The sequence below is a fragment of the Chiroxiphia lanceolata genome, chromosome 6, assembly GCF_009829145.1.
Source record: "Chiroxiphia lanceolata isolate bChiLan1 chromosome 6, bChiLan1.pri, whole genome shotgun sequence".
Taxonomy (NCBI): domain Eukaryota; kingdom Metazoa; phylum Chordata; class Aves; order Passeriformes; family Pipridae; genus Chiroxiphia; species Chiroxiphia lanceolata.
In genome coordinates, this window is record NC_045642.1 from 62,033,772 (window position 1) to 62,142,254 (window position 108,483).

At 51.1% G+C, this 108,483-nt stretch overlaps 1 protein-coding gene and 1 long non-coding RNA gene across 6 annotated transcripts; one reads left to right on the plus strand and one right to left on the minus strand.

Annotated features, from left to right (window-relative positions):
* Positions 1-5,218: 5,218 nt before the first annotated feature.
* On the minus strand, positions 5,219-106,358 carry SAMD4A (sterile alpha motif domain containing 4A). Of its 5 annotated transcripts, XM_032690124.1 has the most exons (13): positions 106,200-106,356; positions 105,168-105,884; positions 43,105-43,623; positions 26,058-26,321; positions 21,458-21,567; positions 20,715-20,801; positions 18,047-18,341; positions 16,481-16,566; positions 14,946-15,064; positions 13,130-13,331; positions 12,338-12,464; positions 10,681-10,764; positions 5,219-8,676 (listed from the first exon to the last, which is right to left on the minus strand). In XM_032690124.1, exons 2-13 carry the CDS (start codon positions 105,361-105,363, stop codon positions 8,648-8,650), a joined length of 2,118 nt encoding a protein of 705 aa, XP_032546015.1. In that variant the 5' UTR covers positions 105,364-105,884; positions 106,200-106,356; the 3' UTR covers positions 5,219-8,647. The 5 variants fall into 5 exon arrangements, with proteins under 5 accessions (XP_032546015.1, XP_032546019.1, XP_032546014.1 ...); XM_032690128.1 differs by lacking the exon at positions 26,058-26,321 and having other exon boundaries at positions 106,200-106,357; XM_032690123.1 differs by lacking the exon at positions 5,219-8,676 and having other exon boundaries at positions 9,583-10,764; positions 106,200-106,357.
* Positions 73,714-76,645, plus strand: LOC116787954. Its single transcript, XR_004357497.1, has 3 exons — positions 73,714-73,890; positions 76,464-76,512; positions 76,636-76,645. It is a non-coding gene; the product is annotated as an uncharacterized LOC116787954 (long non-coding RNA).
* Positions 106,359-108,483: the final 2,125 nt, after the last annotated feature.

Below are 108,483 nucleotides of genomic sequence, written 5' to 3' on the forward strand. Positions count from 1 at the left end.
CTGGGAAGCCCCAGGAGCATTGGCAGGAATTGCCTTTGTTGTGAAGCTGAGTTACTTCTGTCTTTCTCACGGTTGTGTGTTAAAGCTGGTGCTTGTGGTGGGAAACTGCCTGTTTGTGAAAACAGGCACTTCTGCAAGAAATTATTCCCTGCCTCCTTATTTTTATTTTTTTTTTTTTTTAGGTGTGGGATTGGGAAGGAGCCTCCCTGGTTTTGTGATCATGGGAAAAATCTGTTTTCATTGGGGTGAAAAAATGCTCAGCTTGAAAGTGTTTACAGCTGAAAAAACCAAACAAAAACCAAACAAAAGCCAAACAAAAACCAAACAAAACCAAAAGAACCAAATCTGTAAAAGAAGCATAACCTGTTAATAAGGTGGTATCTTCCCATCCCTGACCTATCACATCTCCCAGGATTCCACCTGCTCTATAAGTTGCTCCCTTCCTGGGATACGTGTTGCTTATCCATATTTTTTCCTCAAGAATCCCCCACATAAGCAGCTTCTTTGTGCTTTTTCATTTTTTTTCCCCTATCACTGTGGTTACTTTTGGGTGTCTCCCATCATCTCCTGCCCATGTGCTGTGGAGTGACTGGTTCATAAGTCCTTGTGCCATATCCAACCAGGTCGTGGGCACAGGCTCTTTGGTCCTCACCCCTTGTGCTCCACCTCTAGTTTTGTCAGGGAATCATTAAGGCTGGAAAAGCCCTCTAAGATCATTAAGTTAAATCATTATCCCAGCACTGCCAAGCCCACCATGATGGTTTTGGTTCAGGTAACTTTCCACAGCTATGGACCCCAAAATTGGCTCTTTCTAGCCAAAAATCTGCCTTCCAGTGACTCAGTGGCTGCAGGCAAGGGCTTGGGTCATCCTGGAGGCTTCGTGCATCCCTCACAACCTTCCAGCATCTCCGAGTTGCTTAATGAGCTCAAACAGCTCGTCACCTGTCCCCTGGTTCCTGCCCCTGGAGCGCTGTCAGCGTTGGGAAAGGGCCCACAATCAGCTCTGCCCTTTGAGCCCTGGCTGAGCCCTCCTGCCCAGCTCCTGGAAATAACTCCTAGGAAAAGCTTTGCCTTCCAGTTGTTTTTAAAGCTCCACTCATGATTTAGTAGTTGAGGGGGTATAAAAAAATTAAAGCTCTTTTTAATAAGCCTTGGCCTGGGAGGGACAGAAAATAAATCACAGCGTTCAAAGAAATTTTGCTGAAATACCCAGAGAATATAATCAGGAGGAATTTATTTGTGTTTTTTAACAACTTTGCATTTTGTTTTTGTTGCTGGGGCTCTGCAGGGGCATTTTTGGCAGAGTGAACTGTACCACATTACCTCTCTTTGCTCCGCACCGAGACCACGACAGGAAAGCAAAGGAGGGACCAACCCACCTAGGAGGGACCAACTCGACTGCACAGGCCTGAAAACTATTTAAAAAGTGCCAGGACAAACCACAGGGGTGCTGCTTTGGCCTGGGATGTGCAAATGCCACCAAGGGAGCGATTCCTGGGTGGGTGCCCCTCCATCCAGCCTCCACGTGTGACCTGGGAATGCTGAACCGGGTGCTGTGGGAGGGTGTCCACGCCTCAGCTCCATCCTGCCCAGGCCCTAGGTGCCTGTAAACCCTCTCAGCATCCTGTGCTTCCACCAGGGAAGATGTATCTCACCCCACAGCTGGCATTTTGTTTAGCTCCCTTGTCCTGGAATGCCAGTGGCAGCTGTGCACTGACCTGCTGGAGAGCTGTGGGAATGGGCAGAGGAAGCGACCTCGCTGCTCCAGCCAGGACATGCTGGATGTGTAGGAAAAAGGCAAAATGTCAGGATACAGTCATTGGGACAGGCTCCCCAGGGCAGTGGTCATGGCCCCAAGGCTACCAGAGCTTGAGGAGTGTTTGGACAACGCTCTCAGGCACATGGTGGGATCTCTGGAATTGTCCCGTGCATGGCCAGGAGTTGGACTTGATGATCCTTGTGGGTCCCTCTCAGCTCAGGATATTCTGTGGCTCTGTGATCTCTGTTTTTGAAGCCGTGTTGGGTGACAGCCCTTGGCTGTGAGGACCCAAATCCTTGCAGCCCTGGGGTGCCAGCCCTGGGCTCCGGGGGGGTTTCACCTCAGGTCTGTGCTCCCCTTCTCCAGACTCTTCTCCACAGGGAGACCAACGGGGAGGGAAATGGGTGTTGGTGCTGGAGGAGAGAAAGAGAAGGATGGGAAAGGTTTTGTAGGGAGGCAGCAGTGGGAGGAGTGAGGGATCGCTGGCAGGGAGTTTGCAAAGGCTCTGGCTCTGGCTGGGTGATGCCCAGGGTCAGGGATGGGGAGAGGGGCTGGTCCCGACCTCGGCAGCGCCTGCCCGGGGACACACAGTCTGTGGCTCCCTCTGCTGAGCCCGGCCCCGAGCTCTGCTTGATGCAGTGGAGGAACAGGAGCTTTCCTGGGCCTGGAAATGCTTTTTAGGGAGGCCCAGGGGTCACCCCGATGCCAGGCCAGTGGCTGGGGGTGGGAGAGAGGCATCCAGCCCCTCCCCTGCATCCTGACACTGCAAACACTCACCTGTGCTGCCTCTCCACCAGGGTGGGGATGGAGCTGGTTTGTCCGAAAGCAGGGGCCACCTGCCAGGATGGATTTATTTTTAATTATTATTGTTATTTAAAATGGGCCAAAAATCTATTTTCTGTAGAAAAGTGGGAATTTTGGCTGAGCCTGGGCAGTGTCTCCTCTGACCAGACTTGATCAGCAGGGTGTTTTCTTAAGAGAAAAGAGGGAAAATCATAGAAACACAGACTGGTTTTGGTTGGAACGGACCTTAAAGATCACCTTATTCCAACCCCTGCCATGAGGATTTCACTAGACCAGGTTGCTCCAAGCCCCATCCAGACTGGCCTTGAACACTGCCAGGGATGGGGCAGCCACAGCTTCTCTGGGCAACCTGTGCCAGGACCTCCCCACCCTCATAGCCAAGAATTTCTTCCCAACACCCAACCTAAATCTTTCCTCTTTTAGTTTAAAACCATTCCCCCTGCTGCCATTTGCAGATTCCCAATTAAAAGCAGCTCCCTGGAGTGCTCAGTGTGACGAGTTCACTCCCTGGAAGTGCTGTCACACATCTGCCTTTGGGAGCTGAAACAGCACCAGGCCACGTGCAGGAACAACCAGCCCCTCAAAGCCTCGGGATGCACCAGCTCTGGGAATTATCCTCCCTGGAGGCCATGTGGCATCACTTGCTGCTCACAAGGAGGTGGCAGAGGCCGTGCTGAGTGAAGGGGTCATGCTGCTGGCTCCAAGGAGCACCAATCTGTATATCCTGGGAGCAGATCACTGGCTGGCAGGGATCAGCCCACCAGGATCATCCAGGTTCTCCGGCACAGCAGCAGCCAAAAGACGTGGGGAATTAATTATTCCTTGAACTTGAGGAGCTCTCCTGGTAAAGCCCTCTCTGTCTTGATTAAAAACTTCCCTGCAGTGGGAAATCCCTGCCTGCTGCTGCTCAAGGATTGTTCCCTGGGATATTCCCCTCGCTGTTAAATAGGAGACACCTGTACCTGCACCGGGAGCCAGGAGTCAGGGCCAAAGGAACAGGAGTATCCCTTTGGAGGGCATACCTGGTTGGCTCCAGGGCTGGGGCTGCTTCTCTATCACCCTCTGGAATAGGTAGACATGGAAAAGATCCTGTTAACAAGACAGTTTGGGGTTATCCAGCTTCTGCTGTGATCACCACAGCCCAGCAGCTGCTAGAACAGCAGCCACCAGCTCTGGCCTTGCTCTCATCTGGACATGGGCTGCAGCCTCTGCGGGGCAGGAAAAGGGGAGCCCACCACCCCTGGGCTGGATGGGGCTCAGGTCTGGTGTAATCTGGGTGCACCGGTTGGGAAAGCCTTTAGTATCCGGAATGGATTCATCCAACAGCTCCTGGCAGCACGGAAACTATTTTTTTTCCTTTAGGTTTTTGTATTTTAAGCCTCTTTCCAGCTCGCCCGCTGGTGGGACCCACAGACTCTCCCTAACCACACAACTGCCACAGACTTTCCTTGGAGCCTTTTCAGCCTCTCCAGCTCCGGTTTTCCATCCCAGAGGTTTTTTTGCCTTTTCCTTTCCCTTTTCATTCTCTGTTAGTGCAACAGACCCAGACAGCGGCACACGAACCTGGAAAGACCGACTGTTTATGGAAGGAAATGGTGTTTCTCTGGGATTTAGGTAATGCTTGTCTGAGCTGTGCCGGGAGGCCAATTCCCGGCAGGCACAGGGAGATGCTGCCATTGGGCTGTGGATGTGGGTGCTCTCCTGGACCGGGAAATCCAGGTGGGACCAAACACTGTGAGGAATCTTTCCCTCCTGGGGTGGTCCTGCCCGGGGTGCTCAGGAGCATCCTAAATAGAAGTTGCTTTAGGACACGGTTTTGAGTGCTTGGCCTCACCAACATTTGGGGATCCGACTAGGAGTCTCTTCCCAGGAGGAGCAGCAGATGAAACCTTCAAACAACCTGAAGAAGCCCCATGTTTCCAAGTTCTGCTCCTTGTGGGGGACGTGAGCCCCCCTGATGCCTGTGGAGGGGCAGTGAGCTGTGTCCAGAACACTCAGGAGGTCTCTGGAGGCCCAGTGTTGTGGAGGGAAAGGGACACAAGGGCAGGAATGGCCAAGGTGATGACTCAGAGCTTGGACTGGCTGGGAAGAGCCTGCAGAGCTGGGCTTGGTCAGCCTGGAGAAGTGGAGGCTCAGTCTGAGAAAACATGGAAAAAGCAGGGGCAGAAGCCACAGTCCCACCCTCAGCACTGCCTACGGCCGAGTGTCTGCTCCGAGTGTCCTTCCCCACCCACTCCAGCCCCAGGCAGGTCTGAAACATGCGGGTTTAAAGCCCAGAACGAACCCAGCCTTCAAATCCCACCCCAGATGTCTCCGTGCACGCGCTGAGGCCGAGGCGGCTCCTCCGTGTGTCCCCACAGCCTCCGAGCTGCTCCTGCCCCAATCCCTGCCAGTTTCAAAGGAAAACCCTGTATCTCACCATCTCCAGGGGTGTGGGCATCCCGAAGGGACAGCGGAGCAGCTGTGTGTGGAATGCCAGGGATTCGGAAGCCCCACCACGGGTTTATATATAAAGACACTAAACCCCCTGTGGAACTGCACGGCTCCTCCCTCTCGCCCACGGGGCCGAACGTGTATTTAATTCCATTTTTTGTTTTTTTTTTGTTAAAAAGTCTGCCAAGAGGAGGATAAATAAGGAGGCGCCACACCCCAGTGTTACAAAACCTTGTATTAATCATCTCCCTTCACTTTCAATATACCGCGGATATGAAATATAGCCATGGTTCCGAGTTACATGGGAGGAAATGAGTAATAAATACATCGGAGCAAGTGGAAATCACGAGGGTGTTTTCACTGGGAACAACATTGGAAAACTGTACACTTGCAAAGACCGGCATATCTCCAAACATTAGTATTTCTTTATATCGGGAAGCTTTTACATGTAACAAACATGCTATTGCCATATATGACTGAAAAAAGATTAAAAAAAAAAAAAAAAAAAGGAAAATTTAAAAAATAGGCATTGCTCGGCAACATTAACTAGGCAAAAATAGTTCTTTTGTGTGCACTAACTTTGTACAGAAAAACCAGGACGAAAGGCATGCATGGACAAGGAAAGGCTGCCCGGGAACGGCATGCAACAGAAGAGAGGTCAAAGCTCTTTTAAAGTCAGCTTACAATAGGCATAAATACATCAGGGTTATATATATTAATAAGGGAGGAAGTATTCTGTTTAACATTATTAACATTCCTGTTTTTTATGTATTTTTTTTTCTTTTTTTCTTCCTATTCCTCCCAGAGGAATACACATTCACCTTTAAGTAAAGATAAAGGAATACAAAAAATAAAACTCACTTTGCAAACTCTGATGACTCGTATAAAATCAACTTTAGTGTTATCGTCGCTGTGTGCAAATTATAGACGTCTGCGGGACCCACTTTCCATCAGGCACATTCCAAAAGCCAAACCTGGGGCGCAGCCACACCCCGACATGGAGAAAGGTGACAACAGAAATCGCTTCCCCTAAGCGCTGACCCAACCCCAGCTCCGCTCGCGGGCGGCAATCACAGTTTTGGATTTTCCTGCTGGATGCTGGCCGGGCTTGACCTCCCCCTTCCCAACTCCTTCCAAGGGATTTGATGAGCTGAGCGAGCACAGGTAAAAAGCCCAGCTCCAGCCCAGCCGAGCTCAGGGCTTGTCCCTGGGGAGGGGGACACACCTGGAAGGGACAGGGGTTGTTTCCCCGCGGGAGCATCCGCCGGACCCAAGGCCACTTGGGTGCTGAGCTGGCCGGGCTCCCCGCGCAGCCGGGGACGGCTCAGGGGAACAGCACCAGGAAAAAGGTCCCCGGCGGCGCTGGGGGGGGCCCGGGGCTGGCTCTGGGAGAGCAGCGGGATTGGGGGGGGGACATTCCCGCCCCACGCCCAGGACCCCGCGGCGGCGACACCTCCGGCGTGGGATGGGACAGTTGCAGCGGGGTGAGCGGGGGATACAAAAAAGAAAGGCACTGCCGCTTTATTACTGAATATTTGACTTCACAGCCTCGCTCATGCAACTCTTGGGGTTTGTGTCTTTTTTTTTTTTTCAGTTTTCTTTTTTTTTTCTTTTTTTGCTTTTTTTCTTTCTATAAATAATTTTTATTTCTTTTCCTCTTAAGCTTCTTCCCCTGGAGCTCTGCCACCCGCACTCAGCACGGGCAGCCAGAGCCAGGCAGCACTTCCCGAACGCAACTGAAGCCACTTTCTTTGTTGTTTTTACTTAAAAAAAAAAACCAAAACAAGAAACAGCAAACACAACTAAGTCATTAATAACCTCTACACTGTCAATGGAAAATAAGCTTTTTTCTTTTGCTTTTTTTTTTTCAAACAAAAGGAAAAAAAAACAATTGAATTATTTGGTGGTTGTTAATAACAGACATTATCATGGTTCCCAGCCATAGCAAGTTAATAGGTAATATATCCAAAATAATCTCTCTGAACAATCAGAAAACCTCCGTGTCCACAGTCAGCGAAAGAATAAATAGAATTTCAGCTCTGTAAATACACTGGAGCCTCCCCGAGGGAGGTTCCTGCTACGGCGGTTCCCTTCACACCCTACAAGCTGGGGGTGCTTGGGGGTGACCCAGGTCCCCAGCACCAACCCCCCACTTTGCCTCCACCTCCTCACATCCCTTCCCAACCTCCCTGGCTTTCGGGTTTTCCCTTCTCCACCCTCCCCATCACCCCCGTCTCAATCTCCTGCCTGCTGGGAAGCAGGACACCAAGGAACAGCAAACATAAAACATTGCATTTGGCACTTGGGTTTGTTTTGTTTTTGTTTTTTTTTTTTAGGAAACAACAACTTAAAAAAACACTGCATGGCAAAAGGATTCACACATCTCCTGGCATTCACACATCTCCCAGCCCTGCCAATGCTCCGGCTCCCCCTCAGCCCCCAGCCTGGCTCCCGCCGATCCCAGCACACGATCCTGCCCATCAGTGCCAATTGGGAATATTGCTGCAACCCACCACCTCCCTTCATTAACTAATTTCACATTTATTATTATTCCATCAGAGGATGTAGAGCAGCATCGGGACCAGCGGGAGCAGTGCTCCAGGTCTGAGCAGCACCAGGCCAGATTTACCTCTTTAACACCAAATTTAGCTCCTGTTATAAAAAGCAGCAGCGGGTGAAGAGCAGCCCAGCCACTGCCATCCCCATCTCCTGCCTGGCACATGGTTAATGCCAAGAAAACAGGGCTGTGAAGCTGCATTTTGGTGCCCTTTGGGGCTTGGGTTTTGTCTGGGGGCTCCTTCATTCCTTGTTGGCCACCCCAGGGCTGGAAGAGCCCGTCACGGCTGGATTTTGGCAGGCTGGGCCAGATGTGTGAAGCCAGGATACAGCAGCTTCCTGGTACCTGCACAGGCAAGGCAAGAGACACTGAAACTCTCCCAGTGTCCCCCAACTTCACCAACATCCCCTGGGACCCTCCTCTGGGCGAGATGCCCCCACTCCATCCAGCATCCCAATCCATGCTGGGACACAGGGATGGGCACCCGCCGACCCTCCGCTGCCCTGAGCACAATGCTGCCTCCAAACTGTGGGTCTCTTGGCTAAACCGAAAGGAAATTCTGGGGTTATTTTACTGTTTCTGTTCAAATCTGGGCTCGCTGGGCCAGTCCGTGAACGCAGCGGAACTCAAGAGGCGGGACCGCCGGCGGGGCAGGCAAATCCTCCCCAGAGGGCTTTTTGGGCCACACCCCCCTGCGTGATGTTCCGTACTCCTTGGTATCCTCATCCAGGACCAGGGTTTGCCCACGGTGCTCTGGTGACCCCTCCGTTGCCAGCGCTCTGCTCCGTGTCCCCCCCCGACCTCCCCGCGCTGCTCCGTCATCGCCGCTGAGCTTCCACCACCTTTCCCCCCCCAACCCCGCCCCCAGCATGGATGTAATAAATGACAACACAAATTCCAAGTCTAATGATATGTTCGCAAGGACAATCTACACATTCACAAAATTAAAACAGGAGAGAGAGAGAGAGAGAGAGAGAAGGAGAGAGGAGAGGAGAAAGGATGCAAGCTATCGCTGAGGCTCCCTGCAAGCCCCGACCTCGCCGCTGGACCCGCAGCAGTTGTTGTCCCGGCCAGCGTCCCCGCCGCGACGCCTTCTAGATCGTGGAGGTTCTGTCGACACCATCTGCAAGGAAGGGAGAGTTAGGGACAGCTCCAGTGGGCACTGGTACCTCCCCGAGCTGGGGATTTGAGGGATGGACCCCCCGGAGCACCCCCAACCCACCACCCCATAGGCGAGGCAGCACCACGGGGCCACCCCCCTCCCCAAATCTCCCCAAGGGGTGTGGAAGGGTTTCGAGGTGTCACCACTTTGCTGGTCCCTCTGTGTCGCCAACTGTCCCCACCCTGCACCAGCCCCCCCGCGTCGCTGTCCCACCACCATTCCAGGCCTGCCATGACCCCTTTTCCAGGAGCAGAGGTGGTTTCTTGGCAGCCCAGGCTTGCCACAAGGTGGATGAGAGTCTGGGACCCTCCTACAGCAGGACAAATTCCTGCCACCCTGGCCAGGAGTGGGGGGATGGGGACGGAGCCAGTCCCAGGGGCTGCCTTGCTCCCCAGCTCACCCAGCCCTGCAAAACTCCCACCACAGAGGATGCAAAATTTTCCTCCATGAGAATCATGGATGGACAAAAAGCTCTGTGAGTTGTTTCTGTCTCTCCAGAGCCCTTGTTCCCAGCATCCTGTGGCAGCAGGGATGCACCCAGCCACAGCCCAATCCCAGCAGAGAGGGATCCACAACCCACCCCAAAGCCTCACAACCGACCTGCTACCAGTTGCCCCCTCTCCCCACCCCCTGGGGCCAGAAATCAGCACCCAACAGTATTTCCAACCCTTCAGCCCCAACCACCCTCCTGTCCCCCATCCCAAACCCCCATCTCCGGGATGGAGAGCAGTGTGGGGCAGCTCCCAGGGTGGCTCTGGAACAGAGCACTCCCTGTTCTGCCACCCGGGGCACCACGGCCACCTCCCTCCTCGAGACTGAAAACAAACAGGTTTGTTACGCCTTTTTTGTTTTGTTTTTTTTTTTTTCTCCCCCGAAGGTTTATTTTTTTAAGAGCTATTTATAGCACGACCAGTTTGGAGAGGCTCGGGGAATGCGACCTGGAGAAAATAACTCAGAGGAACAGTACCCTGCAGAGGAACAAGACAGCTAAGCCTCGCCTGGGAACACGCCGGGGAAACGCTTCGGGTGACAGCAGTGTCCTTGTTTTCCCGGCCAGGGATGCTGCCAGGGCCCTGCTGCCTCTCACAGTCCTTGTTCTCGTGTCCCTCTCCCCGGGAAGGGCTGTCGCATCCGCAGGGAGCCCGGTGGCACTTGTCCTCCCCGAGGACTCCTGGTGGCACTCGTCCTCTCCCAGGGCTCCGGGTGGCTCTCGTCCTCTCCAAGGACTCCTGTCCCCAACCATCCGGTGCAGTCCAGGATTGCCAGGAGCACGACCTGTGCTGGTTATTTGGGTTATCCCAGGTCTGGGCGATGCTGGTGGCCGTGCTCATCCCGTCTCCAGGCTCATCCCTTGTCGGCGAGGGGTACCGGGAACTTCTGGTGCTGGTGCTTTGTGCTGCACTGGGCTCTCCATCACGCTGCTGCTGCTGCTGCTTTTTCCATCTTTTCTGCTTGTTTTTCCCCCTGGTCCTCCTCCCTCCCTGTGCCCCTTATCCACTGGCACCCACCAGTGCCCGGCAGGGTTTCAGCCCCGCACCGTGGGGCTCCCGCACCCCCCAGCCAAACGAGGGATCCGGTGGCAGAAGGGAAAACACTCCAAAGCCTGTGACCCATCCAGTGGCAGGGGCTTTATCGAGAGCTAACGAGAGTAGCGAGCTAACACTAATTATCATTAGCAAGCTGACGAGTGGCTAATTAGCACAGACTCCACTAGTGCTGGTGCGATCCCCGCGTTCAGCTTCACCCCCTGCCCCGGCACCTTGCCAAGGGGAGATAATATCCCTGTCTGAACGCCCTCGGGAGCATCCCTGGGAGCATCCCTGCATCCAGCCCCGCCACCCCCCCCCCCTCACAGCCACAGCCTGTCCCAGCTTTTGGGGGGCGCGGGGCAGGGGCAGGTGCTGGGGGGCTCAGCAGAGGCGGCGTGGACGTGCTGGAAGAGCCCGAGGAGGAGGGAATGCTCACCGCTGAGTGCGTGCTCCGTCATGCTCAGGCACAGGGACTCCAGCCTGTTGTTGATGTCAGGTTCAGTCACCGGCACCTGGAACTCTGCAGGGAGAAAGGGAACAGGAGGCCTTGGTCAGGGACTTGCCTGCCCTGCTCTATGTGGGTGGGAGAATCACCCAAAAAATGCCCCAGGAGGGTCTGACTGGGCTCCAGTAGCACTTCCATTCCTGGTGCAATCACCTCCAGCAAGAGATGGTCACAAAAATAGTCATCACTTCCCCGTTATCCCAAGGGATAAATCTGGGGAGTGCAGATTTAAATAAATCTCAATGGCACTGCAGAAGAAGGGGATGGAAATGAGGGGTTCAGGTGCTGGTTAGAGATGTGGGGGGGAGCTGGGGGGAGAGTGGGATGCCCACCCAGGGAGGGTGCAGCCCTGGGGACCTCTCAGGGCTGGATGCTGTCCATGCAGGCAGGGTTAGTGCCTTGACATGGGATGGCAGCACAGACCAGCTGTCTGGGTTCTCCATGGCCAGCTTGGCTCCCAGGCTTGGCTCCCACAAAAAAAGGGGGGATACACATGAACTCTGGTGTGCTGCAACGCCCCATCCTAAACTAAACAGCAGCAAACTTCATCCACCCTGCAGCAAAACCTGCAAATACGGCTTGTGCTACTGCTGGACAGCATGTCCCGCTTTCCACTGGCTCACAGAGACATAGAATGAGATCCAGGAGGGTTGAGGTCTTCCCACAGCCTGGCACAAAGGGATTTGTGAGCCCAGCACTGAATTACTGCTTATTTTCCTCGCGACTCATCCGCAGTTTGGCTCCCCAATCCTCCTACGCCCTCATCCACCGCAGGCTGACACGCAGGAGAAACCCATTTATTCTCCTCCAACGCCTGAGAAAAGTGCCCTTGTCCCGGTGTTTAATCAATACCCGGGAACAGCCGCTGTTCCTGCTGCATGGAACATTTGCTGCCCAAATGCTGCAGTTAAACACCGGCGGCGCGTGAGGCGAGGGGAGCTGCCCACACCAGGAGCCTGCGGATGAGGGTGGGCCTGCTGGGGGCATGGAACTCCCTGTCCCATGGGGCACATTGTTATGGGGTGTTGGTAGGAAAAGGCACACTCAAAGGCTAATGAAGGGATACACAAACAGGCTTCCTCAAGGGCAGGATGCTCCAGGGTCAGGGTCCAAGGTCAGCGGGATCCTCCCTGACTCAGAGGATGCTCCTATATACAGGAGCATTTTGGCAGTGTTTGGGAAGGAAGCACTGACACAGCACCATTTCCCTTCACACGCAGTGTGGAAAGAATTTCCCTTGAGTGCACAAAGGCAGCCCTTCCACACTGGGGCTCCGTGTCCATCCGTGAGGAAAAAGTGATGGATGAGCTACTGCCATTCCGCCTGACACGAGCCCTTCAGAAGCAAGGTAGGTAAAGCACCAGCACCACGATTATACAGAGAGTCAAGATGGTATATACAGGGTCAAAAATCCCTCCAGTAATGTCTGTGGTTCAATTAACTCAGGAATTCAAAGATATCCCAGTGGGAACACACCGTGGTGGCACAGGCTGTGTGCCTGCACTGGGGTTCACCAGCACAGCTCCTTTCACACCTCCCCTTGTCTCAGTGGGCTGTGGGTAAGTGAAAAAGCAAACCTGGTGCCTACCTGGCTGCTGAAACATCAGCATGGTCTGCGGGGAGGTGTGGACTGGCAGCGAGCGCGTCCTCTGCACCGAGCTGTGGCTCCGGCTGGGCATGCTGTTACTGCCCCCAGGGTTGGCAAACCAGAGGTTCTGTGGGGAGCAAACAAAGTGTGGGATGTGAAACAAAGCCCTTTGTGGCACGGATTTATAACCAACCCCCTTGGGCTCACAGAAGCACAGAATGGATCAGAAGGGATCGTTAAGGATCATCTAGTTACAACTTCCCTGCCATAAGCAGGGACACCTTCCACTAGACCTAGCTGCTCCAAGCCCATCCAAGCTGCTCCAAGCCCATCCAAGCTGCTCCAAGCCCATCCAACCTGGCCTCGAACACTCCCAGGGATGGGGCAGCCAAAACTTCTCTGGGCAACCTGTGCCAGGGCCTCACCACCCTCGCAGTCTAGAATTCCTTCCCAGTATCTCATCTAAATCTCCCCTTTGTCAATTTAAAACCCTTCCTCCCCTTGTCCTTTACTGTCTGCCCTTGTCAAAGGTCTCTCTCCCTATTTTTGTAAGCCCCTGTAAGGACTCAGCTCTCCCCCATCCACCTCTTCCTCTGTCCGCCTCTTGCCGGTCCCTCTTCCACATCCCACTGCGTGGAGGGGAGCGCAAACCCAAACACCTACAAACTGCTCTTAGCTGCTTGAAAAGGTACAGGGGAAAAAAAAAAAAAAAGAGATCCAGAGGAGGAAAATCAAAGGAAGCTTGTGGGAAAAGGGACGGAAGGGCTGGAGCTGCCACGAACGCGGACCAACCTGTCTGCCTTGCTTGAGGATGGCGGGGCTGGCGGCGGGGCTGCGCTGGGGGGTGCCCAGCAGCCCAGTGGGGCCCAGCAGCCCCAGCCGGGCCGTGGGGAGGTTGCGGGAGGGGATCTGGAACTGGCGGGGGTTCCTCCGGCCCAGCCCTGCCCCCGCGGATCCGGCTGTCGGGAGGGAGTTCGACTGGCCAAAGCCTCGGCTGCGGAGAGAGAAAGCGCTGGGGGTGAGGCACTGACCCCTGTGAGTCCCCCTCTGTGAGGGGACAAGGGGACACTGCTGCAGGAGAGGGGTCCCGACCCTCCCACCCCGCTGAGGACGGTCCTTCCATCCTGCAGGGGCAGCAGGAAGGAGGAAGTCTGGGTGTGCAGCATCCTTTCTTTTTCCCCAGTGCCAGGCACCCTCCCGCCCTTCGGCAGGTCTCAGGTTCACATTTGTTCTCTTTAAAGTTTATTTTACTCCTGCAAAATGGGCCTGTTCTTAAACATAAGGTAAAATAGGTAATGCCCCAGGCACCTGGATTCTTTGAGATCTCTTGTGTGTGGATTCTCTAGAGTAATAAAAGCTCAGCTTATGCTGTTGGGTTTTCTTTACTGGGAATACTTGGACCTTCTCCCCTTCCCAGAGGTTCATTTTTAAAAAGATGGTCCTCTCTGAGACTTCTCAAGTTCTGTAAAATTTGGTCAGATTGACCTAACAAGTCCAAGATTTACCAGGGAGGGCTGAGTGAAAGGTGCTTTCCTGCAGAGGTGGGACTGGCTCTGCACCCACTCCCATTTCCACACTGTAATCCCTTATCCAGCTCCCTGTGGCCAGAGCAAAACCATCCAGACCTAAGGCCACAAAGCCCAAACATCCTGAAACACACATCTCAGAATACCAAGCCATCTTTAATTCCAGGAGGGAAGGGTGGCACACACCAGCATTCCTCTCCACATGGCTTTTGCATTTAAAACCCACAGAATGACACAAAAAATAACCAGGTAATCCTTGGAAACAAAAGCAGTGAGGGTGCCCTCAATACATGGTGTCACCTTCGTGTCCCTGCTCATTCAGCTGGGCAGCAAACAGGTCCATCCAACACCTTTGCTCTTGTCTATTCCACTTCTGATCCTGCCACCAACACTGAAACCACTTGTTTTAATCCATTCCAAGATACTTTGTTTCATGGAACCGAGGCCCACTCCAGTTCTGTGATCTTTCCTTCTGAACTCTTCATCCCAGCTGTCCCACTGATCCCAGTTATCTCCAAAACACTTTTTTTCTAAAGAATAAATCACTTGCACCAGAGTGCAATACACCAGATTTTGCAGAATGAAGCAAAGGGCTGATGTTGTTGCTAAAACTGACCTAAAAATACCTCTTCCTGCCATACCCCAACACTTCCCAGGATCACCCGAAATCCAGCACCCCCTTGGAAGTGAGCAAACGCAGTGTCCCCAACACAGTCCTTTTTTTTTGCCACTTGACAGTTTTTTGAGGAACTTCACTGCTGATGCCACCAGCAAAGGGCAGCAGACACAGAGCCCAGCGCTGGGGATAGGATGCACAGCTGGGAAGTGCCGGATTTGGAGCCAGGGAAACCTGGTGGGATCAGTAAGGAAGGCACTGACCCCACATGCAAGTAAAACCCCGTTCCCTTCCCAGTCAGTGCCTGGGGTCTTATTGCTGAAGCTTTTCCTGCTCCCCTGCCTCCCAAAATACAGCTCTGAATCCATCAGGATCCACCCTTTTCTTCTGGGAGACACTGGTCCCACTTGGAATGCTTTTGCTCTGGCCACTGCATCCATCCTTCCCCTCCCAAAATCCCGCTTACCTCCTCTGCTGCCGATAGCCTGACAGCTCCAGGAGGGATTTCCGAGGGAAAGACCGAAAGAGTTTCTGCACCTGCTGTTTCCATGACAGCAGCCGCTTCTTCTGGATCTCTGTAAACGCCTGTCCCCCAAAAAAGAGAGAGAAAAATAGGAACTGAATGAATATTTTTCTGGACAAAGGGAGGAGGGGTGTGTGTGCGGGTAAAGAAGAGCAGCTGGAGCTGGCTATTAGCAAGTCCAGAGGGAAACCCTGGTCTCCCTCAAGGATTTATTCATCTCAGGTGGAGAAAATGCTCCAGCAGCATTCCCTGTGTCCCAGAGTGACAGGGAATCTGGCTCTGCCCTGAGGCTGCCAATCCCTTTTGGCAGAGCAGGGGCTTGATGGTGGATCCCAACGGGTGGTGAAATTTGTCACCTGGACATGGTTCTAGAAATGCTGCCAGGGTGGGAAAAGCTGGGATTTGGAAAGCTGATCTGCCCTGTGGCATCCTGCATCCCATCCTCCTTCTCAGGGCTGGGCAGAGCTTGGCTCTGATCCTGCCACCAGTCTCTGCGGGAGGTGACCCGGGGTGAGCCCTGTCACCCACCCGGGCTCCCTGCAAAGGTCACCCTGGCAGGGGATAGACCTGATCCCAGAGTTCCAGGCAGGAGGTGTGGGTGACAGGGACACCCATGTGGCACCACTGCTAACTTTAGACCCCCAAGGTCTCCATGCTGCCGGCGGAAAGGAGCAGAGGTCTCCGGAGGACAATCTGCAGGCTAATTAGTGCCTAACTTGATTGCTCTTAACCACCCTCTGGAGGAGATGCTCTCTCCTGGTGCTGATTACGCCAGAGCCAAAGCAGAAGGTGGTCCTGGGACACGGGCTGGCACTGGGAAAAGCTCCATGTCCTCCTGGCTTTGTTCTCCAGCCCCCACCACCTCTGCTTCCCCAGCGTGTCATCTCCTCACGATCCCTGCCATATGGGCAGGTGAGGGAAGCAGCTTGTTCTTCCAGGTACAGCCAGCGTGGGTGGGAAACGCTGCAGGACACCAGGGACACCATCCCTCCCTCCCTGCCACAGGGCAGGAGTGTGCCAGAGCCCTGTGGCACATCCTGGGCCATCCCGAGCCATCCCCCCGGCCAAGGCACATCTGCCGGGAGCAGGAACAGATGTAAAATCCCTGTTGCAAAATCCCACGTGTTGCAAAACAGGAGGAGGCAACGCCAAGGGATCGCCGGGTCTGTCTGATGGAAACCGCCCGCACGCTCATCCTGGGATTCTTCCTTTCATCCAGCTGCCGACGGGACTGTCACGTGCCAGATGAATTTCCCAGCTCCAGGCCTTGGGAATTAAGCGAGCGTGGGGGGGGGAAGCAACATTTCCATGCATCACGTCGGAGCTACCGCCCGCTCCAGCCCTGTTCTGTCAGAATTACTATTAATACCCCCCAAAAATATTTGTGTTAGAAACCGAAGGGTTTATATAAACAGACACTTTGGAAACAGTTTCTAAGTGATGGGAACAACAGTCTGAGATGATCCCTCACGACTCACCTCGTGGATTAGACATTTGTCTATGAGCTGTAAATAGGAACTTATATTCTCTTCGTCGGGTCGGGAAACTAAAAGTTGTGTGCAGACTGGAAAAAAGAGAGACAAGAGAAGGGAAATGGGGATGGGGACACCCAGATGGGACTCAGGGTAGTCCAACAAATGCCTTGGACATCCCGTTTCCCTTGTAACCATGGGTAGGTTTTCTCATCAGCGAGAAAAAACGCCCTTCCCCAATTCCTGCCGTGCCGTCCTATATTTAGGGCTGGATCTTGTTCTCTGTTATGAAGGTGTAAATCCAGAGTAACACCACTGGAGTCCCCAAAATTAGACCTGAGCAACTCGGGGGCACAGGATTATTCCCTATTCCTAGGCAAGAGAGCTCCGGCTCCTATGGCTGAAGTCTGCCCCTGCTGCACACGGATTCCCACCTTTCCCGGAGGATTTTAACCTCTTTTGGAACTAGTGCCATAAAAGCAAGTGGGAATCAGCTCACAGAGGAATGAGTTTCTCCTGTCATAAACTCCGGGCAGGGATGCCTTGCAGTCTAGGAAGACACCTTTTCCTGGCAGGGCTTGTGCCACACTTTGGCATTTGTCATGGGAATAAAATGGGGCCAAGAACCCCGTGTTTGGCTGTGCCTGCAGGGAATCAGCTGGGGACAAACTCTGCACCAGGTTTCTGCATAGAAAACACCTCAGCTATTTTTTTGTCAAAAAAGGTTGGAAATAGGGACAAGGCTCATATTTCTTTGTGGCATCCCAAAGAGTTTGTTTCTGATCCCAGTCTTCTGCGGATGAGATCCTCCCTTTCCCACTTCCCCAGGGAGATCCTCCTTCACTCAGCCAGCACTGACACCTCAAGTGCCACTAACAGGGGTTAGGGCACGTCCAAGCTCACACAGATTTGCTCCAAGAGCCCTGTATAAAGCACAGGAGGTCAGTCTCCACCTCACATTGCTTCTGTCACCTCTCAGTGTCTTATTCCTGATGCAAAGCTGTGCACCCTGTACCAGGCATGGAACGGCATCGGAGCATTCTGGAGGTCCTGCATCTAGACTGGGGCTTAAAAAGGGGCTTAGACCCACTGAGTGGCACTCCAGATGGTTCATGTCCAGCCCATGCACCACTGCTACCTCCCCACAAACAGAGGAAGTCCAAGGGATGCTGCTGAAAACACCTCTGGACTGTTGGGATGACCCCAGGGCTCTGAATGGGAAGGGAGAGGATGCCCTCCACCCCTGACCTGAGGAAAAGGATACTATCCACTTTGGATCTGGGGTAGGGAGAGGATGCTACTGGGGCAGGGAGAGGATACTCTCCATTTCAAACCTGGGGCAGGCAGCCTGTCCCACCACTGCCCCTCCCCAAAATCACAGCCCACCTCCCCACCCCACACTCTTAGCTCTTACCACAGCATGAAGGGACCTCAAAAAATCCTCACCCCTTGGGACAGGGACTTGCAGGAGCTCAGGGAAAGGTGACTGCCAGCGCTGCCAACCACACACCCCCCGCCCCGAAGCAGCCTTCCCCAGTGACAAGTGGCCCCTGACAAGTGGCAGCCGCTCACCTTTCCCCATCACTCGGGTGAACTGTCCAGGCAGGTCACCCTCGGGCAAAGGGGCCCCCCCCGACTCTCCCTCACATCCCGGCAAGTGGTGCTGCTGCATCCCGCCCGCGGCAGAGTCCTTGCAGTCGGAGCCCTGGCCGTCGGAGCCGATCAGGGAGGAGGGGTGGTGCGAGTCCGCGTCCCGGCTGTGCTCCTCCGTGCTCGAGTTCTGGGAAGAGTAGGCTTTGATGGGGGTGAGGATCATTTGGTGTAGTTCCTGCAGCGGGACACGCAAGTTGCCACCTTCCAGGATGTCCTGTGGGTTCAAGAGAAGAGGGTTTGTCTCTGCAGGGACAACGGGACAGCAGTTACAAACCGGACCCTGACTGTGACCTTCCTGAGAATCCCTCCAGGATCCTGCTGCATTCCACAGTCAACAGCCACGTTTAATTGCCCAAGTTTTTCCCTTAGACCAGGAGAGTGTGGAGCTGCTGCAGGGACTGTATCTGATTATCCATGGATGTGTTCAGACCTGAATCCCCAGAGATAAACGTGTCCTGTCAATCACTGGGACCCAAACCCAGTAACAGTCCTGCTTCAGTGTTTCCAAATTTCCACCAGGAAGACGGCAACTCCATGAGAGCCTGGGAGATTTTAATGCCCAGACCAGTGATTATCTTCCTCCTTTCCCTTCCTTTCCTTCAGTTCATTTCAGCTCTATTTCATTGGAACTTCATTTATTAACATGGGCATGTCTCCAGTTTCCAGCACTGCCTTCAAGCCTGGCTCCCCATTAACTGCTCTGCCCCAAAACTGCTTGCCATGGCATCCTCATGCTCTGGGATCATCTCAGAGCCCAGGACCACTCTGGGATGCAGGAGCCAGGGAAATGACCTGGATGCAGGAGCCAGGAAATCCCTGACCACACTGGGATGGGCTGGGAGAGTGGAGGTAGAAGGGACCAGGAGGGTTTCAAGGGGAGCAGGTGGATTGTGGTCGGCTGCAGGTGAACTGATATCCCTATAGGAAAAACATCCAGCCTGGAGATCCTGGGGCAGGTCCACCCAGGAGGGAGAGAATTTGGGTGCACCCCAGCCTTTGCTCTTGGTGTGGATCAAGAACTCCCTTTCTACTGTCAGATCCTCATCCCATTGATGGGAAACAATTGCATTTTGTTTTTAATGGAGACTGGAACAGCTCATTGCAGGCTCCTGAATAGTTTGGTTCATGGGACACTGTTTGGAAAGAAGCAGCTCTTGGAGAGAGCCCTGGATGTCCTGAGGGAAGGGACACTAAGTGGGCACATGGGATTTTGGCGTGTAAGCCCCAGAATGGTTGTTCATCCTAATTCCAGTTTGCTCTTGGATGTCTCAGCTCCACTTCTCTCAAAGATATGATGTCAGTCTGCTGGGCACTGTTTTTTGGGAAAAAATCCTGCTCTGCTAACCGGCAGAGAGGGGTGGAGCAGCTCTTTCCAAGAAAGCAGCAATCTTTAGCAGCGAGACTGCCCAAAAACATCAAGTCCCACACATGCTCTCGTTTAGCAAAAAATTGGATGGGAAGCCTGGAAAACCGGGGACGTCTCCTCCTAGAGGGAAAGCAGTTCCCAGGTAGCTCTGAGCCCCAGCAAAGCAGGACAATGTCAGAGCCCCACAACCCAAACCCACACCAGGAGGGCCCAAACCTAGTCCCTGCCACTTTTCTCCCGGATTTCACGGCGTGTGTGGCTGCTGGGTCAGCTGAGCCGGGCTCCAGCTCCCGCTCAATCAATCCCATATTTCAAAACCCTGGCAGAGAAGTGGGGGAAGAGGCTGTGCAATCGCCTGGAAAACAGAGTGCTGCAGCCAGAGGGCTGGCTCTTGGATTTAATAGTCATTATTAATAATGGAGGTAAATATGGCTTTATTAGCTCCTGCCATACTCTGAGTACAAGCCCATATTATAAATAAATAGTGAAGCAGTGAGCTAAGGAAAACACCAATAAATAGCAACACACCACAGAAGTATTTAAAAGCCCCTAGTGGGAGGCTCTGCGAGTTGCTGCTTGAAGGTGGTGCAATTAAATATAATATAATACAGCGATAATAAATAGGGAGAGGTTGGGTGAGCTGCTCCCAGCAAGACTGTGGTGCTGCTGCTTCCCTACAGCCCTCTCTGCAGGGTTTAAGCTTCTGTGGAGGTGATAAAGAAGTTTCTACTTGTTCTCCTTGGAAATTCAAGATGTTGTTCGGACACCAGTGTGGGTGTCCGGTGTTTTATCTGGGGACAGGTTGCCCATATGACATTCCAGGAAAGCTCAGGTCTTTCTGAACATCCTAGAGCTGGCCAGGGCTACAGGGCAAATCCATTCCAGCTCCATGAGTGCCGGAGATGGATTAGGACCCACTCTGCAAAACACAGCTTGGAGGAACAGCTGGTCTAGTGGAAGCTGTCCCTGCCCGTGGCAGGGAGTTGGAATGAGATGGTCTTTCAGGTCCCTTCCAACCCAAACCGTTCAGTGATTCTGTGAAATAAAACCTGCACCTGGTACAGGAGTGTTTGAGACATTATTCATATGTGGCCGACCCAACATCAGACTTCCCTGCAGGAGATCCCCACAGCACGTGAAACTGAAGAGTGCTTCACCCCAGAATTAACTTCTGGCTTCTTAAAAAACACAAGAAATACAAAAATGGTGGTGATTACTTACCCTTTCTAGAGATTTGAGCAGGTTTTGTCTTTCTTTTAGCTTTTGGATACTGATGACTATTTTGTGTCTTGCGCCTTTGGTAACATTCTGTAACAAACAGCACAACACTCGGCATTAACATTCCACAGGACAGCTGGGTCCACCCAAACCCTTCCTCCCCTAAATGAAAAGGGCTGCTGGAAATTAATCAAATTTCTGAGTGCGGGGATTCGTGGGGGACATAGAAAATAACTCAGGAGACTTGCTGAAGATGGAGATTTCCAGCTAGTCTGTCCCTCCCTGGTACACCTCCCACAGGTGCTGCCTGGTCCCCTTCATCCCAAGGATAACGCAGAGGTGAACCTGAAAGGAGGGAGGGTTGGAACTGGATGATCTCTAAGGTCACTTCCAACCCAAACCATTCTGTTATTCTATGATTCTACGACATTTTCAAAGGAAATTTGCCCCACTGACTTTAAAGCAGTTGGCTACTGCAGACTGCACCCCTTAAACTCCTGAACTCAATCCCAAGTGGAAAAAAAATCCAAGCGCAGCTCCCAGTGAAGGGACTTTCAAGCTGTTCAGTAAGAACACGCAAGGTCTTTTTCAGGTGCAACGTGGGGTGTTTTTTCTTCATTCCCAAACCCGAATTTTCCTTTCTTTTCTGTTTGCTTCCCAACCACCCGCGGGCTGAACGCCTTCCACGGGAAGGCACGCAAAGGAAACCCGGGAGAGTCTCATCCCCCAGGAGCCGTGGGACGTACCTGTGCCTCGAGCTGGCATTCGGTGAGGGCCATCATCTCCTCGTACGTCATCTGGGAGAAGAGGGCGGCGTATTTGTGCAGCCGGAGGCTCTTCAGCCAGGCCGGGACATCTGGAGCGCAAAGGAAAGGACAGGAGAGCTCCGCTGAGTTCGTGGCACAACCACGAGCAACAGCATCAACAGCAGGAGGGGCTGAATCGGTGCCATCCACTGCCCCAAAGGGGCTTTGGACACCTCACTGAACTCCATGGGCCTTTGGGAGGGACATGGTGGTAGGGCATGGATATGGATGGGAGGAGGAACCAGCGCTCGGGATGCGGACACAGCGCTGTGGGTATGGATGGGAGGAGGAACCAGCCCTCTGGTATCCTCAGAGGTTGGGTTTCTGTGGGCAAGTCACTGGGATTTAGCCCGTGGGGAGCCAGCATTGTGTCACTTGCATGCCAAGCTCCTCGCTGCCCTTTCCCTGGGAACATGGGAACGGCCCAAGTTGCTGGTGTGGTCGAGCTTAGGAGGAGCAAAGGGATGTTTTGCAGATGGCAGACACTGATTTATGGCGTGAGAGAAGATGGCGTGTGCTGAAAATGGAACTGGCTGCTTAAAGAGAAACAAAGGGATGGATTTTGGATGGAAAAATGCTGTGCCATCAAAGATGGTCCCACAGCCTGCTTCAAAGGGTGACTTGGGACCTCAAAACGCACCGACTGAAATGACTTCTTCCTTCCCAGTTGTTACCTGCAGTGTGGCACCCCTGTGCCCAGCTGGATGGGTACTCAAAAATACTTTTATCCTCCTGACATCAATGTGGTTTCACAGGGAGGGACCCAGGAGGGGAATCCTTCCTCTGTGACATGCAAAACCCCACCAGACCCCATGATGGGGTGTCCTCCACGGAGAAGGCAACGTGACAGCAAGCAGCTCCTCAGAGGTTTGCAGGTTTGGGGAGGTCCGGGGTCTGAACCTCCCCAGCTCATGCTCTGCTCCAGCAGTATCTTTGTCCATAGTCCTTGTCCCCTTCCTCACCTGGGAGCACCATCTCCGGGTGTAGTAACAATGACAAACCAGTGTTTCAGCCCCAAACCCCACACCTTGAATGGAGAGAGCAGGTGGGGCCTCTCTTGGGCCTAAATACCAGTTAGCAACACCTTCCTGCTCTCTGATTGTTCCTGAGTCCCAAGGCTGCCTCCATGGGGTTCATCCATGGTCTCTTCCTGAACCAGCACCTCGTCACTGGCAGGGACAGGGTAGGATGGACCCTTGGTTTGGTCCCCTGAGGCAATCTGTGCATCTGCCAGAAGTCTCCTGCTGCCTGGGCTGAGCCCAAACCCCACTCCCATCGAAGCAGAGGATGCAAAAGACCCCAAAATGCTGTGTTTTGCTCACACTCTCCATCCCCTAGCACACACAGGATTCATGTGTCAATGAAATTCCTCAAGTGCTGCACAGAAGAAGATCAACTCCACACCAAACATGAGGGTAAGGCAGTTAGTGAGCATGGATGGGCTGAAATTCACTGTTTCCCAAAAGTTCTGACATGCAACGGTCCCAAATTCTGCTACCAGCAGCCTCTTTAACTGGTCTCTGTTTAAAAAATCGAAAAATTATTAGCAGAAAGCCCCGATTCCAGCACAGGCTCCAATCTCAACTTCATTTTAACACAAAACCACGCCAATTTAGTGACAACACATTACAAGTCTCCCTGACTCCATGTCCCCTGGGGACAGCTGCCCTTCCACACGTCCGTGCCGATGGCAAAGCCCACGGGGGTACTTCCAGAAGAGAGATGCAACTTCATAAGACGTTAAACCCTGCAGGAACCCGTCTCCAACCTTTGCAGGGGGTCAGAGCACAGAAGCAGCTCCTTCCCTTTGAGTCAGCCTCCCCGGATCATGTCCTAATTTTGGGGAGCTATGACAGTCCCAGAGCCCCCCTGCCAGCAGAGATGGCAATCCTGGGAGTGGACTGAGGAGGAGGAACCACCCCAGCACACAGAGGGATGGATGGTGGTGGGGATTTCTCCCATCCCACAGGGAAGAAAGAGGCAACCAGGGTGTGCCAGGGCATCTAAGGTGACCTCACAGTCCCTGGAAAGTCAAACTTCCCAACTCTCTCCAGGTATGGGTGAGCCACCTGCCCACAGAGCTGCTCTTTAATCAGCAATTACCAGGAGCTGATTGCAAAGTCATGGCACGGCCATCAGGAAATCTGGAAGGAAAACAATTCACACACAGCACATCTTCAGCAGTGCCCTCCTGGCACACCATGGATACACTCCTAGCAAAAACTCTCAGCTCTATGCAAACCCTCCTCCCAGCTGTGCCCCCCAGGAATCACTGGAATGGTTTGGGTTGGAAGGGACCTTAAAGATCACCTCATTCCAACCCCCTGCCATGGGCAGGGACACAGGAAGGGATGGACAGACGGATGGATAGGGTCCACAGGGAGCCAAGTGTCTGCATCTACCCCTGGAGAAACCAGGGGCCAGGAAAAAGCCAAAGGGTCCTTTTCCTTGAGCACAAAGATGGGTGGAAAGAAACAGGTGACATGAGGGCATAAAGATGGACAGAAAGGAGAGAAACAGTGACATTAAGGGAGAAGAACTGCTAAGCCATGTCAGATGAGGGTCTGTCATGGGTCTCGACTCCCCACATTCCAGATCCCATGGGTCTGCATCCTCCTGGATGCCCTGGAAGGTGTTGAAGAAGGAACAAGCTGACCAGCAGTGGGGTGACACCAAGCCACGAGAGCCTGCAGGCACCTGGGGAGACGTGGCTGCAATTCAGAGAAGGCACTTGGCAAAGGGAGCAGCTGTCCTGGGTGGAATACGATGCAACCCCATGAAAATGCACAAAGTTGTGCATTTCTGCAGGAACAAGAAACGGCACAATCCGAGTGCAGGGAAGGGGCAGTCCCTTTTTTTCTTTCTTGGGAAAAGCTGTGGGGATACAATGGATCATATGCAGCCCACGGTGCTTTGTTATTTGAGGATGATGAGCTACCCAGCCATAGAATTCTGTCTATAGGCAAAAAAGACTCTGCTCTGCTCCGGAGTCCAGTTCTGGCCAACTCACCTTCAATAAAATATGGACTTGTTGGAAAAAAGCCCAGTGGAAAGAAGAAAGGACAACCCCATGTTTAGAAAACATCATCTGTGGAAAAACTGGAATAGTTCAGCCTGAAGAAAACACAGCAGAGGGGGGAGGACACGGCAGGCACAGACACCAGAGGCTGTGGACATCTGTGGTGTGTGTCCCTGGACAGTGGAACAAAAGCCATTTGGCTGACTCAGCAATGGGGGAATTGGGTTTGGATATCTGGGAAGGGAGGGCCCGAGGAAGGGCAGCCATATCCCAGCTGCCTGCAACGGGATGTCTTAATATGTGGAGCTGATTTAGTGGATTATTGCTTCTGGACAGCCTTTGGCTTTTGCAGACTTGGCCTCATGGACTGAATCCATGGCACTGGGAAATTTCTATTCGTGCAGGTCCTGGAGCTGCCAGCTGTGGAACACGGGGAGCCCAGCTCCCCGTGGTCTCCTCTCCAGCTCCATCAGCAGAAACCTGGAGAAACGAAGTGTTAAACAGCCCCCTCTGCACCACGTGCTCCCAAAAAGGGTTTCCCAGGTCTGACAGGACCCGACCTGCCTCCATCGCATTCCTTGGAACCACGAGGGGGTTTTCATGCATTTACTTCATGCACATCCAAGCCATCCAGAGCCAAGCCAAATGCAGCCCCACATCACACAGAGTTACACACATCTCAATTTGCCTGCAATTAGACTAAAATCAGACCCTGTGACTATTAAAAAATATGATTATTTCCTTATTCTGACACACCATTGGCCTTTACACAATTGAGCTGCTTTGCATTAATGCAAATTGGAGTTGTTTAAATCAGTCTGAGAGCTGCAGGGTCGTTTTCTCTGTTCCCAGGAACTCACAGTCTGTATGTTTGCCCAGTTTTTATCTATTTATTCCTTCCCAGCCTGAAGTTTGCTCTCCATCTACGACTGTAGCAACAGGGATTCATTTCTGCCTTGTTTACCAACAGAATGACATATATTTACTGCCAAAATCTCTGTGAAATGCAGGTACAATGGGACAACCAACTGAAACTGGTTTAGAACTGAAACACACAGGTTAAATTCACTGCAAATCAGTATCCCAAGCCAAAACTTCCCCAAATACTTGGTGGGTACCAAAAACTGCAACGGCAGATCACACATGGCTTGCTAAGCTTACTCTAAGCTTTTTTTCACCGTAATAAAACAGAAAAAAGAGAGAGAAAAAAAAGAGCACCACTCGCAGCCAAAAGCCACAGGCTATGGAAAAATTCCAGCTTTTTGGAAAGCTGGCAGCTCGCAGGGTTTTGGGGCAAAACCAGCCCACTGGCACCCAAGTGCAAGACGTCAGATCGGGACCAGCTGCTGCTTGAAAGAAAACCTAACTTGTTCCCCTGAATCTAAAATTCCTAAGCCGGGAAGAAAGGCCGGAAGGCCCCGTCTGGTTACGAGGATTCTCTCCCAAAACCGCTGCCGGGAAAGCGGCTCTTCCCTCCTGCCTCTGGGTGCCGGGGGGGTCGGGGTCTGGTTTTGCACTCACCTTTCATCCCACTCCCTTCCTCCTGGAATGTGTTACGAGCGGAAGGCTGATCTTCTAAATGTTCACTCCCACCACTTCCCGAAGAGGCTACACTGCTTTGTGGAGACAGGGGGGCATGATCGGAAGGGATGCACTGGGGTCCTCTAGCCCGTAAGTCCTCATGAGACATCCATCCATGTCCTAGAGGCTGGTTTGGCACATTCATGGGTGGGGTAAGGGACACAGAGCGTTTCAAAGGGCTGTGGTGTGTCTGGCCTGAGAGAACTGAAAAAAAAATAAAATCAAAGAGGTTATTCCCCCCTCGCGGCCCGGGATGCAGCAGAGTCCCCCGACAAAAAAAAAAAAAAAAGAAAAAAATAATCAAATGAAATTATAAAATGTGTGGTGGTGGGTGGGTGGCCATGGTGCCTCGCCGATGGCTTCGCAGTGCTACCCAATCCCTACCCTGAGCTTTGCCTCCTGGGAAGCAAAAGGGAGGGGAACACCTGAAAGGAGATGGGGTTGCCATGTGGGAGCTGCTTAGTGGAAGGTGCTGCATGGATTGCAGCTCTAGGGAAAAAAATCAACTGAGCAGCTCTGCAGCATAAAAACCCCCAGGTTGGGGGATCCAGGGGAAGCGTCTCTGTCTCTCCTTTTGGATTAGGACTTGGCTTGTGCCCTGGAACACGAGCATTTACAGATCTGCCAAAGTCATTGTGGGGGTACTTCTCATCCACAGGAATGTCTAAGCCTTGTTGAGTCCTACTAAAATCACAGAATCATGGAATGGTTTGGGTTGGAAGGGATCTTAAAGGCCATCTCATTCCAACCCCCTGCCATGGGCAGGGACACCTTCCACTAAACCAGGTTGCTAAACCCCGTCCAACCTGGCCTGGAACACTTCCAGGGATGGGGCAGCCACAGCTTCTCTGGGAAACCTGTGCCAGGGCCTCACTGCCCTCATAGTCAAGAATTTCTTCCCAATATCCCATCTCACCCTGCCCTCTGGCAGTGGGAAGCCATTCCCCCTTGTCCTGTCCCTCCAGGCCCTTGTCCAAAGTCCCTCTCCAGCTCTCCTGGAGCCCCTTTAGGCACTGGAAGGGGCTCCAAGGTCTCCCTGGAGCCTTCTCTTCTCCAGGTTGAAGAATCTGGCACTTGGCTGAGCTCCCATCAGCAGTGGGAACATCCCAGCTCAGCCCCCCTTCAGGTGCTCTTCCAACCATGTGCCTTTTCACTCTCCACAAGACCAAGCATTCAAAACAATGGTGAAAATACACCCCTGACAATGAGGTGAGGCTGAATAATCCCCTTAGAAAAATAATCTTTGAATTTGTTTTTCCTTCCCTGTTGCATATGGGTTTGTATTTCCTGGCTGAAAGTTTGATGCTACCAAGTACAATTTATTTTTAACAAATAACTTCTATACTGACAGGACAAGAGAGACGGAGCAACTCCTGTGATTTGGAGTCATTTCTTGAGAAAGGCTTTACAATGAGTAGGTCTTTACCTGCCTTTCATTCAAACACAGAAATATGTCTTAAGTAGGCTAAAGTATTAAGTAAACCCCATATCATAGATTTCCTGACACTTTTTGATGTCAACCAACTTGAATAGACTTTTAAGTACAATTTTTATTGAAAGGTCTCCATTTTTCCATTGCTCCTCTTCCATACTGTCGCATTCATTTTTTGTTCTCTCCTTAAAATTTCAGTATCTTTTTCCTGGGTCTGTTGGGTATTAGGGGTAGGACAGTGTATTTAGAGGAAAAGATCATAAAATGGTTTGGATTGGAAGGGACCTTAAGGACCATGTTAAAGACCAAGGGCAGGGACACCTTCCACTAGACCAAGTTTCTCCAAGCCTTGTCCAACCTGCCCTTGAACACTTTCAGGGACTATCTTTGTTTCCAGTAATGAAAAATGTATGAAAAGATTGCTCTGTTTGCTTAACAAAATTCAAATTCCATCATTTGCAGTCACTACACTGCTGGTTAAACCATAAATGCTGTTAGTATAACATAATGTATGGATTTAGGACGGAAACTCGGGGAAGTTTCCCTGCTCCAGGGAAATCTGAGGGCAGAGGGGTTCAAATGACCTTTCAGCCCACACGAAACAGAAGCAAAAACTTTTTTTCAGTTCTTCTTTCCAAATCAAATTTCTAAACTGTACAAAACCTGGGGGAAATCCATTGTTCTCGTGGCTTTTCCTCCTAAAGCATTAAAGCCCTAAAGCTCCTTAATCCCCCTTTTTTGCATTTACAGGAGTTCACCAAAACCACTCAGGCTCCTCCGCACGTTGTTATTTAATATAAACGAGTCTTGGTGGAAAACCCCCAGCCAGGTGCACTGTGCTGTAAAAGTTAAGCCAGGCTTAATTCCCAGCTCAAGCCTGAGGGGGAAAACTCACCATCAAAGCCATCTCTGCTGACCAGGAGTGGGATGGAAATGAGGGACTAGTGGGGTTATAAAAGGAGGGGAGAGAGAAACACCCGAGCACGTTTGCTTTTATTAAGCACCTCTAAAAAGCAGCTGGTGCCAAAGGCAGCTGATGGATGAGGCCAAAACCCTGCGGATTTCTGCAATATCCAAATAATTCCTATTTCTGAAAGGGTTTTCTTGTAGCAGCACAGAACACCGAGTCTGAGGGAAGCACGGGGATGGCTTGTGGGGAAGAATTTGTTCCCTTCCCATTAAATAACTACAGAAACATGTTCCACAAATCTCCTGGCAGAAAAGGAGATCCTGAGATTGCTTTCAGAACAGTGTTATGCTTCCCAAAGTTGTGATGTGATGCATCCTGATGGGGGAATAGCCGGATTTAAGAAGGTCTTGGCCAAGCTATTTTAGCTCTTGGCTTTGCAATTGTAACCCTAAAAGCAGCACCATAAGAGGGCTCTGTAGATGTCACATCACCCTCCCAGGAGAAGAACACACTTAGCATTAAAAAAAAAAATAAAATACAGAGGAATTATAGGGAAAAAAAGGGGTCAGTTGGTTGAAATGCATCACCAGGGCTGAGTATCACACCTGCACGCTCAGAGCCCCAGAGCAGTCCTTACACCACCCTCTCCCCCCCAGAATCCTGCAAACAAGGGGATATTTTTGTCTTAAATCCAGCCCAGATTCCTTCCCGAGCAGCAATACCCTTGCAGACTGCTGCTCTTCCATCTTAATTTTATGTCTCTTAATTAGAAACCAGTGTTGGCTGGAAGAGAAATAACAAACTCCACAGGATGGACAGGGACAATTACAAACCATCCAGCACAACGGGGAAAAATCAGTTCCACTTCTGTTCCTGCATCCAACAGAACATGTTCTACTAAGCCAAATTTTGAGTCAATCCACACAACTTCTCGAGATGCAGCAGGGATAACCCCCCTGCAAAGGATGCTGCAAGTCACCAGCTCTTTGAAACCACCCCAGCTACTCTGGGTACCAGACAAAGCATTATTTAAGAGCTCTTGGCGCTGGCCTAACTTTAGGCTCCACTTCCCTGTAACCTGTTTCCATCAGCACTCATCCTTAAAAAGGCTGCAAATCCCGGGATGGCAGCTGCCAGGTGTGCACACCCTTCTCCCTCTTTTAATTTGCAACCCCCAGAAGGAGGATTAATAAATGCCCATTTTTATTAATGTTGCTGCTTGTGGTCACGGCTTCGGTTTCTTGAAATGGAGGATACAGCCAATTATTTTCAAAGTATCAGTTTAGTGTAGGTCCTGACCTGCTTTTGACCCTCCTGATTGCTTTCTGGATGGTCCAAGGTGAATCCAGGGCTGCTCCTGCTAAAATAAATGCTCCCCATGGGATTTAACTTCAGCAGAAGCAAACCACGTGTGACTTTATCACCTCGCACTCAAGCCTCTTCTCTTTTATTGCAAAAATACTAAGCTTTAATTCAAAAAGGAAATGTAATATATTCTTCTGGGGCAAGATAAGCTCCCAGGAGGTGGCTGGACACGCCTGCCTTTCTGAGTGCTGCGGGTTGGGCGAACAAAGAGCGGAAAGCACCGCTCCGGAGGGCAATCCACGCTGGCACATGGATACCCTACTACCCTACAGCTGGGAAGTGTGTCCCACTTCTGGTTTAGAAGTGCTTTCCTGCTGTTTAGATCGTGAAAGAGCCCTGTAAGGTCCAGCTGCTTCCAAACAGGTATCCAGTGGGACAGGAGCCAGAGCAGATGCTGGTCCTCCCCGGGATAAGCAGGTTTTGGTGTTGCCTCTTTGCTCAGCCAGCATCAGACCGTGTTTCCTTGCAAGGAACCTCTCTGTGACCTCCAGAGTGGGATCAAGCTCAGCTTAATATTCCCAGGTAAAAAAAAAATCAAGAGGATGGAGAAGGAGGGATGGCAACAATGCATCAGCTCCCCATGGCAGGCGGTGGCTGCAGAGCATGGAGCAGCTGGGAGCATCCCTGTGGGATCTCTACAACCTCCCCGGGCCAATCCAGCTTTATCCCAGACCAAACCCTGGCTGTGCTGGCAGGCACAACAACACACTTACAGAAGCTCTGAGGCTGCAAGTGCTCTCACCCTGTGAAGCCTTGAGTTTGGGATTTTTTTCCCCTCCTCTCTTCCCTTTTGAAGTGGTGTTGCCTATTTTGGGAGGCAAGGGCTGATTTCAAGAGGGTTTTTGTTCGCTGAAGACCATGTGGAACAGCGTCAGACATTTGTGTTGTGGTTTCTCAGGATTTCTGAGCCAATTTTTCTCAGCCTGAGAAGGGAAAAGCCACCCGTTCCTGTAATTAGAGCTGAGGAATCGGGCTCTGCAGGCAGACCTTCCTCCACACAGCGTGGGATGGCAATGAGGTACTCACTCCCCCTCTGCCCAATGTACCCTTCATTAAATCTGGCCTAAAGTGCTGCAAAAGTCCTTGACAAGGCACATGTGGGGCTGATGTGAGTGTTTCCAGCAGAGCCAGACCCACTGCTGGGTACAGAGGAGTGTTCAAACCATCTCTGGTCCCCATCAGGCCCCTGACAGCCGGAGGATCAGCCCACAGTCCATACAGCAGGATACAATTCCAAGTAACATCATCCCCGCGGCTGAAGAAAGGAAAAACTGCTGCAAGGTGCCTGCTGAACTCTTGGGGAGGTTTTTTTGTTTGTTTTCAGTCTAAAAATGGCACTTTTTGGCCGCAAAGCTGCTCATGGTGCCTCCTCAGGTGGTGTTTGCTCATGTACAACTCCTTTCCTGGCCCGTAGGTACCTGGAGCAGCAGCCTGACCCCAATCTGCTGTAGGAAGCGGGGATGTTTTTAATCCACTGAGGGCACACAGTGTTTTGTGCAGCCCGGAGGCTCCCCCACGGAGAGGGAACACTGAGCAACCCCCTCACAGAGCAAACCCCCAGGTTCAACTCAGTTCTCCCCTCCGCCTCCTCCTTGCTATCCCAGTCACGACGCATCCTCTCCTCCAGGAAGGCTTCCCTGCACTGGCAGAGCAATCCCTGTGGCTTTTCCAGCGTTCCTGGGCTGAGGACCCTTGGAAACAGCCTCTGGTGGGTCACACTGCTCTGTTGGCACCTGGCCTCCTTCCTGGGCACCTCATTCACCCTCTCCCCACGCTGCCCTGGGCAGCTCCAGCATGGCCAGAGCAGAACCGAAAGGAACATTTTTCGGCTCAACATCCCCTAACCCTTGGAGCCTTTTGTTTGTGCCTCTTTTTATTCTTTTCTTTTTGTCTCCCTGTGTTTTGTGGCTGTGACTTTAACTGTGTTTGTAAGAGATGGATAGTCCTCCTGAACCAGGGGGTGATATAAGCCACGAGGGGGTGAAACCCGGGCTCCCAAATGCCAGAAGCCACTGAGTATAAGGAAAAAAGTGGTATTAAGAAATCAGTGGTATTAGCCCCTGCATTAGGAAAAAAACCCATACAAGCAGAGTCCTGCCTCGGGCAGAGAAATAGGAAGAAGCACAGACTGCAGAGAAGCCTGTCAAGCAAACTTTTTTTTAAGAAATGACGTTTTCAAACACAGTTTCCTGTTCGAGAAACTGGACAGAGAAACAATAACCCGTTTGTTGCTGCTCCCTCCAAGCAGGGCACGCGAGGCACCATCCAGGCTCGGTGGGAAGGAACCCTCCCAGGGGGTTTTGCAAGTCCCTGCATGGCACAAACACTCGTGGATCCTCTGTTTGGCTCTGCCAGGAATTGCTGTGACTGTTATTTACTCGTTTGTGTGGCAGCAGGAGGGGGGCTGAGTCTAAAGATGTGTAAACGCAGCCCTTGGTGGCTTCAGCAATCCAACGGGATGTATTTCTGGAAGGAAGCCCAGCTCGTCACACCAAGGAGCAGGAGCTTGGGAGCTGCCTTTGGTGTCCTTCACAGAATCCTGGAATGGTTTGGGTTGAAAGGGACCTTAAAGATCATCCCATTCCAAGCCCCTGCCATGGGCAGGGACACCTTCCACTGTTCCAGCTTGCTCCAAGCCCTGTCCAACCTGGCCTTGGATACTGCCAGGGATGGGGCAGCCACAGCTTCTCTGGGCAACCTGTGCCAAGCCCATACCACTGTCCCAGTTCAGAATTTCTTCTTAATATTAATCTCACTCTCCCCTCCTTTAATTTAAAACCCTTCCCCCTCGTCCTGTCAGTATCTGCCCATGCAAAAGGTCCTTTTCCCTCTTCTTTACAAATCCCTTTAAGTACTGAAAGATCCGTCCATGGGGCTTCCCACTGGAGCATCCAGCAAGGTGGGAGCAAGGCAGACCAAGTGTGAATCCCTACCCTGATTTAACTCACAGACAAAAGGATGCAGAAAACAGCATCTTGGGAAGGTGGGAATGGGTGGGGGATGGAGGATTAGGGTCATGTTGCAAGAAGGTGCTGCCCCAAACCAGGTGGCTCTTGGAGTAAACCCAACGCTCTGATTTCCAGGCCAATAAATGTGGGTTTTTCTCCTATATTTACACACAAACCACAGACAAAACAGTGTCTGAACCCTGGGAAATCCTGACCTGTTAACAACAACGCTGCTGTGCTGAACCAAGCCTCCCTAATTATCTCAGAAAATAGTTTTTGCTATGGGCTTCTGGGAGAAATTCCTCTCCTGCTCACAGATCAAGCCAGATAAGCGGCACTGGGACACAGAAACTCTCCTTCCTACAGTCCTTTTCCACCCAGAAGAGATGTCCAAGAGCATTTTCTTTGCTCAAGCAGCAGCCAGAGCTCCCCACTGCCTCAACCCCTGGTCTGAGAAGCATCTACCTGCTGAGACCTCTGCCAGCATCAGCTTCCACCACACATTACACTCCAGATGGAGAAACCCCTCCATCACTTACAGCTGGAAGAGGTACATCCTTTACTTAGCAATATGCAACCTGTGGAAAACTGGGAGCCAGAAAATAAGGGTCTGAAACCAGTCAAGGGCAAGGGGTGAATGCAAAACCTCTGGAATTTCCCCAAGACAAATTCCTCGGTGTTTCAGCCTTATCAGCTTCCTCTGGCCTCCATCTCTGGGGGACTCACATATCCTGTCACAAGCACCCTCTGTATGGGCTGGCAACTCCTTCTGCTCTCTTCTTATTCCAAGAGCATGAAATCTTACCAGCTCCAGGAGAGGAAGAAAAACCTGTTGGGTCTCCAAGGCCACTAAGGGGAAAATGCAGTATCCAGTTCCCCACATGAGAAGACGCAAAAGATGGTGCCCAGCAGGGACATCCCATGACAAGGGGAATGGCTTCAGACTGACAGAGGGCAGGGTTAGATGGGATATTGGGAAGAAATTCCTCACTGTGAGGGTGGGGAGGCCCTGGCACAGGTTGCCCAGAGAAGCTGTGGCTGCCCCATCCCTGGAAGTGCTCAGGGCCAGGTTGGACAGGGCTTGGAGCAAGCTGGGATAGTGGAAGGTGTCCCTGCCCATGGCAGGGATGGTCTTTAAGATCCCTTCCAACCCAAATCAGTTTGGGATTTTATAATTCCATGACTCCCAAGCCCTGAGCCCTGCAATGCTCCCCAACAGCAACAGGACAGCCACGGCTGGTATCACAAAACATGGATTCATTCTTTCCCATTACTGCTCCAAATTAACTCAGCTCAGCTTTCCACCTCCTCTACGTACCGACAGCAGATGCATCCTAAAAATCTGCCTTCATCATCCTCCAAAACATTCCTGATTGCTCAGATATTGCCTCGCATTGGAGTTATGACACAGATCCCTGCGCCAGCTAACACGAGACCGCATTGCTCAGCAAACAGGGGGGACTGTGGTGACAGGAAAACACCGAATGCAGAACAACCAGCCTCGAATAAAATTGCGTAACGGATGGGAACGGCAAACTTGAGGGGAAAATAAAACAAAATAAAAAAAAAATTAAAAAAAAAAAATCAGCTTCAAGGCTGCCAAAACAGAGCCATTGATTCCAGAGCGTTTGATCCATTTGCATGCAGAGAGCTTTGCTTTGGAGCCGAGATGGAAACAGAGTCTTAATATAGCTGGAGAGAAAATATCCTCCTTGCACTCCTCTAACTGCACTTTGATAGGAAGCAGCCACAGAGCAGATGGTGCCTATATGTAATCACCAGACCTATTATCCCAGCCTCTTTTAGTAATTTGAAGGATGTGATAACCACAAGGAGAGCAGCAAATATTCCCCCCCCTCCCTCCCCCCCTTCCCCTGCTAAGAAAAATATCCAAAAAAAAAAAAAAGGAAGCTGTAATTATGCTAACAAATAAAAGAATTTCCAAATGAAGTAAATAACTATTTTGTGCACTGCTCCTTTAAACCAGAAGTCAAAAGTTAATTAAACAGCAGCATGTTACTGAGTCAGGAGAACACAGCGAGTCCCTGTGCAGTGGGGAAGGAGACTGGAGTTGCTCCGGATGATCCCAAACCACAGCACTCCTGTCCCTCCTCCATGCCCATTTCTCTGCAGCTGCTGTGTGATGGTGGGAGGAAGGAGAGCTCATCTCTCTCCATTCCTTCACTTGCCAAAGGCTGGAGTTGCATGGATTCAAAGGATGAGCACTGAGAAGCGGATTCTCTCTGGGGGTTTCTCACCCCATGAAGATGCTCAGGAAAACACCACAAATGGGATTCTCACGCTACTGTGGGGCTGGGGAACGGAAGATGTCGTGGTAAAGCAGGACAGCTTTGAGGGGGGCATTTCTCAGAAGGCCCTTCACAGACATCAGTTAACAGTGGAGGTGCTGAGGAGCATCCCTGGCTCTGAGATGGAGCCCCCCCATCCCACACCACTGGAGGCTCCGGTGGGGATGCAAACTGCTGAGAGGAACCCACAGGTGCTCACAGGGGGATGGGAAAAGCAAAGCTTCCCTTAGGAGAGCACCAAGCTGCCATGCAATGAGTAATCCTGCTGCCAGCATACAACAGGCACCAGGCTGGTAAAATACACCTGGGTCTGGGAGGGTCCATCCATCAACAAAACCTCCGGTTCATTAACACGAGAGACTGCCAAGAGTCTGAGGGAATTACTGGGGATGTCTGACCCTGCTCCACAACCCAGAGAGCATCAGTCAGCTGTGCTGGTGGCTTCTGTGCTGCTTCCAGGTCAGAAGCACCATTCACTGGTGACAGGAATCCCAAGGACTGTAGGATACACACAAAACCATCACTGCTGCCTCTAAACATCCATCCCTGAGACACTTGGGCTGCTGTAAGGAAAGGAGAGGTGGCATTGGAGCCACAAGCTTCAATCTCCCCCCAGCCCAACCTGCAGGTCAAGGATGGGTGTCCCGCTCCCTCTCCAGTGGACAGGCAACAAACCAAGAGCAAAACCAGGGCAGGTAGTCCCTGCCCTGAGCACCTATGATCTGTGACTGCTCCGGGATTTCACAAGCTGAGAGGGTGGGAATATCCCTGGGCGGCTCCCGAATTAGGTGGCCTCATTCCAGCCAGGAAGCTGCAGAGCCATCTCTCTATGAGCAGGGTACGTGAATTTGGGAGCAGTGCTCTGTAAGACGTGTGAGTACAGATCAAACCTGGCACATACCAGGTTTGGAGGAAGGAACAGTGTGATCCCAGAGGATGTACGTGTGATATGTCCTCTTTGGGGACAGCCACGTGTCACCACTGGCACACGGTGCTCCCTCTCCTCCTCACCAGCCTCACAGACCACCCCCTTCACCAGCTCTGCCTTGCTAGACTCATCCTCCCAGAGCCATCCACATCCCCCTGGGGCCATGTGCATCCCCCCAGAACCATCCACATCCATCCAGAACCATCCACATCCACCCAGAGCCATCTACCTTCCCCTGGAACCATCCACATCCATCCAGAACCATCCACATCCACCCAGAGCCATCTGCATTCCCCCAGACCCATCCACATCCTCCCAGAGGCAACAGCTAGCTGCTGGTAAGAAACTTCTGCCCCACAGCTGCATGGCTGAGCATCCCTATGAGCAAAGTCACCAGTGAACTGCAAGTCCCAGATGAACAGAACAGGAGAACCACCCTCCCAGATGTCCTGAGCCAAGTGTTCATCAAGGGTTGATGGGTTACCCAAGTCACCCTGTGAATCCTGTCTTTTTTTCCCTTCCAATGCAGAGTGTGATGTTTGGAAGATGACAGGTAGGCTGATTAGCTTTGATGTCAGTCAAGGACTCCCGTGGAGACGACTGAAGGTGGGACCTCAGCATCACACTGACCTTTGTTGGTCAACCAAAGACACAGTGAGAAGAGAGATCCTTCAGGAACAAAGAGGTGAAAGGAATGTGCCAAAACAGGCTCAAAGGAGGATCCAAATGGGCTGAGGCAGCTAAACTGAAGTTTCAAGGTTAGAACAGGTTCTGACTGTTGCTCAAGTACAAGAGTAATTCCAAACACTGGGTCAGGAAAAACTGAGCAAGGCAACACGGATGCTGGCAGCTCACAGACCAGAAGGCAGGGCCAGAGTGATTTCCTGTCCAAAACATCTTCAAAACATCTTTACCTTGAGCCCTTGAGAGCAATGGAATCACTGAGGTTGGAAAAGCTCTCTAAGGCAGAGTCCAACCATTCCCTCAGCACTGCCAAGCCACCACTAACCCATGTCTTCAAGTGCCACATCTACATGTTTTTTAAGTCCCTCCAGGGATGGGGACTCCACCACTGCCCTGGGCAGCCAGTTGAAGTGCTTGACCTTTTAGGTGAAGAAATTGCTCCTAATATCCAACCTAAACCTCCCCTGGCACAATTGAGGCCATTTCCTCTTTTTACTTGGACTGTACGACGGGGCTGCCCTGACCTCTTCCACTACGACAAACTAATTTTCCCAGCCCGTATCTCGATGCTGCGCTCCCAGATCCCACACACCTGGGAAGGGGGGGAGCAGTCTCACTCCCTGCACCAGACCAGCCAACAATCACCTTGGGAACTGACCTGGTCCAAGGGTGGGATGGCTCACACAGACACCCTGCTTGGAGACCAGGTCTGGGCAGGGTGGGAGCTGGGCTGATGGTGGGATGAGCACACGTGGCTGGTCCATCAACTAAAAACATTCTGTCTGGTAGAGCAGCTCACAGAGAATGGGCACAGCTTGCTCTGTTTTGAGTTTGGACACCTCCCTGCCAACCAGAGGGTGAGGGACACGGCAAATGGAGCAGCCTCAGCAGCAGGAAGGGAAGCTGGCTATAAAACACACTCGACAGCAGTAGCTGACCTTGCCCAGCACTGCTGACACCCCAAAGGCCATCGCTCTTGTCCTCCATCACCACTTCCATCTCCAAAGCTTGATGGCCTCCAGGCTGAGGGTGTGTGACTGCTCATCCTCTCACTGGCTGAGTGATGGTCTGCAGAGCTGTGGAACATGTCTACCAGGGACAAAATGCTTTGAACTTATAGAGGGGCCAGGAAATCTGTACCTGCTCCTCAGAGCTGGAGTAGAGGATTATGGGTGGACTCAATCATCTTAAAGGTCTTTTCCAACCTAAATGATTCCACGATTCTATGCTGCCCTCGCTCGCAGTCCTGTTTGCTGCTGTATTTATGTCCATGGCTTTGAGAAAACAACTCTGTTCACACCTGACCTTCTTGTGCAAGAACTCTGATTTTAAGCTACAGAATTAGTAAGATTTTGTAGCACTGGGACCCTGGAAAAGTGGGTGACTTCCGGAAGTGTTCTCTGATGGTTACGAGCGACACTAGAGGGCATGAGCAAGACAACAAATGCCCTCATCTGCCACCACTGAAAAGCTCAAGTGTTTATTACAGGGCCAACGAGCTTTTCTCAGTCTATCAGTAAAAGAGAAGGAAAGCAGACGTGAGGGGTGTCCCTGGCTGGCAGGATGAGTGCCTGGGTGCCAAGTCTCAGCACAGCCAACTGAGGAACAAGCTTCTGAAGGTAATTCCCAAGTGCAAAGCTAATCCACCCTGGCAAGAACAGGACATTTGTTTGCTTCACTGTCGTAGCCTCATTAAGACTTTTCCACATTTACAAGGCAGATTTTGCTAAGTTTGCATGGGAGGAAATGTGTTGCCCTGTGTAAGGCAAACACGGGTTGAGGACACACTATGCCCTCCCTTCAGGTGCTGTTGCAAATCTACACAGAGGAGAATGACCTGCAAGCTGCCCATCAACCCAACACAGACCAGGGTGGTCCTGTGGGTTATAAAAATGCAGTTATCCCGTTATCAACCTCAGCTGCACAACAGTGCAGGGGGAGGAAGAGTCAGGAAACCCACATTCCATCCATGGCAGTTGTTTTCTTGATGTGGTTTGTTCCACCTCAATTCCCTGATCACTGGGGGAGAACTCCACCATCTTCTTCATCTGCTCTCCCACCAGGGAGTCCATAACTGGGGCAAATGTTGGCAAATCCAGCAAGTCATGTCACACACGTGTGTGCTGACACACAGGTTAGCAGCTGCAGCTCTGCCTGCAGGGTAGGATCACAGAAACACAGAATGGTTTGGGTTGGAAGGGACCTTAGAGATCATCTAATCCAACCCCCTGCTGTGGGCAGGGACACCTTCCACTATCCCAGGTTGCTCCAAGCCCTGTCCAACCTGGCCTTGGACACTGTCAGGGATGGGGCAGCCACAGCTTCTCTGGGCAACCTGTGCCAGGGCCTCCCCACCCTCACAGTGAGGAATTTCTTCCCAATATTCCATCTAACCCTGCCCTCTGGCAGTTTGAGCCTGGTCTGGGGTGCATGGAAGGAAGAACCCTGATTTGCTCTTTCTCTTCAGCTCTAGGACAAGACAGAGACTTTTCTCTTTCAGGACAAAGAGGTTGTATAGGTGAGCATTTCTCCTCCACTGCCCTGCTTGCTCTCCTCTCCTTGTAGACAAACACCACCAGTTTTCTGGCAGAGGTTCCCATGGGAAGGGTGTAGCATGCCTGAGCACCCAGCATCTTTCCCATTTGTGCAGGAGCAGAAGGGTGGCTCCAGATTGGCAAACAGCTTTGCTGGTCCTCTCAGTTCCCTCACAGGGGAATCCAGGCACCACAGCAACACTAAAACACCAAAGAGTTTGCAACATCCCTCCTGTATGAACACAGTCCCAACACCTGGGATTCCTGCTCTGCAGGATATTTCCTAGCAAGGTCTCTTCCTGTATCTATCCATCACTGCCCCGTCACTTTATGGTCCAAATGGGACCAGTGTACCTGCTCTCCCCCTTCTCAGCTTATCTAACAGACCCTTCTTTGCCTCTGAACAGATTCCCTTCCAAGAGGATGGAAAATACAGGGCCAAAGCTATGTTGTGCTTCCACCTGACAACCAAATCCTGCTGTGCCATTGGATCATACTCGGGTGGAATCATTTACCTCAGGGGCAGGGAAGGAGCCGGGGCCCCCACGCAGGAAGCTGTTGGCACCTTTGAAAGTCAGCTGCTTTCCTGTGTCCTTTCAGAGTTCCCAGATCCTGTGTCCACGATGTTGTGCAATCCCAAAGTTTTGCAACCATCACCTGACCCGGCTGCAGAGTCAGGATTCCGGGTTTCACCCCATCCTGCCGCGCCGGAGCAGCTCCAGCCTCCTGCCCACCTGCATTCCCAAGCCCAGCCAAGGCTGCCTTTGCTCCTGGCACACTAAAGTTTGGTTTAAAGTGGCAGCTCAAGCTCTGCAGGGCAGGCTGAGAAAGCAGTGATGGAGATGCAGTGGATGGGAAGGAGCACATGATCACAGAATCCCAGAATGTTTGGGTTGGAAGGGACCTTAAAGCTCATCTCGTTCCACCCCCTGCCATGGGCAGGGACACCTTCTATTAGACCAGGTTGCTCCAAACCCCGTCCAACCTGGCCTTGAACACTTCCAGGGATGGGGCAGCCACAACTTCCCTGGGCAAACTTCCATCTTTTTGGGTGAGTCCATACCCTCATATTGCTCCAGACCCAGATTTGTCACTTAGGATGCTGGTCCCACTCTGGAATCACCATTACTGTGGTAAATCCAATGTGACTCCCTCAGAGCACTCCAGACTTGCCCTGTAAATGCTGGAGAGCTCCAGCAACATCTCCTCAAGCCTTGGCCAATCCCTGCCAGAGCTGGAGGTGAACCATTCCCGAACTAAATCTCAAAGCCTGGGTCTAGGTCGAGTCAAAGTCAAGGACAGCACAAAGCAAACTGTCACATGACCTTCCCCACTCATATTTAAGCCCTGTGCCAGGACAGTGTTACACCTAATTATACCACAACACCAGAAGGAAGTATCTCGGGCAAGATCACCACGTTATTCCCCTGGGAAAGTCTTTTCCCCATTTTGGCACCAGGAACAGGCAGTGCCTTCACGGGGACAGGTCTGGGAAGGCTGTGCCCTGCAGGGTGTTGCTGGATTAAGCCCTGGCCCAGACAAACACCTTCAAGCAAGAGGGTGAATTTAAAACTCATAACAACAGTAAAACCTAAACAAACAGTAAGGATTTGAGGGCTTTGCTTTGGAATAAAAGATTAATAGATGTATTGATTGAGTCGAGGGGCTGGGACAAAGGCTGAGAGCCGTGTTTATTTTTTAGCATCTATCTGTGGACTTGCCGTGCTCGCGTCCGAGCAAATATTGTGTTAAGGAAGTTTATGAACTCGCACGTGAAGTGTGGTTGGGTCACCTCCAGCTCAGCCCAGGGGTTACCTGAACATGGTACCACCAGAATACATCTGCAGGAGTTACAACAGCTTTACATGTAGGATTAAACCACAGCTAGCGGGGGATACTGAGGCCAAGGAAGCGGCAGAGGTGGAGGAGGGATGTGCTCTTCAGGCAAAAGTGTAGGGCCAGGCAAAGTGTAGGGCCACTGGCAGATCCACAGGTGCTCCTGTCCCAGTGCTGCTGCACACACCTAATTTTGGGAGAATTTAGGAACAACCACAGCAGTGCAGCAGCTCAGGCACTGCTGAGTAATTCGGCCTTGTGCCAAAACGTGGGGACCCCGCTGGGCAAGAGGTGGGCCACTGCTTCTGCTGAGAGCTAAGTCTGAGCACAGAGAGGCTCAGAGAAACTCCAGGGGGTTTTTGGAAAGAGTCCTTCAAGACCTAACACATCTTGCAGAGCTCCAGCCACTGTCAGTGATTAACCTGCTACACCCACCAGACCTCCCTGCTTCCAGATCCTGACATGAGGAACCAGATCCCATCTGAAGGCATCTCTTCCCACTGCCTCCCTGGTGTGCAAAGCCTCCAAAATGCCAGGCATGCAAAAACCACCTGGAAACTCCCCCCAAAAAATAATCCTTGGAGAGGTTCAACAGACCAACTGCAAACACAGTCAGGGTACTTTTCACCCTGCATCCTTGTTAAGCCTTTCCCACGTGGCTTGGTCTCCCTGACACAGCTCCGCAGCGCAGGGACCCGGTTCTTGGAGAAGCTGAACATCACCCAATCCCACAGCAACAGGAGACAGGGATGGGATGGGCAGGATGTTCTGAGTCCATGGAGAAGCTGAGACCCCTCTGCTAAATCCCCACATGCCTGCAAGGATGGACACTGGAGAGGCAGGGACCAGGGTGCTACAGCAGTAAACCCAGAGCTGCGTTTCGTGTCGCTGTCGATTTGAAACACCACTTTAAAAAAAAGCAACTATTACAGGAGAGGGAAAAACCCAGAAGCCTTAAGTGACCATTTTAAAGCTTTCAGCTCTTTAATTGTGGCTTTCCACAGGCTGATGGAGAAACCAGCGCCCTCACCACAAGAAGCCTCTTCCCGAAGTGCTCTCTACATCCCTGATATCCAGGGAGATGCTGATAGAGCATCTTGGAGAGAGACCTTCTGAACATCCCAAAGGGAAGGAGGATGTCCCAGCCCTGAAGGTGAGGTGGTGGCAGTCACCCAAGTGACAGTGAGGAAGGTGTGACAGCTCTCCAGAGGGAGCGGTGGTCAGTGGTGCTCCTGAATCCTGCTGAGAAGATGCTCTGCTCCTCCTCTCCCAAGGATGGCTCTTTAAAAAACAGTTAGAGCTGTGCTACATTCTCACACAAAACCAGTGATAAATCTCCAGTCATGGTGCTTTGCAGCGTGTCAGAGTGTCTGAGCCTTGGGCTGGGCTCTGCACCATCCATCAAAGCCTGCCAAGGTCTCCATGGGGGGAAGAGCTACCCAACCCTTCTGGAAAACACTGAGAATCATCCACCTGAACCCCTCAATCACCACCAGCTTCACACCTCTTTGTGCTGCAGATCCAAGTGAATGCTTTCACATACCCTGAAGATGGCAGATTCCAGCCCTGCTTCCAAAAATTACGCCTGCACTCGTAGTCCCAATCCCATTTCCTCCCAGTTAAGTCCCCAGTGTCCTTTTGGACTTGCCTCCAGTCCCCCAACTCGCTTTTGGACACGAAGCATCAGCTCCCCGCTTGCTTTAGGAACTCTTGAAACGTGAACTGCAAATCTACACAGAGCTACGTGAAATACAAGGGGCTCCCTTCAATAACACACATTTTTTGCTCTTACAGCTTGGCTGTTTTTCCCTCCTCTCCATCTCCTGAGTCTTTAAAATCCCACAGGACTAGAGAGAGAAAAAAACCCAAAAACAACAAGGCAAGCAGGAAATAAAAAAGCAGGTGAGGAAACGGAAAAAAGAAAAAAAAAAAAAGAGGAGTTTTTTTCTATGGCCCAGATGAATTTAGCCCCCCAGCTGACCACGGCAAAGCAGCAATTCCTAGTGGGGTGGTGGTGGGGTGGGGGGAGGTGGGTACTCACTGGTGCTTGTGCTAGTGCCGATGGTGTTGATGGTGGTGGGGACGGAGGAGGAGGAGTAGAGGGGCAGGTGGCCGTTCTCGCACGCCAGGTTTTTGTCCTGCCAGCTGGAAGCGCTGACGCTTATCCCCGAGTCCCGAGAGTTCTGCCACCCGTTGAGTTTGTCGTCGGAGTTCTGTCTTTGGTGATAGTAGTGAGCCTGCCCGTAGTCCACCGAGTCCGAGCGGCCCCGGCCCTGCCCGCCGAAGCCCCCCGACGTGCGGTCCTCCAGGTGGTTGAGCCACATGGCCAGGGCGCTCCTGTCCTCCAGGGAGGTGGCGGGGTGGATCAGGGCGTAGGACAGCAGCTGCCTGCTCTCCTCGATGTGCTGGTTGTGCTCGATCGAGTGCGCCAGGATTTTGGGCAGGAGTTTCATGTACTCGACCTTCGCCTCGATGTTGCCGGGCTTCAGTAAAGGCAGGTGGGTTAGCAAGAGGGAAATCACTTTATCCTTGGATTCCTGTTGCCACTGGTTGATGATTCCTGTTGGAGGAATGAAGGGGGGGGGAGAAAAAAAAGGAGATAATTGAGAGATTGGCAAATGGAGCTAATTAAGATATAAACAGAGCGTGGCAAAGTAAATCCAACATGGGATTTCTGCATCCAAAGGGATGTCTGCACGTGTGATGCTCACATCCCAGGCAGGGGGGTTACCATGCTCCAAAAACCACGGTCAGGGCAAAGTGTGCACCACTGGATGCCAGAAGTTACCAGATGCTCTTGAAAATCACCAAAAATGCCAAACTACACTCAGCTCTACAGCCACACAACTCCAATGCTGTTATCCTAATCACAGTCATGATTTGGCCCAATTTTTTCCATATTGTTGCAGATTAGAGAAAACACTAAACAAAATCACTTGGTGGATAAAGCCGACCTTTTAGAAGTACTCACTGGGAAATGGAAAAGGTCAAGATTCAAACAAGATAACACAGGTTAGAGCCACGGAGGGAGAAGGGAAGAAGCATCCCAGCAGGAAAGCAATCACCCAACCAGGGTGCTGGTCCATCCACCAGCCCCAAAGGTACAGAGGGAAGGGCTCAGCTGAAGCAGCCCCAGAGCTCTTGTTCCTCTCTTAGCTCACAGCAGATAGAAGAGGTCTTAGAAGACCAGACAAAAAAAGCAAGCATAGGGCTTAACTCTAAAAAATATGCAGAAGGAAAAGTCAGGGAATTACAAACTGGTCACTTAACTCGAACTCCTGGAAAACTGATGGAACAAATAATGAAACAACCTATTTGTAAGCACTTAGAAGATAACAAGATGATAAGTGACTGCCGACACCGATTTGTCAGGAACAATTTAATTTCCTTCTGCGACAGAGCAACCGGCCTGTGAATGGCTGGGGGAACAGGCTGAGCTGTACATCTTGATATTCATTAGGTGCTGCCACACACGGCTCCCTCAGCAGCACAGCAGACAGAAACTGCTCTAATGTGGGCACACAACTCATCCCAAAACCACAGGGAGGGAGCCGGCAGTGGTGATTCACCGTCAGACCGGGAGGATGTGCTGAGCAGGGAGACCTGTGCCGGCCCTGACACCGCCCAGCACGTCACCAGTGATGTGGGTGATGTGATAAACATGCTCAATGTGCAGGTGCCATGGTAGGAGAAAGGAAAACACTCCAGAAAACTGGATTCGAAGTCAGTGCTGAGGACCTGAGGGAACGGAATGAAACTGTGTCTGAGGACATTTAATTTGGATATTAGGAAAAGGTTCTTCCCCCAGAGGATGGTGGGGTGCTGAACAGGCTCCCCAGGGCAGTGGTCATGGCCCCAAGGCTGCCAGAGCTCAAGGAGATTTTGGACAACGTTCTCAGGGACAGGGTGGGATTGTTGGGGTACCCTGTGCAGGGCCAGGAGTTGGACTGGATGATCCTTGTGGGTCCCTTCCAACTCAGGATATTCTATGGTTCTGTGAGACTTGGAGAACAGTTGGGGAAAAAAAATTCTGCATTAAGGAGGTGAAAGCACCTGAGTGCAGGAGGGAACAAATCACTGTGCAGCACCAGGTGGGGAAGAGCCTGGGTCAGGAAGCACCACAGGCTGAACATCATTCAGAACTGCACCAGCCAGCCTGTCATCCAGCTGAGAGGTGAAGACTGGCATGGACAAGCTGTTCTCCATGGCTCCTGATTCTGTGAGCTGAACTGCAGCAAAGGCACATGAAGCTGGACATGAAGAACTGCCTTCTGTAGGGTAGGATGACCTATGACATCGTGAAATCTCCATCACCAGAGTTTTTTCTGAAGAGCTTATACAAACCTCAACCAAGGATAGCTCAGGATCCACCTAGACCACCTGACTGACACTGCCCAGCCCCATGACAGTCTCTCCTCCAGTGCTGACCAAACCCCTCCAACCTTTCAGCCCCTGCAGTAGGTTGTGCCCAAGGATACAACTGAACCATCTCCTTCTGCTTGCTTTAAACCCACTGCCCAAAACTGCACCAAGTGACATGCTGAGTGCTCATGTTAATAAAAAAAACCCCAAAACTTTATGTTCTCCCTCCCTGCCTGCTGTCTCCTATCCATTCTGTACAGGAAGCTGCTCTGAATTGTCCCTAATTGTCCCTAATTGTCCCTAATTGTCCCTATATACTCCATGTGTTTTTGAGATAGGGTTCTTGAACCCATAGCAGTGAAAAGCAGATCTGGATGTCCACCTGTAGGATCACACACCATAGAACAGAATCATAGAATATCCCAAGTTGGAGGGGACCCATAAGGATCACTGAGTCCAGCTCCTGGCCCTGCACAGGATACTCCCAAGGATCAATCCTACCATGTACCTGAGAGCCTTGTCCAAACACTCCTCAAGCTCTGGCAGGTTTGGTGACGTCACCACTTCCCTGGGTTCAGGGTTGCTCTTGGGGAGAGACCCAGGAGTTTAACTTGATGATCTTGCCAACTCCTAGCTGAGGATATTCCATGATTCTGTGATTCCATATGACCCATGCTGCTGGCCAGCAGCTGACCCACCCCTCCCACCACCCCAGGACCCCCTGACCCAGAAGAGGGCTCTTACAGTAGGGCCTTTTTCCAATTAGGACCAAACCCTGCGCATCAGTTCCCGGGCACAACGGCGGTGGTGAGCAGCACGCACCCTTCAGCTTCGCCTTCCCACTTCCAAGGTGTGCAACCATTTTAACAGGAAGCCACTAGATGGCTTGCTGGAAACGCCAGCAGCTCTCACTGGAACTTTCTGCAGTGGTATTTACTTCTCCACAGACCTACCCCTCCTCCAGAGCCGCTTCCCGAGCCAGCCGACGGCGTGCCCGGGATGTCTCGTGCCGAAAGGAGCACGGGACACGACGTGGCACAGCTCTGGTGGGGAAGGAACTGCTTTGCTGCAGCAGAGGTGACTTTTTGGTACTCTGGGTGTGCTCCCGTGCCCGTGGGAATGCTGTGAAGTTGTTCTGGTGCTAAAATATGGGATTTGGGAAAGCAAAGCTCAGTCTAAGCAAAGTTGTAAAACACACATGAGCATAGTGGGACTCAAGGTCCACCAGAGCATCTCCATATTTTCCACATGCAGATGTCAGTGCTACAGGCAAAGCTTCCTGTTGGTATTAATCTGATTTAACTGTCCCCTCTCTCTTGGCCAGCGAGTGGGTTGAAAATGTGTCCTACTTTCTCCCATCCTCTTGCAGAGAGGGATGTCACCCATCCCCTCATCACCCCGGTGGGGTGGTTTGGCAGTGCTTCCAGGCTGGCACAGCCAAACTCAACCCTGGCACCAGCTGGGATTCTGCAACAGCTGGGATACACCGAGAAATCAAAGATCATTAAAAAGAGGCCTGCAGTGCACTGCTCAAAGAATTCAGTGCCACTTGTACACAGGAGCCAAACACACACAGAGGAAGCAGAGCCTGTTGTGAACTGGGTGCCGGAGAGGAGGAGGAGAAGGAGGAGGAGGAGGAGGAGGAGGATGGGGGAGGCAGGTGGCCATGGCTGGACTCCTTTTTCTTGCACCAGGGAGAGCTGAGTGTGAAGGTCACCACTGGAGAAACACAGGATGGTGCCAGAGCTGCTTCCTTGGAACCTTGTCTCAGACCTCCAAGAGATTTGGGGGTTTAAACCACAACCCCAAAAGATGGAGCACTGACCCAAAAGCCTGTGGCTGGTAAGGGACCGAGTGCTCTTCCCTGCCCCAGCCTGGGCAGGAGCTGCTCTCCCTCTCAGCCAGCAGCAGGATGTGCACAATTAAACAAAAATGGAAAATAATTAGATCCGAAAGAGGCTTGGCTCTCTCCGAGATGGGGCGGAAGGTCAGGCTTAATCCTATCTGCCAGAAAACAGAGGCATCTGGAGAGGGCGGCACAGGAGGGAGAAAGCTGGAGCTGCCTGTGGGCAGGGACAGAGGGGCTGGTGATCCCCCAAAGCCTCTCTCCACCTTCTCCCTGAACACAGGAGACCCTGTTTTGGCTCCCTACCTGCTCCCACGCACTGCTGGCCATCTGGGACATCTCACCCTTTACTGCCAGAACAAGCGCTCCGGGTCAGCCACAATTAAGATGTGCCCTGGTTTTGGGGTCCCACATCCCAGGGTTTGACATGATACCTGTGGTGGGTCACACCAATCACATTAGGGCCTCATTAGTTCCCCCGGGTGCTGCTTCAGGAATGCCTGGTGGTTCCCATCACAAGGATTTTGATGTTTCATGGAATGTCACAACTACTGGTATTTGTGACAGGCAAATCTGAGCAGAGAGAGAGCCCCAAAGTCAGAAATTCCTCCCTGCTGCCTTTAAACTCCCCAGAATCCCTGTCCTGCCTGTTGCTGTCATTGCCCTGACATGAGCTAAAATAACAACTGACCATGAGCACTGCAAGGAGCCAGCTCCTATCCCAACCCTGTACTGGGAAGGGATGGGAGTTGCTGGTGCCCCCAGAGCAAAAAATCCCAATTTTTATTATGGGACATTTTCTTGAGTGAGAAGCTGAATGAGGGTGGGATGTGAAACTACCTTCTACTGTAGGATTACTTAATGAACAGGATTTTGCTGCTAGACAGCCCAGCTGATGTGTGTGCAGAGTGCCTGTGGATAAATCCAGCTCCAAATATAGCCGGGTCCTGCTTCCAAGGCTGAAACCTGTGCTTGTGCTATGAATAGGACCAACACTATCCCCAAAACTGGGGCTTCCTGACTGGGGAAAGAGGTGATGTTTGCCAGTTTATTAAGCTCTCATGGGATTTCTCTGTCACAAATCTGCTTAATCTCTGCTGGATCCCTGCAAACTGTTAACTGCCTCCACATCCAGTGGCGGTGGATCCACCTCCAGCACTGCACTGCATGGGGGACCTTCCTGCCTTTGCTCTGGAGCTGCTTCCTGAGGAATCACTGGGTTATTCCAACCACCAGCGAGGCACATGGGGCTCCTGAAGCCGTTGATGGTGTACCAGGAACACTCACAGTTTTCCAAAGGTAAAATCAGCCAGGATGGACAAAGGCAGGGATACACACACTCCCTGCAAAAACCACCATGGACAGGACTTTGGTGCCTGCATCTAGAAACTTGGAAGTACCAAACTGCATGGTTTTTAACTTCTATTTTAGAGTTTTGCAAACAGACCTCTGGTCCCCACCTGGAAAACACCAACCCTGCCTGTGGGGATGGCCAAGAGCAGCTGTCACAGCACAGGCACAGGAACACGGGGGTGTTCACCTGGAGAAGAGAAGGCTTCAGGGAGACCTTAGAGCCCCTTCTTGTGCCTAAAGGGGTTCCAAGAGAGCTGGAAAGGGACTTTGGACAAGGGCCTGGAGGGACAGGACAAGGGGGAATGGATTCCCACTGCCAGGGGGCAGGGTTAGATGGGATATTGGGAAAGAATTCTTGGCTGTGAGAGTGGTGAGGCCTTGGCACAGGTTGCCCAGGGAAGCTGTGGCTGCCCCTGGATCCCTGGAAGTGTTCCAGACCAGGTTGGCTGGGGCTTGGAGCAACCTGGGCTAGTGGAAGGTGTCCCTGCCCATGGCAGGGGGTTGGAAGGAGATGAGCTTTAATGTCCCTTCCAACCCAAACCATCCCAGGATTCCATGATTATGCTGACTGGGGTTTTGACAAAGCAGGCAAGATGAATGATGTGTAGTTTATGAGCTCATAATCAACAGTCATTTTCCAAGTGACAAAGAGGACATTCACACAGCAGGCTTGGTATCATTGCTCCTCAATGGTAAGTCAGTGCATTTAAGGGCTCTATTTGTCAGCAAATTGCTCTTAAATTACTGGTTTATTATGGCCTTGTTTTCAGTTTAACAAAGTTTTCCATAACAAGTTCTCAAAAGCCTATTCAGGTAATTTGTCCAAGCAAGTAATGACTAAGAGAAAGAGTCACAGAACCATTAAGGTTGGAAAAGACCTCCAAGTTCACTGAGTCCAACCATTAATCAGATGCTCAGATCTGAAGGGCACACTCCCAAGCACCTTCCCAGCAGGGCTGAAAGCAACAGCACTCTCACATGTATTCATGGAGAAAAACTAGGAGTTTGGACTAAAAATTTAGGCTGAGATCCCTGATCTTGCCAGGTGACAAACTGCAGCATTAGGGATTGGAGGAGCTGGGTGCTCCTGGATGGCAATCAAGCGCTCCCAGGGATGGACGGCACCGAGGTTTTCGTGTCTTGGATGGCCAACAGCAAACCAGAAATCCAACTGGTGCTTAGGCAGCTTGAACCTGCTTCAAGTGAGCCTGAAATCGGTGGGCACAGAGCAAGTGATGGCTATTTCTGGGTCTGCAGGAAGGTTTTACAAGACGCTTCCTCAGCAACCAGAAGAGGCTCCCATTGTTCGCTGTTTCCTGGATTATCAGTGCGGCACCAGCTCCGGGCGATGGGCAGAGCCACGTGGAGGCACCCACTTCTTTTGTCAGAGACAGAAAAAACAGCACTTGGACTCCTCCTGCTGTGTAAAGATCCAGCAGAACACCACTACCCACCAGCTTCTTCACATATCCATGGGAGATGCTGCACTTCCACCAAAATCACCCAAATCTGCAGTAACCAAGGCCATTGCCCATCAGCCCCAGGATCTCACAGCTATTCCAGCTGCCTGGGTGCCTCCACCAGAGCAAAAGGGGTCAGGAAACCTGACCCTGCACAGGAACACAGCCCAACAACCTCTGCTTGGCCTCAACATCATCTCCCAGTGAACAGCCACCAAGAGACAAAACTCAACCCTACGTCTACCAGCCACTTGTTCCAGTGGCTCCCAAGCACTTGCCTTCATTTCCAGTTGGATTTTTCTGTTTTAAGAATGAATTTATCTGGCTTCAGATTCTGAACTAGATGGTCTTCAAGGTCCCTTCCAACCCAAACCTTTCAGTGATTTTATGAGTGGGGTGGAGAGACCACACCCCATCTCACAAGGGGTGGTTTGCAGCAAAGTTAAAGCAAAAGAACAAAAACTGAAAAGACTTCACCCACAAATCTGAATTTGCACCGAGTGTATCGACCAAGAGCAGGTTGATGCCAGTCCCAGCCTTCCCACAACTGGATTTACTGGTCTGTGAGATGGTCCAGCTCCCCACAATCCATCACATAAATCCTCCCTCCAGCAGTGCTGTGGACACGAACCTCTGCCCTGGCTCCTGCTGCAGCAGCTCGACTGAAGGTGAACCACAGAGTGTTTCCAGCCAAGGAGATTTAAATTCCTATTTGCAGTAATTAGCACCTGCACAGCAGCCCAGTCACAAATACTTTGTTTGGGCCAATTTACATCATTCTCTTCGTAAATCAGCCTCACTCAAAAGGCCAGCATTAAGGAAAACAAAGGGAGAACCGTGTTGGAAACTCTCTGTACCCCATCCAGAGCACATCAATACCCTCAGTGTTAAACCTGGCAGCCTCCTCTCTCCACCAGAGGCCAAACTATCAGAATTCCAGCATGTGCCTCCTCGTTATTGCTATTGAGGCTAATTAAAAGGAAAAAAATGTCAGTGATAAAGGCTATTGCAGACCTGCCAATTGCACAAGGCAGAGAGACAAGCCGACCTGGAAATGCTGGTCAACCTGAATCCTGCTCCTCCTGTCACCAAGACGGATGCAAAATCGTGGATAACCCAGGGAAGGAGGCAGCAGTGATGCTTCCAAGCACCTCTGTTGTCCCTGAGGCTGCAGGGTGGTGTGTAACCCCCACCAACCTCCCCCTGCTACGTCCAACAGGTCTGAGCTTACAATTTAAGCCTGCGCTAGCACTGACCTCAGCACAGGGCGGGGGGACCTAATCCCACACGTCTGAAGGCAATGGGAGCTGTGCCAAACACCATCGTGCCCGCTGGATCCGGCACCCCTGGCTGCCTGGCACCTCCTGTGACTCCACACTGCAGCAGCCAGGAGAGGCCAGCTCTGCATTGTGGGAACAGCTTCCTCACAGCTCCCAAAAGCCGCTCACCCTGGCGGATAACGCGGGATTTTGCAGAGGAAAAGCCAGGAAAACCTTGCAGTTGTCAAGGTTTTTGGCCTTTTGCTGTCACTCTCTCCCATGCAGGTATAACAGACCGACCTGCGGAGAAATTTGGGAAGCAGTGGCGAAGCTCTTTCCCTGGAACAAGCCTTGGCTAGGAGCTGGGAACAACCAGAAGACCTGCAAACAAGCCCTGCACACCAAGAGGGCTCGGAGACTGAGACTGGTGGGAATCAGGGCTCTGAACTCCTCCTGGAGCACCCACCCCAACAGCTGTGAACCTCCAGGTCCAAGGTGCTCAGTGCTATCCCAGCTTCCTCAGGAGGTAAGGATATAAAAAGGCAAGCATTCCCCTTTCCCTGCTCGGTCGCTTCCTGCTCAGATTTAAGCGTAGATGACCTCTCTGAAGGACAGATGGACTTTTTTTGTCCATCACACCTATGAGGGGAGGACAGACAGACACCAATCTGTGCCTTGCAACACACAAGGCACGTGCCCCATCTCCCTTCTCCAGCGCTCACATCCCAACTTGCATCCCGCCTCCGTCACGGTGCCAAGGAGCACCAGCACTCGATGGAAAACTTGCCAGTGGTGCTCTGCAGCCTCTGGGTTCACATGGTGCTGGCTCTCCTCCGTGTTCCCAGCAGACACATCACACTCTAAGAGGCTAAAAATACATCAAGTACTTTCCTAATGTTTCTTTTCCACCCAAGCGGCTGCTGCAGGGAAGCTCCGAGCAGGAGGGGAGGTGGATACAGGGAAGAGAGGCCAGGAAAATGGAGCAATAGGCACAGCATGTCCAGCAAAATGAGGTGGCTGGGGAAGTCCCTGCTGCAGACAACACTGGTTCCTTGGATAAACAAAGGCAAGAGCCACAGCTGTGAAAAGTGAAACATTTCTGTCTATAGAGCAGGATTTAAGGCCAGGTTTGACGGGGCTTGGAGCAACCTGGTCTGTGGAAGGTGTCCCTGTCCGTGGCAAGGGGTTGAAATGAGGTAATTTTTAAGGTCCCTTCCAACCCAGACCATTCTGTGATTCTATGATTCAGCCCTGACAGGAGCACAGAAGAATTCAGGAAGGAGCATCTTCTCCACCTTTAATGACCGAGATTAAGAAGCTCCAGGTAAATTAAATACAGAATGTCCCTTCAATTTGTTAAATGTTGAGAATTTAATCACCAAAACCAATTCTGTCCCAAAGACACAACCTTTTTGCAACTGCTCCCAGCATCCCCCTGTGTGAAATGGGCAACTCCTTTTACTACCCATTGCCAAGGTATTTTGAAGGCACTTCATTTTTGAAGAACAGCAATTGCACAGAATCCCAGACTGGTTTGGGTTGGAAGGGAGCTTAAAGACCACCTTATTCCACCCTGTGCCATAGGCAGGGACACCTTCCACTACCCCAGGTTGCTCCAAGCCCCATCCAACCTGGCCTTGAACACTTCCAGGGATGAGGCAGCCACAGCTTCCCTGTGTAACTCTTTCCACCATTTCTTACAACTCCAAAGCCAGGTTAAGGAGATGCAACCATATGGCAAGCAACTTCTGGGGGAAAAAAACCCCAAACAAACCCCTTCCCCCCAAAAAACTCTTGTGGGGGATAAGACATGGGCCCTACTTGAATTGTTGCCCTTTTAAAGCCAGTTCTCCTCGGGCAGCAAGTTCAGCTGTTTCTCACTGGCAGTTCCCTCCTCCACCAAGCTCTCCAAAGCAACAGCATCCCCATCAAGTGTTACCAGGAATTGGAACATCGGCACTGAATTGAGGCTCAAAGACAACCCCCAAAGAGATCATGGGATCATTTAGGTTGGAGAAGACCTCCAAGATCAAGTCCAACCTGTGTCCAATCCCCACCTTGTCACCCAGCCCAGAGCACTGAGTCCCACGTCCAGTCGCTCCTTGGACACCTCCAGGGATGGGGACTCCACCACTGCCCTGGGCAGCCCCTTCCAACGCTTCAAGTCCCATGAAAAAATGCTTTCTGAGAAGAGATTCTGGGATCTTCTCATCCCATCACCCCAAACAGGCTGATGAAACCTCATCGGCAGACAGAGCAGGGCAGGGAGCTCAGCGCTCTCCATCCAATTTGCAAACTGACAGTGGGAGCAGATACCCATTATTTTGGCCAGGCACAGAACAAACAGGGAGATCCCTCACCAAAACATCCCTTAATTCCCGCTGAGAGCCACGAGGACAGAAGAGCTCAGTTCCACTGTGAGCAGAAATAAGCAAGATTTTCATATTTTTGCCGCTATTTTCCCCCTCTGCTTCCCCGAGCTTGCCAGAGCTCCAGTCATTAGGAGGCTGTTTGTACAAACCCAGATGTATTTTTAGCACCAGAGAATTGCATGGCACAATCATTAAGGAGCTTCTGCAGACAGCAACAAGAGCAGGGATTTTTCCTTCTCTAAATTGGCTCCAGCCACCACGGTTTTCAGCCCAAAGCAGACTTTCAGGAAATTCAGAAGGAGCGGGGAGTCTTTTTTCCATGACATATTTAATACCGAGCCGAAGAACACTCGATTTTCACACTGTGCATCCGATGGGAGGTTTTATGGATTTGTTTTCCAGGCTGTACTGTTGCACGCTTTTGCTATGGATCATAATACCGTGTATTATCACAACACTCCCTAGCAACAGGACTTTAATTTAGTGCAGAGATTTCCAGTGCTGAGAGCATTTCACTGACTCAGAGCAAAGATGACACGCTGGGAAACCTTATCAAAAGCCCCATGGGTGCCAAGGGAACCTACACTGCATGAATGATGGTATTCCATCTCCACAACGCAGTGTGGTCGGCACTGGCACAGAGAACACCTCGGGAAGGAGGAATTTGCTGCACTGATTTCACAAGCCACAGTCCAGCCAGCGTGGAGTGATGTCTACATTGATGAGAGTGGTGAAGGAGAGTGAAAACCCAACAAGTTCTGTCTGACTGCTCAGTGCTCGGTCGTAAAAATGTGGGAAATGGTTCAGTGTCAAAAATAAGAGCTCAGAGTCATGTGGGGCATGAGCAAGGATGGGATCCCACCTCCCACTTTCCACCCAAAGGCCAGGAGGAGGACAGACGTCTGGCAGACAAGAGGACGTTTGTCCTGAAGAGTGAAGCCAACCTGACCCCAGACAAGGACACACAGCGGTGGTTTCCCTTTACTTGCTAGAGCCCACAGACTCCTGGGCATCACAGGCATCCTGCTCCCAAGCCAGAGAAGGGGAGGATGGACTTTGGGAAATGCAGGAAATAGTGCCGGGGTCCCCCCTGACCCCAAAGCTGCAAAACCCCCGTCAGTGCTGTGGACACCCTGAGGTGAGGTGATCCTCCCACTCTGCCCACTGGGGCAAGAGAGCAGGAGAAAGCAGGAGCACCATCCATGGGTGAGTGGAGGAAGGATATTGTGGCAGAAACGACTCCAAACCCCCGTCCCTCTTGGACAGCGGAGCGGAGGGGAATCCATCAGCCCTCGTGCATGCAACGAGGAGACAGAAATATCAGAGCAGCCGTGCCAGGTCTGAGGGACAAAGATATCCTGACGAGATCCTGGGTCAAGTGGCTTTTGTTGGCTACTGTGCAAAGCCAGCAGAGCTCAGCTGGCCTGCAGGGGCAGCCAGGTCCACAGCAATGGGATGGGCCAGCAAGGATTAAACTCACAATTAATGAGGGGCATGAAGATTCCTTCTGGGAGTCCCAGCACCCCCAGGAGCCCACAGGCTCAGCCATAGCAAAACTCTGCTGGTTTTGCTGCATCTGGGACCTGGGGAACAGGTGGGAAATGAGTTCACTGCCTGCTTTCACTTACACTGGGGTTATGTAGCTCACATGCCTCTGTATGCCCTTGAATCCAGACCTTCAGTGGAATTTCCTAGGATGCAGGAAGCCAAAGGAATAAAACACGCAATTTCTGTATCTCTTCTTTGAGCCTAATCCATAAAAACAACCCAATCTTTCAGCAAGGAGACTACAGGCACTACCACAAGCAGGGAGGAAATACTCCTCTGACTTCTTGATTTCAATTGCAAAAAGCCTTTTAGCAAAAGCTCAATTGAAATGCAGATAAGTTTCTTCAAAGGCTAAAAAACCCCCATATATATATATATAAAAAATCATCTGAATGTCATAACGGTGTTGCCTAAAATGGATGAAGGATTTAGAAGGGGGGAAAATAATACTAAAAATAAGTTATGAAGGGTATGTAAGGTATTGATATACAGCACATGGTTTAAACTGTTAATCATTGAACAGATTCCAGTATAAAAATAAAGAGACTGAAGCTGCACATAATGGAGGAGTTGCTCTATTTATAAACTTCTCTGTGCAAAGGGCAGCGAGGGCTGGGATGAGCCGGCAGAGGAGGAAGAGGGACGCTGCTACGGAGCCCACATTTGAGGGAAAATACAACAGGGGTCTTGTATTATTATTATTTTTTTTAAGCATTGTCAACAAAATCAAACCGAGCTGTCCAGGAGCCTGTGTGCCCCAGCCATGTGAGCAGCATTTCCAGCCCTGGCATGTGACAGCTCTCCCAATTTAGCCAGTAACTGACTCCCTCTGACCTGTAATAACACCGCTCCCAAATTAGAGCCCTCAATTTGACTTGGCTCCGGTCCTTCCCTCCCAGCGACATAAAGCATCCTTTTTCCCCGCGCTCTCTCCCCGAACATTCCTAATCCCGTCCTCTCGCACTGCCAACTCAAACTCCCATTTCAGCCTTTTCCTATTTTTTTGGGAGGGGGGGAGGGAGGGACGAAGGGGGTGCGGGCAGCAAAAAGGGCAGGGGAAAAAAAGCCCGGTGGAAAAACACCAAGAGACAAAAAAAACAACAACAAAATCAGACAAAAATTCCAAGTTGGTGACATTCAGCTGGAAAAGCTCAGTGACTCACATGCAAATAAAATCTGCCCAAACTCACTGCTGCATGACGCAGGCCACTGGCTTCGGCATGAGAAAGGGCCGGGATGAAATCATCCACAATTAAATGGGAGCTTGGAAGGCTGCGAAAAGCGGCCGCATCAGCGCGGCTCCCCCGGCTTAATAGGGAACACAAAGGAAGGAAGTTCAACGGAGTGAGAACATCCCCCTTTTCCCCTCCTTTCCACCGACACCTCTCACCATCAGTCATTCCCGAACGCCGGGGCGGCTCCTCCGGCATCACACGTCGGCGCTCGGCTCCGGCAGAGCCGCTCGCTGCCAGCTTTTAATGGGCTTTCCTGGAATACTCACTCAAAAGTAAAATAAAATTAATCGTGGCTATGCAGCGAGGTAAACCCCCCCTCACCCCAGCCAGCGGCTCCTTCCAGAGGTTTCTGTCCTGCTCTTTGCAGAATGGCCTGAGATACTGGAGAATTAACATTCTGGACCAAATCCAGTCCCTCCTCAACTCCCCCACACACGGATTTAAATCTCAGTTCTCAGGTTTTCTCTCGCATTGCAGCAGTGCTTTAAACCTTAGGAGTTCTGAAGCCACGTCATAGAAATGCACTTGGAATGACTTGTAGCTCAGGAGTGACACAGGGAATGGGGTGCCAGGGGTTCCCCTTATCCCACCACCAGCACCAGGCCTGCATCCTACCCCTTCAACACAGCCCTTCCACGGGGCTGTGCCATGAACCAGGTCACTGGCCTCCTCCAGGATAAAAACAGTATCATGAGGGGGAAGAATAAACTCAAAAAGGTCATTTTAACCTGGATCAGGAACCACAGCATGGCTCTGCAAAAGGCTTTTGGTGCTCCACCTGAGAAGGGAAAATAAACCTGGAACCAAGTGCAGGCCTCTCTGCATATCCAAAAATGCTGCTCTGGGGATCATCCGGTGAGCATCTCCCCTCTGTTCCACTCTGGTGAGATCCCACCTGGAATTTGGTGTCCAGCTCTGGGGCCCCCAACATCAGGATAGTGGAGCGAGTCCAGAGGAGGCCATGGAGATGCTCCAAGGGCTGGAGCACCTCTGCTATGGAGAAAGTCTGAGAGACTTGGGGTTGCTCAGCCTGGAGAAGGCTCTGGGGACATCTTAGAGCCCCCTGCAGTGTCTAAAGGGGCTCCAAGGGAGCTGGAGAGGGACTTTGGACAAGGGCCTGGAGGGACAGGACAAGGGGGAATGGATTCCCACTGCAAAAGGGCAGGGTTAGATGGGATATTGGGAAGGAATTCCTGGCTGTGAGGGTGGGGAGGCCCTGGTACGGGCTGCCCAGAGAAGCTGTGGCTGTCCCATCCCTGGAAGTGTTCCAGGCCAGGTTGGACAGGGCTTGGAGCATCTGGGATAGTGGAAGGTGTCTCTGCCCATGGTAGAGGGTTGGAATGAGATGGTCTTTAAGGTCCCTTCCAACCCAAACCAGTCTGTGATTCCATGATCCATCCAAGATGCAGGAGGACAGTACCCCAAGCATCCAGAGTGGTCACCACCAGTGGCTCGTTGCCCCTCACCTCAGTTAGGATAAAACAAAGAGAAACCACGTGACCAGCTGCACAGCTATTGGGAAAGTGGGGGCTGAGGTGCCTGTCCCTGAGATCAACCACAGTCCTGTGCTTTCAGAAGATCCCAGCCCAAGCCAAAGGCTCTTCAGCATTCCCTCGCTCTGGCCTGCAGTGGCTGCAGGAGCAGGGCGTGATCAGGTCCATAAAAGGGAACTGGGAGACAGGAGCCTCCTGCCAGCGAGCCTACATTTGCTCCAGAGGAATCTGCACCTCCCGGGGGAAAAAAAAAACCCTGTAAAAATAATATCTGGAGGTCTGCAAGTGCGGAAAGGCTGTGACAGCCTGCGGGACCCGACTGTGCCCGGGCCATCTGGTCACCCACCCCCGGTGACACTGCCCTCCCCTCGCCACCAGATGCTAATTCCTTTCATCCTGCCTGGCCCTCCACTGGTGTAATTTTAGGTCTGTGAATAGGCCCATCTGCCTTTGAGATGCTCGTTTATTTTTGGCTAAGCCCCCCCTTTCACCGCTCCCTCCTCAAGGGAAGCCCAAAGCAGGCGCTGTTGGGAACGGTGTTCCCTGTGCTCCTTGTCCGGTCCTCTAATCAGCAGGAATTAAGGAGCTGTCTGCAGGATGCTCTGCGCCGCTGTCACTCCTCAGACTGGGGGTGTCATTACCTTCAAAGCATTTTGCAAACGCTTTTTCCTTCCTCACCGCAAAGTAGTAATTATTCCCTTCTCCCTGAGTGCGGTGGGCTTGGTCCAGCACCCTGGAGCTCGGCCAAGACGTGCTCAGCAAAATTTAACAAGGCCAAAGTACAGCTTAAACAAACCAGTTCCTATCTTGGGATGCTGGGGGGCTGCCACCCTTGCTTCCTGTCCCCCAGCAGACGTGGAAATGGTGAAAATAAAAATAAATGCTGGGAAGGCACCGGCCAGTAATGTCATTCCCATGTATTGAGAGGAAATGGGATGCCTGGAGGAAAAGAGGTTTTAAGGGGAGTTTTGCTTTCACACACATCTAAGTGCTATGGATGAAAGTCACTGTCACAATTATGGTAAATAATAATTAGCAAAATAGTGCATAAAAATGCTGCAAATCCCCTCGTGCCCGAGGTGTCTCCGGTCCTGTCAGGTACCACTGAGCCGCTGCAGAAAGAGGAAAATGGGAGCTGGAGGGAGAAGGTTGTGTGCCAGGCCATGTCCATGGCTGCTGGTACTGCTCTCTCAAAACTCAGCATCTCAGACCTGAAGCAGTTCCCTGGATCCCTCAGCAAAGCTTTTACCCGGGAGCAGAAAGGAGCTGGGAAGGGAGAACCTCCTCGTTGGTCCCAGGGTGGCTTCCTTGGGTGGCTCTGGGTGTGCAACAACACACTCCTGGTTGGGGTGACCTTATGGATGCTCCCAGCCACAGCTGCACATGGATCACAGCAAGGCCATGGGTGACCCCACCATGCCCAGGGCTCAGCCCACCTCTTGGGATGAATGTTGGATTCAGCTCTTGGGATAAACAGTGGATCCCCCTCCATGTCCCAGCCAAAGGCATCCAGGACCGCTCGGGAGGTCAGCAGGCAGCATGAGCTGAACCTGTGCATCTGCCAGCCATGAAATCACTAATTTTACTTGTTTTTAAGATTTTCACAAGCATCTGGAGCAGGTGGGAAGAGCATTCCTGCCCCACAGGTAACCCCTTCCATGACCAATCTGCTCCTTGCACAAATCCAGGTTGCACAAACCTTGTGCAGCTCTCCCAGAACTGTGGGGGTTTTTTTAAGATGAGAAAGGTTGTGGTTCAGTCTGAGGTTTGGCCCAGTTCTCAGCAATCTTATCGATCTTCAGGAGCTACATGGACATGGAGCCTATTGCTGGAAGTCAGTGTTAGACACCAGAGAACACCCACGTGGAGGAGCCTCCCCTTGCTGCACACACCCCACATGCTGAGGAGCAAGAGCCTGTTAATGCTGCCAAGCTCCTCACAGGGAAAACAAAACCAGGGCTTCAAAAAAAAAAGAGAATTTCTGTGCAGGATTTGAGGTGTTAAATTGAAGCCCTGGCTTTGGCTGGCCACAACTCTGCCCTGCAGGAGTCTGGGGAAACACCTGGTTGCTCATTGCTTCAAATTCTCTGCAGTAAATAGAAGAAAAAGTAATTTAGTGGATCTGATCAGATCTCAGATTTGACAAGATTTCCTCCCTGGGTAAAAACTGACCCATTTTGCTTTGGCTTTAAGGTATGGGGAACAGAAAACCACAATAGCTTGGCTGTGAATTGAGGACAAGCAGCTACGCCCCCACACTGGGATGCAGGAGTCCCAGGAGGATTCGGAGGATGCAGAAATCCCTCCCTCCCCCTCCCTGCCGCTCACATCACCCAGAGGGAAGCACTTGACCAAAGCCATCGATGAGTCACCGCGAGGAGGAGACTTTCTAATTTCACCCTCTTTGATCCTGCCCCGAAGTGCCAACGTCAAAGGGGAGAGAGGGGAGAGCCGGGGCTGAGTCAGGGAGGGCTGAAAATCTGTTTGTCTACAACACAGACATTCAAAGCAAAGTGAAACTCCTCTTTTTTTTTGGGAAACACCCCCTCCCCCCCCAAAAAAAAAGCGACTTGGAAGAGCTGGCTCTCCCCAGTTTGTAGCAGAGCAGTGGCACTCAGCTGACTCCCTGTATCTTTCCCAGCTGTACAAGAACTCCTAAGGCAGGAACACCGGGTTAAAACACACCTTTCCCTGGGAAACTCACCTTTCCCTGGGGAATTCGCTACATTCCAGTCCTGCCCGCAGCAGTTGGTTTTTCTTTCTTTATAACCAGCCTCACATTTTGTTTCTCGTGTACCCACGAAATGCTGCAGGACCTCAAAACAAAGGGCGCCGTTGTTCCCTCAGAATGACACCGCTGTTCGCCCGGATTTTACTGATATCTCACAAAAACACCCCAGGAGCTGCAAGGATTCGTTGGGAGGGGGGGGTTAAAACAATGTGACAGCACTGCAGTCACAGCTATTTCACCAGTAAGGTCTCCATGATGCTCTTTCCACCCAGAACACGTCGCAGGGTCAGCGTGAACACTGAAGTTAAAGGACAAAGAAGAACGTCGGTCCTTGCAATTGCACATTCCTGGCGGGATGGTTTGGCCGTGCCTGGTTCTTGACGCCCATCAAAGGCCCCAAAATTACGTTGAGGAGCCCAGCTCCCGTCCCAGCTCTGAGCAATGATGAGCGTGACACCTCTTAGAGCCTGAAACCTGAAAAGCTTTCACCACTAATGCCAGTTTTCACTGAAATCAAAATTCTCCTCCTGTCCCTGCCTGGCTAAAATGTCCATTTCCAGCTACTAAAAACATCACAAGAATAATTTAAGATCTCTTTTTCTTGACCGAATTCTGTGATTTTTGGGAAGAGACCTCCAACAAAACGAAACCCTGATATTTCTGTGGAGGGAGTATGAGGAACAGACCTCCCTGCAAAGGAAAATCCCCTTCCCTGCACCTTTTTTCCCCTGAAGAGCAGCAACGTGTTGCAACAACCCACAAGGAAGGATTCAACTTTCACTACTCAGAAGTGATGAACAGGAGAAGTTTAGTTTAAAGCCATTACTCCTTGTCCTTCCAACGGAAATAATCTGTTCTGCTCTATCCTAGTCTATCCTATTGCATTCCATTCCATCCTCATGCAATTCCATACAGCTGGGCTCTGCTGCAGGCAAGTCTATCCTGGAGAAAGACCTGATTCCTGAATACCTCCAGCAATTCAGACTCTGTCTGGAGAGGTGCAAACTGCACCTACCCAGCATGGAAAAGCCAGAGAAAGGCTTTCCTGTGTCATGATACAGTGACAGCATCATCCCACTCATCACCACATCTGCAGCCTCCAATTCAGGGGAGATCTGGTCTATGTCCCAGTTCCCCACTGGAAAGGGAAGCTCCCAGCCCAAAGGGATTCCAGCAACTCCTCACACACTCCAGGTTTCCAACTCTCTTTGTGTGGCGTGAAGGGAAACTTCAGGATGGGTTTTACACAGCTCTGAGTTACCCTCTGCCTCCTCCAGCTTCCCATCATGCCTCCTCCTGGTATTAGGAAGAGAAATGTCATAACTAGAGGGGAATTGCAGGATGCAGCTCTCCAGCAATCCCTTAAAGACAGGCAGTCACACGAGTAATGCTGGCAAAGCCTCTGCTCCTCCTCTGGGATCCTTTACAAGCAGCAACACAGCAAGAGGCTTGTTAAAAGAAGAAAATTGGACACCAGGAACAAATTCCCTGCCCTGTCACTTTCCACAGTCCCTTTGGTGCCGTGGAATATGCTCATGTGGACACTGGACAACAAGCTGCCATGTTCTCGACGTGAAGAAGCGTGACAAGAAAAGCTGCAAAACAAGCACTGAGAGGTTTTATATGGAAACGCAGCAGGAGGGCACGTTATTCCCAGAGGTGCCTCTCCATGAGATGATGACAATCAGTTCAGAGCACAAATCCCCAGGACCAGCTCACAGCAGCACAGGAAGGAGGTGGGGAAGAGGGTGAGAAGCCCTAGTTTCCCACTCCCACCACATACCACTGGGAAATACTGGAAAACAGATTTTGGGGAGAGATCTTCGATGCAGTAAATTCCTGGCTTGATGAAGCCATCAATGTGAGGCCGTGCTCAGCTTTCAGACCTCCTAATGGCCACCACTGTTTGCAGAGGGAAGTTATTCTGGGGTGAAACCTGTTCGGCTCTCGAGGCAGCGGCACAAAGGCCAGGAGAAGTGTCTCCCTGCTGTCCCTGGGATGCAGCTGCCAGGACCTGCCTGATCCACAGTGCTGGCACTACCTGCTGCCTCCCTCCTACACCCTCTGTGTCACACGGTGCCTGCCCGTGTCACTGATGCCAACCTGGATGGGACCAGGATGCTGAACACAAGACAGAGTGGAGGAGAATACAACAGAATAGAATATTATTTATTTTCTGCCAGGATCCCAGAGGACTTTCACCTCCTGAATAACTTCCTAACATCCTTTCCCCTCTGCTACTCTGAAGCACAAGCAGTGAGGACTCCTGCTCACAGGAGCTGACAGGGATGGACTGATCCCACTTTGTTAGCACTCAGAGAAATACCTCCAAAAGCCATGGAGCTGCAAGGCTGGAGCTCACCAGCATCTCCTTCATCCTCGGCCCAGCCTTTCCTCTCTTTCAAGCACTTTGACAGGATTTTACAACTTCCTGCACCTCCAGTGGTGGCACAGGAGATGTGGCAGGACACCTTGTCAGTGGAAGATGAGTGGGAAAGTCAGAGCTCTTCAAGCCCTGCTGCCCTCCCTGACATCAAGGTTGACACCTCCCACTGCTCCACGTCACAGCGATTTTCCACTACACCAGACAAATCAGAACTGGGTTAAAAAACCAGTTCCCCATCCTCAAACCATGCCAGTCACCAGTGCAAGTAAGAGCCCAACGAGGCCATGGAGAACCATCTCCCTGTGACTCAGATCTGCCTCTGGGTGAGTGAAGTCCAGGAGGACTCCTGGATTGCTGACCAGGGTGTCCCACAGGGATTCACTGCTGATGGGAGTGGGAAGCAGCCTCCCTGTGGCAACTCAACCCTTTCAGGCAGGGAGCTAAAACTGCCCACCCAAGGGGAGGAACTGCAAAAGAGGCAAGGGGAGATGGGAGGTCTGGGCTTTGAGAGAGCAATATAACATTGAAATGCTGGGGGAAACCAAAGAGACCCAGCCTCTGAGAACAGTTCTACCACCCCCTTTTGTTTGAGGCATTTTCTGGGTAAACCCATGAAATCAGAGATACCCAACAGTCCGGTGTCCTGTGCAAAGTTTGTATTAAAGGATGTTTTTCTTCTCCCCAGCTCTTAAAATAAAAAGCCAGTTTCTCCAGCCTGGTTAAACCACCACCCTGCAATGCAGTGACTTCCAGCTCTCCCAGCACGGGGGATTACTAGGTTGCAGATCCACAGCCCGACCATACAAACCCAGTTTCCTGGATACTTGCACCACCAGCCTCTAAATTCTGTTGTGGTCTGGACTTCACAGGCTGCTGGTTTTAATATTTCTGGATGCTGAAAGCAAGCAAGGTAAGTTCCCTGCGAGTTCCAGCCATTTTCTTTAACTCCCCTTTTCTTTTTTTTTTTTGGAAGGCATATTTTCCACGATGCTGTGGAAGAAATACAAGCCAGCATGAGAAGGCACAAAGGTGGCTCTGGGACACAGCTGGGTCCTCCCATCCCTGACTCTCAGTACATGACTTCTAACAGACTGATGGGGCTGCCTGAAAACACAGTTGCTTCCAATCTCTCTTCATGTAGAAGACCAAGTGAAGTTACTTTTCATTACGTAGATATGTCTATTATCAACATAATTTATGGCTTGGCATTATTCAGGGAGATTAATGAAGCCTCCTTGCTTCTAAAGATAAAACCTCTTTCCAAATCCTTCCCGTGCACGTACTGCTTGCTCAGAGCTCCTGTATTATTCATCAGCAATGTCAGGGCACTCCTGCAATGCCTTTTTCATTGCAGTGCCCTCCATAGTGGGCTGCTCCAGCCAGGATGAGGAGACCCAGACCCAGATCCTTCTCCCATACAGGGCAGTTTAAGTCCACTGGGATTCTCCAGGTGAATGGGACTGGGGCTTCTCTACACACTGCTTCTCCCCAGCCTTTCACAGTGGAGTTTATATCCCAGCTTCCTCCTGAAGGAATTTTCTGAGCAAAACCAAGAGGAACATCAAGCTGATGTTGATGATGACAAACACAGCTGATGGATGCAATCCAGCTCTGCAACCTGATCACGTGCCACTCAGGTTGGCTCCCGGTCCTTTTCTGACCATGGGTTGATGCGATCCAGAAAGCCCTGAATGATTTGTACCTCCCAGTGCAAAACACCTCCCACCTCACAGAGTGAAGACCCACAACAGCTCTTGACATTCAAGTGACAGGAGAGCAGGGCTGTCCTTGGGAGCTCTTGATCCTGCAGCACCTTCAGAATCACTTAGGTTGGAGAAGATCCTTAAGACTAAGTCCAACCATTAACAAGGCCACCACTGACCCATGTCCCCAAGTGCCACATCCACACAGCTTTAAATCCCTCCAGGAATGGTGACTCCAGCACTGCCCTGGGCAGCGTGTTCCAGTGTCTGACCTTTTCCACAGTCTGATGCTGGGGATTCTCTGGGCATCCTGCCAGGCAAATCTCCCCGAAGTTCCACGGGAAGCCAAGGCTCCTGCACGAGCAGCAGTGTCTGATCAGCCAGTGCCTGACACTGAGTAAGGACATGTTTGTCATTTGTTCCTGGCCTGTTTCACAAGCTTTGTGGCTACTGCCATGCCCTGGGCACCTTCACACCTCACAGGGGTGAGGCCTTCAAGGGAAAGCGAAAAAACAAGCTCTCTGGCGAGGTGATTGCAGGCAGCTACAGGGAACATCAAAGCTGTGGGCACCAACTCCCATGAAACTTCAACACCAACAGGCACAAAGACCTCACCCAAGAGCCAGCGACAGGAAAGTCAACCTCACTGCAGATTTGAAGCAGAGCCCTGGTGCTGTAAGGTCCTAAAAAACATTTACCTTGTGACAGTGCTGTGCCCAATGAGCCGACATGGGGAGACAGGACCCATCAGATGGACCACAATTTCAGGAATGTCCCAGCTAAGCCCAACAGGTCAGTGTTCCTCTCTCAGTGTAGAACACACAGACCCCCACCCTGGTCACAGCCCTGAAGGGCTCTGGAGATCTGGAGTTGGGCAATAGTGCCTTGCACTGCCCAAAATCAGACTCTGGTGCAACGCTGGTCACACCAAGAGAAACCCACCACCAACCTCTCATTCCATCTCAGAAAATCATATCACCTGCACGTTCAGAGCTGAAGAAAACCCTTGGTGCTGGCAGAGGAACAGGAACAGGCAGGGAAGGAGGCAGCAAATACCTCTGTCACTTTATGAAAACACACAAGACCCTCAGCAACCAGCATTTGGGAACTTGCTTTTGATCTCAGGTTATGCCTGTAGCGTCTCTCTGATGAAACCTGTATTCCATAAACAAATCCTAGCTCAGGGGAGGAAGAGGGTAATAATCAAACATCCCAGCTTGCTGTTGAATTTCCCAAAATAAACAGCATGCTCAGAGTACCAACCCAAACCTTGCTCATCCTCCCCAGCTATCACCACCTCAGACATCTAAACACTGGTGTCCTCCAGCAAAGCATGTCATGGATCTTCATCACCCTCCCTGTATCACTGCAGCAAAACAAAACCTCTGCTTCAGCCAAGACCTCCCTTGCTAAGTGTGTTTACACAGGACAGGAAGGGAACTCCAGCCCCAAAGACACAAACTTCATGGAAGAGCAGTTCATGACCCTGAGGAGCAACACTGGAAAACACCATCTCCATCCATCAGCACCTGTGGCAGTGAAATTCATGGCTCCCACAGAACTATTTCCAGTAAGACAGAGAAGTCTGACTCCCTCAGTCTCACACCCACAGCCCAAGGTGTCCCACAGAAACCATGGCTTCTGGAGACATTCCCTCCTCTTGCAATTACAGGGTGGCTTCCAGAAAATAAAAGAGGGCTCAGGGCAAAGTGGTGGAAGGAGCTCTGGTTTATGGATTAGGGAAAATTCGTTTGCAGTAAGGGCACCTAAGGATTGGACCAAGGAGCCAGGATAATCTTCACAGGAAGAGTTTAAGAGGAGAGATGAGAAAAGTGTCCAAACTGACCCAACATGACCAATGCAGAAAGACAGAGAATTCACCTCAATGATCTTTCCAGGGCTCTATAAGGAAATATTTTGAGTAACTTTGTAAACAATATAAAGATAAAAACATTCATTCAGAAAATTCAAAGTTAACTAGTTCAAGGGGCATCTGCTTCACTTATTCTTGAGGATCCCTCACACATCAACTGATGCTCCCCCTTACAAAGCAAGGGAGGGCTGTATCACAGAATCACAGGATGGTTTGGGTTGGAAGGGACCTTAAAGATCACCTCATTCCATCCCTCTGCCATGGGCAGGGACACCTTCCACTAGACCAGGTTGCTCCAAACCCTGTCCAGCCTGGCCTTGGACACTTCCAGGGATGGGGCAGCCACAGCTTCTCTGGGCAACCTGTGCCAGGGCCTCACTGCCCTCACAGTCAAAAATTTCTTCCCAATATCCCATCTAACCCTGCCCTCTGGCAGTGGGAAGCCATTCCCCCCTGTCCTGTCCCTCCAGGCCCTTGTCCAAAGTCCCTCTTCAGCTCCCTTGGAGCACCTTTAGACACTGGAAGGGGCTCCAAGGTCTCCCTGAAGCCTTCCCTTCTCCAGGCTGAACAACCCTTGTACATCTTTCCATGGATCTCCTGCAAATTTGAAGCCACTCCACAGAGATGTAGATCCTCCCTGGCTGAGCTGGACTGTGGCTCTGTATTGTTCAACAGAAACAGGATAACTCACACCTGCTGGGACAATTTCTCACCTCTGGCAGCTGAAACCACGTAAACCAGTTGGATGCTTACAGTCAACAAGTTTCTCCACCCCCTCTGCAGTTCAGTGAAATTGTTTTTAAGATCCTTTGTCTAGAACAACACAGACAGCAATGTTTACTTAAAAACAAACAGGCAGGACAGAAAGTGCTTTTCCTGAGCTTCCCGAGGCACGAGGGTTCTGCTGAACAGCTACAGTAGGTGAGACGACCAAACATCTGAAAGGCTGGAAAAATAGCTTTAGAAAGCATTAGCTCCCACACTTCCATGTAATCAGATACAATGCTAGCCAACAAAATCCTGGGTTTAATAGCCAATCCAAGTTCTCCTTGGCTGGCAGACAAAATTTGCTTTCTGTTTTTTAACTCCAGCATAAGCCACTCCTGAGAAACAGATTTTGCCTGCACCGTATTTTAAACAAGTCAATAAGGGTGTGATTTAGAGGAGTTAGTGCTCAAAGGTTGGGGTGATGTTTTCCCATTTCTCATTGCTGAGCAAATGGCCTGCTCTCACCCACGTGTCTGGCATGTAGGAAGCCCTGTCTAGGGCAGCAGTGTGTGATCCCCCAGTGATTTTTGAATGATTTTCCATCACTCTGAGTAGACATATTCTGTTTTAGAGCCATCCTATTGACACACTTGTTGTGTTAAGCTGCCCTTGCCCTTAAGATCTCCATGTGTGCACAGGTAAGACTCCACATGGAGAAAACAGGGTGTCCATCCAAATGATTCCATGTTATTTGACAGGAGAAGAATCAGGAATTCCACTGGTAGCATCCTTCAAAAAAACCCCACCCATTTCCAGGGCACAAGGAGGACAAGGATACCAACAACCTGGCAATCTTATTTTTATCAGATAAATAGTTTTCAGGCAGGCAGTTACCTGTGAATCCTCAAATAAATATGCAAGACCACCATGATTAAAGGATGATCTGTGCAGCCTCAACTAATACATATATATATAATATTTTATGATCTTACCCATTTTGATAATTGGCCTGTTCAAAACCAAGATTCCTTCTGAAGTGGGAAAGTTGGAGGGTTTAGATTCCTCTCAATGGCTGCATGACCTTTTTATCAAACTTTCCAAATCCACACATGCACAGACAGTGTGTAAGAGCCTGTGACCCAAAGGTGAATATTTCACAGTGTGTCAGTTGTCTAAGGCAGTGGTTGGACTTGATGACCTTAAAGGCCTTTTCCAACCTAAATTATGATTCTATAGGTGTGCACTTCCATAAATACACTGGTTTTGCAAGAAAAGATCATTCTAAAGGACTAAAGACAGAGCATGTGCATTGCTCTGTATGATCACACTACATGAGTGCAGGATGCACAGATATGATTTCTCTGTCTTCACAGGTGAATTAAAAACCCCAACAGGTTGCTAAGAGCCATTTAGGGCTTTATTTTTATTTTATCTTGACCAGCCATCCATGTTCAGGGACAGGATTCCCCAGGACAGACGCCCCGTGGGTGAAGCCCACAGCCCTGGGGCTGGCTGGGCAGGAGGCAGAGCAGCACATCAGATACAGCAAACCCATGACCACGGCTCTAAAAATACGCTCCTGGTATCACGGCAGGCCAGGAATAGACCAGGAAGGGAGGATGGATAAAGCTGTTCTGACAGGATTTTCTTTGTTTTATCTTTTCACACCTCCCCAAGGCTGCAACTGTGAAAGATTAACCCTGTGGGATGAACCTATGTGCCTGGCCCTGGGGGACCTTCTTGTTCCCTGACAGGAGGGTGGGGCCAGGTGGGAGTCAGGATCTGCTCCCAGGGAACAAGGGACAGGACGAGAGGAAATGGCCTCAAGTTGCACCAAAGGACGTTTGGATTGGATATTAGGGAAAACTCTTCATAGAAAGGGTGGTCAGGCATTGGAACAGGCTGCCCAGGGCAGTGGTGGGGTCCCCATCCCCAGACAGATTTAAAAGCTGTGTGGATGTGGCACTTGGGGACAAGCTTAGTGGTGGCCTTGGCAGTGCTGGGCTAACTGCTGGACTCAATGATCATAAAGGTCTTTTTCAAACTACACAATTCCACAAATCCATGATTTCTGTAACATCTTTCACTGTCTTCCCTGGCTGAAGGGACCAAACCCCCTCTTGAAAGCCCACAGTTATTGGTCTGCTTGTTGCAGCGCGGAGAGGGAAAAGAGTGAGACCTGTCTCGAATATGCAGGGCTGAGTATGAAGAAATGTCCCTTCAGGTGCTGCATAAAGGGCACTTCACAGGGAAGAAATAAAGAGAGATCACAGCCACTGCCAGGCATCCTAAGGGCCTGCCATGAGGCTGGAATATCCTGCCTTCTCCCTGAAAACAGATTCACAACATGCATTCTGAGACAAGGCTGGAGCAAGAAACACGGTAGGTCTGGGGAGAGACCCAGCTTAGAAAAACCAACCCACAAAAAACCCCTCTATGAGATCCATCAGTTGATGGGAGGGCCAGGAGGGGCTGAACTGAGGTCATTTACTCTTATTGGCTGAATTAGGAGACTAAAGGTAAGTTCACAGGAGGTGAGCCCAGCCCCCTGGCCAGCAGCAGCTCCACCAGGTACCCTCTGGGAAGCTGACATTCCCATGCTGAACCCCATGCTGAGTCCACCCAAACCCCTGGTAAGCTGCTGCAAAGGTGTTAAACACACCACGAGATAAAAACCCAAACTCCACCTCCAGCCTGAATGTCTCCAACATCCACTTCCAACCTTTCATGATCTTAAAACCAGCTCCTGCCCTCTGCTGAAACCACCTGTGTTGGTATTTATGGATGGATGCACCAATTCCTTGTGTCCTCGTGGATAAACTAAGTGACTGAGTCTCCTCAATCAATCCCCCAAACACAGGCTGCCACAGGGACTTCTCCCAGGTGCACCACCCCCTGACAGGGGACTAACAGAGATTTATCCCTCAGGCAGCACATCTTTTATTCACCCTGTCACCCCTGTCCACTGAGCCCGCATTGGCAAAGGCTGAATTTAACATCTTTCTCCAGTGCACCTCTGCTTAATATGCAAATCAGACAAATCAACTTTTCATTCAAGTTCATCAGCATTTAAACGAGGGCGAGTCCCTGCAGGGGTTGGACTCGAAGCCTGAGGACAAGGGGAGGAATTACAAAAATCAACACCCATGGTATTGATCACAAACTCAGCAGGTCCATCACTCTCCAGATCAGTGTCTCCAGTAGCTGATCCTCTCCTAACCTGCAGTCAACACACCTTCCCCGAGCCTTGGGTTTGCTACAAGGGGATTTATTACAAGATGTGGAGGGAAGGACCCTCCCATCCTTCCCTGCTGGAGGCATGCAGTCCGTGTGCAACTCTGGAACTCAGCGTTCCAGGTGAGAAGTGACCCCCAGCACGTGAGGTGCAACAGCACAGAGGAGCCTCACCTTTGCTTAGAATCATAAAATCACAAAGGCTGGAAAAGCCCTCTAAGATCACCAAGTCCAGCTGTTCCCCCAGCACTGCCAAGGCCACCACTAACCCATGTCCCCAAGTGCCACATCTACATGGCTTTTAAATCCCTCCAGGGATGGGGACTCCACCACCGCCCTGGGAAGCTTGTTCCAATGCTTGCCAAAAAAAATGCTCACAGAGACACTCAGAGAGGTGAAAAGCTTGCTCCCACCTCCACACCCACATGGCAAATTCAACTGATCTCCTTTGGCAGAGGGTTTTGCACAGCCCCTTGCTGCCTCCATGAGCACTCCCAGATCTCCTCCTCATTCCTGTCTCCCTGCTTTTTCCTGCTCCTGACTCCTAAAGAGCACAGGGGCTGGATTGCAGCAGAACCCTGACTCTGAGTGCCAGTGGGAGACGGGACATGTCCTGCCAGCGCATCACTGCCCAAAGAAATTAGGGAATTAGGGAAAAGTCCAAAGAGGCTACAATCAGGCTGTGTAGGGACCTGCTTTGTGTCTGTGCTTCCAGGTGAAAAGCCGAACCACCAGCAGGCGAGCGAGGAGACGGGGATGAAACAGGGCTCCTTATCCCCCCCTCCCTTCTTCTTCAAGGGCTGCAAAAGTGCCTGAAAATAGAACATTTTGTAATGGCAAAAAAAAAAAAAAAAGTTAAAGCAGCAGAACTGGGTCAATCAGCAAACGGGCTGATTTAAGAGCGAAGTCGCAGCGTTCGTAATGGGCTAAAAACGGCGCTGATGCGCTGCCGAGAAGGAATATAATTAAGAGGCTTTTTAAAGCGGCGCTTCCCCACCCCAGCCACAGAAATCACAGCTCACACTACCAGAATTGCTTCCACCTCATGGAGCAGGAATGCGCTGGCGTGCCGCAAGCTGGCCGAAGAATGCGGAGTTTCCGTGGGCCGGGAGAAGATCCCGAACGGCAGCGGTTCCCGGCATTCCTTCGTGGGTACATCACTGCTATCCAGTTATAAGGCACAGCAACGGAAATGGGGCTGGGGAGGGGGGGGGGATATCTGACGTTTTGGTGTTTAAGGAAGGGGGCTGGGAAAGCTGGTGTGTAGCCCAGTGGGTGAGGGAATGAAACAGAGATTAAATAATGGGATGGGTGATGGGGTGCCTCTCACTGGAGGCTCTTCCCGGGGATGTCCCGGGAGGACCTAAGGAGTACTTATATAAGGAACACACCTTCCAACAGTTCATTCAAGAACGAGCTTCTTGGAAGAAAACTTTGCCCTAATTAGGAGCAGATGGCCCAACCCGAGCAGGCAGCGGGCACGGCTCGGGAACTGCTGAGCGGAGAAACTCTGTCCCCGCACTACCCAAAGGGTCACACCAGCAAACCCTCTGCCCCCCTTCGGACACCAAACCCAAACCGGTGCCTCACAGAGGAACAGAACTTTCCTGGATTCTCCCACGGCTGTACAACAGAACCACAGAATTATTTAGGTTGGAAAAGACCTTTAAGATCGATTCCAACCCCAAGCAGGTCCTGTGCCCCTCAAAGTCTGCTAGAGCCAAAGGGCCGTAAGGTCGACTACGGATCCCACAGCTCCGGAAACCCGGCAAATAGTTGGGGTGAAGCCATTGCTCCATGTCCAAGGACACCGTCACGCTTTGGAAGCATCTCTGGGGACATCCCCACCCACTCTGCCCTGCCAGAGAGGAGCAGAGTGGATGAGTCAGACCCAGAAAGTTCATTCCCTCGACTTCTGCTCCTTGCTGCAATTAATCTTTGGGGTAATTAGATAAGCAGCCATCCCTCTAAACTTAGAGCTAAACTGTGTGTGGCACCATCCACCTTGGGGCTGGTGACCTCCTTCCTAATAGACACCTCCTTCCTCATAGACACCTCCTTCCCCATCCCACGGTGACACCCCTTTTTCCTCTCCATCTGTCCCAAACACAAAGTGATTTGGGACCAAGGAAAGCTCCACATCAGCTGTGGGTGATAGGGGTGAGAGGAAAAGGAGGGGACACAAAAAGCGGGGCAGAGAGAGCTAGTTGCTCCTCTTGAGAAACCCCAATTACCCCAGTTTGAGCTACTCCACCTCCCTCTAAATATCCCAGCACGGAGCTGGCGCATCAGACGTGCCAAGCCCCAGCAGCTCCCCGCTGGAAAATTTTGGCTGGTGCCTCCCCCTCCCTCCACACAAAACCCTCGCTCTCCCTCTCTCGCAGGCACGCACAGGGAAAGGGAGGGAGAGCAGAGCAGAAACCACAAGCAAATGTTCTGGTGCAGTATTTCCCCTCCTCAGACCGTCCGTCCTACTTGAGATTGGAATCGTGTTTAAGGAATTTAAAAAAAAAAAAAAGAAAAAAAAAAGGCAAAGCCCTTCCCCTGTGCCAGAGGCGGCTCCAGCGGGACAGGCTGCTCTCGCTCACCAGAGCAAACACAGGTCCCTCCACAAGAGCTTCCACAAGCTGGAAAATAATTAAACATCACTGGGAAATCTAGTATTTTTTTTCTTTTTTTATAATATGGAAAAAATAATCGTGGCAGACGATATACGCTGGGAAACCTCCAAGAGTTTGACCTTTAGCTGAGCAGCGAGGACAGTCAGGCAAGTATGCCTGAGGACTGCATACACATGCAAAGGAGCTCCAGAGGATTTTCCAAACCCTCCACAAACAAACCGCACATCTCCTTAAAAAAAAAAAAAAGAAATATTTTCTCTATTTGCCTGTCAGGGGATGCTCAAGTCAGGGTTACACAAGGCACTACCCAACCCTACACTGCACTCTGGGAGGGTTTATTTCATGTGGACTCTCAGCTGAATAGGAGGAATGAGCCTCTCCCCTAATTTTAAGGAAAAAGGAAAATGAAGGTTTAGATTCCTCATTACTCCAAGGAATCTTTTCATTGCTCTGACAATCAAAAGGAGTGCAGGGAAGCGTGGAGGAGAAATCCATTCATCTTCTGAGGGTCCTTGGCTCAGCCAAAATGAGATGATTCAGCTTAAACCCAAAAACCCTCACAGCGAAGCGACAACCAAACCCACGCTTGTCATGGAACGATGCAGGGGACTCAACCCTTATCTCTGGAAAACTGGGATCAGAGGTAACCAACCCGATGTGACCGTTTCCATCCCGCCTCCCCTACGGCGGCTGGAGCTGCACAATGTTTCCAGCGCTTTGGAAAAATAGTTTCAGGTTCTGCTGCCTCTATCTTGGCACTGAAACCAAGTTTCCATTAGTGAAAGGCTGAGGGATGATTTCACTTCAGAGCTGAAATGGGGAAACCAGCAAAATGAGTAAGATGCAGCTCAACATACGCCGGGGTCTTTGTCATAAGCCTGTGCTGAAGAATGGGGGTGTATCAGCTTTTTTTTGGGGGGGACAAAACACCAAAAACACAGAGGGAGGTGCTTTTAAAGAGGATTTCTGGTCTGTGTTCCATCTAATCCACCACTGTCAGGGATCATCTGGGATGGAGTGGGATAGCTGGTGTGGGGGAAACAGCCCAGGAGGGTGCAGGAGTACCCCAGGATGGGCAGGGGTATGGGGAAGAAGGGATCCAGCCCGGGAGAACACCTCTGGATCCAACAGGGTCTCCCCAGGCAGCAAAGGTGCAGGAAGGCAGCAGACAGGGAAGACAGGGAAGCTGATCTCCGACCGGCTGCCAACGGACGCCGAGGTTATTCACGTCCAAACAAATAATTCTTCTATAAATAACACGGCTGCTCCGACTTCCTGAGCGAAACCCTTCTTTTCTGGAGCTCCCAGAGGTGGTGGAAGGAAATGGCGTCGGCTCGAGGAGCTCCTTGCAGGCGGTGGAACCCCCCAGCACCCGTGGGGGGGGATCACAGACCGGCTCCCCCAGAGCTGTCCCCGTCCCCCCCCCGAGCCGGCTCACGCACGTGGGACACGCACCAGCTGCCCTGCAGAGCAGCTCAGTGCACCTCAAGGACAAAAAAACCCTTGTTTTTCCTTCTTTCCCGACTTTTTTCCTTCTTTTCGTGCCACAACAATGAGCTTTGCAGTGGAAACCTTTAAGTGACAGCTCCTCACGTGCGTTAAAGAGGCACCTTTCTGGCACCGCTTCTCTGGCCGAGCACAGCAAAGGCACCTTGGAGCCAAAAAAGCATCAAGAATCGTCCTTGGAGAGGAGCCAGAAGGTGCTGCCAGCATCTCCAGGCAGCAGGGACGCAACAGGGACCCAGGCCAGGCAGGAGACGGAGCTGGGAAAGGCGCAGGTATTCCTTGGATCCTCTTGTCTTTGGAGCATCTCGGTTCATGTTGCTGCTGGGCTGCCTGGAGGAGCCACGAGCCTCCCCACTGCCATGGGTATGGAACAGCAGTGGTCAGGTGTGCCTGAGCCCTGCCCTGAGGGAGCCACGAGGCTGCTCCCAAAACCTCCTGCTTCCTGAGACACAGCCATCTGTCTAGACAGAGGACATTCCTCGCTCTCCACCAGCCCAGTGGCTGGTATGAGCCATGTCCTCACTTGCCAAGGGCGGGATCCAAGGTGAAATCCAACAGGGAAGAATCCTAATCCTCCCAGGAAAGTCAAGGATGCCTCAAGAAGATGTTTTGGCACCTGCATTCCCTGGACCACAGGGGGTTCAGCAGGAGAATGCCCGGGTGTCTCCTCTAGCCCCAGGAGCTCTCCATGGAGAGGTCACATCTGGCAAGATACCTTGGACACCTGGGATAACCAAGTGCCTGTCTAGATGCCCAGGAGGACACTTGCTAGGGTGGAAACATCCCTGGAAGTGTCCAAGGCAAGACTGGATGGGACTTGGAGCAACCTGGTCTAGTGGAAGGTGTCCCTGCCCGTGGCAGGGGGTTGGAACAAGATGAGTTTTAAGGACCCTTCCCACCCAAACCATTCTGGGATTCCATGAAACCAAGCCCCTGAGAGCAAAGGATGGATCCTGCACCATTGCCCAGCCTTAAGAAGCTACTGCAGCTGGAGATGTCAGGAAAAATGAGATATCCCATCTCCGGACATCCAGAGCTTCAGAGAAAAACACACAAGATCTTCTCCAAGGGGTCTGACCCACATCCTCTTCTCTTCAGGAGAAAACCAGCACAGGTGATATTTCAAAGCAGAACAGCAAAACTGGCTTTTTTTCCTTCTGCTTTCAAGGAAAACCAGGCATCTGAGGCACACAAAGGCCTGAGTGCTTCTTCTCCTGTGCAGCTATTCTGTAACTACAACTGCCCACAGGTTCCTAAGCCTTTGAACATTTGAGTCCCACTGACTTGTAACAGGTTGCAGACATGAAGTTATTTAAAGCACTTGTAAAATATTAATTGACATTTGCCTTATAGAGGGGGGGAAAAAGGGAAGAGACAGAGACAGGAACCCCAGGGATCCAGACGATCCAATTTTAGGCACCTAATTAAAATTAAATTTCAATTAATTTCCAGTTACTTTATTTTAAACTTATTTTGTGGTTTTTTTTTTTGTTAGTTGCCTAAAAATGAGTCTGTCCCTTTGGTTGCTTTTCAATTAAATATCATCCTGACACTCGAATTGATGCTTTTATTTGCTAACTCTGGGGTTATTCAAAATCCCTACACATTTAATTCAAGGACTTCAAGAGAACTTGACAGACAGTCCCCACCTCCCTTTTTCACTACGTTGGGGATGATGAATCATTATATTTACTACTATTTTCTTCGCAGTGACGTGTTAAACTTCACTCAAGTGGAAACCGAAGAGCGGAATGACAAGGTGGCTTTGGTGCTGTGGGAATACTTAGGGAGAAAACAATGAGATCAAAGCTTACTTTGCTTGTATTGTGCTTTGTAATTTTTTCTAAGTTATTTTTTCTTCTTACTTTTTTTGTCTGGTCAGTCTCAAGAGTTTAGAAGCAACAGATCTTTCCTTAACCTGGGGGTTGAAGAGGGAAACATCCTCGGCCTCGTCTCAGCCCTGATGATTTTCTTTGCTTTGAAGGGACCAGCCATGGAACAGAACTGGTCAATTCAGCCAAAAGGAGGAAAATTTAGCACTTCAATGACCTCTTTACAGATACTTCCATATAAACTCCTCACCCCCAGCAGTTTGACTTGAAAACTCTGGCAGCAAAGAAGCAGCACCTGAATATTTAATGTGAAGCACAGCAACTCATCCCGGTTATGTTTTTACATTAAAGAAGGTTGTCATCACATGGAGTCTAATTTTCATTCTTTCCCTGCAAAAAAAATATGCCTTAAATAAAAATTAAGAAAGCCCTGTTTGTTTATCTGCCTTTTTCTCTGTTTACATCCCACACTTAGCCTGAATTCCCCAGCATTATACAAAGGCTGGGAGCTGCTGCGGAGAAGCCGGATGGCTGATGCTGTGATAAATACCTGGAGGCTCTCTGCCATCACTAATGAGTGAAAATATGTATAGAAGTAGGAAAAAAAAAAAAAAAAAAAAAGCTTTCCAGAAGTTGGAGTTACAGTGCTCATCTCTGGAAGCATTCCCACTCGTTTTTGGAAGCATGCACGCCGGGGGGGAAAAAAAAAGAATCCAAGAGAACCTGTGGGCGTCTGAAGCCACCTCAGCTTTGAGAGACTGAAGATCTGGTTTAAAATTGGCAAAAACATCCTTCTGCAGAAAGACAAACTGCAGACAGACATGATTCAGTGCTGCTCAGGAGTAAACCTGCACCAGGGATGTTTGCAGGGAAAGGAAAACAGAGGATGTGACAGCAGAGAGGGAGCAAGAAGAAGTGCCCCAGGAAGCTCTGCATCAGATTCCTTGCACTTTGCAATGGGGAATAGGTTTTTTCCTGAAGGCATTGCTGACATGTCAAGTATGTCTTCTTTACCTCTTTCCTCCCCCACAAAAAACCCCAACAAGCACTGGTTTAAATCAGAGCTGCTTCTGTTCTGAACAGGGAGTTCCTGGTCACTCCAAGATCTCTCCTTCCGTAGGATCTGACGTTCATCCCTGCACTTACTGCTTGAGTGCAGCCACTCCGGGGTCACGGTGACAGATGCAGTTGCAGAGAAAACTGAATATCCAATAAACAACTCAGTAAAGTGACTTCCCTGTGCCAGTCCATTACATGTTCTTCCCAGGATAAGCTCCATGCTGCCGCACCAGGCTGGAGCCCCGGGCGATGTGACCGGCTCCCAATGGAGCTGAGCCAGGATTGCAGGGAGCAGCAGGAGCTGTGGCTGTGCCAGATCATCAGTGACTTACCCAGGAGCACACAGGGGAACTGGTGGCTGATGACAGCAAATAAAACATCCCCACCGAGCCCAAGATGGGCACAGCAGGAGCTCCGACCTCAGGGAGTGGTGACTCCGCAGCCGGCGCTCGGATGTCCTCGATGCCACATGACAGTGTTGTGCCTGGCAGCTCTTTCCAGACACACCAGCCTGGAGCAGAGCAGCACGGCCCCAGGGGTGACACAAGAACCTCAGGAGGCAGGACACAGCCTTGTGTGGTGCTCAGGGTGCTGGGGAAAGGGAATGGAAAAGATGCCAGCTCCCAAACATCCTATGTGTGCTCCCTGGGCTGACACCCATGCGGGGGGTTCAGTTTGGGAGGGGACAGGGACCCTGTCACAGCCTCCTGCATGGCTACAGCAGGGACAAGGCCTGCCAGACTATGAGGTCTCATTTAAATCAATAAAGGAGCAAAGATGCACGTTGTGTTGGGGGTTTTTGGGGGCTTGTTTTTTGTGTGCACAGTTGAGTGACACTATCGGGTCTAAAATCACTTCTGCATAGTTTCGAATTGCATGTACCTTCGGTACAAGGAGCTGAAAGATTCCTGGCACCAGAACATGCCCCAGAGGACTGAAATCCTACATTTCCTGCCCCCAAAGGCTTTTCAACCCCTGGCAGACCATGGGCATTGCACGAGCCAAAACCAGGCTCCTGGTCCCCCTTCACCAGGGGATGGCCAGTTCCTCCCTTCAGCACAGTGACCACTCCGATGTAAAGGGCCACAAAAGAGAAGAAAAACCACCTGCCCCATCCAGCAAAAACTGGTTTAAAAACCAATGGAATAGGCAAGAAGTTACCACTCCCTTCAAATCACTAATGTGCAGCCCGAGAAACAATGTCAGCAAAACTGCAAAGCAAACGCCGATTTTTGTTTTTAAACCGTGCGAGCAGCAGTTCTTCAAAATCCAGCTTTTCCCCAGTTTTGTTTTCCTTGTGAAATCTGTCAGTTTGAATCATTTCTCCGGATCAGGAAAAGTGCTTTCTGATCCTCCATCCCCAAACCCGACAGTTTTGCTCTAACGCCTTTAGAAAGAAAGGAAAAAGAAAAAAAAAATCTTTCTGTTCTCTTACTCCATCCTCAAAGAGGCTGGTTTGATTCCTGATGCTCCAGCATATTTCTGTCTTTTACCACACTTCAAGGCTATTTTTTCCCTGCCAAAGTATGCAAGAAAAAGCAACACAAGCCCTGCAGCTTTGGGGGAAGGGCCAGCCCTGCAGCTCTTATTATCTTTGGATGGGAAGAGGGAGAGAGAGACAGAGACGTTGTTAATGCCTCAGATATTTCTAGAGCCTACCACTGTCCCACCAAGGAAGTCTGAAACATAAAATGCCATTGGAAACATCACATGGGGCATTAAAAAAATCCAGTGTAAGAGCCTAATTTGTTTTATTATCAGCATCTGGAGGTTTTTAGGTGCAGCCAGCTTGAAGATCATCCTGGTTATGCAGCTCACGTGCAGCTCTTTACAACTGAAACCAGCACCAAACCTTCACCTGGGGGGGTCACAAGCTCCTAAACACATCTCTGGTATTAAACATTTTATGGACTTGAAGGTTCCCTTGCACACCTGGGATGTGATGTGACATCCAGCTGCACATCCAGCCAGGGGAAAGGCGAGATGGGGCAAAACTCCAGGTCTGGGTCACTCCCCTACTGCTGACAATACAAAGTGTGGAGTCTGTGCACGTTGTTATTTTGTGGGATTAATCCCATCCCCTCAGCCCTGAGCAGCAAACACAGAACTGCCAAGTGCAGTCTACATCAACTCCAGCCACCATGGTTGTGATGATCCATCACCCCTAAACCCACAGTCCAACCACATGGATGCTCTTCTCCAATGATACATTTAAAATGGGGGGTGATATTAATTGTTCTGCTGAAAACTCAGACAGAGAGCGAGCAAAGCTTCAAGATTCACTTACTTCCCCCAGAACAAGACACCAAGTCCTGCAATCTGTTATCCATTAGAAAAGAAGTAGCCCAAAGAGATTCCCATTGTTCTCCTGCTTCTGGGCGTCGGTTTCCCAAACTTACATGTCAAGCCCGGTGGGTCTGGATGGAACCCAAGGAAGTGCCCAGAAATGCCGGGCTTTTGGAAAATCAGAGTTTGTACTTGGAAAGCATCACTTTATAGGCCTTGCTACCGAGAGGATTTCCCACACATCCCGTCTGAATGATCCCAGCACAAATCCCCTGTCAGGCTGAGGATGAGGCACCATGTAGGTCACAGATTAAGGGACACAGGAACCATATGGGAATGGCAGGAGTTCTGACAATGCACACACTGATTATCCTTAAACCTTCCCAACTTCAGCAACAAGTGACCCAGGAGCGTGGATGGCAGAGCAGGTAAATAGAATGAGAGATTCAGAAACCAGGATGGTTTGGGTTGGAAGGGACCTTAAAGACCATCTTGTTCCAACCCCCTGCCATGGGCAGAGACACCTTCTACTAGACCAGGTTGCTCCAAGCCCTGTCCTGGCCTTGGACACTTCCAGGGATCCAGGGGCAGCCACAGCTTCTCTGGGCAACCCGTGCCAGTGTCTCACCACCCTCCCAGCCACCAATTCCTTCCCAATATCCCATCTAACCCTGCCCTGTGGCAGTGGGAAGCCATTCCCCCTTGTCCTGTCCCTCCAGGCACTTGTCCAAAGTGCCTCTCCAGCCCTCCTGGTGCCCCTTTAGGCACTGGAAGGGGCTTTAAGGTCTCCCTGGAGCCTTCTCTTCTTCAGGTTGAACAGTCCCAATTCTCTCAGCCTTTCCTCAGGAGATGTGGTCCAGGCCTTTTACCATCTTCATGGCCCTAGAATATCCCCAACTCCGTGCTCCTCACATCCCTGGGGCATCCCCAGCCATCAGCCCCCTTCAGTACAACCAAAGCAAAGCTCTCAGGTTTTCATCCACAGCTCCATAAAACAACGGGCATCTGTTCACCGACTCCGACACGACACAAACCCAGACTTTACAGAGTTTATCCAAAGCAATTCTTTCCAACTCAGGAAAACCGAGGCTCTCCTGGCTGAAGGACAGTCCATGCTGTTGCTCTGCACGTCCTGCAGTCCTGCAAACTGCCCCGAGCAAACGGCAAAAATGCTGATTTTTTTTTTTTTTTTCCCTTTTGATCAGCATCTCGCTGAGATGGTCTCACAGGAGGAGTCTAGCTCGGCTCTGGAGACCCAAGAGGAACAGGATTTGCTGTGCCCATGGTTTGGGAAACCCCTCCTACCCCTCCACAGATGTTCCTCCAAACAGAACTGCTAACTGAGCCGACACCTCCCCGTCCGGATGAACATATGGCTGTGCTTGTACCAGTGCTGCCTTCATCGTCCCCACAGGTGCTCTAAGGACAGGCTGGACCACAGAAGGACCATTACAGACCTTTTTATGGAAAAAAAATAGCCTTTGGGGTTTATTTTTCCCCCTGCAGAGCCTGCCCATCCCTGCAGTGTCTGGTTATGAGCCCCGGAGCCGTGGTCCAGGTGCCCGGCTTGAGGACACAAGCCATCCCCTGCTTCCCTGGGTATCCAGCTGGAAAAGGTCCAGAGAGCTCTAATTAACCAAACTGCTCGTTTACCTTCACAGAGCTGCTTTTCTCAAGGGCTCCACCGGAGATGAGGGAGGGATGCTGTGCCCTGTGGGGGCAGATGGATGCAGAGCTGTCAGCTCACACAGGTGCCAGCACAAACCAGCCTCTCCAATGGCTTCATGGAAAGGGGGACAAAAGGGAGAGTCGGGAACACAAAACCTCACTGAGGCAGGAGCAGCTCCACCAACCCCCCCAAACACACCAGGAAGGGGTTTGCCAAGGGATGCTCCTGGATCCCAGGCTTGCCACGAATCGCTCCTCCTTTCCTCAAGGGTACTCAGGTCTCATTATACATAATCCCAGCTCCTTCAAAGATAAGGTTTTATCATATGAAAGGAAGAAGCAACCACTAGAAAAAGGACTCCCCAGATGAAAAGGGATCAGGGAGCCCATATAAGACTCTCCTCCAGAGGGAAACAAGCCGACTATGGAGCCACAAACAGGAGAGAACACGGATAACAAGGCACATGTGGGAGAGAAAAGGGAGCTACGGTTAAAAATAAATTAAAAAAAAGCAAAAGGCAGGAAAGTGGGACATAAAAAGAAACCCCACCAGGAGTGATGCAGAGCTGGCTTTCAGTGCTCCAGCCCTTGTGTTTTCTGGCCTTATTTACGAAACACAAATAATCCAGCCTTCTCCGTAAGCAGCCAGATCCGGTGGAATTACATGTCTGAATACCCTCGGTAAACAGATGGGAAGCTGTGGAAACACAGCTTAAGGCAATGTGTGCTAACAAGGGGGCCTTTATCACCCAACCTGGCAGAGGGAAACCCGCTGGCCCCGGCTGAAGTCCCTGCAACTGGTGTGTTCCATCGGCTCCGAGCGGGATACCCCTGGCTGCACTCATTTATTTTCCCCTCTTGTGATGCAGACGGGACCCACTGGAAACAGGCGAGGAAAAGGGATGCTGCTACCCAACACTTCATGGGGCAGGAGAAGGGGTGGTGAGAGCAAAACATGCCGGAACCACCTTCCCCCTCAGCGCTGAGCACCTGCCTCATCTCCGGATGAAATCCCTGACACGTCCCACCGGCGAGGACAGGCATGGGAGAGAGGATTTCCTGCCCGAGGAGCACATCACCCACCGGAGAGAGCAGCAGGCAAGAGCTGACCCCATTTCACAGAGCTGCTGGAAAATGCTGAAATCAAATCCAGCTCACCCAGAAAGCGGGAGCTCGGCTCCAGGAATGAGGGAGCGCAGTCGTCTGGCCAGACTGGAGGATCAGCATGCTCCCTCCTGGCCGCGGGATCTAAGGATGTGAAAGTATTTTCCAGACCAAAAACATACTCATTTATTTTCAAAGATCTCCTATTAAGGAGAGCCCTGTTCCTACAGGGACAAACTCCCACCTCTGCCGAGAAGTTGCTCCAAGCCTTTTTTTGCAAGGAAGCCTCAGGGCAGAGGGGTCTGTGGAATAATTCCTCCTTTACCCACCATCTGCACGGGTGAGGCAAAGGCTCCCTGCATGCAGGATGAGTGGGAGGAATCACATTTTTTGGCCAAGATGGCCACATCCAGGCACCCCCCAAAGCAGAAATCCCAATCCCCATCTCTCCCTCCTTCACCCACATGAAGGATGGCAAAGCCACTGCAGCCTCCTGCTTCCACGGTGTGCTCAAAATGAATTATTGTTATACTCAGTCCCAATAAATTCCTGCGCTCAGCTCAGACACCTCAGCTCTTATTTGTTTCCAGCAAGAAGCATTCCAGGCTACTCTTGATCAAAAAGAAAATAACCCATGAAATTCAGGTGGAGTTTTATTTATGTTTTGCTACCCAAAGAAACTTTCCTTCCGTTTAAACCTTGCTGTCTGATGACAGGAGGGGAGTCAGGGCTCTTGTTAAAGAGCTGCAATCCTCTGTGACCATGAGATAGCGAAAAATAAGGAGTCTTCCAAATGCATATCCTGAGCAGGTACCTGTAGCACATGATCACAGAATTCCAGAATGGTTTGGGTTGGTTGGAAGGGATCTTAAAGCCCATCTCCTTCCAATCCCCCTGCCATGGGCAGGGACACCTTCCACTAGCCCAGGTTGCTCCAAGCCCTGTCCAACCTGGCCTGGAACACTTCCAGGTATGGGGCAGCCACAGCTTCTCTGGGCAACCTGTGCCAGGGCCTCCCCACCCTCACAGCCAAGGATTTCTTCCTCACATCTACTCTAAACCTGCCCTGGCACTTTAAAACCACTGAATGGTTTTGTCCACAATGAGGACTCGGGCACAGAAAGATGGGAAACACAAGGGTTTGCTTTGGAAGCTGGAGACTGATGATTCTTCCTTTAGATTTACACTTCCAACGGTACAGAGGACTTTCAAAGCCACACTGACAGATACCAGCACCTGTCCCTCTGCAGGTTTACAGGCACCCTCTGAGCACTGCCCAGCACTGTGCCCACACCACACTTTGTGCTCACTGGAGCATTTTCTGACCAAAGACCTCATCCTGAATCCATTCAGCTCCCTTGCCAGGTAGATCATCTTCCTCTTACAGAGGGAAGAGAGGACCAATAAACAAACCTGGGCTAGTGATAAACAATCCCACTGGGATTGCCTTCAGCACAGACCTTATGTGGTTTTGAAGTTGTTTCTCCCAGATCTGCAGAGAAGTGTGTTTGCAACAGGGAGCACACGAAAGGTCAAGCATCAACACAGATGCTGATGCTCTGACTTCAGCTCACGCCTGCCCAGGTAGGAGCTGTGCTTGTGTGCTCTCTGAGTCCATGCCAGCAGGGCTTTTTGAGCCCAAGAGAGCGTGTTTTACAGCCCAAACACAATTACAGGACAAGGCTGGATATGTGGGATGCAGGGATGTGGGTCACAGACCTTGAGACCCTGCAAGAGCCGCTCTAACCGCTGCTTCTCTTCCCTCAATATCCAAATTTCCTCCAAACTTCCTAATTCCTAACTCCTAATGTAGGAGTAAGGATGCTGCAGGTGAGGTGGAAATACAGAGAGCAGTAGATCCAGCAGGAGGAGGAGCAGGAGGAGCTCCCATCACTGCAGATGCCCCATCCTGTTCCTGCCCCACGGCACAGCTGCTCATCCTGTGCCTGCATGTGCTGGCTCCTAAATTTAAACCAGCCAGGGATAAGCTCTGAAACAACAGCCAAGGCCTGGGGATATGTGCGTGCTGGGGGAGGGAGGGAATACATCCCCACTCTTTCCTTCGGCTTATCTCGAAGTCTGGGATGGGGGGAGCAGCTCTGGCACCCACCAGGCAGAGCCTTCATTCCCATTTCCTTGCCAAAGGCAGAGCAGCAGCAGCTCTGAGAGTCTGGATTAGGGGATCACCTCCCAGAGTCCTGGGATACGAGGGATCCTCCCTGGAGCCAAAGGGTCCCTTTCCTCCCATCCCACAGCAAGCCTGGGTGGGCAGGCACCTCCTCATCCTAGCACACCCCGAATTCCCATCCATACCCCTCCGAGTGGAATTACAGAGCAGTTTAGGTTGGAAAAGACTTAAGATCATCGAGTCCAACTGTAAACTCAGCACTGCCAAGGCCACCACTAAACCATGTCCCCAAGTGCCACATCTACGCGTCTTTGGAATACCTCCAGAGATGGAAGCTGGAATTCAACCATCCCCCCTGGCTGCACAAGGTCTCCCCAGCTGATGCTCTCCTGGAGGGTCTCCAAAGGACTCCAAGGCAGAGCCAGAGGGGACTCCTCTGCTGAGAAAAAGGAGGGAGAAGTGGGGTCCACACAGGAATCCCTTGACTCAGGGGGCTGTGTCCTGCTCCTCTCAGGATGTCAACAGGAAGCATTCCACAGGAATTGGCTCTTGGCTTGCACACAGACTAATGTGGGCTAGAAGAAAGAAATGTATAGAACAAGTGGTACACTGGAGAAAAAGGAAAATGAACCGAAGACTCCCAGAATGGTTTGGGTTGGAAGGGACCTTAAAGACCATCTCATTCCAACTCCCTGCCATGGGCAGGGACATCTTCCACTAGACCAGGTTGCTCCAAGCCCCAGCTCCAGCTGTTATTTCAGGCAGAAAATGCTTCCTCTATCGTGGCAGTAGGGAAAACTGAGATATTTCTGTGGCTTCTCCTTTGACGGGAAAAGGGCAGGAGCCGAGAAACACGGAGCCGCAAAGAATCCCGTGTGAGCCCTTCTCAGGCTCCCCTGCCTGGCTCTGGCACCAGGGACACAACACTTTTCTCTGTCCTAAGCAGGATTTCCCCCCTTTTTTCTCCTCATTACCACACATCACCAGCCAAAGGGACATCTGAGAGGAAGGATGAACAGTAGCCGTAAAAAGCCCTGGTTTTTCAAAAACAATTGGAATACTGCACGGACAAATTCACCCTCCATTTGATAGACAAGAGGAAGCCAAAATCCTTTGGACACAGGGAGGAGAACTGCAGCAGCCCCAGCTTCAGCCCCAGTTGTCCAGTTCCACCCCACAACCCTGAAGGTCTTTCCTACAACTACAAATCATTTTTGCTCAGCCCGTGCCACAATGGCTCCCTTTTCCCCAAACACATCCCTAGTGTCATTTAGTGTTTCTCCCTGCAGAAAGCACCTAATGCCTCAGAGGAGAGGGACTGTAGCATTCCAGCTCCCTCCCTGGGATGAAGGACATGCTGAACCACTTGCCCTCAAGTCCCTGAGGAGGCTGATAAGGAGGGAAGGAAAATCCACAGTTACGAAACCTCCACCCTAAAAACAAGCAGAGAGATGCAGGACAGGAGAAGGAAGCTGTGCCCAGGCTGGGTGCACAAGGACCCCCAAAGATGCCAAGGAGATGATTTAGGATCCCCCACGTGAGCCAGCCAGCCTTGGGAGAGCCTGTCAAGAAGCAGCAGGGCTAAGAGAGGAGGGAAAACCACTGCACACGTCCCCCAGTTTTACAAGCTTTTTTCCAACTGCTAAAATAGAAAAACCCTCAGCAAATTTAGCAAAACACGTCAACAAGTTCTGTGCTACAGCCCAGACACACATGTTCTCCTCAGTAAGATGCATTCTTAGAAACCTTCTTTTGCAAAACCTGTTGGTGTGCCTTTTGTTTTCCTTTCTAGCTCCAAGTACTCACAAGCATCCTGGAGACTTAAAAAAAAAAAAGAAAGAACAGACATTTTTAGATTTAAGCGCGTGGAGAGGACTAAGAGTGTGTCACCACGTGTCTGGGATAGATGTTAAATCCTCCAAAACCATATGCTGGAGATTGCTCCAACAAAAGAGACTGCGATGATAAAGAGAAGCCTTATGTTCAAGTACCCGTTAGTTGTGCAAGATTAGAAATTAGCTCACAATCCAATCCTTGTAAAAAGGCTTTAAAAGCACAGGATTTCTCCTTAACATGAAAGCAATGAACTGATAGCTACTCGTTATTGAATTACTCATTCAGATTTAACAGCAGCACGAGCACAAAGCTTCCCATCTTCTGTGTCGTCCTGACAAACCGCAGGGCCAAGGGCGAGAGCGTCACATCCAGGATGGGAAATATATCCCGTGGGATTCACGCGTAAACCCCGCTCCCAGAATCGCAGAGGGGTTGGAAAAGACCTCTAAGATCATCAAGCCCAACCTTTGACCGATCACCACCTCGTCAAATCGACCCAGAGCACTGAGTGCCACGTCCAGTCGTTCCCTGGACGCCTCCAGGGACGGTGAACACCTCCGGGGATGAGTCCCACAGGGACCTGGGCTGCCCTGCTGGATCCGGGGTCAAGGATTTACTGTCCGATCAACGCGGTGTATCCCCAGGGCATGAGGAGTTTAATTATGGAAAAAATAGGCCACTCAGCAGAATCAGAGGGGAGAAAACAAGGTGTTATGTTCTTCATATATTTATCCAAACAAAATCCCCTTTGGATAAGAGGTTGCTGGTGATCTGACCCTCTCAGAAGACAGGACGAAATACAGAAATGCTTCAGGAAGGAGCAGGCACACAACAAAACACATGCAATACCTACATGCAAAATGTACCTGCACACAAGCAGAACCCCAAAAGATACCACAAGACCTACCAGGCACCCCAAAACTTCCGAGGAGCTGGGCAAGGCACCTCCACCAGCAGTGGCACGCTGCATCTCTGTGTCCCTGCACACAAGTGTGGCAAGAAACAGCCACACATTAAACAGCTCGTGCCAAAACTCATGCTGATCAAACACACAGGAGGTGGGTGGACACCTCCATGCCCAAGACCAACGTGGCCAGACAAGCCATTCCCTGAAATAGCTCCTTCCCAGCCTCCTCCTCCTCCTCCCAGATCTGGCTTTGGTTTCAGCTCCAGTTGTTCTCTCACTAACTGCTCCTCCTTAAATAGTCTCTCTTCCTCCTTCCTCGGGAAGGAGTGACAGTGCCCCACGGGGTGACAGTGGGCTGCACGACCAGCAGGAAGCTAAAATAGACTTTCACCAAGATGAACACCCCGCTAGCAGCTGTGACACAGTGAAATGCAACCACCTGGAGGGTTAATAAAGGCATGGATTAATGTAGAGGCTGAAATTCATAAATAGACTGAACATTTCTTTTCTGCAGCGTATTCCCCGGAAAGGAGGAAGGTGGGAGCACCCACAAAACAAGGAATACACCACCCAGGCAGAACAGCCGTGCACACCATGAAGCATCAGGAAGAAATTCTTCCCTGTGAGGGTGGGGAGGCCCTGGTACAGGCTGCCCAGAGCAGCTGTGGCTGCCTCATCCCTGAAAGTGCCCAAGGCCAGGTTGGACAGGGCTTGGGGCAACCTGGGCTAGTGGAAGGTGTCCCTGCCCGTGGCAGGGGGTTGGAACTGGATCATCTTTAAGGTTCCTTCCAACCCAACCATCCTGTCATTCTCCATGTGCAGCATCAACACGTGTGAGGATACGGAAACAGGAAGGAAATAATGATATTCTTGTCACTTACCACCCAATGCACAAAATTAGAGATTAATAAAGCAAAGCAAATAAATCTGAGATGCATTTTTGGGGCAGAAAGCACCTTAAGGGACCGGAAGGAAGGTGCTTCGATACCCTAAATGAGCGTCATTGCACATATCTGAAGTCTTTGCAAGAGTTTTCGGGAGAGGTGGGTTTTACAGTCTGGCTGTCTGCAAGCAAGTGGTGCAGATCAAGGAGTGAGCAACACTGCAAAACCAGCTCTGAACACTCCTGCCATCTGAATCTGGTGAACGGGAAAGAAAACTGACCTGGATATTGGGATTACCCTTGGAAAGCCCAACCTTTCCTCCCTATCCATCAGAAGTAACAGCAGTGGTTCCTTGCTGCGGAGCAAGCCAGGATTTAAATTTATTACGTGGAACTACGAGAATCACACAGTTTGTGCTCAAGTTGTGGTTCACCACCGAAAAAATTCATCTTAGTGAAACCAGAGTGCTGGTGCAGCATCAGATACAGTTATCTCCAGAAGCTGCACCCTTATCTGGTTCCAACACACGGTTCCTCCACAGGATAGGAGGTGGTGGGACGTGATAAATGGTCAAACCATCCTTAGCAACGTGAAGGTATTGCGTCTATAGAACACTGGCCTTGTGTAAGAGAGCAAACACACAGAGGGAAAAGCAGTTGGTGATATGAGGAAAAAAGGAGGGGGGGGGAACCCCCACTTCCCTGACAGGATTTATTTTTAGGTGATGGTTGCTCAAGCCTGCTCGGGGAATCGGTGTGCCGGGAGGAGCTCCCGTGCAAGAGGACGAACGGTGACTCAGCAGGTAAGAGTTGTCAAAAACGTGTCCAAAATTGAAAGGGTAGGAAAAAAATCATAAGGAAAAGCTATAAATACCTCGAGCAGTTTTGCTTCGTGCCCTGGGTGGATGCCTGTGGCTGCAGATGATGTTCTGTGCAGTTTGTTCTGTGAAGCAAACTGGGGAACTCCGTCCCCATCCCGAGCACCTGTGGGGGGTTCCCTCCCTCCCCTGACCCCAGGAATCACTCAGGGATCTGTGTCTGCCCCAAACACAACATGCCAGGGGATCCCATCACCACTGAATTTCAGCTGTGATGCTAAAGACAGCCTTGCCCCTCAAGGCACACCCTGCTCCAGCCTTCATCCCCCTTTACACACCCCTCCGGAGAGGACGGGATCAGGATTTTTTAATGCACATTCAGACAAAAACCCCTCTTTTTTAAAAAAAATTTAAATAAAAGTCAAAAAGCCCAACCAACATGAAAGGCTGGATAAACACTCCTCCCTTCCCCAGCAGAAATTACAAAAATGCCTTTGAATTTGTTTTGGCAAGAAACAATGTTTTTTATGAAAGAGCTTCATTGAAAAGTCACAATTTGGAATGTATTCATCTATTCTACATTTTTTAAAAAGTTTTAATTACCACTTTAAGGGTATTTTGACATAGTTTATGGTTTGTTAGATTGTGCTGTGTGCTGCAAATGCCAAACACACCTTTTTGGAAGAGCCTTATTATTGTATTAATGCAAAATGTGGGGTTTGTGCTGCCGAGACTCGTGTCGGCGATTGAAAAATAATAAATTAATTCCATTTGGAGAAAACGCTGCCATTTATAACCCAGCAATTAAGAACAGATTTAATTTTAGATATCACTGCATTCTTCAGCTTACTGAGTTATTCAGCACCGACACTGGTACTACCAGTTTATGCTCAGTACTTTAAAAAACAGACCCAGGCCAACTTCTCACCCCTTAAATTAGCAACGACAGACATGAAAAGTTAATGCTGTTTTCCTCTCTCCTGAAAGCTGCAACATACGGATTTTGCAGGGGGGAAAAAAAAAAAAGCAAGCAAATGCTGGGATTTCTGCTACAACAGGCCAAATTCTATCAGCCAGAGACACATAAGGAGTTAAGAAAAAAAACCCAAACCTCAATGGAGTGAAGCAGAGCTGACTGTTTGCAAACCAGGGCGTGCAGACATTTGGAGGGAGAGGAAAGCAGCCCGAATCCTGGCTCTGGAGGGATTCCCACAGCCCCATCTCCCTCCCCAAGGCCAGGCAGTCGTGCAGCAGGTAGGAGATGGAGAAAGGAAAATGGTTTTTATTTGGCCGTGGCTCTGGCAGCAGAGAGGTGATGATGCCCAGGGAGGTCTGGTGCTGCGGGCAGGGCTCCAGCTGGCACCGGGGGGGTGGGAGGTTTGATGGCTGCATCCCACACAGGGAAGAGGTGGAGCAGTCCAGGGACCAGCACCCACATCCTGGGGGTGACAGGGCACCAGAGCTGGAAGACTGGTGGGAAATGGGATTTGTCCTCAGCATCTCCCCTCAGGCACAGGGGATCACACTCACTGTGATCACCAGCAACCTCCACATGTGAAAATAGTCCCTGAGGCCAAGGAAAGGGAAGGTAAACAGGAGCGAGGCCACGGGAACTCCCCTCTCCCCACCCAGGCTCCCGGCCACCCCCAGCAGCAGGAGACCACAATGTAGGGAAAGAAGGGACACACTCGGCCAGACCTGGAAAGCAAACCCAACACCTGAGGAAAGGGACAAGGAGTGAAACAGTTCTGTAATGAAGGCAAGTGGAGGGCCCTGGGCATCCCCTGCAGCACTGAGGTGACACGGTGACAGCGATTTGCTGTTGTCACAGCAGCACAGGACAGGCTGGGGGATCCCCAGGGGTGGCAGGACCAAAGCAAGGTGTGTTCTGGCCACAGGAATGCTGTGGGGTGGCTGCAGGAGAAGCAGGATGATGCTCTGGGCATCATCCAGGTGCCAGAACAGGCAGCACACCCGGAGCAGTGTGAGAACAGCCCGGTTTGGGGTTTTTTTGACATCAAGATGATAAAGACAACACTCACCACAATAATAGTGCAACAAAAAGGTTTTGAAAACAGCAAAGGGATCACCCCTGAAAGCCCAGCACCTGGGGGTCCCAAAGTCCGGGGTGGAGTGGCAGGACTCACACAGACCAACAACTCAGATCCTGGGAGAAAAGCTCTCAGCACCCTTGGAACTCTGCCACGGGTAAACATGGATGTGTTTTAAACAGAACCACGTGATGAGGACCCAAAACCCAGCACCCTCAGAGGGGTTCGCCAGCCCCTGAAGAATCCAAGGGCACCTCCATCACCCCATCACCTGCCCTCCTGGGGCTCATGTGAAAGCAAGCTAAACTGAATTGAACCTTGGCTTTCATAGGGCTCCCCCTCTTATTTGTACAAGAAATGGAAAACAAAAAATCCCCAAGCACGCATTTTTATTTACCAAGGTTCCAGCAGTCTCATTTCCCACTACACCCCTCTCCAAGGCAGGAGTACTGCTGCACTAATTGTAAGTCTATGGAGAAACAGGCTTCCCTCTGCTTTCACACTGGAATTAGTTACGCTCAGCCTGACCTTGCATTATTTTGAAGCTCTGCAACATTAAAAGAAAATTAGAGTGACTTGTTAAATCCCTTAAAAGGTAAAACAACCCTATTGCTCCAAGTTCCCATACAAAAAGAAACACCAAACCCAAACCAAAAACGAGCTCTTAAATCACAACTAGGGCTTTAATGTGGTGGGATTTAGTCTTATATTTTAAATTCATTCTTTTTTTTTTGTTCATCTGAACAATCACAGCGGCTTTAATGAGCTCTCCCTGTGAAAACTCCCAACTACAAAGGATCACATTTGCTCGTGTTCCAGAGCTCCACACACCTCGAAAGGAAATCCTAAAGCATCGCGTGCTTCTTAGCAGCCAGATTACCAGCTTTTAATCCTCTCTGCCAGATGTATTTTTAATCTTTTTGTGTGTAACAAAGCAAATTAGTGTAATTGTATGGGCAAACCGAACCAAAATACGCACATCAGATTGAAAAAAAAAAAACCAACACCCGAATTTGGTTGTGTTTTGAAGATCTGGCAAGGAAGGGAGCTGGGGGCTGAATTCAGCTCTGCAGGCATTGCCAGGGGAAGAAGTTGCTGCACGGTGAGTGAGGAGCTTCATCACCCTTCAGCCACAAGTCACAGGTTCCCATTCCTCCTCCAAGTCCCCCACAAGGCACCACCCCAGCCCTTGGATGAGCAATCACAGGATAGTTTGGGTTGGAAGGGACCTTAAAGATCAGCCAGTTCCACCCCCTGCCATGGGCAGGGACACCTTCCATTATCCCAGGTTGCTCCAAGCCCCATCCAACCTGGCCTTGGACACTTGCAGGGAGGGGTAGCCACAGCTTCTCTGGGCTGGGTGTGCCAGCTGTGACCCACCACAGCCCTCGGGAGGGAGGAATGGCCCCAGCAACCCCACAGAGGAACCTTGACAGCAAGAAACATTCTCTGAGGTGGCTCCCAGCATCCCCCCTCCAAGGGATAGTACAGAAGTGGCCTGGGACAGGGGTGGAGACACCTGGTCCAGGTCACTGGCTGTAAGAGGACAGGTTATGCCCCTGGAAGCTCAGGAGTGAGTTCTGTGCCATAGAACCTGGTGTTGACCAAAAGGCCGATTTCCAAGATGTGCAAACAGCATCAAACCCGTAAATCTGCCAAAATCAGGGCTTTACACCAGCAAGGAGTCGGATCTCAGGGGTCTGTGGGACAGCAGAGCAAGTCCTAAGCCTCCAGAGGCCTGGGCTCCCAGCCTCTCCTGTGGCAGGATCCCTGGTTATCACACATTGAGATTACTGACTGCTCAGGCCAGGGGGGGGAAATACCAATTATTTCCATTTTAAAAACAGAAAACAACTGAACATCAACGCTGACATCCAGTTTGGCTTCAGGAGGGATTTAAAGAACTTGTGTTTCTTCGTTCCCTAATCCCACACCATGCTTCCCTACTGCCAACCAGGATCCACTTCTAACAATGCAAAAGCATCTGCCCACATTTTTGCAATTATTCCAGACCCGGCAGAGAGCACCCTCCCCTTTCTGTAGGGTTAATCTAAAGAACAGTTGCCAAAATGCTGGGAACACAGTCAAACAATAGCTCCTCTGATGAAATTCCTCCACTCCATAGAGAAACCAGTATCCTCCAGCTGCTGTGGCTTGTCCAGAGAGATCTCCGAGTGTTTACCCGCTCCCATAAATAAAAGGGGAAAAAAAAAATGACAAACTGAAAGATTCGAGTGCAGCTTGCAAAAAAAAAAAAAAAAAAAAAAAAAAAAAAAAAAAAGACTGCAGAGCCCCTGCCATGTAACCACAACACAGGTTTTACTAATGCAACATTTGCCTTGTGTGAAATACAAACCCGGGGCAGCAGTGGAGGGAGGGCAACGCGGGCCACCTGTCCCGGGGACAGAGCCTCGCTATACTTATCAGCACAGAGACCACTTCCAGCAGCTCCATCCCCTTAAATCCTCATTCTCAGTGGAATCTCTGATCAGTCATTTATAAAAGCCGGGAGGCCAGGCTGGACAGCTGAGTTACAGCAGCTATTATCCACGTATGCCTGAATTCCAGCAGACACCTTTATTTATAAAGGCTCTCCGGCTGACCGGGATTTGACACCGGCTACAAAAAGCACTCAGCATCCAACTGACTGCTCCAGAAGAATGTGAGGAGAGGTTGGTGAGCACAGGCCAAGCTGACACCTTTACACAGATTCCCTGCTGCTGCCATGACTTGGAATAGAGCAGGTTTAAGTAATTGATTTCCTGAGCAGACACATCGAGTTGCACACCTTTGCCTCTTCTGCTACGGGTTCAAGTGGATTGTTTTCCCCCTACCCCTAATTCTAACAGAATATTTATGTTTCATATATGTTCATATATTTCATATGCATTCTAATGGAATATTTAGAGTATTTTATGTTTCATCAGGCCTATTCCCTCTCATTTTAGACTTTCTGGGTCCGCACTTTCTTGCTTGTCAACCTTTAGGCTCGCCATGAACCTGGACACTCACTTTCCATGAAACTCAGGAAAATCCACGACTCACAGTTAATACAAGTGCAAGGGGATGGGGAGGAAGAAGGTGGTAACAAAAATCAGTTGCTCACAGTTGGTTTTCTGTAGCTCCAACAGTCTCAGTGGCAACCCCTGCTAACAGAAGGTGACCAAGCGCACGGCAGAAGTGTGAATTCCGCTTTAAACGGACAGAATTCCCAGGAGCAGCACGTGCAAACACAGCCTGCAGGGCTCAGCTGGGCCAAAGGAGGCTGGGATTACCTGTGGGCTCACATCACACTCCTTACTCTGTTATAATAACCTGAAACAGGAGGTGGTACCTCTGCTGGGCACAGAGCTGGGACCCAGCTCCCCATGGGGCTCCAACGGAGCCGGCACAGTGAGGGTAAGAAGGGACTTCCTTGCCTGGTTCCTCATTTCTTAAGCAAAGACCATCAAAAGCATCCTCCTTTGACTTTCAAAAGCATCCCTGTGCAGCCTGGAGAAGAGAAGGCTCTGGGGAGACCTTGGAACCCCTTTCAGTACATAAAAGGGCTCCAAGAGAGCTGGAGAAGAACTTTGAATAAGGGCTTGGAGTGACAGAAAAAGGAGGAATGGCTTCACACCGTCAGAGAGCAGGGTTAGATTGGATATCAGGGAGAAATCCTTCACTGTGAGGGTGGTGAGACCCTGGCATTGGCCAGAGAAGCTGTGGCTGCCCCATCCCTGGAAGTGTTCAAGGCCAGGCTGGACAGGGCTTGGAGCAACCTGGGATAGTGGAAGGTGTCCCTGCCCGTGGCAGAGGGGTTGGAACAAGGTGAAGTTTAAGGTCCCTTCCAACTCAAACCGTTCTGGGAGTCTATGATCCTTCCTGCTCCCAGCACCCTCTCCCACAGCAACCCCCCCTCCCACCACACCCAAACCTGCAGAGCTGGATAAAACAGCACAGGACTGAGCCCCAGCACAACTCTCCAGCTAAAACTCTCTACAGATGATGAAAATCTGGGGGCTGAGAGCAACAGGAGCAGCCAAGGGACCTCGGGCATCCCTCACAGCACAACCTGAAGCTCCAGGGAGGTTTCCCAGGTTCCCCTGAGGGGCTGCCAGATGAGATCCCCACAGGCCACCCTGAAGCCTCCAGCAGCAGCATCAGGAAGGAGCTGTGTCCGTGTGCTGCTGAGTAAGTTGTTATGGTTACTGAAGGGTTTGCTGGGCTTTTTTCCCCTCCTCTTTTAAAAAGAACTCTTATCAGTTTAACATAATACCACCAGTCAATAACAATTCTTATCTTAAAAGGTCACTCAGGTAGTTATAACTCAACATTTCATCTATGTTTGCATTATCTGGAGGGAAACAGCCTGGAGACTTTGTATTTTTATTTTAATAATCCACTTCTTTGGAACGGTGAGATTTAGGGAAAAAAAAAAAAAAAACCTACCCAGAACCAAGCTGACCCTGTGGCAATTTGAGCACACCAGGGAACAGACAGAAAAAAGGTAGAAAAAATCACATTGATGTTTGCTGCATCAGAAACAGGAGGAATACCCCGATAGGAAAACTGTGAAAAGCAAGGAAATGCATGGATGCAGACCACAGCTGCTGCAGAAACACCATGTCCTGCCTGCAAACATCAGATCAGGCAAGTTTCTCCACGGCAAAAATTGTGGGTTTTTTCCTCCACATTTCTTTCCCCATTTTCTTCCCTCACTTCCCATTGCAGCTGGAGGGCAGAGAGAAGGGGTCAACACAAAAAACCCAATGACAAGAAGAACTGATCTGTGATGTTCAGGGTTAAAAACACAGTAAACAAGAAAATGCAGTGGCATGGAAAGTGGGTTTTAAAATGCTTCCAGCTAAACCTGGTCAAACCCTGTTTTATCCACCCACTGAATTTCTTCTTATAACTACAATTAAAACTCCAAACACAACATGTGCCCATTCCCCACCAGGCAAGGAGCAGGAGAACTAACTGCTTAAAAGGCAGGTTTGTAGCTTGTCTGAAATGAGTTTTATCAAAAAAAAAAAGAAACAGAGCAATCTGGAATTAATTACTTGTGAGGATCAGTAACAGAGGAGAAGCTTTTTAAAGCACTCTGTGCTTCTACTCCAGCGTTGCCTCGCTCAAGAGCAAAGAGCAGAGCAGAGCTGCTGAATCCTGCAGATGACAGTCACAATATTAACATTATTTTAAGTAAAATAACATCTTCAGGCATGATAGCTCAACCAGCTGGGCCACATCCAGCTCCTGCAAATAACAGGGAAGGCTTGCAGAGGCTGTGGGGGAAGCTGGCTCAGCCCCTGGTGTAGCAGAGCTGTCAGTACCAGCCATCCATGTCTCCCATCACGGACAGTCCCAGGCTCACAACGTGGAATGACCACGAGTTTGTTCAAGGACAGCACCCATGGATTATTTTTACAGGACACAAGAAAGCTTTAGCACTGCAAAGGCCCTGAGAAGGGCAGTCACGATTAATAGCAGAGAAATATATGGTTTACACCTTGGGTTCAAGAAGATCAGATGTCTACAGAGTCATCACTCCTCCAGACAGGAGCAGGAAGCCTCAGGTGAGGTGCTGCACCACACACCTGCACAGCCCTGCATGCACAGAGCCCTTAGGAAAAAAAAGTGCTAAAATTCAGGCACCTTCACCAAAACCCCTGATATGGCCCTGCCATGGAGTCACCTCAAGTAAACACTCAAATAAAACCACACACTGTGAGCCAGGCACCGGACACGTGAGCCTGCACTGGGAAATCATCGGATTCCACCTCCTCTTGCCTTAGCCAGACGTGTTTGTCTCCAGCATGGAAAGACCACTAGAAGAAGGTAGAAGGAGACAAGGCACCTGTCAATACAAAGCAAACTGGGTTTCTGCCTCCTCACCCCGACCAGGATCGTTTTCTGCTCATTACCCACACCCTGAGTTGCACGGCCCTCACGCTTTGGGTGAGACCATCCCAAGCCCTCTGCTCTGCGAGAGAAAATCCAGCTTGGAATCCCCTCCATGCCAGAAACACGACTCCCTCTGCCTGCAAAACCCCCTTCCACAGAAAAGCCAGCAACACCTTCTCCAACAGAGAAACAAATCCCAACCTTGTTTTGTTGAGATCCTGCCCTTCCACTTAACGCATCTGCTGCGGAAGAGGAAGTCGGGAACGGATCTGCTCGCTCCAACCTCAACTTCATTTGTGACTCCTGGGCCAAGATGGAAAGCCACTGGCTTGGCTGTTTGCCACTGCCAAACTCACGCTCAGACGTGACCCCTGCAAATCTCTGGGTCTCCTTCTCAGGACCAGAGCACTGGAGAGTTACACATATTGGTTTTTTAAGGAAAAAGGACGAGCATGCAAGCCTGTGGATCCCTTGCATCAGACCTGCAACCTCTTTTAGATCCCTCAGCAGCTCTTGCGTAACCCAGAGCTAGTAAAAAAGTAATGGTCTTGTTTATTCAGTGAAAACAGAAAATACAAAGGGCACGTGCACACGCACAGTTCACGTGAGGGTTCATCCCATCACCCTTGGGAGGTTTCTGTGGACAAAAAGGATTTCAAACACCATGACCTGTGCTTTGGGTGGGCCCCTGCATGTGCCTGGCACCGCACAAGGAGTGGGGAGGAGACCGGGGCGATCAGGTGGGAACCCCAAAACAGTACAGCAGTACAATACAGCAGCTTCTCCTTCCTCTGAGGAATCCAACCCCGAGGAGCTGTGGGCTCCGATCCCGGGGTTTGGGTGCAGTGGCAGTGCAAGGGGTGCCCTTTCTCCCAGCAGTTATCTGTGGTAACACTAGACACGAGCACGATGCTGGAGCGCTAAAGCACTGACGGGTGCGCCTTAAAATAAAGCCAGTGTTCACATCGATTACTATTTCAGTTACCCCGACTGCAAACACAACTCCCAGCTTGGTAAAGAATGGCTTTCGTGGGCCACAAATCAAATAAAGGCCTTTTTTTGATGGAACATGAGAAAAAGAAAGGGCAGAGCTTGAGAAAGCTCCTTTTTAAGGAGGTGGGAATTCGCATCGTGATCCACAGAAACCTTCATCAACTCCTTCAGGGAAACGGCAGGAAAATTTGGCTGGCTGCAGCATCAACTGGCCCAAATGTAGATGTAAAATACAAAATGGTGGGACAGGCACACAGCTCTGCTCAGATGCTGAGGTCTGACACGCCAAAGGATGCAACTGTGCAGGGGATCATCCACCGGCAGCGGCCCAGGCTACGAGCGGAGCGCTTTCCACACTCATCCATTTAATCTCGTTTGCAGATAAGTGTATTCACAAACTAGATTATTTTAATTGATGGCTCTACAGCTGGTTCCTGTTCAGCTCTGGAGCTAAAGCTGTCCTCAACCTCTCCCATCATGGGTTGAGGACGCTGATGCTTCGTGCAGTTCCTCCCCTTCAGTGCAGTTCCTCCTCCCTGCACCTGCCGTGGTGGGACAGAACTTCAGATCCACTGCTTTCCCAAGCACAAATATGAGACACCTGCACAAAGGGAGGTACTTGGGTAGGAGTCAAGGGAGAACAAGCCAGGCCAGGCAAAGAATTCCAGCTCAGGTCTGTGACGACGCATGAAATGCTTCTCTGCATCTTCCACATGCACTTCAACAGTGGGATATTTCCCAAATGAAGTCAGTAGGGAAATTAAGCCTGACATCAGGCCCCTCACTGCGCCATGAATTATCTGACAAAATGGTTAAATGGACACTGCAAAGTCTGGAAAAGTCTCTCTGGGATAAAGTACCCCATCTGTGGACAACTCTCTCGCACCAGTGATGCACCAGACAGCAAACCAGGCTGTTCCCATTCGTTAATTTTTTCCTTCCCATTTTAAGCATTACTACCCAAAAATGTTCCCCAGGCAAGTGCTGCCACCCCCCACCCAAACAACCTGGCCCTTATTAGCCCTGCTCATGGAAGAGACCTTGCCATTTGTGCTCCCAGTGCTTTGGAAGTGAGCCATAGGGAGCATCCTCCTCCTGCTCTGACTGCAAGGGACACGTGCCAGGAACCACGAGGGAAGGAGTATTTAAGCAAATAGGAGAAAAGAGGGAAGTGCAAGCCCAAAAGAGTCTCCTCAATGTCCCAGCATCAGGGTGAGTGGGACAGCAAAGGGAAGCCTTTGTCATGCCATGCCACAGACCTACTTCCAGCCAGGGACTGGCATGAGCCAAACGTTGGCCTGTGGTGCTTCCCAGAGCCACTCTGAAAAATATCCTTAAAAATAAAAATATCTTTGAACTGCAAGAGAATATTGGGTGTGCAGTGCTGGCTAACACTGCTCTGTACCTCTGTACCCCTCCCCTTGCTCCTCTCCAAAAAGCCCAGCACAGACAGGTTTTAGCCCCCAAGTTTGCAAACAAAACCTGGCAGCAGCTCAAGCACCAGCACACAGATTAAAAGAAGTGTGTCCAACAGCTCAGCAGATCTGAGGCTGCAGAGCTCAGCAGCCCAGGTTGCCCAGAGAAGCTGTGGCTGCCCCATCCCTGGAAGTGTTCAAGGCCAGGCTGGACGGGGCTTGGAGCAACCTGGTCTGGTGGAAGGTATCCCTGCCCATGGCAGGGGGTTGGATGAACTTTAAGGTCCCTTCCAACCCAAACCATTCTGAGGTTCTATGTTCTCTCTATTTAGGAGTCCCAGCTCCTGGCTTTTAATAGGCAGAGCTGCTCACACCCCTCTTTGGGCAGAGACAAGTGTGTGGAAGGAACACACAATGCCTTGCACTTAGAACTTCCTTTCACTCCCACTGAACATGGGCTTAGCTCCCAGCCCCATCCTTCTCCTGGGACACCTCCTTGGCTCTTCCAGTCCCTCCTTGGGACAGCCCAGTGATGCCCTCACATAGCCCAAGGGCACTTAAACCAGAGCTCAGCACTGCAATGCAACTACAAGCCAAGAAAAAATAATAAAAAAAAAAAAAGGAAAACACCCTCAAACTGGGCACTGGGATAATTTTCCATCAGTGGGGGGGTCACTGGGGGCAAACTGCAAAATTTGCAAGGTGGAAGGGTAGCAGCTTCTGATGGGCTGGGAGACTGTCTGTGACCAGGGTAACAGCAACAACCCTATGGCTGGAGCCACAGGGACCTAAGGATATAAGAAGCAAGGTCTGCAGGAACATGTAATACCTTTTAATAGACCAGCTGGTACAGTTGGGGAAAAAAAAACCTCCACAACTACACAAGCCCTCCTTTGAGCTGCTGCACCTTCGTGCCTGGCCATTTTTTCCAGCTGCATCACTTGGTCTATTAAAAGACATTACGGCTCCCTGCAACCCTCGTCTCTTCCTCAGGCCAGTCCTCCCTTCCCAGGATGAGGAATCTGGGTCATCCCAATGCTCCCATTGTGATACCTGACAGCCTGCTGAAGTGAAATAAAGATTGTGGCCCTAACATGAGGAGGAGCAGGTAATGTCCTGTGCACAGGGCAGGGAAAGCTTGTTGTCCTTCAAGGCCAGGAGTTTAAAGCTGCCGCTCTTCCTTTGGTGCAGGTGGGTGTCTGGATGCCTGCATGACTCTCAGGAGCCTTTGGGCACCTCTGTTGATCAGCAGAGAGCACAGGAGTGAGGAAAGCAGGGCTGGTGGGATGGGATGTGGGACTACTTTGGAAAAAAAACCAACCCAGTCACACCTCTGGCCATCCCAGAGAGGGGATACCCAAGTAGACAAAGCAGAAGCACATCCTGCATTCCACAACCAAAGCCTACAGACCACTTTTCATGGATACAGCCTTCCCTATCTGCTCACTGGGTCTGTATCCCATCCCAAGCATCTCTCAGTGCCTCAGGAAGAGCACAGGTCCCTTTCCCACAAGGCACAGAATGCTCCTGTCTGACCTTTACTGGCGGCTCCAAGGAGGTCGCCGCGTCCTGACGGCTCCGAGCAGCTGGGGCTGAAGCTGCCCAGCAAGGCCAGGCTGGAAGGAAGGAAGGAAGTTATAGCAGGCTTTTAAATAGTGCTGTGCAATACCTGAAACTTCTATTTCTGTGCACAGATAATATGGTTTCCATATTCTCCCCCATGCCCAGCAGTCCAGGCCATTCAGGCTCAAACTGAATCAGCAATAACCCACATTCTTCACCAGTTAAACCATTAAAGCTTGTCGAGGCCTCCGTGTAGGACAACCCCAAGATGTGCACTTCACCAGTGAAGAAACGTACAGATTTCCTTCCACGTTGGCTTCCCACTTCTGTTTTCCTTTTATAATCAAGCAATGCCTTTAAATTTTAAAAAGACCACAGATGGAAGGTGGTCTCACAGCCACCTGGGCAGCCCCCCCACCACATGCAGTCACCACACCGGTCTGCTCCCAGACACTGGTGTAGTTTTCTGCAGGATGTCTTGCAGGCATCTCTCATCTGAGGTGGGCAACGTGGTTCTATCCATGCTTGAGCAGGAATCCAAAGAACCACAGAAGCAGGAGGCTCCTCAGGGCTTTCTGAGGGTCGTACACAGCAGAGCCACGCAGGGTTTGCAGTCCTAACACGGAGAGCTTGGCTGTGATTATGGAAACACCTTCACACTTGGAGAAAACCCAAGACAGAACTCCTTCAAACTAAATGTACCTGCTTCTCCACAGCAACTAACTAGTTAAAAAGAGTAATTTTTTCTTCCTTGAGGTTTTCCCATCTCATCTGCAGATGAGATCTCATCCCATCTCATGGTAGACCTGTCACCAGGCAAGAAACAAGCTGGACACCTTCACTGAGAGGAGTTTTCCTCTCTGCCTGCTCCACACACCTGAAAGCTCACGAGCCCCAGCCCCACCAGCCAGGGAGGATCTCAAAGCTCTGCTCTCCCTTTGGGACCAACACTGTTGGTGATGATATTGCCAAGGATGGTGTTCATCCACCACGGATCACAACAGCAGGGCTGCCACCTCTTCTGAATGACCATAAACTAGGAGTAATATTCCAGTTTTCCCATCTCCCCAAAGGGCTGGGACAAGCAGCAGGTCCTGCATGTACAAAACAACTCACTTCCCACGAGGACCCAGCATAATTCCAACACTTGCTCCTGCACATCAGCCCAGCACGTTACATTCAGCCCAGCGCTGCTGAAGTCACGGTGACACCCCTTCCCAGACAATGGATTTCACCTGTGCCCCATGGAATGGGAACATCCCACACCTTACAGCCAACTCCTACAGCCCATTAGGGCTGTGCAACCCCATCACCCCACAGTCCCTTGTGCACCAGCACCACCACGACCCCAACATCAACAGGGAGACCGGTGGGGGCACCTACAAGCAGGGAGCCACCATTTCCAAGCCAGCAAACACCAGGAAAACATACCGGGAGCCACCTCAGGCCCCAGCCCAGGAGAGAATCGAGCCCAAATTAGTTATGCAAACACCAGGATTCAAAGAGTAACGAGTAGCACGAGGTTCGATGATGATGCTGCCACTCAGGACTTGGTGTGATTCCACTGCCAGGCAAGTGACAAGTGCCAGACTGCAAAACAGGCACGGAACAGGAGCGACTTAAGGAATACAGGTGGTTCCATGAAGAAGGCAGTGCTAACACTGGAGACTATAAAGCCATTTCTTAACAGATCCTGCTTGCGAATCTCAGCTAACCTTCCCTCCACTGCAACAGGACTGCCTGGAAAAGCGCACGTCCTGCTCCACAGGATGCATGGATATGTCCATCCCACGGGAAAGCCTACGGGGGATGATGTGTTTCGTGAGACAGAGGCACTCAACGGATCCAGGTTTTGGCACGGGAGCTACAAACGCCCCGGAGGAGCGGCTCGTTTTTGGAAGGAACGTCAGGGAACGCTCAGGCAGCTCCACCAACGCACTGAGGGACAGGCAGGAGGCGGGATGCCAAGCTCCACGTGCAGGAGAAATCCTCGCGCCAAGCAAGGTCAACGGGATTACAGGGGCAAGCAGGGATTGCTCGCACGAGCAGAGATGGGAACGGCCCAACCCCTGGTCTGTACCCCGGGTTACCCCGAGGAAACGCCACCAACACAGGCGGCCCTGCGTGACTCCGCGTCCGGGAACACTTCAAACCCCTGTTTTCCTTCATAATTCGCCTTTCCTGACGTCAGGGTGCAAATCACCCCCCTCCGATCCCCCGACCGACCGAGGGGACTGGGCTACCACCAAAACCACAGTATGAATGAAAAGCTGCAACGCTGATAAAAGCATAAAATTAAAAATACACGGCTCGCACCGACTCGCAGAGGGAATCACGGCAAGGCTGTGCTGAGCCTGGCATGAGAGGCTGCAAATGTATCCCGGAGCAGCCCAGCTTGGAGAGTGTGCTCCCGCCAGGCCCCCCCCGGGGCCTCCCCACCCAAAGGGATGGATGAGGTTCATCCCTTCAGCTGTTTATAAAAGCAGCAGTATTGCGCCCAGACGCAGCATTCCTCCCTCTCATTCCTACGAGCTATATAAGGGAACGGCCAATTCCAGCCTGGCTCCCCCGTAGCCAGCCCCGATCCCTCTGCGCCGGAGCAGCCCCGGGCTCGGTTTTCCTGCAGAAGGACTTAAATCCGTCCTCCTCGGTGGAACACGGCGCTGCGCTGGACCTTGTCATCAAATGGCAGCACAGGCAGCTGCCAAACCCTGCCGGCTCGGTGCTCTAATAGGGAACAGCTGGAGAAGGACCCTGCATTCCTCCCGCCCCGTCCACACCGGGGGCTCTGTTCGGGATCCGGCCGCAAGATTTCCACCCATCACGGAACGCGGCCGCTCCCCGGCACCGCTTCGCCGTGCACAGCCCAAAACCCAAATCCCAATTCCTCCCCCCCCGCGGGGATTTTAAACCAAAGGCATGCTTTGCAACACGGGGGGGTTGCTTTGCTTTTTTTTTTTTGGGGTTGGGTGGGGTTTTTTTTACGATTTGGGAATTTTTTTTTTTTTTTTTTGAAGGGCTTGGAGGAACAGAACCACACAACTAAAAGACACTAAAATACGTTTTGCCTTCCCTGCTCTGCCTCTGCGTTGCAAAAACTCTACTTTAAGCGACTTGCATCCCTGTTTACATCCCCCCTCAGGAACACACACATCTGTAACAACCACCCCCCATGAATAAATAGAGGAGCACACGGCACGATTCGCCCGGTGCTTGTGCCATTTCCATCCTGCTCTAACTCCATTTACTTCCCAGGAGTTGAGCAACTTGTAATGGTGAATAAATAAAAGCGAAATACACTTTCCGTAGCCACGCACATTTTCTGTCCTGCACCCTCAGAAACATAAAACAGTCCACTCGTATTTTCTCAGAGCTCTGCTGAAACACAAGAGGGGTATTCAGAGCTGCAGGAAAAAAAAAAAAATAATGCGTCCAAACAGGATCTGAATGATGAAATAGGAATTGCCACATTTGGGGAAAAAAAAAAATTTAAAAAAATAGGATAACCCAGTTACCCAGACCTTTATACAACAACAGTTCGTCTGAGGTAGCAATGGGCTGCTTTTGCATGTTGCAGAGAGCAAATCAAGCCACGTTGTCCAAAAGAAGCCCAGAAAATCCAGACTCTACGTGACCTGACTTACTTATTTCACAGGAAACTGCATGGAAGGAGGAAAGGGGGGGGGGGGGACGCGGGGGGGAGAGGGAAAAAAAAAAAATAAAAACCCACCAATCATTCATGCTACCGTAGTTACACCACGCCATGGAGCGGAGTAGTTTGCTGTGAAAAACCAAACTGAAACAAGCCAAACCCCGTTTGGAAAATAAAACGTGAGAAGGAGAGAAGCTGTTCCCGCAATCGAGCCGGGGAGCCCCCTCTCCCACACCGCACTCGTTTCCTGGGTGCATTTTTTAACGTTTTTCTATAAATTTTGACGGCGTTTAGAGCACGGCTCGGGGAGGGTCTCGGCGAAACGCCACTCACCGGGGTTGTTGGCCTCCCCTTCGAGGATGTGGAGCTCGGTGCAGTCTGCCAGGGAATGCTCGAGGCAGAGCTGGAGGAAGCGAGCCTGGGTCCGGCTGACGCGTTTGAGCAGGGAGAGCAGCGCAACAGTCTGCTCGCACTCGTTCCAGCCCTTGAACCACCCGGCCAACACGCCGACCTGGTCTCGGAACATCATGGTGAGCCGGAGGGACAGCTCTGCGGGGAGAGAATAAATAACCGGGACAGCCTCCCTGCCCCCGGCGCCGCCGCCACCGTGCTCGGGGCAGGGCTATTCAAAATAAAAATAATAATAATAATAATAATAGTAATAATAAAAATAATGGTGGTTAAAAATGAAAAGGGGGGAAAAAAAGAAAAAAAAAAAAGAAGAATCTCCTCTGCGACGCGCGAAGGGCGGGTTTGGTTTCGGACGCAGCTCTCGGCCTGGGCTGGGGTTTTTTTTTTTTTGGTTTTTTTTTTTTGCTCCCTCTCTTCTGGCTTCGGTGCAGCGCTGGATTCCTGGAGGGAGGGAGCGAGGGAGGGAAGGAAGGAGGGAGGGAGGGAGACGGTGGGGCCAAAAAAAAAAAAAAAAAAAAAAAAATTTAAAAAAAAAAAAAATTTAAAAAGCCCAAAAAAAGGAAAACCCCAGCGTCAGGGCTGCCCCCTGCGAGGGGGGCGGGAGGGGGGAGCGACCTCCTGCCGGCGGCGGCTTCACACCTGGAACAGAGAGAGGAGGGGGCGTCAGCGGGGCTGGGGGGGACGAGCGGGAGGAGGAGGAGGAGAGTGGGGAGGAAGGCTCGCCCGCAGCCCCGCTGCCTCCCTCCCACTCCTCACCCGCGCCTTCCCACACCCTCACCGCCATCCCCCCGCACCCGCCACCACCGCCCTGGGGGAGCGGGGGTGTGCGGGGGGGGAAAACACCCGACACCCCCCTCACTGCAGTACGACGACACCCTCCCTCCCCACCACACACACACACACACACAAAAGTTCCCCCCTCACCCCATACACACTCCATAAAAACACGCTCACCTGACTCACGCCGGCCCCGGGGATCGGGGGAGGAGGGGGCGGCGCGGCGTTCTGGGGTGGCCGTGCCATGTCCGTGGGATGAAGGGGGGTGGGGGCGGGGGGGGGGGGGAAACGAGGGAAGGAGGCGGGAAAAAGGGAAGAAGTGGGAGAACGGGGGGGCGGGGGGCGCGCGCGCGCTCCGCGGCGCGAGACTGAGCCCGGCCGCGCGCCGAGCCCCCGCTCCCCTCATGCCGCTCATTTGCATACGGGTGACGTCATGAAGGGGGGTGGGCGGGGCCAGCCGCGCGCTGGTGGCGGGAGGGGAGGAAGGGGGGGGGGGGAGAGACGCGCGTCCCCCGTTCCCGTCCCACCTCCCGCCCCCTCCCCGCTCGCGTTCCCGCCACTCCCCCCGGAATTTTGGGTGCTCCCTCCGGCACGGGGAATGCTGGAAAACACACTACGGCCTCCCCCCCGCCCCGCTCCACGTCCTGCGGATTTCCCGCTGGAGGAAACCACCCTCTAGCGGGCTGCGGGGTAATGGCAGGGGGTGATTTTTTTTTGGGGGGGCGGAGGGGGTGAAAAACCCGCCGCTTTGGGCTCTGGTGAAATGTGGCACCGGGCAAAAATGGCAAATTTTAAAATGGTTATATTTTAAATTTTAAAATTATTATTTTTTGCGGTGTTTTTTAAATATACGTTTTAAATATACACGTCTAAGCACCGCGTGTGTAGAGAAGGACGGGATTCGTGTTTGGGGTTATCCATATCCCCGAAGAGGGACAGGATTTGTGTTTGGGGTTATCCATTTCCCACACATACTTTATTTCCCTTTCCCATTTCTCATTTATTTCCATTTATTCTTTTTTTTCACTTTTTCATCTATTTCCATCTCATTAGAAAGGATGAGGGATACAGGTATACCCAAGAAGGCAAATGGAGAAAGAGAAATCCCTGTGCACAAGTGTTTGGAAGAACACACCAAAACGCTGAGTAGAACTGAACACTTTTTAAAGCATAAATAAAGGTATGAAGTGCTTTTATCTGTGGGCTTTTTATTTGGAATAAAAATTATTTGTGGGGAATATCTGTCAGTTTGAAGCCATTCCCTCTTGTCCTGTTCCTACATGCCCTTGTCCAAATTCCCTTTCCAGCTCTCTTGGAGCCCCTCTAGGAATTTGTTTCCCAAAAGTGGCTGTGTGCTCTGGTGGGTGCTGGAGAAAGGAAAACTCTGTGTTTGTGCTCCCTTTGGCTGAAAAAGCAACACACCTGTCTGAATCTGTCCCTTTTTGGGGGAAAAATATTAGCAGGGAGACAAAGGCCGCCCAAATCCACCGGGAACACCCGGTCCTGTGTGCTGGAGCATCAATCCCACAGCAGGATGACGAGATGAGGATCACCAAGTGGGATCATCAAGCATAAATGGTCCATCTCGCCACAGTTCTGAGTTTGCCTTTAGCTCTCAGTCTGTCTGGTGACTAATTAAACAAACAGGAGCGGAGTTCCCTGCCAACACACCCCGGCCATCTGTCTCATCCTACAGCTCCATCCTAACAAACGCTCCATCAAAGAGCCCCTCTCCCCTCACCTAAGTGCTGACAGTCCTCCCGCTGTCCGGGTGTGCTGTGGGATGGCCCATGGAGCCATGAGGATACACCCTCTGTATGGGAATGAGGAGGGAGGCTCCTTCCACCGCCCGCACGATCGGCACAAGGGGCTCCAGGCAGAGCTCCACGCGCTCAAACGCTGCTAATTTAAGGGTTGCCAAGCTGGCTTTGCCAAAAAACGCCTCCCAGGTTCTGCATTTTGCACATCTAAAGTGATAAGGGCAGCGATCAGAAGGATATTTAGGGATAAAACATCAAATACATCCCTCTGCAAGGCTGGGAAGGTCGGCAAGAGATGGTTCCCCCCACAACAGCAAGTGGTGGATGAACAAGAGTAACAGACTGAAGCCAGAGTCTGTCCCGTGCTCTGGGAGACACCAAGAGCCTGCCTGCTAATTAACCCCAAAATAATCACCCACCACTCAAGACCCCACGGCTCCTATTCCCCAGAGTGTCCCCGGGAAGCAGATGTGGAGGAGTAGAGACCCTGACGTCACAGCACACACTGGGATGTTTGGGGGTTTCTATGGTAATTAAAAAATAGATCTGTGACCCGTGGAAGAAATTCCTTGCTGCATTCCTTGCTTTGCAGGGTGTGTTCCCCTGCAGATCAGTGTGATGGAAGGATCCTCCTTCCTGGCTGGAGGAAAAATCTCCTTTCCTGACTGCAGTGGGAGGACTCACCAACACCTCCATGGCCA

Excerpts from the sequence above, each read along its gene's own strand:
- SAMD4A (XM_032690123.1), bottom strand. The coding sequence starts at position 105,363 with ATGATGTTCCGAGACCAGGTCGGCGTGTTGGCCGGGTGGTTCAAGGGC. Across the intron at positions 26,322-43,104 it reads CGGCACTAGCACAAGCACCA|TTCTCTCAGGCCAGACACAC; the intron begins GTGAGTACCCAC and ends TTTTTTTTTCAG. Across the intron at positions 20,802-21,457 it reads AATGCCAGCTCGAGGCACAG|AATGTTACCAAAGGCGCAAG; the intron begins GTACGTCCCACG and ends TGTTTGTTACAG.